A 121,896-nucleotide genomic window follows, 5' to 3' on the forward strand; every position below is an offset into this window, starting at 1 on the left:
AAATATGTCCAAGGCAGTCATTTAAGATATATACCCATATTTGTTATCCATCTCTATCCTGCATATCAGAATAGGTAACATCTACAGATAAAACTGATATTGTGCTAAATACATCAAGATAAATGTATAATGGTGATCACTTAATGACAAATGAATGCAATAATGTAACACCTATATTATGGGATACGTTAGATGGAAACATAAAGGCTCATTATAGGTCTTAAAGAAAACAATGTAGCTCAGAGTGTTCATTTAGACCTCTGGGTGAAAGGGTATCCAGCAAGAAAATCCAACGGGCCTCTGCCTTCAAAAGTATTAACCCCCTATCACCTCCCCGTTTAAGAGGGGGAATGTGATCAATAATTTGATGTCTTAAAACCGCTAATGAGTGATTAGCAGTTAAAAAGTGTCGAGCGACCGGCTGGTCGCTTTTGCCAGTGGACAGGGCAGCTCTTATGGAAGCACGGTGGCCTGCCATCCTTTCCTTAAATGTACATTCAGTTTTGCCAATATAATGTAAGCCGCATGGGCAACTTAACATGTATATGACAAATTTCGTGGAACATGTTAGTCTATGGCGAATTTTGTACCGTTTTCCAGTGTATGGATGGCAAAACCTATTGCCAACAATCATATGGTTGCAGGTGGTGCAGCCAAGGCATTTAAAGCATCCAACTTTCAGAGGGTTCAAAAAAGAAGACGAGGGATTAGATGTGAATGAGGAATGTAGAGGAAACTGGATATTAGTTTTCACTAAATGATCACGCAGGTTACGCCCGCGTTTGTAAGCTGGCATTAAGCGGGTGTTTGACAAGGAGCTAAATTGTTGATCGGATTGAATTATGGGCCAAAAGTTTTTACTAGTCCGGTTAATTTTATTACTAAGGGTGTTATATTTATTGACCCAGATGAATTTATCCTGATTAGTTTTTTTCTTCTTTCCTGGCTCCAATAATTGTGAACGTGGTATATTCAAAACCCGGGTTTTTAAAGTGTTTAACTCGGATAGATGATACCCTCGCTCAACGAATTTGGCAATCATAGTATATAGAGATGCCTCAACTTTAGATTCATCACTCACAATTCTCCTCACTCTAAGCATCTGCGAGTAAGGGAGACCACTGAGTAATGCTTTGTGGTGGTGGCTGGAGGAGAGTAAGATGTTGTTGCGGTCTGTGGGTTTCACAAACATATTGGTGGTAATTTTGCCATCACAGATCTTAATCTGTACATCTAAGCAGTTGACACTCTCAGAATCAATATTGTAAGTTAGCTTGATAGGAGTAGTGGAATGATTGTGTGTATCAATTAAGGCAGAGAGGGACTCTCGAGTACCCGTCCAAAGGACCAGCAGGTCATCTATAAACCTTAAATATAACAAAACATTTAAGCGAACTGTTTCTTCTGAAAAAAATAATTGATCCTCCACCTGAAACATAAAACTGTTAGCGACAGAAGGGGAAACATTACTGCCCATGGAACACCCTTGCAATTGAAGGAAATACTGATTATTAAATCAAAAATAATTGCGCTGTAAGGTAAGCTTTAATAATTCCATGAAGAGATCAATATCCGGGCCTGTGTAGGCAGGATTGTTCGTAATCAGAGTTCTAACCGCCATTAACCCTTGTTCATGGGGTATAGAAGTATATAGGTTGCTGACATCTATAGTGGCCAGTATGCAGTTCAAAGGAACTTCTGTAATCCTACCCAATTGAGTTAATAGATCTGTCGTGTCCTTGAGGCAAGATGCTCTGGCTTGGATGCACGGTTGTAAATGAAAGTCCAGAAAAATAGAAATGCTTTGATAGAGAGAACCACGTGCAGAAATGATGGGTCGCGCTGGTGGGTGGCGATTGTCCTTATGGATCTTCGGTAAAGAATAAAGGACCGGTGTTACAGGGAATGGGGTGGTTAATGCTTCACATTCTTCTTTTGTTAGTAGGCCGTCATTAAGTGCTCTTATTAAAATAAGGTCTAATTCTCGCTTATAGCGGGCAGTTGGATCATGGGTTAGTTTCTGATAGGTTAAAGTGTCCTTTAATTGGCGATCTAATTTGGCCACATAGTCCGTGGTGTTCTGGACCACAAGGGCTCCCCCCTTGTCAGCCGGGCGAAATACGACATCATCGTATTTGCTCATTTGTAGTAGCGCCTCCCATTCCTTTTTAGAGAGGTTTGAATGACCTTGTTTTTCATGTTTAATATCATGCTGTACTTGATGGTCCACAGTTCTACAATAAGTACGTATAGCTTGATTTTGTGAGGATGGATCAAATTTAGACCTTTTACGTAGAGAAGAGGGTAACGATGTAGCCGTATTGCTCACAGGCAGGTTAGAGTTGAAATATTCTTTAACCCTAACTTGACGACCTAATTTGAACTGTTCAACCTTCCATTCGAAGGGATCAATTCTATTTGTGGGAACAAAGTTGAGACCTTTTGATAAGATTTTTCTCTCAATCGGAGAGAAGGTTCTATCTGACAGATTAAAAATTATTTCCGTTGGGTGTATGCAGTTCGACCTATCCCTTTGCCTCTGCCTTTGCCTTTGCCCACCCCTCCTCGTGTAGCGCCGTCGGGATCTGCCAACTGTGCGCGGGTGCGTGCCCCTAAAGGGGGTCGACCTGGGAAGTTGTCTTGAGGATCATTTTCACTCTGGGAGGCAGATCCATCTGTAGATGTCTCAGTGTCCAGTTGTGTAACCCTGTAGCGGTTATATGATCACCTACGTGGTGGGCCCCGATTCTGTTGGGTGCCAGAGATCCATCGGTATACTTGGCGTTTAAGGTAGTCATTATTCACCTTTTCAAGCTTATTCCGTTTGTACTGAATTAAGTCCTTACGATATTTTTCTATCTGTACATTGATCTTAGTATACCAATCATTCGCGGCATCCGCCTCCAAGGTCACTTTATGTGAGGATTCAAATGTTTCAATCTTTGATCGTATGGTGTTTAACTCCTGAGTGACCTCCTCAATAACTAAAAGAATTAAATCATATGAGCATTTATTCAAAATGGATATCCATTTTTTGCAGAATTGGATATTGAAGCTTTAAATGCCTTGGCTGCACCACCTGCAACCATATGATTGTTGGCAATAGTTTTTGCCATCCATACACTGGAAAACGGTACAAAATTCGCCATAGACTAACATGTTCCACGAAATTTGTCATATACATGTTAAGTTGCCCATGCGGCTTACATTATATTGGCAAAACTGAATGTACATTTAAGGAAAGGATGGCAGGCCACCGGGCTTTCATAAGAGCTGCCCTGTCCACTGGCAAAAGCGACCAGCCGGTCGCTTGACACTTTTTAACTGCTAATCACTCATTAGCGGTTTTAAGACATCAAATTATTGATCACATTCCCCCCCTTAAACGGGGAGGTGATAGGGGGTTAATACTTTTGAAGGCAGAGGCCCGTTGGATTTTCTTGCTGGATACCCTTTCACCCAGAGGTCTAAATGAACACTCTGGGCTACATTGTTTTCTTTAAGACCTATAATGAGCCTTTATGTTTCCATCTAATGTATCCCATAATATGGGTGTTACATTATTGCATTCATTTGTCATTAAGTGATCACCATTATACATTTATCTTGATGTATTTAGCACAATATCAGTTTTATCTGTAGATGTTACCTATTCTGATATGCAGGATAGAGATGGATAACAAATATGGGTATATATCTTAAATGACTGCCTTGGACATATTTGTATTGCTTTGCCGCATTGATTGACAGTATGTTTCAGAAGTTGCTTCATTGACACATGATTTTTAATGCCTATTGTATGTTTTGTGTGTTCATTTCACTTTAACAGCTCATTATGCTGTTCTCACTTACAGGTGTAACGGGGCTCTCCGTGACGCCGCGTCTGGCGCGGCACTGTGACGTCATTGGTGATGGACGTGTAGCGGGCGGACGGCGGGCGCCATGGACGGCCTCGATGGTATATAGCTATGTGTTGTAAGCATTGTGGTTAATGTCCTGATGAAAATGTTTTATTTATAACATTGAAACGTTGACTTTCTTCGTGACTCGGTCTCGTTTTATTCCCCGCTGAGGGAGCCGTGAGTGCCGCCGACTGTGGGCTATGTTTGGAGACATCCCTGCTGGGGATGCCATACGGAGGGCACCGGCCTAATTCACTTGCATTGCTTAGTATGGAGTGCTGCTGACCATTACAGAGATTATATATATATATATATATATATATATATATATATATATATACTGTACAGTAAATGTTCCATATATATCACATGTGCTGCATATTGTATATTCTGACTGTAGGCATCACTTGCTGTACAGTGTATATTCTCTCTATATTATGCTCTACATACAGTATATGCTCCACATATACTGTATATCACTTGCTGTACAGTGTATATAATCTCTCTTACTGTATATATATGTCACATGCTGTACAGAAATTCTATATATCTCGCATCATTTAGATATTCTCATGTCATGTACAGTGTATATTATGTAGATATATCACATGCTGTACGGTGTATATTTATCTATATCTCCCATACTGTGCAATTGATAGTCTACATATACTACTTGCTGTACAGGTTGTGTGTGTGCATATATATATATATATATATATATATATATATATACTGTACGGTATATGTTCCATATATATCACATGTGCTGCATATTGTATATTCAGTAGACATCACTTGCTGTACAGTGTATATTCTCTCTATATTACGCTCTACTCTGCTCTGTTCCATATACTGTATATATCACCTGCTGTACAGTGTGTATTCTATCTATATATGCTGCATACTGTATACTCTGTAGACATCACTTGCTGTACAGTGTATACTCTCTCTTTTACTTGCTGTACAGTATTGTATATACAGTGTCAAATACTGTATTATATAGAATGTCCCCATGTAGAGTAATGTATGGTCCTGTGTGCAGTATAGTCTCTGTGGCCAGTATATATTGTGATATGCCTCTGTGTACAATATATACCTTACTATACCGTCACTGTGCAGTATATAGCGTAATATGATGGCTCTCAAGAACTCAATGCCAAGAAGTTTAAGAATGCCCTTCTACAGGAGTAAGTGTCCGTCTTTCCATATCTGCATTGGAGGAGGGATAAAGAGGTCTATACACCTGCGTTAATGTTACCTCCTGGCCCTTCACCAAATCTGTTCTCTGTGCCACATTCTGATAATGTGTGAGAAGGCCAGGGGCGGATTGGCCCACCAGGACACCATGACAGATTCCGATAGGCCGGTCCCATACACATTCCTCTTTAATACATGAAATAAGGCAGATATACATAACAACATACCTCCCAACATCTGTGATTTCTAAAGAAGGACTCCTTGAAGGCCTGAAATGGAGTGCGAAGGCCTGAAATGGAAGAAGCACCTGAAATGGAGTGCAGCATCGCACGGAAGGGGCGTAGCTGTAAGGTCAACCCCAGTTTTCATCTTTCTGGGGGTCTGCGCAGATGCTGAGCTGTCCCAGACTCTCCTCCTTACTGTGTAGAAATGCTGTACGCATGTTTTGCCCATAAGCCCCCCCCCCCCCTTATGACTTATGGCCGAGTGTGTGGCCAGCTAGACAGCTGGTCGCCTGTTTGTATGTGTAGTCCTGGAGCTTCATCCGCCTCATTGTTAATCTGGCCCTGATTCACCTGCAATTTTTGCATTGGTTTTCCTGCAAAATTCGAGCACAGCCTACCTCCTATAAATAATTCCTATGGAGGTCACTGCGATCATCCTCTCTTCACAAATGGCTGCTAACAGAGGGGGTAATTCCAAGTTGATCGCAGCAGGATTTTTTTTAGCAGTTGGGCAAAACCATGTGCACTGCAGGGGAGGCAGATATAACATGTGCAGAAAGAGTTAGATTTGGGTGGGTTATTTTATTTCTGTGCAGGGTAAATACTGGCTGCTTTATTTTTACACTGCAAATTAGAATGCAGATTGTACACACCCCACCCAGATCTAACTCTCTCTGCAAATGTTATATCTGCCCCCCCCCCCCCCCTGCAGTGCACATGGTTTTGCCCAACTGCTAAAAAAAAAATCCTGCTGCGATCAACTTGGAATTACCCCCATGGTTTTGCCCAATTGCTAACAAAAATCCTGCTGCGATCAACTTGGAATTACCCCCAGAGAGCAATATCTTACATATTACAGTATAATGTGTTATACATTCAGGATCTTTCATGGCATAGGAACTTATGTTAAAACTTTTTAAGTTTGTTGTGTGAATCAATGCATTTGAATTTACAAGCTGCACCATACATCTTAATTAAATATTATATTGACAATATTTTAATATGTGATTTTATGTCATCATTTTAAGATATTTAGACTAAAATATTTGCAAAACACGCATAATGGGCCTGATTCCGAGTCACACGCAAATTCCAGGTGACCACATCAAGTATCCGGATGGCTTCGAGCGCATTCCCGCTCTGACCAATGTTTTTCCATTTTCGGATGGAAGCTTCACCATTTCATACACATCTGGACTGTAGTCGGCTGACTAGATGGACTGTGTAGTCGTGGTGACAGCGTAACAGGTATTTATCTCCACCCTTGCCCAGGGCGCTGCGGCATGCGGGTGCAGCCATAATTAAGCCATTGTTGCACCGCCACCATCTGTCTTTATTTACTTTCAGCCAACAGCCACCAGGCACAAGGACGATGGAGTGACATGGGGCAAGATGCTGGAGTGACAGGGGGCAGAATGCTGGAGAGTCAGGGGGCTGAAGGCTGAAGTGACATGCGGTAGGAGGCTGCAGTGAGACAGGGGGTAGGAGGCTGCAGTGACACAAGGGGCAGGAGGCTGGAGAGTCAGGGGGCTGAAGGCTGGAGTGACATGCGGCAGGAGGCTGCAGTGAGACAGGGGGTAGCAGGCTGCAGTGACACAAGGGGCAGGAGGCTGGAGAATCAGGGGGCTGAATGCTGGAGAGTCAGGGGGCTGAAGGCTGAAGTGACATGCGGCAGGAGGCTGCAGTGAGATAGGGGGTAGCAGGCTGCAGTGACACAAGGGGCAGGAGGCTGGAGAGTCAGGGGGCTGAAGGCTGGAGTGACATGCGGTAGGAGGCTGCAGTGACACAAGGGGCAGGAGGCTGGAGAGTCAGGGGGCTGAAGGCTGAAGTGACATGCGGTAGGAGGCTGCAGTGAGATAGGGGGTAGGAGGCTGCAGTGACACAAGGGGCAGGAGGCTGGAGAGTCAGGGGGCTGAAGGCTGAAGTGACATGCGGTAGGAGGCTGCAGTGAGATAGGGGGCAGTAGGCTGCAGTGACACAAGGGGCAGTAGGCTGGAGAGTCAGGGGGCTGAAGGCTGGAGTGACATGCGGTAGGAGGCTGCAGTGACACAAGAGGCAGGAGGCTGGAGAGTCAGGGGGCTGAAGGCTGGAGTGACAGGGGGTAGGAGGCTGCAGTGACACAAGGGGCAGGAGGCTGGAGAGTCAGGGGGCTGAAGGCTGGAGTGACAGGGGGTAGGAGGCTGCAGTGACACAAGGGGCAGGAGGCTGGAGAGTCAGGAGGCTGAAGGCTGGAGTGACCTGCGGTAGGAGGCTGCAGTGACACAAGAGGCAGGAGGCTGGAGAGTCAGGGGGCTGAAGGCTGGAGTGACATGCGGTAGGAGGCTGCAGTGACACAAGGGGCAGGAGGCTGGAGAGTCAGGGGGCTGAAGGCTGGAGTGACAGGGGGTAGGAGGCTGCAGTGACACAAGGGGCAGGAGGCTGGAGAGTCAGGAGGCTGAAGGCTGGAGTGACCTGCGGTAGGAGGCTGCAGTGACACAAGAGGCAGGAGGCTGGAGAGTCAGGGGGCTGAAGGCTGGAGTGACATGCGGTAGGAGGCTGCAGTGACACAAGGGGCAGGAGGCTGGAGAGTCAGGGGGCTGAAGGCTGGAGTGACATGCGGTAGGAGGCTGCAGTGACACAAGGGGCAGTAGGCTGGAGAGTCAGGGGGCTGAAGGCTGGAGTGACATGCGGTAGGAGGCTGCAGTGACACAAGGGGCAGGAGGCTGGAGAGTCAGGGGGCTGAAGGCTGGAGTGACATGCGGTAGGAGGCTGCAGTGACACAAGGGGCAGGAGGCTGGAGAGTCAGGGGGCTGAAGGCTGGAGTGACATGCGGCAGGAGGCTGCAGTGAGATAGGGGGTAGGAGGCTGCAGTGACACAAGGGGCAGGAGGCTGGAGAGTCAGGGGGCTGAAGGCTGAAGTGACATGCGGCAGGAGGCTGCAGTGAGATAGGGGTAGGAGGCTGCAGTGACACAAGGGGCAGGAGGCTGCAGTGAGATAGGGGGTAGGAGGCTGCAGTGACACAAGGGGCAGGAGGCTGGAGAGTCAGGGGGCTGAAGGCTGGAGTGACATGCGGTAGGAGGCTGCAGTGACACAAGGGGCAGTAGGCTGGAGTGCAGGAGCCCTCTTCCCCTGCAGGAGCCTAGAAAGACAGGAGGATGGAGTCACACGGAGCAGGAGACTGTAGTCACAGAGGCAGTAGAGACATGGTACAGGAGGTTGGAGAGACACAGGGACTAGAAGAGACACGGTCTAGAACCAGAACTGCCTTAAATGTCCTAATGTCCATGTCCGTCAGCGCATGCTGCCCTGATCTGAATGTCTGCCAGTTTATGTTATAATTGGTGGGGCCATGTGCACCCCACACTGTCCCTGTCAGTGCATGCTGCATGAGCAAGCACCAAGCACCACTGACACCCAACACCACCCAAATATCTAGCACTAAGAATCCCATTACTGGGTTGATGCTGTGTCATGGCATGCCTCTTGTACCCCGACTCGTTGTACCCTAGTATTAATGCTGCCTGACCCATTCCACTCCAATTACAGGCATATGCTCTATGTGTACATGCTTCCTGCATCTCACCTTACAGTATTATATGTATGCTATAGCAGGGCCGAAACTAGGATTTTCGTCACCCGGGGCAAGGCAGTAATTTGGCGCCCCCCACAAAAAAAAAAAAACCTATTAGACTAAAATAATCAGATTATCAAACATTTTGAAAAAAGGGGAAACTACTGGACAATATTCCGCTATGTGCCTCAAATGCCCTATGCGTTACATGCACCTCCAGCGTGTTCAACTACATGCTCCTCTGTGTGTCCCCATACATTGCACTATGGGGGTCATTCAGAGTTGATCACTTGCTAGCTATTTTTTGCTGTCCTGCGATCGCATAGTCGCCGCCCGCCGGGGAGTGTATTTTAACTTTGCAAGTGTGCGATCGCATGTGCAGCCGAGCTGTACTAAAAAAATTTGAGCAGTTTCTGAGTAGCCCGGAACTTACTCAGCCACTGCGATCACTTCAGCCTGTCCGGGGCTGGAATTGACGTCAGACACCCGCCCTGGAAACGCATGGACACGCCTGCGTTTCTCCAAACACTCCCAGAAAACGGTCAGTTGCCACCCACAAGCGCCTTCTTCCTGTCATTCACCTTGCGATCGGCCATGCAAATGGATTCTTCACACAAACCCATCGCAGAGCAACGAACCGCTTTGTACCCCTGTGACGCGCCTGTGCATTGTGGTGCATACGCATGCGCAGTTCTGACCTGATCGTAGCGCTGCAAAAAACGCTAGCGAGCGATCAGGTCTGAAAAACCCCCTATATCATCACACTTTATCACTGCACTACATGCCCCTATCCACTGCACTACATCACTATACTATATCCCCTATACACTGAACTACATCACTATACTACATGCCCCTATCCACTGCACTACATCACTATACTACATCCCCTATACACTGAACTACATCCCTACACTACATGCCCCTATGCACTGCACTACATACCCTATATGCTACACTACATCCCCTTATATGTTACACCACATTAATGCACTACATGCCTCTATATACTGCAATACATTACTACACTACATGCCCTATATGGTACACTACATCACTGCACTACACCCCCTTTTAAGCTACACCAAACCCCCTATCTGGGAGGCAAAGCAGAGGTTGATACTGCTAACTGGGAGCACAGTGCGCTTCTATAGCTTGCATGGTGCACCGCACGCTAGTCGCAGCACTGCATGGCAAAGAAGAGAGTTTAAGAGAGTAGCCAACATAGGAGAGATCCCAGTACTGATGCTCACTCGCACAGCGTCGGAGCCAGCTGCGGGCAGACAGGTGGGTCAGATACATTGCCTTTGGAGCTGTCTGCTGTCTCAATGGAGCAGCACAGAACTGACGGTAAAAAAACCCACAAACAAACCCTGCTCCTCTGTAACTCCTTGGCGCCCCCTCAAGTCCTGCACCCGGGATGCATGCCCCCCCTAGTTACAGCCCTGGTATAGGCCTGATTCAGGATCATATGTTAATATTGCTGCAGCTGTGTATGCAGTTACTGTGTGAAAATATGCAAATGTCACAGACACCGGGATTTGTATTGTCCACAGGTGTACAAAGACGCAGTACCGGTCGCAGATGCTTCAATAATCATTTATCTCAGTAACCCTATGGTTGTGCAGCATTGCTGCAGGAACTGAGATGACGGAGCCATTGGCGTTTCTATAATGGGGACCCACACTGCACCCAAAAAATATACTTACCATTCCGGAGTCCCATGGTGATGGCCCTCTAGTGCGGGCATAAATCACTCGGAAAATGGCTGCCGTGGCCATTTCCGAGTGATTTGTACATTCGTACAGGAGATGTCCCCGGGAACAAGGCGCGGGCGCCATTATCTCGAAGACCTGCACATGCACAGTAGACTCTGTCTACTTGCTGCCGGAGAGAAGGGGGCCTGTAACGGAGGCTGCACGCTGGTCCCCTCCTCTCTTAAAACGCCCCTGGACGGAGCCTCTGTTACTGCGTATGGAAGCATGGGTCATGTTCAGAAAATGGTTCAGATATGCCTGCGGCATTGCCACCAGTCCCTATTACCACCCCCAAATGCATCCTGACTGGCAATCACTCTGCAATTAAATCCTCGCTGCAAGCGACCTTGCTAAGGTACCCAGTGCGCTCATCTCTGTAAATATCAGTATTGTGTACAATTCTGAATCAGGCCCTATATCTGCACATGCTTTATGTTTATGAACCCCTTACCATATTCCATTGGGCATTGGGTCTGATTCAGTTATGGATACATAGAATATGACGGCAGATAAGAACCCCTTGGCCCATCTAGTCTGCCCCTTTTTCTTTTATCCTTTTGGTAATTTTAACCCAATTTCTTTGTAAGGAGATAATTATGTCTATCCCAAGCATGTTTAAAATGCTCTACTGTCTTAGCCTCTACCACCTCTGACGGGAGGCTATTCCACTTGTCCACTACTAGGGTGGCCAATCCAGGGCCATTTTTTCAATCCCGGGTATCGGGATTGAAAAATGGTCAATCCGAGGATTCATTCCCAGGATACCCGGCATTGGTTTGTTTCCTGTACACATAACTGGCTACCATAGTACCTGGGAGGGTGGGTAGGTCACTTCCTCCAGTTTGGTGAGGCCCGTGCGGCAGGTGGCTGGCTGTGCAGCATGACCTCTGACTTCACATCATGCTGCGCATCCTTCCTCCAAAACATACTCAAATGGATCCCAGCATGTACATGTGATAGGGAATATAGATTGCAAGCTGATGTGAATGACCATTCTCTGTAAAACGGGTGTGGTATGGAAGGTAGATAGTAACTAGGTCAACAGGGTCTGTAGGTCGATATGGTCTAGGACGACAGGTCAACAGATCAAAAGGTCGACATGAGTTTTTTATGTTTTTTTGGTGTCGTTTTCTTTGTAGAGTGACCAGGAACCCCAATTACTGCACCGTGTCCCCTCGCATGGCAAGCGAGCTTCGGGTAAGGTGCCTCGCTCTGCTACCGCTGCGCTCAGCACAGATTACCGTTTCAATTGTAATCCACGTGGATCATATGAAAAGGTTAAAAAAAAGAAAAAAATCGTAAAAACTCATGTCGAACTTTTGACCTGTCGACCTAGAACATGTCGACCTAGATACCCTGTCGACCTAGTTACTGTCGACCAATAGTGGTCGACCTAGTTACTGTCGACCTAGAGACCGGATCCCCTGTAAAACACTGCTTAATACATGTGCGTTATATAAATAACGGCTAATAAAGTAAATATTTATTGCACATCGCATTAATGAGGCACTCCCCGGCTTCTGTATGAGGAGTGATTCTGGAGCAATCTACTGTATGTGTTCATACAATGAATCCGGGTGCATAGGAAGTGTTTCTAGATCGGTGCTCATGTGTCTATCCAGACCCCACATCCAAACTCTCCGCAGAGGCCTTTAGCTCTTTCATTCCCTTCTCTCTGCCTCGCTCTTCTCTAACTAGAGGGGTTAATAACAGCAGAACAGGCTCATCCCTATTCTGTGCCAATCACCTGAGTGTGAGAGATAGAGGACGAGGGAGAGCAGGCGAGCAGGCACATCTCTCCAGCAGGCTGGCCTCGCATCTCCCAACTGTGGGCACAGAACCTGACGGAGCGAAGCAGAGACGGGGAAAGCCCCGAGCAACAGGATGAAGAGGTACCAAGAGCATCATCTGCAGCAGGTAGGCAGGCAACAGGCTTCTCGTGCTTAGAGACATCAGCATTCTCTGTGTCCTCATGCTACTCCGTATCCTGCATCGGGAAAAGCACAGGGACACATTTTGCCAATACTATGAATTTGCTACAGAATACATTAACAAGACACCTGTCAGATTTCACAATGCAGACTGTACATAGGGAAGAACAGCAGTGCAGAATGGTAGAGCAGTGTACATGATGAGCGCAGACAGTAGACCATGTAATGTGATTTGTAGAATTAGGGAACTTGATCTTTGCAGAGCACATTGTTGCAGAGGCACGCTGTTCTGTGTAGAGCGAGTAATGGCTGTATGCATTTACACTGGTGCCTATATGCCACAGCGGCTTCTTGTGTATGTATGGAATGGGGTTCCTTAGTCTGGCTTCTGGTTAACCCCTTCAAGGTCTAGCATCTGGCATTGTCATATTTTTCTATACAGTGGTGGTCTATCAATCATCTTATGTAGGTCTATCTATCTATCTATCTATCTATCTATCTATCTATCTATCTATCTATCTATCATTTTACATAGGTCTGTCTATCTATCTATCTATCTATCTATCTATCTATCTATCATTTTACATAGATCTATCTATCTATATATCTTTCATTTCATGTATAGTAGGTTGGTCTATCTGTCTGTCTGTCAGTCTGTCATCTCATGTAGATCTATCTATCTATCTATCTATCTATCTATCTATCTATCTATCTATCTATCTATCTTTCTATCATTTCACGTAGGACTATCTATAGGTCTATCTATCTATCTTACATCTCATGTAGAGTAGATCTATCTATCTATCTATTGGTACCCATACACTTGTACGATGCCCCGTGACGTGACATCGCGGGGCATCGCACCGGCACCTCAGGTGCGATGAAATCGCACCTGAACTGCCAAAGTGATTACTATGCGATCATGCGATAGATCGCATGGTAATCACGTGATGGGCACGTCACCGCCGAGTGGGAGCGGCCTCCATCCGCTCCCGGTGGGTGCCCATCGCACATCGCAGTGCGATATATCGCATGTGGTTTAAAAACCACATGCGATCACACTGCGATATGAGAAATATTAAGTGCAGCACATACTATCATGAGACGCGATATTCGAGCGGCGTGCCCGCGCATCGCGTCTCATGGTACCTGAAATGTGCAATCCTTCGATTTCTCTCACAGATGCGGTTGAAATCGAAGGATAGAACCTAATATCTCACAAATGTATGGGCACCATTACTCTCTGTCTGTCATCTCATGTAGATCGATCTATCTATCTAGCTATCTATCTATCTATCTATCTATCTATCTATCTATCTATCTATCTATCTATCTATCTATCTATCATTTCATGTAGGTCTATCTATAGGTCTATCTATCTTACATCTCATGTACAGTAGATCTATCTATCTATCTATCTATCTATCTATCTATCTATCTATCTATCTATCTATCTATCTATCTATGTATCTCTCTGTCTGTCTGTCTGTCTGTCTGTCTGTCTGTCATCTTATGTAAATCTATAATTTTACATAGGTCTATCTATCTATATATCTTTAATTTCATGATTAGATCTATCTATCATTTCATGTATAGTAGGTTGGTCTATCTATCTATCTATCTATCTATCTATCTATCTATCTATCTATCTATCTATCTATCTATCTATCCTTTCATGTAGGTATATCTATATGTCTATCTATCTTACATCTCATGTACAGTAGATCTATCTATCATATCATGTACAGTAGATCTATCTATCTGTCTATCTATCTATCTATCTATCTATCTATCTATCTATCTATCTATCTATCTATCATTTCATGTAGGTCTATCTATTATCTCATGTACAGTAGGTCTATCTATCTATCTATCTATCTATCTATCTATCTATCTATCTATCTATCTATCTATCTATCTATCTAAGACATCCCTTAACACAGCTGATTTCTAGTAGGCAACCAGTATATGGGTCATTTTGTCTGCTGCACTGTAATACACCTGAAGGTAAGAGAGGAGCAAGTGTCTGCATCATGTTTTGCCAACAAAAACAATATTTGATTGAATCCTACAGATCTTTTGGTTGGATAGTCACTGGGAAATGCCACTGTGTCCTGATTAATAAGGTTCCTCAGATGAATGTAGCATTTCCACAAATTAACCTCTGCAATACTTCATTACACTCCCAGTTTATTCCTCAATATATTCTATATCTTCTATGTTCCCCCTACAAACATCACACCAGTGGATGCTCAATGTTTATGTTTCTGCCTTACTAATATCAGATAGCTTCCTTTGTTAATTTGCTTCTAATTAACCCATATTTCCCTCTGTAATTATATACTGTGGATAGGAATGATGTCTAATGTAATATGTGAGGGTTCCCAGCAATACAGATTTCTTAGTGTCCTGGTTATAGTCACAATCAGGTTCTTCACTGAAGACAGTAATAACATGCCAGGATCATAAAAAGGAATTCAAGATATTAAAATAATAACATAATTACTGCATCGTCTCGCTGTTTCTATGATCATGCTGAGCAATTCATTGGTGTATTAGTTCCTTTGACCTAAAAAGAACAGAAATCGATGGTATTATTGCTCTGGGTTGCCACAGCAACCGGGTGTATAGCAATAGTAAACCAAAGAAATGAGCACAACAAAAATTTGTATGCTACATTTTGCCTATTTTTGCCCGCCCCCCGTGTAGCCAGATGCAGATTATCAGCCCCATACTTAGCACCTGTTTAGACTGAGTTAGATGCACAATAGCAATTCCCGAGAACAAGACAAAAATTGAATTTGCTTATATTTCAGTGGCTGCTTTTCTGAATTGCACATAGCTTAAGAAATGGCCAAGGCAATAATGCAGCTATCATCATAATCAACTCAGAAACTTGCCTCGGGTCTCTGGGAAGCGCAAGGTACGGTACAGCTCCTGATGGGTGGAACTTAAAAATATGTGCAAGTCAGACACCTCTAAGAATCCAGGTTTACGAGCATCTCTACATTCCAGATTCAATGAATGTACACATGACCGCCCCTGGCTTGCCTATCCAAGAGAGCAAGTGCACAAGTATCCTCAACTCAAAATATAGGTGCAGGATGTGCAGGGCTGCCTTAATAGCTTTGTAGGCCCAGAGCAAAGCACTGCGCTGAGGCCCCTACCCACCCATTCATGGGAACCAATTAAAGAACAAATCATAACTTACCCCTCCTGACATCTCTCCACATGCTTAAATACAGTGAATGACTGTCAGCACTCTGATTGGTGGATAACTTCTGCCATCCACCAATCAGCATGCTGATAGCCATTCACTGTCTGGCTGCAGGCTGGGAAGCAGGTAGAGAATGCTGCCTTGCCTCTCTGATGGTGTGGCCACCACCCGTCCCTTCTTAAAGGCCCCTATAATTGTGGGCCCCTGGGCAGTTGCCCAATGTGACTATTCGTTAAGATGTATAGGCTGCCTGCTCAGATATGTCACTGGTTCCTTGTAAATGTACAGGCTGCATTCTCAGTGATGTCACTGGTTTCTAGTGACTGGATAGGCTGCATTCTCGGTGATGTCACCAGTTCTTAGTGACTGGATAGGTTGCAATCTCAGCGATGTCACTGTTTCCTAGTGACTGGATAGGCTGCCTTCTCAGTGATGTCACTGTTTCCTAGTGAATGGATAGGCTGTATTCTTAGTGATGTCACTGACTCCTAGTGACTGGATAGGATGAAGTCTCAGAATTGTCACTGGCTCCTAGTGAATGTATAGGCTGCATTCTCAGTGATGTCACTGGTTCCTAGTGACTGGATAGGTTGTATTCTCAGTGATGTCACTGTTTCCTAGTGAATGGATAGGCTGTATTCTTAGTGATGTCACCAGTTCCTATTGAATGGATAGGCTGCATTCTCACTTACGTCACCAGTCATTCTAACTTATGTAACTGGTTCCTAGTGACTGGATTAGCTGCATTCTCAGTGATGTCACTGGTTCCTAGGGAATAGATAGGCTGTATTCTTAGTGATGTCACCAATTCCTATTGAATGGTTAGGCTGCATTCTCACTTATGTCACCAGTCATTCTCACTTATGTAACTGGCTCCTAGTGACTGGATTGGCTGCATTCTCAATGATGTCACTGGTTCCTAGTGACTGGATAGGCTGTATTCTCAGAGATGTCACTGGCTCCTAGTGAATGCAGGGGTGGGTTGGCCATAGGAATCACCAGGAAGATACCTGGTAGACCAATGTGTCTGTGGGACCTGTTTTGTGTGTTGTCATGTGGCTCCACCCCCCACATGACAGGCAGCCCACCGCACTCAGTACACTGCATTGTCCCCATTCATTCAGTTTTCCATCTCTGTAGTACAGGAACCCTGCCATCCAGTGATGCTGCCATGGCTACACGGTATGTTATACCTCTTGTGCTGCCCATGTCGGGACACTTCTACGAAATGTTACAGGGCAACTTTTGGTTCCCAATCCGTCCCTGGCCTCAGGCACAACTGCAGCAAAAGATGCAAGGAAGGCCGCAATTGCATACAATCAGGCCCTATGCGGAGGAATACTGCCTCTCTCAACAGACCCCACCCCCTCATCATACTGCACCCCCATTAGGGTTGCTTCCATAAAGTTCTCGGGCTGGTTTTCCATCCCAATCTGCCCCTGAGTGAATGTATAGGCTGCATTCTCAGAGATGTCACCAGTTCCTAGTGAGTGGATAGGATGAATTCTCAGAGTTGTCACTGGCTCCTAGTGAACGTAGAGGCTGCATTCTGAGTGATGTCACTGGCTCCTAGTGAATGTATAGGCTGCATTCTCAGAGATGTCACCAGTTCCTAGTGAGTGGATAAGATGAACTCTGAGTGATGTCACTGGCTCCTAGTATATGTATAGGCTGCATTCTCAGTGATCTCACTGGTTCATTCTTACTTATGACAATGGTTCCTAGTAACTGGATAGACTGAATTCTTAGAGGTGTCAGAGTTATGGCGGGATGTACTAATTATCGTGACCAATGTAGTGAATTATCGGTATTTTTTCATGTTTCGTGCTGAAAATACAGATCATTTTGTGGCATGTACTAATATAATATATTGCAATCAGTGACTGCGGTGACTCCCCCCTTCACGATGTGTGCGCGGTTTCCTTCAGTAAGAACTGCACATGCGAGGGGGTGATCCGAGATCCATGACATGCGCAGTTAGGTTTCCGGGATCCGCTGTAGTCCAGGATCAGGCGCCAAAGGACAGTACTGCGCAGTCAGTTAAATAAGCTACCTCCTGCTCATTGCTGTACTTCTCCGGCAGTGAAAACTGTCTTCTCTTCTGAGGAAGCAGCAATCTCTTTTATTGTGCCACCTGTCTCCCAGGACATATTCCCCGCTGTGCTTTACGAGGCCTCCACCTGTCTCCCCTGACACTTCCCATCCTGTGCCTCACACCTCACAGCTTTCATCCAAATCCCCAAACTGAATGGGCACTCCCTTGCCAATAAACCAATCAACAACAGCAAAAAAAACACACAATTGTATCTTTACTATAAGTTGAGGCACTAATAGGTGCACTAAAAAGCGTTTATTTCGCCAGTCATGGGTGGCGAATCATAAGCACCGAGCTGAATGTTAGTACATTGGCCAGTGTGATAGCTCTGTAGCCGGCAATAGGGAGGAGGAACTGCGCAAACCTCCCGCGATATTTGCACAATGCGAAAGGAAAGAGTTTTTTTCCACAAAACTTTATTAATACATTCCGGAAAACAATAAAAGATGCGAAAACGGGATGGGACCGTGGCGGTGAGCTTTGATTCATCCCAGCCTTAGGGATCTATTCATGAAGCAGTGAAAAGTGTGGAGAAGTGAGCCAGTGGAGAGGTTTCCCATAGCAACCAATTAGCAATGAAGTAACATTTATAATTTGTATACTATAAAATTATACAGAGCAGCTGATTGGTTGCCAAGGGCAACTTCTCCACTGGCTCACTTCTCCACACTTTTCACTGCTTCATGAATAGACCACTGGGGGGTCTATTCATGAAGCAATGAAAAGAGTGGAGAAAAGGACCAGTGGAGAAGTTGCCCATGGTAACCAATCAGCTTTGAAGGAAGCCTTTATCAAGTACGTTCTATAAAATGTAAGGGAGATGCTGATTGGTTGCTATGGGCAACTTCTCCACTGGTCTGTTTCTCCAGTGTTTTCACCGCTTCATGAATAGACCCCTGAGTGAGGTAGATTTAGATTCTGATCCCACATAGCAGGATAGTGCAGAGTCGTGTCAGTCTGAACACGAATCTTCAGACTTCGAGTTTTCTGCTGCGGTAGCATCTGATATGGAGGAGTTGGTTTCCAGCATCTCCTGGTCCTCTAATCACAGGTCTACCTCCTCTGAGTACAACGAGCAGCGTGCCAAGCGGTAGAAGAAGGGAAGGTACCCTGCAGGGGTGCACTGTGGTCAGATTGGGGTGGGGAGGATAGGGATGTTTGGACAGGGCCAGGGGTCATTTTATTGGAGGGGCCCCCCAAAATTTAGTTGTCCCGGGGCCCCCACGGGACTTAATCTGGCCCTGCCATCCTCCACTGTGTGTAATAATTGGCATCTGATTCTGCACTAACATGAATAGATTTAACAGGAAAAAAACAAATTTCACTTGATTCTTAGACTTACTAACTCGTTATATTTTTGTGGCTAAATGCTAATGTCTCACGTCAGAATTCCACCCACTTTTTCCGTCTGGGCCTAGACATTGCCTAATCATGCTGCATTCTTACTTGCGGCTTGGAAAAATTGATGATAGCTTCTATTTGTAGGAAATAAAAATCTGGGTTTTTTCTTAGCTTCATGTAGTAAATGAAATGAAACCGGACATTTCCTTCCACAATAGCTGATGCTGGTAGAGATTACCAATGTTAATAAAATAATACAATAATACAGATTAAAGGGCCCTATAGACTGGGCGACCCACCGCCGAGCTGCACGACCACCGATACGGCCGCGCACGGGCGGGTGAAGTTTCTTCACTCCCACCGTCACGCGGAGCCATAGCAATGCATGCTAATATGGACAATCTCGTCCATACTGGCCTGTATGCATAAGCGACGGGGCACCAACGATGAACGAGCGCGGGGCCGCGCATCGTTCATCGTTTGTGCGTACACACTGAACGATATGAATGAGTTCTCGTTCATTAATGAACGAAAACGTTCATATCATGCAGTGTTATCTGCCAGTGTGTAGGGCCCTTAAGTCTCCCATATCCAAAATTCCAAAGTATGGAATAATCCAAAATAAGGAATTTGTTTAGCTCAACTGGGAAAGTGACACCTGCAATATACAGAAACTTTGTTTATTGCACAAAATTAATAAAAAATAAAAATATTGTATAAAATGACCTTCAGACTGTGTGTATATGAAACAAATGCACTCTGTATTAAGACGTGGGTCCCATCCACAAATTATCTCATAATGGTATGCAAATATTCCAAAATACTGTACGTAAACATCCGATATTCAAAATACTTCCTTTTCCAAGCATTTTGGATATGGAAGACTCAACGGTTGATAGTTCTTTTGCTAGGGAAAGTTTTGCGGGTCCTGTCGTTAATACTGTCCTAGACTGCTGAACATTAAATCTACCTTTCAGATTTAGGGGGAGATGTGTCAAGCCTTGGAGAGAGAAAATGTTGCGCAAAGCACCTAATCAGTTGTCATGTATTTGAAATGACAGCCGCCCGCAGATTGGTTGCTTTATCTCTCTCCAAGGCTTGATACCTCTCCCCTTTAGGCTTTTATTATCTGCAGGCCAAGGGGTGACCATCACTGAAGTGCACCAACATTTGCAAGTGAGTCTAAGCTGTCATGATAGGTAAGTGGTAGAAGTTGTAATGGGACATCCCTAAGCATTGGCGTTTCTATAATGGGTGCAATGGGTGCGGTGCACACGGGCCCCTGGGTCCAGCGGGGCCCTCACCGCACCCATTTTAACACTTACCTTTCCGGAGTCCAGCGCCGGGACCTGCAATCGCTGCGGAAATCTCCACCAAAATGGCCACCGCGCATGCGCGGTTGCCAAATTGGTCTCCGGATCATGGCGGGCGCCATGCTTCCAGAGACCTGCGCATGCGCAGTAGACTCTGGCACAATGCCGGAGTCTACAGCTCCGTACAGAGGTGCACCTCCGGGTCCTCATAAGAGGTTGTCCCCTGTCCCTAAGGTCCTCATAAGAGGTTGTCTCGCCTCCTTAAACTGTGTTAATATATAACATACTAGATACATTGTGAGGGTCTTAAATATTGGATATTTTAATGATTATCCTGTTTAAAGCAGTGGAATAGGAAATAAATGCTTTTCTGTCTGTCTGAGGATTTCTCCTGAGGATATCCTGAGGGGTTCACTACGATATGCCGGCGGTCGGGCTCCCGGTGACCAGCATACCGGCGTCGGGAGCCCGACCGCCGACTTACCGACAGTGTGGAGAGCGCAAATGAGCCCCTTGCGGGCTCGCTGCGCTCGCCATGCTATTTTATTCTCCCTCCAGGGGGGTCGTGGACCCCCACGAGGGAGAATAAGTGTCGGAATGCCGGCTGTCGGAATGCCGGCTGTCGGGATCCCGGAGCCGGTATACTGTGCGCCGGGATCCCGTCAGTCGGCATACTGAAGACCACAAATCCTGAGAGTATAGCAGCACTTATTGAAACTGATGAACATACATCAGATGGCGTATCTAAGAATACTTTTGCATGGCGCCTGCTGTGGAACCACTTATAACTGGAGAAATATTGAGGAGCAGATTTATTAAGCCTGGAGAAGTGATAAAGTGGAAGGTGATAAAGCACCAGCCAATCAGCTCCTAACTGTCATTTTTCAAACCCAGCCTGTGACTTGGTAGTTAGGATCTGATTGGCTAATACTTTATCACCTTCCCCTTTATCACTTCATCAAGCTTAATAAATCTGCCCCACAGTAACTTGACCGTAACGTAAGCAAAGCTCTTGGAGAGCTTGTCGCCAAAACTGCAGCCTGTGCAGAGTTGGGCAGAAGTACATATATAAGCATGTTCTCAGATCTATCTTTTGCTTCTAGTATGCCCGTACGTAACGGTAACGACCCTCACATGTGACACATGCGTCTATTTCACAAGGATGGGCGAAGGGGCTTTCTTTCTATCCCCGTGCTAGAAAGCCACTTACAGTATCACTATGATTGACCTTTAATACCTAAGTATTTCTGGGCAGGAGCGTTTAGGCTTAAGTTACCACTTCCCCTTGACTGTCACAGCGGATTTACGTGTGCCTCATCTGACTAGCTCGTTTTCTCACTCTGGGCCAGATGTACTAAGCCTTAAAGAGTGATAAAGTAGAAAGTAATAAACTACTAGCCAATCAGCTCCTTTCATGTTTCAAACATAGCCTGTGACATGGCAGTTAGGAGCTGATTGGCTGGTACTTTATCCCTCTCCACTTTATCACTTTTCAAGGCTTAGTACATCTCCGCTTCACAGTGGAACTTTAAGATAAGGCTTGCTAGTACAGTGCTATTTGTGTAAATAATACAACAATATATAACAATATAAAAAATGTATAACACTTTGTATAAAATATAAGAAGACAGACTTGACGGTGATTGACATGTGAAAGAATGCTTTACTGACGTAATAAAGCTTTTTTTCATTGTATATCTGGGGAGCGGAGAATGAGAAGAAGAATTGCAGCCATACTTTTACTAACTTGTTAAGCAATAGTTATTATGTGCAGTTAGCCCAAATCTTGCCATTATAGCACATTTTCACAATGTTATATTACTCTGTATACGCTGTACTGCTTTTGCCACTTCTTTCCTACTGCAAATAATGGAGGTCATTCCGAGTTGTTCGCTCGGTAAAAATCTTCGCATCGCAGCGATTTTCCGCTTAATGCGCATGCGCAATGTCCGCACTGCGACTGCGCCAAGTAAATTTGCTATGCAGTTAGGAATTTTACTCACGGCTTTTTCATCGTTCTGGCGATCGTAATGTGATTGACAGGAAGTGGGTGTTTCTGGGCGGAAACAGGCCGTTTTATGGGTGTGTGCGAAGAAACGCTACCGTTTCCGGAAAAAACGCAGGAGTGGCCGGAGAAACGGAGGAGTGTCTGGGCGAACGCTGGGTGTGTTTGTGACGTCAAACCAGGAACGACAAGCACTGAAATTATCGCAGATGCCGAGTAAGGTTGAAGTTACTCAGAAACTGCTACGAGGTGTGTAATCGCAATATTGCGATTACTTTGTTCGCAATTTTAAGATGCTAAGAATCACTCGCAGTAGGCGGCGGCTTAGCATGAGCAAATCTGCTAAAATCCGCTTGCGAGCGAACAACTCGGAATGACCTCCAATGTATTTATCCGAAAATGGTTCCAGCTCCTTTTAAATCCAGTCAGCCTGTCAGGTTATCTGTGGGCCCTAACAGAAGAAGAGCATTGGATATTGGGGGTCATTCCAACCTGATCGCTCGCTGCAATATGTCGCAGCGCAGCGTTCGGGTCGGAACTGCGCATGTGCCGGCGCCACAGTACGCCGGCGCATGGCAGCCGTCGTTGCTTAGCGATCGCCTCTGACACAGAGGCGGTCGCTGGGCGGGAGGGGGCTGGGTGGCGGTGTGAAGCCGCCGTTTAGGGGGAGGGGTTCGGCCAACGCAGGCGTGGCCGGACTGTTGGGGGGGTGGGCCGTGGCGGCTGCGTAACGTCACACGCAGCCGATGCAGGCCGGGGAGCGATGAGTAGCTCCCAGCCAGCACGCTAAAGCTGCGCTGGCCGGGAGCTACTCTTGAAGTGCAAAGGCATCGCCGCTGTGCGATGCCTTTGCACTTCTATGGGGGGGGGGGGCTGGCACTAACATGCGGAGCGGACTAGCCCTGTGCTGGGCGCCCCCCCCCCCCCCCGCATGTCAGTGTGAATGATCGTAGCTGTGCTAAATTGCTACGATCAACTCGGAATGACCCCCGTTGTGCTCTGTAAAGACACTAACCAGTAAACCATTGTATATAATTGTGGGTTTATAGTATAAATTGTATATTCTGCCTGTAATATATGAGTCTCTACGTTCCCTTCAGTTATTGTTGTAAGTGGGTTAAATAGTGGTCCGTGGACGCCCCCCTTTCCTGTGCTTGTAATGATGAAGAAGTCGATCATTAAACCTAATTTTATAGCTCTTTATCTCCGATCTGAAAAAGAGAATAAATAAATAACTCTATAATTAGACACAAGGCTATTTCTGCTCTAGTAGAGCACTGTTTGTAAGCTATCATTTCCAGTGGCCTTTAAACCTCCTCTTGTAATTGTACGTTTGATCGTATCACGTTCAGTTTATGTAAAAGCGCGGCTGCAGATTACTGGATGTCAGCAATGTTTTTGTCGGGTTTTATTTTAAATTTGAAAACAAATAAAAACATACTATACTGTTTAGGCACAGTTTGTTCAATGTATGTGTGTGTGTGTGTGTATGTGTGTGTGTGCGTGCGTGCGTGCGTGCGTGTGTGTGTGTGAGTGTGTTTTTTTATTTATCCTTAAAGAAATTACACCGATGGTATATTATCCATGTCTGTGGGGGCTATTTGTTAATCAATTCCACTTTTATAATATGTGGAAACTGATGTTTCAGGGCAGGTATTGGAGATATCTTCTGCTTTTTGTACACCAGACCTTACATCGGGTTGGGTTTGAGATACCAGCGGTCAGGATATCGATGTTCAGCGTGCTGACGCCGTAATCCCGTCCGCCAGAATCCTGACAGGGGGCAAGCGCAATGAAGCCCCTTGCAGGCTCGCCGCAGGCTCTATTCCCACTCTATGGGTGTCGTGGACACCCACAAGTGGGAATAGCCCTCGACCCCCTGCCAGAATTCTGGTGGCCGTGATCCCAGCATCGGTAGGCTGACCGCCGGGATCTCTGGATCATGACTACATCCCCTTACATCAGCCATCCCCAGAGTTCTCTATGGGGCTGGTATGTTACTAGATCCACAAAGCGATGGCATTACCTCATTGCCTTGTATAGGGGCAGCCTTGTAGGAGAGGAATCCATTGATCCCTCTCCCATGGGCTGCAGGAGATCATGATGTGCACTGAGGCTGGATAACAAAGTATGGCCCTCATTCAGTAGGGATCGCATTTGCAAAGCTCCTCGCAGCAGCTTTCCTAATACAATCCTTAGCAATGCAAATGCAGTAAGTTGTGTTATACACCTCCTTGCTGCATTTGCGATCGCAGCTCTATGACTGTGTCGCAGCCTGGGATCAACATCGCAATGGTCCTTGCAGACTGCCAACTGAGTAAGCCTCAGCTTACCCAGGCTGGCTGTCGCAGTGGGCCTTGAGAGGTCAAGAAGTCTGCCATTTACGGCAACGCTGGCCGCCCCAGCTCCTATCCCTCCCCCCCCAAATGCCTCTGCCTATCAATCAAGCAGAGGCCTTCGCAATACTGCAATGTGATCATAGGACCAGGGGGGTCATTCCGACCCGTTCTTCGCTGCGCTGCAAACGGGTCGGAACTGTGCATGCGTGGTGCCCGCAATGCGCACAGCGGCCAGAATAAAGAAGAAAGTGATCGCTAGAGCAATCGCAAGAAGATTGACAGTGGGGAGGTGTTCCGGGGCGTCTACTCCCCATTTTCCGGGCATGGGGATCCGAATGCAGGCCTGTCCAGGCGTTTGGAGGGCGGATGTCTGTCGTCAAATCCAGGACCTTCATCGCTGGATCGATCGCAACGGGTAAGTTACTGCAGGGCTAGTCTACTTCTGCACAAAGCTTTTTTAGCATAGCAGAGCTGCACAAGCGTTCGCAGCCCTGCTATGCTAAAATACACTCCCCCATAGGCGGTGTCTAGTTGATCGCACGAGCAGCAAAAAGTTGCTACGTGCGATCAACTCGGAATGAGGGCCCAGGTTCTGCACCTATGCAGTTACCCGGCTACGGAAGAGGAGAGGGCCCACACACAGTCACCAATGGATGAAATGGGTGCGGTGTGGGCCCCCTTTGAACCAGGGACCCGTCTGCACCGCACACACTGCACCCATTATAGATACGTCACTGCTGCCTGCATATTTTAACAAATATGCTTTTTGTGCAACCAAATTCAACATGAGAAGACTTTTTATAATATTCATACATACATGTAGATATTTAACACGGTACAGGATGAGTCTCCCGTATCCACAATTCTGAAATCCGAAATATTCTGCAATAGCGCAGCTGATATAGTGGCACTTTGCTTTTTGACAGTTCAGTGCACACAGACTTTGTTTCATGCACAAAATCATTAAAAACATTGTTTAAAATGACCGTCAGGCTATGTGTGTAGCAGAGGTTCCCAAACGTGATCATCAAGGCTCCTTAACGGTCCAGGTTTTAACAGGATATCCATTTCTGAGCACAGATTGTTAAATCAAATTGATTTAGATACTAATTAAGTTACCTGTGCCAAAGCTTGGTTATCCTTAAAACCTGGACTGTCAGAATACTTTGAGGACTGGGATCCTCTGGTGTACGGGGTGCCCATGAAACATAAAGGCTTTTCATGCATGTTGTGATCTCAGGTCTAGTAAAATCATATTACATACTGCTGCTTTTGTAGCTGTGATTTAAGCCATTAACTAGGATGGGAAAATGCATTTTGAATATGTAAGTCTCTCCCTGTATACAGTATATATTTGCTGCGCAGATGAGTACAGGTTACTGGGCCGGATTCCTAGGTGAACCCAGTGCAGGTGTTTGCACAGTTGACTCACGAATGTGGGTAAGACACCGCAAAAGTCTTACAGGCAGATGTATTAATCCTGGAGAAGGGATAGAGCAATGATAAGTGCAAGGTGATAACGCACCAGCCAATCAGCTTCAATATGTAAATTTATAGTTAGGAGCTGATTGGCTGGTGCGTTATCACCTTGCACTTATCACTGCTTTATCACTTCTTTCTCCCTTCTCCAGGTTAATACATCTGCCCCTTAATGTGTTGTGGCATGATGCCCCCTCTATGTAGCGGATTCCGACATCTCCGAAGGTGGTCCTGAGCTAGAGATGCCTCCTGGGATCTCTCATCATACATTAACTGGAAATGCTGTCATTATTGTACTTTATTAATGTAGTATACATACTTCTAATGACATCAATCATTTTGGCCAAATATAGAGTTTAAAACAGCCCATTTGGACATACAGAGTTGTTCCTCATAAGTCAGCATACATTAAAGAGAATAAATTAATGTAATACTATTATTGTTATCCTTAGCCCGTCACTCCGGATCTGCTGATGAGCCCCAGCGATCGCGACGATGCAGAGCTGGACATGGAATACCCACAAGACAGGGGAAACTGGTCAGGGAAGTTAGACTTTCTCCTGTCGTGCATTGGATACTGTGTTGGCTTGGGCAACGTCTGGAGATTCCCATATAGAGCGTACACCAATGGTGGAGGTAATTTACTACATATTGTGTAATTAGGTATAATAATTATGAACAAATAAAATGCTTGAGGATAAATGAATGCGCTGAGCTCTTTGCTGTCTCTTGATTGTATTTCTTAATAATAACTTTAAAGAGCTCTAGTCCTTTCATTTACATGAGAACATAAGATACAAATAAAGTACAATAGTGTAGGTCCTGCTTGTAGACCCATCGTGCTAAGCTCCCAGCTGTAACTCAGTTATTCCACCCCCGTATCTTATGGAATTAAGTAGTCAATGTAGACGCAACAGGAAGAGTGGAACGGGTTGGGTACGGAATCCCGACGGTCAGAATCCCGACTGTGCTGGCAGCAGGATCCTGATGGTGAAAATGCTGCCAATCCTTGGTCAGTATTCTATGGATAACCCTAACCCTAGCTCACCCCTTCTGCAACCTAACCCTAAAATCAGTCCCATGCAATAAGACTCCGACTCTTGACCCATTCTCTCATTACCAGCTATGAAATTGTAGCTGGCATTTTTTAATCTAATTCTAAAAAATATTGAGTCGTTTTTGGGTTTTTTTAAATGTGAAACTGTTTTCTGTGGTTATGGATTGAAGGATAGCCAGTACATATATAGACAGTCAATGGGTCGGCAGTTAACTATCCGACATGGACTTAGGTCGACAGGTTTTTGTCCTTAGGTTTTTCCTAAGAGATAGTAGCAGCCTTTGCCCATGACTTTGCGGTGGTGGGTTAACAACCAGCATACACCTTTTTTCCTCTGCAATGACGTACTGTAAGCAGGGTCATTTGCAAAGCAGAAGGCCTAATCTCCTGCTTCTAACTCCTGTGCAGGCTACTTCTTGGCAGGGATAGCCTTGATGGTGGTTGGGATTTTTCCTCTTTTCCCATAGTGGCTCAGTTTTATTTATATTTACAAAACTTCCCGCTGCCTTCCTCATCCAATCCCTTAGGATATGATACAGCCAAGTATTTGATTACCGTTTCCTTCCCTGTTCTAATGCTTGGCTCCCACATTATAATTTCTGCCACTCAGCTCCCACAATTGGTGATCCACTGGTTTCACCACAACTCCACCAAACCTGGATTTGCATTTGAAATGGTTGTCCGTGTAAAAATACTGGATAAGTCTCTATGGGGTTTATTTACTAAGCTTTGTATGGAGATAAAGTGGACGGAGATAAATGACTAGCCAATCAGCTCCTAACTGCCAAGGCTGGGTTTGAAAAATGACGTTTAGGATCCAATTGGCTGGTATTTTGTCTCTGTCCACTTTATCTCCATCCAAGGCTTAGTAAATAGACTCCTAAATCTGGGCCCATGCCTGCATCTCGCAGCAGGCTATTACATAAGGGCCCTATTCACATTCACTTCTCTCCTATGTCCACTCCGTGGTCCCAACGTTGTGCCACTTTGTAACCACTGCTATTTTTTGCATGTGTGTTGTTGCGATGTCTCACCTGTCTCCTACCTTGTAGCCTAGCTGTATCTCCCTCACTCAGCCCAGTATCCTGTGGGTTAAAGTAGTCACACAGATCCCCACAGACACAGGCGGCCTGAAAGCACTTAATGCAGATGCTGGAAGTGAAGTGGCACACAGGCACAACATAATGAGAATTGGAACCAGGGTATCTTTATTAACTGACTGGAAATCGATTTCTTTTTTTGTCTATTGCAATCACAAAATAAATGCAGCCTCTTGACTTTACATCTCTCAAAACCTCAGAAAATTATGTTGTTCATGTCATTACCATGGTATTTTATGATATCATTAAACTAGACTTGTTGGGTGATAACGTGTTGACTTTGGTCAAGAACTAACGCTCACAAGTTGTGGAGCTTTATCTTTTCTCACCCACACTGTATGCCGATGTGGAGCCATACACATCTTGGTATTATACACAATACTTTGACATTCTACTTTTGTCAGTGTGTCTATTTTGCAAACAACTCTTCCTCATTCCATTATCTCCATAGTAACACCGTCCTTGGACTTCAACTCAGGCTTATAGTAACTCACCCATGACTTTCAAACAGATAATCAGTCTCTGCCTCCCTCGGTTGCCGGTCTGCCTTCCTACCGGCTCATCTCTCTTCCTCTGTCTGGGTCACAGGAACTCTATTGTGCCTCTATCTTTTTCTGCTCAGTTAGCAGTGGCAAAATTATTATTATTTTCCTAAATTCCTCCTGAGGTTTCATCTGAGGAAACGGCAGAATTAATTTCGGAGAAACGCGTAAGTATCATTTGCCTGACAGAACGTGTCTGTTACACAGCTTTCTTAGGGGTCTATTCATGAAGCAGTGAAAAGTGTGGAGAAGTGAGCTAGTGGTGAAGTTGCCCATGACAACCAATCAGTGTTGAGGTAACATTTATAAAATGCATTCTATAAAATTATACGTAGCAGCTGATTGGTTGCCATGGGCAACTTCTCCACTGGCTCACTTCTCCACATTTTTCACTGCTTCATGAATAGACCACTTAGGACCCTAACAACAGTGATATGTAGCTGATTTGTAGTAGATTTCGGCTTTGGAACTTTGTAATAGTTCACAATACCTCCTGGTTGCTTACTAACAACAGCAGAATGGAGGAGTTTATGAAAAGGAACCACCTTTTAAGAGCAATGAAACTGTGTCATCATCTTTACGTGCCTCTGATTAATGGATGGCTATTGAGCGGTTATCCTGCATAGTTTGTCTTATTTGGTGGAGATTCATTGAACTCTGGAGTGCAATGTTACTGCTATCCATATTCTAGATTAGAACACACTGAAACATTAATTATATGAGCTCAGTTAACTAGAGAAACTGCTTATTTTAACCATGATAAGGGACATTTTACTATAAATTATGCATCATAAGGCGTTTTGGTCTTCAATCATCTCCACATTTGATTCACTTATGTGACCTTGTTCTAACCTTTATATACACTGCTTCAAAATACTCTTGATTAACACAGTGCTGTGACACTATGGGCCAGATTCGTACGCCAAGTGGCTGTATGTGCGTGATGCCGCATCAGCCAGACTTACTACCATATGGTAATGCCAGTATCCACATTGCTTCAAGCGGGAAGCTGCACTGCCCATTCTTTTTCCATCCAAAGCTGTAACTTTCTAAGTGCAAGGGAGCCATTAGAAACAGGTGTCAATGTGCTATACTCAGAAGTATAGCTAGACTCCCATGCCATTTCCACTAGATAGGTCACCTGTGTGCAACCGCAGCATTGCCAACCAGAAACACCCGTTTCAGGTAGAGAGAGAGAGAGAGAGAGAGAGAGAGAGAGAGATCAGTCCAAGATTCACCTGACACAAGAATTCCTGGATATATGCAAACATGCATAAAATCGCTTCTGCCATTGCACAGTAAGCTAAAATTCTCTATTTGTGGCCCTATACAGAGCTGCATGCAGGGTAAATACTGGCTGCTTCTGCATGTAGGCCACAAATGCTGGGCAGCTTTATGATTGCACTGCAATATAGGGTTCAGTGTGACACGCCTATCCCAAATCTACATCTCTGCAGGGGATGTAGTTATGTGACCGCCGGTCATGCGTTACCAACCCCTCTACAGTGCAACATGGTTTTGCAAAGGTGTAAAGATACTCCTGTTTTGTGTTTTTGGTGTTGCTCCTATGTCTGAATCATCTCCACAATCTAAATCTCTTAACACTATAAATCAAATCAATGGCTCACATTATCTTGATGTTATTCAATCCTAAATCAATCAGAAGACAGCCAAGGAGACTCAGGTCATAGTAGGCTTAAGTTCTGAAAGAAGCTCTTACCATCTTATCCTTCTTTTTCCTATTGTGTGAACTGTGGAATTCATCTCCATAAATCCTGGGTTGTCGCCAGGAGAGGAAGGTTCTGCTGTCATCCTTGCCCAACAAATTTATTTCAAATGATGTTTTGAAATGTATAAATCCACATGTTTTGAATTGAATGAGAAGATACGATTCGCACTACCAGGTTCCCACTGACCTGTCTTTTAATGGCAAAGTAACTTAAACCTTGTTGAGCTGTCCAGTGTTGTGGTGCTGAATATCCATTAGCCTAGCGGTAGGTGCTAATTCATTAAGGATAGCAAATCTGCTAATCAGCAGAATTTACTATCCTTTTGCACGCATGCTGGGGGCCGCCCAGCGCTGGGCAAGGCCACCCAGCATACTGACCGGCGCCTCCCACCTTCAACAAGCAGGAATTGCAATTGCTTTGTAATTTCTGCTTGTCAGCAGAAACTAAAGATGACTCCTGCCGACGCAGCTTAACTGCCATTTCTCCTACGTCCTAGAGGATGCTGGGGACTCCAAAAGGACCATGGGGTATAGACGGGATCCGCAGGAGACATGGGCACACTATAAGACATTGAATGGGTGTGAACTGGCTCCTCCCTCTATGCCCCTCCTCCAGACCTCAGTTAGATTCTTTGCCCAGAGAGACTGGTCACACACTAGGGGAGCTCTCCTGAGTTTCTCTGAAAAGACTTTGTTAGGTTTATTATTTTCAGGAAGACCTGCTGGCTACAGGCTCTCTGCTTTGTGGGAGTGAGGGGAGAGAAGCAGATCTACTTCTTCTGAGTTCAAGGGCTCTGCTTCTTAGGCTACTGGACACCATTAGCTCCAGAGGGTTCGATCACTTGGTGCGCCTAGCTGCTTGTTCCCGGAGCCGCGCCGTCAACCCCCTTACAGAGCCAGAAGAAAGAAGCCGGGTGAGTAAAGGAAGAACAGAAGACTTGAGTGACGGCAGAAGACTTCAGAGTCTGAGGTACCGTGCAGCGATCGCGCTGCGCGCCATTGCTCCCACACACAAGCGGCACTACAAGGGTGCAGGGGGGGCGCCCTGGGCAGCAATATACCTCATGTTTATAGCCTGGCAAAGTGGTATAAAGTGCATAGGCACTGTATACAGACCCCCACCAATATAATAATGTAAATAACTAGCGCGACTGAAGCGCGCCGATAGGGGGCGTGGCTTAGCCCTCACTACTCTATCCAGCGCCATTTTCTCCTCAGAGATGCTGGCCCTGCCAAAACACTGTTGCGCAGCTCACTATGTAAAATGGGGGGGGGGGGGGGCACAGTTTAGTGCAAAAATATAGCACTATATATATATATATATATATATATATAATGAGCGTGTGGTAGCTGAGTTGGTAAACGTTTCATGTGTTTTCCCTGTCAGATACTGGGATCTACCCATTAGAGTCAGTGTAATGTCGGTGGGTGTTTAGTACACGTGTGTCGGCATGTGTGAGTGCTCTACCACAAACGGCTATGGGAATCCCACTGTCGGCACCGCCGACTCCTGATGGTACTTGATTCATGGGATTAAGTGTCAGCATGTCAGTAGTTGTAAGCTTTTCCAAAGAAAAAACTATATGGGAGACACAGACGTATGTGGGTGACCCTGTCGGCACCAACTAATATGACTGGGTATAAATTATCATGATAATGTGATGCAATTTGAGAAAAAAAGGCTATACCTATATATATTTGTATATATGTATATGTATGGTACGGTTGCATTGATCTGTAGCTCGAGCACAGACGTGGTAAGTGGGGGCGTAATATTAAAATTATGTATATATTTCCCTCAGACCCCTTGGGGTCGCAAAAGATGTATTTTGCCCAGTTACTACTCCCTGTTGTCGACACGACTACCATGTCTTATGTCGACCATAATGTTTCCTGATTAGATCCACAACATTTGCATTCAGTACATGTTCATACACATTAAGAACGCATTAATATCACTAGGGACCCTGCTGTTCCTGACAAATATATATATATATATATATATATATATATATATATATGAGATATGGATATATGGATATACGTGTGTATATGTGTATTTAAATGTGTATATTTATACAAAAAATGTATAATGAATGCTGAAGTAAACTTTTCCTTCTCATGTGCTGGTCGCTCTGTTCGATAGCTCTAGGTCAGCCGTGACAAGATGGTTTCAAATCATCACGAGGATTCCAAGTGTTTATTCTTTTCCCGCCATGGATAGAATAAAGTGAGAGTCAACCCCTGTTCTGCACGGGGCCCTGACACAAAGGATCGTTTACAGGAAGCTAAGTGATATTTGAATGATATGCTTTTATTATACTTGCATTGCATGCGCAGGGGGGAGTGCTTGTATTCAGGAATGGTCGGTTACTTTGTCATCCGATATAATTACCCTGAGGAGAGATGTGTTACTCCTTGAGTTGGGTCATGACTAGAACATGGCAACATACTACCGTGCGACTACAAGGGATGGGACTCTTGGGTGCGCGGGCCACTTTCATGGCGGTCTTGGCTAGGAGGGCGTTGTGGATTCACCAAAGAGATGAAAATGCTGAATCCAAAAAGAAGTGGGGTCTCTTCCCTATGAAGGGAAGCCTGGTTGGCGATGGCCTTGTTAATATGCTCTCGGCAGGTGCCACGGGTAAGTTTACTTTTCTTGAACCAAGGGTTCCCTCACAACGGTTGGTGACGCATTGTTGTAGGATGCAGTCAGTGCGACTGAATAGATAAGGATTCCCCTTTCTTTGCAGGTAAAGGAAGGTCAGCTGCCTTTTCAGGTTCACAGGTGCAGAAATTATCCATTATTTCTGCCACGTCTATCGTGGGATGTTGGGTCTATCTTGCGGGGGCCCACACAGGTGGGACCTCGTTTAAAACTCTTCAGTCAGTCCTGGAAAGGACATGGACCAGTGAGTTAAAGATAGAGTCCCTAGGAGGACATACGGGAGTTCCAGACGTTCCCCTCACTGATTTTTTCGAATGAACCTTACCGATCCTCCTCATGACAGGGAGGTAGTATGTGACGCTATACAAGAGTTGTGTCTGGATCAGATCATTGTCCTGTTGTTCCGGTCATAAAAGAAGAAGCTGTTGTTCAGACTTTTTCGTGCTCCCGAGGCCGGACGACTCGGTCAGATAAATCCCAATTTTTCCTACTTAAACTTCATGAGGGAATCTCTCATGGCAGGGTTCTCCACTCTGAAAGTGGAGTAAGGAGGTTTAATTATGGTTTCTTCCGCTTTAGGCTTACCTGAGGTTTGCGATTCAGGATTGTTGTTACCATTTCACCAGGGTGATGATGGTATGATGGGTTTCCTTCGTTAGTAAGGAGTCACATTTATTCTGTACTGGATCGCTCTCTGAATTATGGAGAGATCAAGGTGCCAAATGGTGCGAAACTTTGTTTTCTCCTTGACAGTTCTTCAACAACAGGACTTGCCAGAATCCCTGTTAGTCCCAACGACGTGGTGATCGGCTTGGGCAATATTATTAGAGGCAGTATTGAGAAGAGTTTATTTGCTTCCAAGAAAAAGGGGAAGCTCTGAGAATTCAGAGTCTGGCAGACCTGCAACGGTGTCAATCCGTCGATACAGTCAGTTGCTGAAAAAAGATGGTTGGGGCCTACGAGACCATTCAGTGGGCAGGTTCCAGGCCTGAGTGTTTAGCGGGACCTGTTGGACAAGTGGTCCAGTTTCCACCTGGGATAATCATGGTTTCAAAACCGGTATGTTGCTCCTGTGGTAGTGGCACAATTCTTACTGGGGACAAGTGTCATGTTAGGATACTTGTCGCCCCGTTAACGGTCTAGAGTTAAGGGCCGTTTATAACGGTTTTCTATAGACAAGAACCGGAGAAGAAATGGCAGAAGCCAGAAAGATTTTCCACTGGGCAACAAAAACATTTACGCACTCTATCAGCGATGTTCGTTCCAAAAGTGGACAACTGGGAAGCAAACTTCCTCGGCGGACACGTTCTCCGTTCAGGAGGGTTGAGTCTTCATCAAGCGGTTTTTCACAGAAGTGATAAGTCTTTGGAGAATTCCAAAAATAAACAAGATGGCATCTCGCCTCGACAAGAAATTTCAGAAATTTTGTTACGGGTCGGGGGTCCCCTCAAGCATTAGCGGTGGACACCCTAGTGACACCGTGGGTGTTTCGGTCAATCTGTGTTCCCTCCACTTCCAATCTTTCCAAAAATGCTAAAAGATTATAAGAGGAACAAGAGTTCAGATGATCCTCCTTGTTCCAGACTGGTCAAGGAGGGCTGGTATCCGGATCTTCAGCAAATTACTCATAGGAGATCACTGTCCTCTTCCTCTGCAAGAGGATCTGTTCTGGCAGGGGCCGTGTGTGTTCCAAGTCTTACTGACTTGACGACTTGGAGATTGAACGTCAGAAGGGTATTTCCAGTGAGGTCTTCCTTATTCTTTTTCAATCAGAAAAGAAGTAATGTCAAGACATTACCACCATATTTGAAAAAAAAAAAAAAAATAATAATAATTTTATGTCTTTGTGTGCATCCAAGAAGGTTTCTACTGAAGAATTCCAGTTGGATCACTTTCTCCCTTCTTTTCTTGCAAGATCGTGTGGAGGCGATCTTTGGTTGGGCTTGATTAAGGTTCAGATTTCAACCTTATCAGTTGTCTTCCAAGAAACAATTGGCCTCCTTTCCAGAGTTTAATACTTTTGTAAAAGGAGTCTAACACTTCCATCCTCCCTTTGTGCCTATGTGACACCATGGGATCTTTACGTGGTGTTGCAGTTCCTGCAATTTCTTTGGTTGAACTTTTCAGTATGGTTAAGTTGAAATTTCTCACTTGGAAAGTGGTCATGCGGTTGACCTTGGCATCTGCAAGGCGGGTGTCTGAGTTGGCGGTTTGGTCTCAAAAGAGCCCTGTTTAATCTTCCATGAAGATAGAGCGGAGTTGAGAACTCGGCAACAGTTCGGCCAAAAGTGGTTTCATCGCTTTCACTTGAACCAACCTGTTGTGGTGCCGGTGGCTACTGACGCCTGGGTGACATCGGAGTATCTCGATGTGGTCGGAATTTTGAAGATTTGTGTTGCCAGATTGGCTCAGATCAGGAAAACGGAGGATCTGTTATCCTATATGCTCCCAACAAGATTGGGGTTCCTGCTTCCAAGCAGACTATTGCACGCTGGATTTAAATTACAATTAAGCTTGCTTGTTTTACGTCCAGTTTGCCATTACCGAAATCGGAGAAGGCCCATTCTACCAAGAAGGTGTGCTCATCCTGGGCGGCTACCCGAGGGGTTTCGGTTTATAGCCTTGCAGAGCAGCTGCTTCGTCGGGTTCAAACAATTTTGCAAATATTCTACAAGTTTGATACCCTGGCTGTTGAGGCCCTCTTGTTTGGGAAATCGGTGCTGCAGAGTCATCCGCACTCTCCCGCCCGTTCTAGAGCTTTGGTATAGACCCCATGGTCCTTTTGGAGTCCCCAGCATCCTCTAGGACGTATGAGAAAATAGGATTTTAATACCTACCGGTAAATCCTTTTCTCTTAGTCCGTAGAGGATGCTGGGCGCCCGTCCCAGTGCGTACTGTATCTGCAGTTATTGGTTATGGTTACATATGTTGGGTTTCCTTTCAGTCAGTCTGTTGCTGACGTTATTCATGCCATGGCATGCGGTTTGCTATTATTGGTCGTGTTTACACACAGGTTGTGTTACAATTTCGGTCAGCATATTGCTATATATTTTTTCATGCCGTCGGTTGGTGTTCTATTAAATGCCACGTTCTGCGGCATGTTTGAGGTGTGAGCTGGTATGACACTCACCGTGTTTAATCAATAAATTCTTTCCTCGAAATGTCCGTCTCCCTGGGCACAGTTCTATAACTGAGGTCTGGAGGAGGGGCATAGAGGGAGGAGCCAGTTCACATCCATTCAAAGTCTTATAGTGTGCCCATGTCTCCTGCGTATCCCGTCTATACCCCATGGTCCTTTTGGAGTCCCCAGCATCCTCTACGGACTAAGAGAAAAGGATTTACCGGTAGGTATTAAAATCCTATTTTTACCTGTCGCGGTGGCTGTGTGTGACGTCATGCAGCCGCCATGACCACGCCCCCGATACACCCCCGTTCGCGCCGCACCGCCCACCGTTCGGGTAGCCCTGCAATGCTCTGTCTCCTCCCTGGAAGTAGAGTGTTTCAAGCCCCCCCCTGCCTTGCAACCGCCTCTGCCTGATTGATGGGCAGAGGCGATCGCATTGTCTGTGGACCCCCCGCCCTAATTCACAGTTGATTGCAGCAGCAAATTTGTTAGCAGCTGGGCAAAACCATGTGCACTGCAGGTGGGGCAGATGTAACATGTGCAGAGAGAGTTAGATTTGGGTGTGGTGTGTTCAAACTGAATTCTAAATTGCAGTGTTAAAATAAAGCAGCCAGCATTTACCATGCACAGAAACAAAATAACCCACCCAAATCTAACTCTCTCTACAAATGTTATATCTGCCCCCCCCCCCCCCCCCCCCTGCAGTGCACATGGTTTTGACTAACTGCTAACAAATTTGCTGCTGCATTCAACTCTCAATTACCCCATGTGTGTGTCATGTGTAAACGTTACAGAAGTATGCTTATTTATTTATGATCATGGGTTTGACCGGTTTTACTCTGGGTAAAACTTGTATCTTTCAGGGGCTTTTCTTATCCCATACTTTATCATGTTAGCCATCTGTGGAATTCCCCTGTTCTTCATGGAACTGTCCTTAGGCCAATTCTCCAGCTTGGGACCTCTGGCGGTGTTCAAAATAAGTCCACTATTCAAAGGTGAGTGTGTTATATGGAGTTTAGTGATGTTTCTTGGTTAGGAAATGTATCTCTCTGATGAAGCTTTTTATTTATTAATAATACTTTACAATATCACTGACAGTTTTGATGCTTTTTAGATGCGTTCCCTCCCATTCTTCTAAATGTAATGAAACTAATGATATTAGATATAGGAGAATAAAGTTGTGTCAACAGACATACGGTCTGAGCAGTAGTTCTCAACTCCAGTCCTTATGTACCACCAGCAGGTCATGTTATGTGGATTTCTTTAACCATGCGCAGGTGAGGTTGGGGCATAATTGCCTACTTATTGGCTACCAATAAGTAGCCAGGTCGCACAGGAAGGGGCATGGAGGAGGCGGTCCGGGGGTGGAGATGCAATCGTTCCATCGTAGCCCCGCCCACCATTTTACAATGCCCACATTATGGATATTGTAAAGTGGGGATGGGGCTACGAAGACACAATTTAGCAAGAAATGCGTCATCTACCCGGGGGGTGGGTGGGTGGGGGGGGGGGGGCAGTGGGGAGAGGGATGTGGGAAACTTCCCTACTTCCCAAGGGCCACCCAATTTTTAGGAAGCCTCCTGGCAATTCCGGGGAGCAAGTATGAGTGTGGGACAGCTGCAATAGAACATGTCATTGTCCAAAATCACATGGTTCCAGGAAAGTAGAAATTGTGCCCTAGGAACAGTGGAGCTCCAGTACTAGAGCGAGCTATGGGGGTAATTCCGAGCTGATCGCAGCAGCAAATTTGTTAGCAGTTGGGTAAAACCATTTGCACTACAGGAGGGGCAGATATAACATGTGCAGAGAGAGTTAGATTTGGGTGGGGTGTGTTCAAACTGAAATCTAAATTGCAGTGTAAAAATAAAGCAGCCAGTATTTACCCTGCACAGAAATAAAATAACCCACCCAAATCTAACTCTCTCTACAAATGTTATATCTGCCCCCCCCCCCCCCCTGCAATGCACATGGTTTTGCCCAACTGCTAACAAATTTGATGCTGCGATCAACTTGGAATTACCCCCTATATGTGGGAGCATGGTCATTCTACACTCTGCGTTCTTTCATCCAAGCTGAACCATGCTCCCTAGATCCCTAGATAGGTCTAGGTAATCTGAATCTGCCCCACCTCCTTCTTTTCACCCCTAATTAGGACCCATTTTTTTATTGTTGAGAATTGATGCAGGACACAAATCACCTGTATATTCTCATACTTCCGTGCAACCATTTTTGGGTGATATCCACAAATTTCAAGTATCCCTTAGAGCATAGGTTCTCAAACTTGGCCCTCAGGACCCTAAACAGTTCAAGTTTTCCAGGTCTCCTCACAGATTCACAAGTGACATAATTAGCCCCACCTGTGGATCTTTTAAAATATCAATGATTAATGAACACAACTGTGCACCTTCCGGGTGACCTGGAAAATGCGAGCTGTTTGAGGACCTGTGGAGCGAGTTTGAGAACCAGTGTCCTACAGGACCACAACCCAATTCTTAGTTTCTCTGGGGGATTCTATTTGTGATATTTACCAAGCCTCTCAATTGTGTGCAAAGCTAAGTGATTTGAGGCCTTTTCCATACAGGGACACATATATGATGTTTACTATGTGTACAGTGTGCTACTATGATTTAATAACATAATTAACAGTAACACCATGCTGTTTCCCTATTGACTTTGCCGTATCCTCCTGTGCGCTCTCCAGGTGTCGGAATGGGCATGCTACTAATCGTTGCCCTTGTAGCAATCTACTACAACATGATAATAGCCTACGTGCTATTCTACCTCTTCGCCTCTCTGACCAGTAGCTTGCCCTGGGAGCACTGTGGCAACTGGTGGAACACCGAGCTCTGCCTGGACCACCACGTAATTCGTGCCAGCAACTCTGTAGTGCCCATCAACATCAGCACCACCGTTAGCCCCAGCGAGGAGTACTGGAGGTGAGTGTGGGGGTTATAGAATGGTCTGCATTTTGTTTACTGACCTTAGGGAACGTACATGGAAACTGAACAAGAGTTATCTAATGTTGGGTGGAGTAGTAAATAGTAACCAAAAATTATCAATAATGTCTGCCTGTCCATTTTATATTGTGATTTCTACGGTCAATGCTTCCACTGAAGCCGCTACGTTCTTCACATACAAGGGAGTTCTGGCATTGGGGATCCGGGACACATTCGATGGAACCTGTGTCTGTGTCTCCTCCTGGCCTGGATTATTGTCTACCTGTGCATCCTAAAGGGCGTGAAGTCATCAGGCAAGGTAGGAATCATGCCAAATTTTCTTTAATTTTTTTTTATTCATTTTGCCGTCACAATAACTTTTAATGTTCTTTGCTTGTATGTTCAACCAGCACAAGATCACATGCTTATCTAACATATGTTTTTTGCATTAACAATACTGTTCTGAAAGTCTCTGAACTTAGTGATCATGGGCTGGATGTAATGGGGCAATCGCTTTAAAGGGACAATCGTTTAGAACTTAGGCAAAACCATGCCTTGTAAGTTATTGCCCATTGAAAAAATCGTTCGAGTTTGGCCGGCATTCCGCGCGGCCGCCGAACCTCGGGTGGCATTACATTCTGCCCCACATTTGCCCACTCTTTTGGTGTACAAGTTCATCAAGGTTATATTGTCTGGAGAATGTCAGTGTGAATGCACAGGCCATACATCTACGCCGTATTTCCCCATTGTGCAGACATCAATTCGATCCCATCAGACAATCGTCAGTCTCCGATGATCGCTGATTTGTCAGTACAGCCCTGCTCCTACATGTTAAAAAACTGTGACTCACCGATTCTCGTCATTTGTGGGTCATAATCAGTGGATCGAGGGATTCCAACATGTTGGATATCGCCAATGACCTTACTTAGGCGTCAACAAAACTGGTAATTGACATAATTAATAGTATATGTATGGGATCCTTAAGTAGTTCTCTTATAGTTATAAATAGTTGGGTATATTTGAGCTGCCAAGAGCAACTTTCCTTAGAGTAATTCTTCTGTCCTGTAGAGCTGTGAAACGGCGGGGAGACAGCGGGGAGGGATCTGAAAAGATCCCTCACCTGCACAAGCTGCCGCATCAGGGACGTCGGCGGTAACTGGCATCGGCTTGGGGGTAGTAGCGGGCATCAGCTCAGTGCCAGTAGGGGTCATCAGCGGGACTCGGCGAACATTATGGCTACAGTGCCTCACCAGCCACTGACCTCACCGCATGCCACTGGTATGAATAGCCCTCTCCCGGTCACCGCCCAGGAATGCCCAATACATTTCTAATGTATAGTAGGACCTAATTCAGTAAGGTTTGTAAATTCTGTAGCAGAATTTGCAATCCTTTGGATCGCATGCTGGGGGCTGCCCATCGCAGGGCAAGGCCACCCAACATGCTATCAGCCCCCCCCACTTGACCATGCTGAAATTGCGGTCACACCGGAATTTCAGCGTGATTGCAAAAAGTGATGTAGCATCCTCCCAGCGCAGCCTGGCTACCCCCGCAGGAGGTCCGCCACCATTTTTCTGACTGCAGCGGCTGCGTGACGTCACACAGCCACTCCAATCACGTCCCCATCACTCCCCCAGTTTGACTGGTGCCGCACCCGCTTCTCTGTCGCCGCCCCCGCAACGCTCCATCTTGGATTTACAGGCAGAGGTGATCATATTTTCTGCTGAGCGCCTGCAGAAAATGCGGGTGCATGTGCAGGATGGGCCCTGGGCATGCGCCTGCATCTTCTTAGCAGTTTTTGCGGTTAGATCGCGTATGGCGATCCAACCTGAACTGGGCTCATATTACTGAGATTGTGTGTCTCACTCACTACTGCGACTATGTGCGTACACATCATGGGACACATGCACTATGCCACTTTGAAGCACCGGACTTGGATGCATGTGACCATTTGCGCGAATATCGAAATTGCGCACAACTCAGAATCAGATCTATAATCGTTCAGATTGGAACGATAATTGTGTGTACGATGGAATTCGGATGTTGTCAGATTGTTTAATCTCTATAAAACTGTAAAGACTGTCATTGTGATCTATTCTCCCAATTTTTGGGGTTTGAGTGGTTTGTTCTCCCGCATCCCACCCACTTCTTAGGCAAGGTAATACCAGGAATTGTGGGTCCTAAGGAAGGGGTGTGAAAAATGTGATGCGACTCTACAAGAATTGTGTCATTTAGCCCCGCTCCCTCCCTGGGGACCCGCAATTCACGGGGCTGGATACAATGACGTGAAGAGCCCAGCCTTACCACTGGAGTGGTCATCTGCATTTCCTCTCCGGCTTCACCTGGAGAGGAGGAAGAAAAGGTTGGTAAGTATGTATTTAGCTTTAGAGTGATCTGGATCGTTCTGCCTAATGAAAACACATCTAGGTGTTACATCAGGACTCCAGTATAAGAAGTCAAGAATGGATATTTGCTCCGATATTTCCACAAGATCACTGAGATTTTGGATCGATTCTCAACATTCGATGTATTGATTGAATCGATCCAAAAATTATTGATGCTGCAGCAGCGAAAAACTCACCTGTTCCATGGCGTCCGGTCCCCCTGCTCCACTGTGCATGTGGCAGGTTCTACAATGCATGTGCGATTTTAACTGTGCATGCCCAAAAATGATAACGATTGCAAGAAAGATTGCTATTACTGAGAGAACTGTGGCATTAGGATATGTTGACAATGTACTTTATGTATGTTCTATTTTCAGGTGTGATCACATAATTATAGTACAGCACATAGAGTAACAGTACAGTACTGCAGTGCCATACCAGGGCAGTAAAGAACCTGGCTGAGCCCAGGTACTCTTCAGGGGGTGTGGCCTAATCTTGGGAGGCGTGGCCTTGCACACTTAGAAAAATAAATACAGAAAAAATAATACTTTTAGTCAGGGCCGGCGACAGAATTTGCTGCACTATATAAGAAACTGTAATGGGCCCTACAGACATGCCGATCCGCCACCGAGGTGCCCGACGGCCGACGGGCGACCCGGCGGTGGGGGGGCAATGACTCCCCCCGTCACGCGGCTCCATTGAAGTGCAGGCAAATATGGACGAGATCGTCCATATTGGCCTGCATGCACAGCCGACGGGGGACCAGCGATGAACGAGCATGGGGCCGCGCATCGTTCATCGCTGGAGCCTCCACACTGAAAGATATGAACGAGTTCTCGTTCATTTATGAACGAGATCGTTCATATCTTTCAAACAAATCGGCCAGTGTGTAGGGCCTATTACATATATATATATATATTATATATATATATTATATATATATATATATACATTTGTTTATTTATACACATATATAAATATGTATATCTCTCCTTCTTCCCACACACCCCGCAGTCCGTCTCTCCCCAACGACTCCATGCTACATTCCCAGCTCCCCCACTCCATCCAATAGCCCTGCATCCCCTCATCAATCCACTCTTACCCCCGGGAGAGACTCACCTGTGCTGCAGTCAACAGTACCCAGACCTGAACACTGCACAGCAGGTACCATGCGGCCCTCTCACCCTACCAGAAGTGGGTGGCGCAGGGCACAGGAATCCTGGGCAACGGAACTGCTGCCATGTTCTGTAACTGCCTGCAACAGAGACCCGGAAGAGCGGGTGCACAGTCACCGTGTGTGAGAGGCTCATGTCACTCTGACACCGCCTTCACTGCCTTATTTGGACTAGACGGCTCACATCCCTGCTGGGCACTAAGTGGGGCCCCTCTGTTCCTTGGGGCCCGGTACAGGTGTCCCCTTTGCCCCCCCAATCACCGGCTCTGCTTTAAGTGCCTCCCTGACCACACTGCAGCCCAGCGCAGAGCAGCGGGTCTGCGGAGAAGAACTTCTGCCAGGTAAGGGGGAGGGGGACTTGGGCCCTTTCTGGGCCCTCCATCAGAACGGGGCCTGGGTAAATAGTACTTGCTCTGGAACCCCGCCCTCCCATCGGCACCACTGTCTGTGCGCTATGGCTAACCCTCCCAGACACAACTCATAAGCTGAGTGAGGGCAGGTGCCGCTCCTTCTGCCTTATCCTTTAGGTGGCAGCACCAGTCTCACTGTCCCTGGTACAGCCCTGCAGTACTGTATGCAATGTCATTATACTCTGCATGTAGCTGCAGGATCTCTGTGAGAGGATGAGATTGTCTGACACTTTCTCTCCCTGTATTTAGGTTGTCTATTTCACAGCTACGTTCCCTTATTTAATTCTGATCATGCTGTTAGTTCGCGGAGTAACACTAGATGGAGCCTGGATCGGAATCAAATTCTATCTCACACCACAGTTTGACCACTTGTTGACATCAAAGGTACATTATTTATTGGCTAATTAATGGAGCTCTGCATGTAGAATGTGGCTGGTAGTCAGTCATGTACATTAAGCAAAATCCCAGTTGATTGTTTTAATTTTTCAGTTTTTAAATATGCAAATTAAACTATTTAAGATCAGCCATGGCTTGTATTGGCACAGTATATATTGTAAATGTTATTGCACATTTCACATGATGCACGAGTTGTAGCTGACACTGGCCCTCATTCCGAGTTGATCGGTCGCTAGCTGCTTTTAGCAGCAGTGCAAACGCTAGACCGCCGCCCTCTGGGAGTGTATCTTAGCTTAGCAGAACTGCTTGAAAAAAATTTCATGCAGTTTCTGAGCAGCTCCAAACCTACTCCTTCCTTGCGATCACCTCAGTCAGTTTAGTTCCTGCTTTGACGTCACAAACACGCCCTGCGTTCGGCCAGCCACTCCCCCGTTTCCCCAGGCACGCCTGCGTTTTTACCTGACACTCCTGCGTTTTTTTGCACACTCCCGGAAAACGCTCAGATACCTCCCAGAAATATCCACTTCCTGTCAATCACTCACCGATCAGCAGTGCGACAGAAAAGCGTCGCTCGACCTTGTGTAAAACGGCATAGTTTTGTGTGAAAGTACTTGGCGCGTGCGTACTGCGGCCCGTACGAATGCGCAGAAATGCCGAATTTTAGACTGATCGCTGTGCTGCGAACAACGGCAGCTAGCGATCAACTCAGAATGAGGGCCACTATCCGCTGAGGGGCTTTCAGATCATATATAACAAAAATCCAGTGCCGGATTAACAACAGGGGGTAAAGAGCAGCTGCCCAGGGGCCCCCACACAAAGCTAGGTCATCAGCGTGGGGGCACTGCGGCATTTGTGTACTGGGGTGTCTGTGTGGTAAAGGGTGACCTGGGGTCATTGTGGCATATGTCTACTTTTAAATAACATAACCAACATATCATATGGATATTTTTTTCAGTGGGGGACCCCAAAAGTCAGTTGCCCTGAGAACCCCATAAACCCTATTCCAGACCCTAAAAAAAGATATACAACATTCCAAATGTAATTTAGTTTCCTACATTTATCCTCAACGTTTTACACTGCTTGTTGGTTGGGACGCTTTGCGTACTATGCAGAGCAAGTTACCGGTACATCTCTATAGCCAGATCACCTCTATATAAACGCTCGGTGTCATGGCTGTCTTCATTCCCAGTTAGCTCTTGCACCAGCCACATCCTTCGTTCAGAAGATCCATCTGCAAACAGATTCAGTTACTCATAGGCACAACTCTGCAGGGCCGTCATTCCATCTACACGCCCTCGCAATACTCTGACACCACATCCATTCAGCTTAAAGTGCAGATGCAGCTGTTTTGCGTACGAGGCTGATTTGCCCGTAGTGGGCGTACACCCGGCTCCGGAGCTTTGACAATGTGAACACGCACAAGATCCATCTGTAAAGCTGACTTGTGTTCAACACAGCATCAAACCCATTATGATTAAAAACACACAGGAGGTTGAAAGGGAAATAGAGCTTAACTAGGCACAATGGGGTAGATGTATATTAACCTGGAGAAGGGATAGAGAACGGATAAAGCAGTGATAAGTGCAAGGTGATAACACACCAGCCAATCATTACAGATTTAAAAATGACCGTTAGGAGCTGATTGCAGGGCCGTAACTACGTGTGTGCCAAGGGGGCTTGGCACACAGCGCAGTTGCCCTGGGGGCGCACGGCCAGCGGCATGTAATGAGTCAAATTGACTCATTACATGCCGCCTCTGAACTGCGCCGTGCGCCGCACTGTGAAGAGAGAAGACAGGAGCGCCGGGCAGCGGAGGAGGAGGGAGGGGGAGCAGAGAGCCGCAGCAGCGCTATTTGATTGGTAGTAAGCGCCGCTGCAGCATCCCCCTCTCCTTCTGTATAGGCTGCCCGGCGCTGCTGTGGATGCTGGGATGCGGTTCCTCCATCCCAGCATCCACAGCAGCGCCAGGCAGCCAATACAGAAGGAGAGGGGGATGCTGCAGCGGCGCTTACTACCAATCAAATAGCGCTGCTGCGGCTCTCTGCTCCCCCTCCCTCCTCCTCCTTCTCACCTGCCTGCACCGAGAGGAAGCTGCACGAGGAGCCTGTCAGCGGGGAGAAGGTAAGTATGTCTCTCTCTCTCTCTCTCACCGTCTGCTGCAATGTGTAAAAAGGGGTCCCATCTGCCGCAATGTGTAAAAAGGGGTCCTATCTGCCGCAATGTGTAAAAAGGGGTCCCATCTGCCGCAATGTGTAAAAAGGGGTCCTGGCTGCCGCAATGTGTATAAAGGGGGCCTGGCTGCCACAATGTGTAAAAAGGGGTCCCGTCTGCCGCAATGTGTAAAAAGGGGTCCCGTCTGCCGCAATGTGTAAAAAGTGGTCCTGTCTGCCGCAATGTGTAAAAAGGGGGACTGGCTGCCGCAATGTGTAAAAGGGGTCCCGGCTGCCGCAATGCGTAAAAAGTGGTCCCATCTGCCGCAATGTGTAAAAAGGGGACCCGTCTGCCGCAATGTGTAAAAAGTGGTCCTGGCTGCCGCAATGTGTAAAAAGGGGGACTGGCTGCCGTAATGTGTAAAAAGGGGTCCCGGCTGCCGCAATGTATAAAAAGTGGTCCTGTCTGCCGCAATGTGTAAAAAGTGGTCCTGGCTGCCGTAATGTGTAAAAAGGGGGACTGGCTGCCGCAATGTGTAAAAAGGGAGACTGTCTGCTGTAATGTATAAAAGGGGCTCTACCTGGTGTAGTGGCGCTACTGTGCAGCATAATTTGAATAATGGAGACTACTGTGCACCGTAGTATGAATTGCTATTATTTTGTTGCCACGCCCCTTCCCGTGAAGCCACGCCCCTATATATTTTTCGCGCACCTGCGGCGCGCACTGCGCCTATCTTGTACGGGGGGGGCGCCAAAGTCGGTTCTTGCACACAGTGCTAAAATGCCTAGTTACGGCACTGGCTGATTGGCTGGTGCATTATCACCTCGCACTTATCACTGCTTTATCACTTCTCCAGGCTTAATATCTGCCCCAATGATCTTTGTCCATTGCTGTTGTTAATTTGTAAAGTGCCACAGAACTCTGCAAGGCCAGACATACACTGGGGGTAATTCCAAGTTGATCGCAGCAGGAATTTTGTTAGCAGTTGGGCAAAACCATGTGCACTGCAGGGGAGGCAGATATAACATGTGCAGAAAGAGTTAGATTTGGGTGGGTTATTTTATTTCTGTGCAGGGTAAATACTGGCTGCTTTCTTTTTACACTGCAAATTAGATTGCAGATTGAACACACCACACCCAAATCTAACTCTCTCTGCACATGTTAAATCTGCCTCCCCTGCAGTGCACATGGTTTTGCCCAACTGCTAACAAAATCCCTGCTGCGATCAACTTGGAATTACCCCCATTATTTGGATGTATATAACTGATGAAGAGAGGAATGAAGCATAGAAGCATTAGAGATTGGTCATGTACAGAATGTGTTAGGGGATAAACCCTTTTGGGCAGAGACATTTACAATCTAAGCCCCACCTATCTCTCTGCTTATGCCTCCTCTGTAGAAATACCTTATGAATTTGAGCCCCCACACTGGAGGGCACAGACTTTATGTGGGCACTGTCTCCTGTCTTACAACCAACAACATAAAATTTGCAGTACCAATCCTCTCCATGCTATAAATATTACACTGTGTGATGCTGGGGACAACACAGGGTTTCTTTGTGAGACCTACTCTAAACTGGGTCTTCCTTCCCATGGACCCATGCTGTACACAGTATGGGAACGCTAGAGACGGGATCCCTAAAGTTATAAGCAATAGCAAGGGTGAGTTAGATTGTTACATTTTCCACCCAAAAATGGCAATATGTTATGTGTCACTCTCTGGACTGGCTGAGGTACAGTATGTGTTATAAGATGTACACAGTAGGGAAAGATGTCTGGGAGGGGATTTACCAAACCTTCTAAAGACGTCATGTGGAGAAGTTGGCCATAGCAACCAATCATTTTCTAAAATGTGATAGATAGATATTAGCTAGAATCTGGTTGCTACGGGCAACATCTCCACTTCTCTTTGAAAGGTTTGGTAAATCTGCACCACCTTTGATGACTACTGTACTGATATAAGAAGTATGCAATGACAAGGATCTCTATCACAGCACATTATACAAATCTCACCAGGGCAGCCATCAGAAATTGCAGGGGCCCATGACTGGCGGAATAGGCAGGGCCCCCGCAGGGAAAATTATTGTGCCTTTTACCCATTATGATTGTAAATAATGTGATGTTTTCACTATCTGCCTACGTAGTTGACAAACAGCATTCAATGAATAGTGGATAGCATATAGTAGGTAGTATAAACTAAAAAAAAAAATATAAAAAATTAAATAAATAAATTATATAATCTCTCAAAAGGTGGGTACACACTGGTAGATATATCTATGGACGGCAACACACTGCCCGATCCGTCGGGGACTAACGCCATGAACTGGGCGGGCGTGTACACACGCCCGCCCAGTTCAGCTGTCAATCACTGCCGGCTGCCGCAGCATGTGTAGGGACGGTCGGCCGACCGCCAGTACACACACAGCGACGCGCCAATATATAGGCAGATATATTGTCTGTCAGCTGTGCTGTGGGGCTGACGCGATACGTCTGTGAACGACGGAGTTCACAGAAGTATCGCCGTACACACTGGCCGACGGACCCGCAATATATCGGCCATTCAAGAGAACGGCCGATATATCGGTCAGCGTGTACCCACCTTAAGGGTTTGTGATATAAAGTGGCAAATAAAAAGGTTTACATTCACTAAGTCAGAAGAGGAAAGGAGCCTGGGATGGATCAGAGGAGGCTGGTGGGCAATTACAATCAAATTAACATAATCTCCGTGGTGCAGAGAAAGTTACGAGCCTCCTCTCTACCAGGGGCCCTGGACTGGAGTCCTATCAGCCCTTCCCTGATGGCAGCACTGATGCTCACCACTCAAGTTATAATACTTTACACATGGACAGAACATTGAGTCGGATTCATGTTTGTAAGTAAAGCAAAAAGTCAATCAACTGGGCAAAACCAGGTTGCACTGCAGGTGGGGCAGATGTAACGTGCATTGAGAGTTAGATTTGGGTGGGATGTGTTCAAACTGAAATCTAACTTGCAGTGTAAAAATAAAGCTGTCTCACATTTGTCGGCTGCATGCAAAAGCAGCCAGTATATACCCTGCACAGAAACAATATAAATGTATTTGCTCCCCTTGCATTGCAGCATAGTTTGTTCCAGACACAAAGGGCCTAATTCAGACCTGATCCCTAACAATCGTATTTTGCACTGCTGCGATCAAATAGTAGCCGCCTACAGGGGGAGTGTATTTAAGCTGTGCAAGTGTGTGAACGCATGTGTAGCAGAGCTGTACAAACAGATCTTGTGCAGTCTCTGCGCTGCCCAGGATTTACTCAGCCGCTGCGATCACTTCAGCCTGTCCGGGACCGAAACTGACGTCAGGAACCCTCCCTGCAAACGCTTGGACATGCCTGCGTTTTCCAACCACTCCCTGAAAACGGTCAGATGCCACCCACAAACGCCTTCTTCCTGTCAGTCACCTAGAGACCGCCTGTGCGAATGGATTCTTTGCACAAACCCATCGCTGTGCAGCGATCCGCTTTGTACCTGTGCAACGCGCCTGCGCATTGCAGTGCATACGCATGCGCAGTTTAGACCTGATCGCCCGCTGTGCGAAAACGCAGCCTAGCGATCAGGTTGAATCACCCCCAAAGTTACTTGCTTTTTTGCTTTACTTACAAACATGAATCGGACCCATAGTACACTGTATAGCTGATTGGCTGCTAAACAAGTACAACGATGTATCCACTGCCATTTCTCTTCTAAATCTAGGTGTGGATAGAGGCAGCTCTGCAGATCTTCTACTCGCTGGGAGTCGGGTTTGGCGGCCTTCTCACCTTTGCTTCCTACAACACATTTCATCAAAACATTTACAGGTAAATATCGAAACCCAGTCTCTTCTTCCCATTCTACTTCTGTTCTACAAAAATAACGGAGTCAGGATGAAACAAACACACAACAAAAACAACGACTGGTTCCTTCGATGAAGAACCCGGCTGTTCCCCATGAATCCAAATACAATCTGTTTATAGAGCAATTTGCAAAAAAAATAAAAAAATTAAATCTCAATGGGCTGAAATAATATATTCCACAGTGCTGCTAATGAGACAAAATTACTGCATTACTCATCTTACCTCCAGAAAAACACACATGTATTCAAATTGTTATTGCTAATGTTCATGTTGGTTTATAGGTAGTCATTCCGAGTTGTTCGTTCGCTAGCATTTTTTAGCAGCCGTGCAAACGCTATGGGAGTGTATTTTAGCTTAGCAGAAGGGCGAACGAAAGGATCGCAGAGCGGCGGCAAAGTTTTTTTGTGCAGTTTTAGAGTAGCTTCAGACCTACTCAGCGCTTGCGATCACTTCAGACTGTTCAGTTCCTGTTTTGACGTCACAAAAATGCCCTGCGTTCACCCAGCCACACCTGCGTTTTTCCTGGCACACCTGCGTTTTTTCGAACACTCCCTGAAAACAGTCAGTTGACACCCAGAAACGCCCACTTCCTGTCAATCACTCTGCGGCCAGCAGTGCGACTGAAATGCATCGCTAGACCTTGTGTGAAACTACATAGTTTGTTGTAATAGTAAGTCGCGCGCGCGCATTGCACCGCATACGCATGCGCAGAAGTGCCGTTTTTTTTGCCTCATCACTGCACAGCAAACGAATGCAGCTAGCGATCAACTCGGAATGACCACCATTGTCACAAATGTCCTTTCTCTATATTCCAGGGACACTTTCATCGTTACTCTTGGGAACGCCTTTACCAGCATACTAGCAGGGTTTGCAATCTTTTCCGTGTTGGGATATATGTCCAAGGAACTGGGTGTTCCGGTGGATCAAGTGGCTAAAGCAGGTTAGAAATCAGCATTACATTACTTATATGCTGCATTCTGGTGAATTAATATTTTGTATTATATGATACGTTACAAAAAAAATGTTCTTCTGCTCAAATGATCCCCTTGGCTATTGTTTGTAATATTTAGCAGTTTTTCATGGCTAATGCAAAATGTAATTAGTTATTAAATTAGGATTAGTGCAAATCTGTCATGTAAATGCCTGAGAGGTAATGTTATGAATCACAGAACATCTGATACGCCGTACAAAATAAGCATTGATCCAACTGTAACTCGCACAAGACTATCTAGATTTCTGCCATAAGGCACTATGTGGAGCAAGATGGCTGTACTGTAGTGGCTGATGGCGGCTGTTGGGCTGAGTGAGCACATCTTCTTGTGGAGTATGGATAGCATCAGTGCATGTAGGTTGATGGATGGTGGAAAGGTCCATGGGCTCATCACTGAGGTTACTTAAAGGGGAGATTTATCAAATAAAAAATGGTGTACTTATATTTACTATAGGTATACTTATATATAAATCTCATATACATAAACCTTATATATACTAGCTGAATACCAGTCCTTCGCTACGGAGTTTTAAGTACCGTATTTTCGTGCATATAACTTTTATTTTGAAGGACTTCCTGGTAAACTAATTAGACTTACAACAGGACATGCTCCGTCCCCGCCGCTGCCAATCTTTGGATCTAATTTAGACCTGATCACAGCAGCACATTTGTTGGCTAATGGGCAAAACCATGTGCACTGCAGGGGGGCAGATATAACATGTGTAGAAAGAGTTAGCTTTGGGTGGGTTATTTTGTTTCTGTGCAGGGTAAATACTGGCTGCTTTATTTTTACACTGCAATTTAGATTTCAGTTTGAACACACCACACCCAAATCTAACTCTCTCTGCACATGTTACATCTGTGCCACCTGCACTGCACATAGTATTGCCCATTAGCTAACAAATTTGCTGCTGTGATCAGGTCTGAATTAGGCCCTTAGTCAGGCCGCACCTCAGGAAGGGCCTTCCCTAGATTGATGCTATCAGAAGGCTGGTGCTGAGGAGAATAATCCGCCTCCTTCTCTGCCCTGTCCCGCCTCTGATGCTTCCCTGCTCAGTGCTGGAAATGCTGGGACGACAGGTCATGCTCCGCCCGCTGTATGTTAAATATGTAAGGTTTGCAGGGATAGGCTGCCTCTAATCCAAAGGGCCCTAGGTCTCCTTGCTTAGCTATTCGCTCTCTTTAGGGCTCCTACTTTGAGGGAAAAAAGGTAAAGATTACCGCCCAACACTAAAGGTCACTGGGAGAGCTGTCGGTACCCTTTACACAGCAGATAAGAACTCTTGATAAAAGAGCACAAGCTCTGAAACGTCGGCTACACTAAAGGTCTTCTGCCTGTAATTCTTTCATTTGAGTCCTGGAGTGCCATCCGTCACACTGCGTCTATATATAATAATCTCACAAAGCATGATCCAACCGCAAAAAATACAATGACGATGCGGGCGCATGCGCAGGGCCCATCCTGCACATGCACCCGCATTTACTGTGGGTGACCTGCAATAAATGCTAACGCCTCTGCCTGATTGACAGGCAGAGGCGCTCGCAGGATGGCAATGCTCCGTTTCCAAGGTGGAGCATTGCGGGGGCGGCGGCTTCGAAATGGGGGATGAGACGTCACACTCAGCCGCTCCAATCAAAAAGATGGCGGCGGGCTTCCTGCCATCGCAGCCAGACTGTGCTGGCAGGAGCCATCCACAATTTCAGCGATCACACTGAAATTGCGGGGTGATCGCAATTTCAGCGCGGTCTCAGTGGGTGGGCTGCATGCTAGGCGGACTTGCCCTGCGATGGTCGGTCCCCAGCATGCGAGCAAAAGGATTGTAAAGTCTGCTGTTTAGCAGAATTTGCAATCCTTACTGAATAGGATCTTCGGTTTGCAGCAATACTCTGTCCTTGGTGCAAAAGATCCCCCTGAAACCAGTCGTAATTTATAGTGATGAGCGCCTGAAATTTTTCGGGTTTTGTGTTTTGGTTTTGGGTTCGGTTCCGCGGCCGTGTTTTGGGTTCGACCGCGTTTTGGCAAAACCTCACCGAATTTTTTTTGTCGGATTCGGGTGTGTTTTGGATTCGGATGTTTTTTTCAAAAAACCCTAAAAAACAGCTTAAATCATAGAATTTGGGGGTCATTTTGATCCCATATTATTATTAACCTCAAAAACCATAATTTCCACTCATTTTCAGTCTATTCTGAATACCTCACACCTCACAATATTATTTTTAGTCCTAAAATTTGCACCGAGGTCGCTGGATGACTAAGCTAAGCGACCCTAGTGGCCGACACAAACACCTGGCCCATCTAGGAGTGGCACTGCAGTGTCACGCAGGATGTCCCTTCCAAAAAACCCTCCCCAAACAGCACATGACGCAAAGAAAAAAAGAGGCGCAATGAGGTAGCTGTGTGAGTAAGATTAGCGACCCTAGTGGCCGACACAAACACCGGGCCCATTTAGGAGTGGCACTGCAGTGTCACGCAGGATGTCCCTTCCAAAAAACCCTCCCCAAACAGCACATGACGCAAAGAAAAAAAGAGGCGCAATGAGGTAGCTGTGTGAGTAAGATTAGCGACCCTAGTGGCCGACACAAACACCGGGCCCATCTAGGAGTGGCACTGCAGTGTCACGTAGGATGTCCCTTCCAAAAAACCCTCCCCAAACAGCACATGACGCAAAGAAAAAAAGAGGCGCAATGAGGTAGCTGTGTGAGTAAGATTAGCGACCGTAGTGGCCGACACAAACACCGGGCCCATTTAGGAGTGGCACTGCAGTGTCACGCAGGATGTCCCTTCCAAAAAACCCTCCCCAAACAGCACATGACGCAAAGAAAAAAAGAGGCGCAATGAGGTAGCTGTGTGAGTAAGATTAGCGACCCTAGTGGCCGACACAAACACCGGGCCCATCTAGGAGTGGCACTGCAGTGTCACGTAGGATGTCCCTTCCAAAAAACCCTCCCCAAACAGCACAAGACGCAAAGAAAAAAAGAGGCGCAATGAGGTAGCTGTGTGAGTAAGATTAGCGACCGTAGTGGCCGACACAAACACCGGGCCCATTTAGGAGTGGCACTGCAGTGTCACGCAGGATGTCCCTTCCAAAAAACCCTCCCCAAACAGCACATGACGCAAAGAAAAAAAGAGGCGCAATGAGGTAGCTGTGTGAGTAAGATTAGCGACCCTAGTGGCCGACACAAACACCGGGCCCATCTAGGAGTGGCACTGCAGTGTCACGCAGGATGGCCCTTCCAAAAAACCCTCCCCAAACAGCACATGACGCAAAGAAAAAAAGAGGCGCAATGAGGTAGCTGACTGTGTGAGTAAGATAAGCGACCCTAGTGGCCGACACAAACACCGGGCCCATTTAGGAGTGGCACTGCAGTGTCACGCAGGATGTCCCTTCCAAAAAACCCTCCCCAAACAGCACATGACGCAAAGAAAAATAAAAGAAAAAAGAGGTGCAAGATGGAATTGTCCTTGGGCCCTCCCACCCACCCTTATGTTGTATAAACAAAACAGGACATGCACACTTTAACCAACCCATCATTTCAGTGACAGGGTCTGCCACACGACTGTGACTGATATGACGGGTTGGTTTGGACCCCCCCCAAAAAAGAAGCAATTAATCTCTCCTTGCACAAACTGGCTCTACAGAGGCAAGATGTCCACCTCATCATCATCCTCCGATATATCACCGTGTACATCCCCCTCCTCACAGATTATCAATTCGTCCCCACTGGAATCCACCATCTCAGCTCCCTGTGTACTTTGTGGAGGCAATTGCTGCTGGTCAATGTCTCCGCGGAGGAATTGATTATAATTCATTTTAATGAACATCATCTTCTCCACATTTTCTGGATGTAACCTCGTACGCCGATTGCTGACAAGGTGAGCGGCGGCACTAAACACTCTTTCGGAGTACACACTTGTGGGAGGGCAACTTAGGTAGAATAAAGCCAGTTTGTGCAAGGGCCTCCAAATTGCCTCTTTTTCCTGCCAGTATAAGTATGGACTGTGTGACGTGCCTACTTGGATGCGGTCACTCATATAATCCTCCACCATTCTTTCAATGGTGAGAGAATCATATGCAGTGACAGTAGACGACATGTCCGTAATCATTGTCAGGTCCTTCAGTCCGGACCAGATGTCAGCATCAGCAGTCGCTCCAGACTGCCCTGCATCACCGCCAGCGGGTGGGCTCGGAATTCTGAGCCTTTTCCTCGCACCCCCAGTTGCGGGAGAATGTGAAGGAGGAGATGTTGACAGGTCGCGTTCCGCTTGACTTGACAATTTTCTCACCAGCAGGTCTTTCAACCCCAGCAGACTTGTGTCTGCCGGAAAGAGAGATCCAAGGTAGGCTTTAAATCTAGGATCGAGCATGGTGGCCAAAATGTAGTGCTCTGATTTCAACAGATTGACCACCCGTGAATCCTTGTTAAGCGAATTAAGGGCTCCATCCACAAGTCCCACATGCCTAGCGGAATCGCTCCGTGTTAGCTCCTCCTTCAATGTCTCCAGCTTCTTCTGCAAAAGCCTGATGAGGGGAATGACCTGACTCAGGCTGGCAGTGTCTGAACTGACTTCACGTGTGGCAAGTTCAAAGGGCAGCAGAACCTTGCACAACGTTGAAATCATTCTCCACTGCGCTTGAGACAGGTGCATTCCAGCACCTATCGTGCTCAATTGTATAGGCTTGAATGGCCTTTTGCTGCTCCTCCAACCTCTGAAGCATATAGAGGGTTGAATTCCACCTCGTTACCACTTCTTGCTTCAGATGATGGCAGGGCAGGTTCAGTAGTTTTTGGTGGTGCTCCAGTCTTCTGTACGTGGTGCCTGTACGCCGAAAGTGTCCCGCAATTCTTCTGGCCACCGACAGCATCTCTTGCACGCCCCTGTCGTTTTTTAAATAATTCTGCACCACCAAATTCAAGGTATGTGCAAAACATGGGACGTGCTGGAATTTGCCCATATTTAATGCACACACAATATTGCTGGCGTTGTCCGATGCCACAAATCCACAGGAGAGTCCAATTGGGGTAAGCCATTCCGCGATGATCTTCCTCAGTTGCCGTAAGAGGTTTTCAGCTGTGTGCGTATTCTGGAAAGCGGTGATACAAAGCGTAGCCTGCCTAGGAAAGAGTTGGCGTTTGCGAGATGCTGCTACTGGTGCCGCCGCTGCTGTTCTTGCGGCGGGAGTCCATACATCTACCCAGTGGGCTGTCACAGTCATATAGTCCTGACCCTGCCCTGCTCCACTTGTCCACATGTCCGTGGTTAAGTGGACATTGGGTACAGCTGCATTTTTTAGGACACTGGTGACTCTTTTTCTGAGGTCTGTGTACATTTTCGGTATCGCCTGCCTAGAGAAATGGAACCTAGATGGTATTTGGTACCGGGGACACAGTACCTCCAACAAGTCTCTAGTTGGCTCTGCAGTAATGATGGATACCGGAACCACGTTTCTCACCACCCAGGATGCCAAGGCCTCAGTTATCCGCTTTGCAGTAGGATGACTGCTGTGATATTTCATCTTCCTCGCAAAGGACTGTTGGACAGTCAATTGCTTGGTGGAAGTAGTAAAAGTGGTCTTACGACTTCCCCTCTGGGATGACCATCGACTCCCAGCAGCAGCAACAGCAGCGCCAGCAGCAGTAGCCGTTACACGCAAGGATGCATCGGAGGAATCCCAGGCAGGAGAGGAATCATCAGAATTGCCAGTGACATGGCCTGCAGGACTATTGGCATTCCTGGGGAAGGAGGAAATTGACACTGAGGGAGTTGGTGGGGTGGTTTGCGTGAGCTTGGTTACAAGAGGAAGGGATTTACTGGTCAGTGGACTGCTTCCGCTGTCACCCAAAGTTTTTGAACTTGTCACTGACTTATTATGAATGCGCTGCAGGTGACGTATAAGGGAGGATGTTCCGAGGTGGTTAACGTCCTTACCCCTACTTATTACAGCTTGACAAAGGGAACACACGGCTTGACACCTGTTGTCCGCATTTCTGTTGAAATACCTCCACACCGAAGAGCTGATTTTTTTGGTATTTTCACCAGGCATGTCAACGGCCATATTCCTCCCACGGACAACAGGTGTCTCCCCGGGTGCCTGACTTAAACAAACCACCTCACCATCAGAATCCTCCTGGTCAATTTCCTCCCCAGCGCCAGCAACACCCATATCCTCCTCATCCTGGTGTACTTCAACACTGACATCTTCAATCTGACTATCAGGAACTGGACTGCGGGTGCTCCTTCCAGCACTTGCAGGGGGCGTGCAAATGGTGGAAGGCGCATGCTCTTCACGTCCAGTGTTGGGAAGGTCAGGCATCGCAACCGACACAATTGGACTCTTCTTGTGGATTTGGGATTTCGAAGAACGCACAGTTCTTTGCGGTGCTACTGCTTTTGCCAGCTTGAGTCTTTTCATTTTTCTAGCGAGAGGCTGAGTGCCTCCATCCTCATGTGAAGCTGAACCACTAGCCATGAACATAGGCCAGGGCCTCAGCCGTTCCTTGCCACTCCGTGTGGTAAATGGCATATTGGCAAGTTTACGCTTCTCCTCCGACAATTTTATTTTAGGTTTTGGAGTCCTTTTTTTACTGATATTTGGTGTTTTGGATTTGACATGCTCTGTACTATGACATTGGGCATCGGCCTTGGCAGACGACGTTGCTGGCATTTCATCGTCTCGGCCATGACTAGTGGCAGCAGCTTCAGCACGAGGTGGAAGTGGATCTTGATCTTTCCCTAATTTTGGAACCTCAACATTTTTTTTCTCCATATTTTAATAGGCACAACTAAAAGGCACCTCAGGTAAACAATGGAGATGGATGGATACTAGTATACAATTATGGACGGACTGCCGAGTGCCGACACAGAGGTAGCTACAGCCGTGGACTACCGTACTGTACTGTGTCTGCTGCTAATATAGACTGGTTGATAAAGAGATGTAGTAGTATGTATGTATAAAGAAGAAAGAAAAAAAAAACACGGGTAGGTGGTATACAATTATGGACGGACTGCCGAGTGCCGACACAGAGGTAGCTACAGCCGTGAACTACCGTACTGTACTGTGTCTGCTGCTAATATAGACTGGTTGATAAAGAGATGTAGTAGTATGTATGTATAAAGAAGAAAGAAAAAAAAACCACGGGTAGGTGGTATCACAATTATGGACGGACTGCCGAGTGCCGACACAGAGGTAGCTACAGCCGTGAACTACCGTACTGTACTGTGTCTGCTGCTAATATAGACTGGTTGATAAAGAGATGTAGTAGTATGTATATATAAAGAAGAAAGAAAAAAAAACCACGGGTAGGTGGTATACAATTATGGACGGACTGCCGAGTGCCGACACAGAGGTAGCTACAGCCGTGGACTACCGTACTGTACTGTGTCTGCTGCTAATATAGACTGGTTGATAAAGAGATGTAGTAGTATGTATGTATAAAGAAGAAAGAAAAAAAAACCTCGGGTAGGTGGTATACAATTATGGACGGACTGCCGAGTGCCGACACAGAGGTAGCTACAGCCGTGAACTACCGTACTGTACTGTGTCTGCTGCTAATATAGACTGGTTGATAAAGAGATGTAGTAGTATGTATGTATAAAGAAGAAAGAAAAAAAAACCACGGGTAGGTGGTATACAATTATGGACGGACTGCCGAGTGCCGACACAGAGGTAGCTACAGCCGTGGACTACCGTACTGTACTGTGTCTGCTGCTAATATAGACTGGTTGATAAAGAGATGTAGTAGTATGTATGTATAAAGAAGAAAGAAAAAAAAACCACGGGTAGGTGGTATACAATTATGGACGGACTGCCGAGTGCCGACACAGAGGTAGCTACAGCCGTGAACTACTGTACTGTACTGTGTCTGCTGCTAATATAGACTGGTTGATAAAGAGATGTAGTAGTATGTATGTATAAAGAAGAAAGAAAAAAAAACCACGGGTAGGTGGTATACAATTATGGACGGACTGCCGAGTGCCGACACAGAGGTAGCTACAGCCGTGGACTACCGTACTGTACTGTGTCTGCTGCTAATATAGACTGGTTGATAAAGAGATGTAGTAGTATGTATGTATAAAGAAGAAAGAAAAAAAAACCACGGGTAGGTGGTATACAATTATGGATGGACTGCCGAGTGCCGACACAGAGGTAGCTACAGCCGTGAACTACCGTACTGTGTCTGCTGCGACTGGATGATAAATAATGATATAAAAAATATATATATATCACTACTGCAGCCGGACAGGTATATATTATATAATGACGGACCTGCTGGACACTGTCTGTCAGCAGAATGAGTTTTTTATAGAATAAAAAAAAAAACACCACACAAGTGAAGTCACACGACGAGTGTTTAACTTTTTCAGGCAATCACAATATAGTATACTACTAACTATACTGGTGGTCAGTGTGGTCAGGTCACTGGTCAGTCACACTGGCAGTGGCACTCCTGCAGCAAAAGTGTGCACTGTTTAATTTTAATATAATATGTACTCCTGGCTCCTGCTATAACCTATAACTGGCACTGCAGTGCTCCCCAGTCTCCCCCACAATTATAAGCTGTGTGAGCTGAGCACAGTCAGATATATATACATAGATGATGCAGCACACTGGGCTGAGCAGTGCACACAGATATGGTATGTGACTGAGTCACTGTGTGTATCGTTTTTTTCAGGCAGAGAACGGATATATTAAATAAAACTGCACTGTCTGGTGGTCACTGTGGTCAGTCACTAGTAAACTCTGCACTCTCTACACTTCTACAGTACTCCTAAGCTCCAGTAAATCAGGTCAATCTCTCTCTCTCTCTCTCTCTTCTAATCTAAATGGAGAGGACGCCAGCCACGTCCTCTCCCTATCAATCTCAATGCACGTGTGAAAATGGCGGCGACGCGCGGCTCCTTATATAGAATCCGAGTCTCGCGAGAATCCGACAGCGTCATGATGACGTTCGGGCGCGCTCGGGTTAACCGAGCAAGGCGGGAGGATCCGAGTCTGCTCGGACCCGTGAAAAAAACCATGAAGTTCGGGCGGGTTCGGATTCAGAGAAACCGAACTCGCTCATCTCTAGTAATTTACGCATACACCCAACTCTAAATTTGCCGCAATTCTGTCTATATGCCCTATTTGAAATTAGCCTTTGTGAGACGGCCCCATTACAGCCAATCCCTGTAGTGGCAAATGGAGATAGGCCTGAGATGCGTATGATTGCATCACCAGTAGTTGCAGATGTCTAGTTCAGCAGCAGGCATTGGGCCCGATTCAGCATCGATCACTGAAGAGCGGAAAGAAAAACAGGCTAGATGCGTCATCAGACAGACTTGTTTTTGGCTCTGCATGGGCACCTAAATGTGTAAAAGAAGCAGGCCGGGGAGAGGATATGTTTTGCTGCTTTAGGCTCTGCAGCTGTCTGCTGGGAGCAGCACGTCCTGGGAATCTGCTGTAGAGTAGAATCATTATGGAATTAATGTCACTTAGCTCATTTTTATAATTGACATCTCAGAGACAATTCTCAAGCTGTGACACAGAAGCCCCGTGGTGTTATGGGAAGATGCTGCACAGATTCAGTTGCAAGTAAAACTTTTTTAATGGACTTTATGTAATTCAGCACAATACCCAGAAGGTGCACGTCAATATAGTGCACTTATATGAAGGTGTTTTTTTTGTTCCAAGAAAAGCCCTGAAACAAGCGCAGTGTTTTGCAGTTTTACATTTTCAAGTTTCTACCACATAGGATGATGTCATGTGGTGTCAGAACCACTATAATGTCATAACCGCTGTGATGCCATAACCAATGTGACATCAGAACAGCTGTTAGAATGGCTGTGATGTCAGAACAGCTGTGATGTCAGAACTTATGTGATGTCAGAACTGCTGTTTGAATCACTGTGATGTCAGCATGGCTATGATGTCAGAATCTCTATGATATCAGAACCTATGTCAGAACTGTGATGCCAGAACTGCTGTGATATTAGAGCCCCTACAATGTCAGAATCACTGTAATGTCAGAACCTCTATGATGTCAGAACCACTGTGATAGCATAACCACTGTGATGTTGGAACCTCTACGATGTCAGAACCGCTGTGAGGGCAGAACAGCTGTGATGTCAGAACCTCTATGATATCAGAGCCCCTATGATGTCAGAACCACTGTGATGTCATCATAACCAATGTGATGTCAGAATTGCTGTGGTGTCAGAAACACTGAGATGTCAGAGCCTCTGTGATGTTATAACCTCTAATATCAGAACCAGTGTGATGCCAGAATTGCTGTGGTGTCAGAACCTCTATAATATCAGAACCTCTGTGATGTCAGAAGAACCGCTATGGTATTAGAGCCTGTATGATGTCAAAACCGCTGTGATGTCAGAACCTCTATGATGTCAGAATCACTGTGGATGTTTTTGTGGACCTGTTGCATCTATAAAGAGTTTTTAAGTGAAGTCTGTAGACAGCTTAATGTTACTTCCACCCTATCGTCATTAATTAGCTAAAAAGTAAAAACCCTGCGCCATGCCAAACTTCATAGTTCCTCTTTATATGAAAGTTATTTTCCAATCAGTTTACTAACCTGCCCATCCAGAGCTTTGCATTGCATTGCCTTGTACAAACTACACACTGACCAATATATCGGGTGTACTACGTTATACCGACGGTCGGGATCACGGCGCCCAGCATTCCAGCATCGGGATCCCGACCGCAGGAATGGCAGCAACGGGGCGAGAGCAAAAGAGCCCTCCCTCCAGGGGTGCCGTGGACACCCCAAGAGGGAGGCCCAAGTCCACCTCCCCCTTACCTGGCAGCAGCTGCAGCTCTTCACCTCAGTCAAGCACACGCAGCTGAGTGCTGGGCTGCAATGTGCCCACTGAAGTACTTAAAGTACTATTTTTACTGTATTTTTTTCTGTGTGCAGGGCCACACCTCCCATGATTAGGCCACACACCCTGAAAAGTATCTGGGCCCGGCCAGGCTCTCTACTGCCCTGCACTTATATTACATACATCAACATCTATGTTTATATGTGCTTAGCGTACAGGAGATCTCTCTGCATTTGGCTTCAGCGTCGGTAGAGAAGCAACTGTGACGTTTGCGCAGTTTGCAAAAAACACTGGGTGTGGTCGCATTCGGCCTTGAGTGTAACTCAGAATCAGGCTCAAGTGTTTCTGCTAAACCTCACCAATGCAGTACACCAGGTACCTCCCAACAATCAGAGATGAGTCCTCGATAGCGTCCCACCGAGAATAATAAATTGTAGTGATCCACAGCTGAGTATCTGGTAGTTTTATGACCTCACTGGGCTGTAGTAAACCAACCTACAAGATGTTATGACTGCAAAATAATTGGTAAATAGTGCTAGTATAACGCAATTGAGTGACTGGAACAGTATGTAGTCATACAGGTTAGTTGCCGAAAGGTAAATGGGCGACGGGCGTGTGCCCTGAGATGTGTTTGATGGTCAGATTTGATGAACTTGCACAAATCAAAAAGCAAAATGCTCCATTTTAATAATGGCCGCCTTAAGGAACTGATCTAATATTATTGCTTTTTAATGATTTAAGTGTCTACATCCCACACGGGATGCCCGTTGTCGTACACATTCTGTCAGCCAGATGGTGTCTTTCTTCTCCATCCGGATTCTGTGGGATTGGTGCCAGAATTTTTGTCAGCTTCTTCCAATATGTTCATCTAATTCCACTGCCTCAGTTCTAATTATTGAGGGTTCCACATGGCTCTATGCGATCACTGTTTGGCATGAATTATTATCATTATTATTAGTTTTGATAATCAGTGAAACTGCCTTGAAATACAGCAGAGAAATCACTTTATACAAATCCATTGGCAGCTAAGATGCCCAGGAACTGGCCCACAGGAGTACAGGGGAAATCCATGGTGGGCCTCACCGCCTAAGTGCCCCACCCCCTGCTTTAATGCCAGGTTCTAGACTTTGCAGTCAAATTATACATTGTTACTGTATTAGAGGGTCCATAGGCTAACGCAGGGGGGTTTCTGGTTGCCCAGAAACACCCCTCCTCTTGGCCAGTGGCTCAATTTATGACAATAGTAATATGATACAATTACTAGAGCTGCCGACACTACAGAGCAGAGCTGCTGCACATGCCCAGCGGTAGCAGCTTTTTCTAACAAATGCATAATGCTGTATGTGTGGATCTGAGCCCTCAATCAGTGCACTGGACCAGAGAGCAGCTGCCAGAAAGAAGGGACAGGAGCCTTCCCATGAGGTGGAAGAATGAGCTTAGAAAGTTCTATTGTATTTGTGTATTTATTTATTATGGGATGTTTAACCTTTTCCTGAATGTTTATGTTTGATACAGCCTGTGCTATATAGGTCATTGATAGCGTTAACTATTAATCCTGTATTCCATACAGTATCCAGTGTATGAAAAGACCAATGTGTACATTAATGTCCAGGGTTGTTACTAGGTTCTTCTATCGCTCCCCCAGACTCCTGCACTTGCTCCAGTGTTACGCAGTGTGGAAGATTGTGGACTGCAATTGGAAACCCCCCTCTAGAAATCCTGCATTTGCCCCTGGGGGTCAGCTACCTTGTAGAGCAGGAACATGGATGAACATGGGTGCTCGGTCTGTTTTTACACCAAAATTTGCCCTTCTGCTAATCTGGGTTAACAGTTCTAATGTTTTCTTGTGTGAATAGTATTGCAATTATAGCGCATTATAAACTAGAAACATAATTGAAAAAATGTTTTTAAAAGTAACACTTAAGTTATCCTAGGACAGCTATCCATAGTGTCGCCATAAGTCGGCAGTGACTTGACGGCAATTAACAATAATTTAGATAATTCAAACATTTTTTTTTTTACAGAGACCTTTACTAGACCTAATGCAACTATCATATATAGAGTGACTTATTAGGTATATATAAACAGGTATATATAGACAGGATCACCATCATGTGATAGATAGATAGATAGATAGATAGATAGATAGATAGATAGATAGATAGATAGATAGATAGATAGAAATATAAATTGTAAACTTTATATAGCTATCCATGAATCCGCACTCCAAACTTCATCAAATCAACAGCCGGGTGGTGCTCCACCAAAGGAAATAGATCCCATAATATAATAAACTAATGGGCCCTACACATTTAGTGATCCGCCGCCGAGCTGCCCAGCGGCGGATACGGCCGAAAAGCGACCCGGCGGGGATGGGGGGGGGGGGGGGCAGTGACGGGGGCAGTGAAGTTTCTTCACTCCACCCGTCACCCGGCTCCATAGAAGTGCAGGCAAATATGAACGCGATCGTTCATCGCTCCACATCGCATCGCATCGTTCATCGCTTGTGCCTCCACACTGAAAGATATGAACGGTATTTCGTTCATTAATGAACGAGATTGTTCATATCTTTCAGTCAGATCGCCAAGTGTGTAGAGCCTATAAAGCTGCAGGCACTCACCATAGAAAGCAGTTTTTCTTTATTTGATAATCACAAAAACATTTCCCAGATAGTCTGCCTACGTTTCGGTCAAAGCATGACCTTTGTCAAGACTACACATACTTAGCACAGGGATCTGAAGCAAAGGCGCACCTATCACCCATGTCTCACAGGCTCTCTCTTTATAGCAGTAGTCAATTGCTAAGCCCTCCCACCAGCAATTAGTGTGTGTGGCTGACCGGAAGTGCTTCAAAAGCACTGTTAAAAGAAACTGTTATAGGGGCCAAGTAGCAGTCACAGTGAACATGTGGCTAGATGTGCTAGAATGTACCGCTGACGAGCATTATAAAGGGTGGTCTTCTGGTTGCCGAATGTCGGGATCCCGGCGCACAGTATACTGGCGCCGGAATCCCGACACCCGGCATACCGACACATATTCTTCCTCGTGGGGGTCCACGACCCCCCTGGAGGGAGAATAAATAGCGTGGCGCGCGCAGCGAGCCCGCAAGGGGCTCATTTGAGCTCACCACGCTGTCGGTATGCCGGCGGTTGGGCTCCCGGCGCCGGTATGCTGGTCGCCGGGAGCTCGGCTGCCGGCATACCATACTACACCCATTATAAATGCTAGAAAACAACAAATTAAATCGGAATCACGTGACCGGAAGTGCCACTGACTCCGGATAGGATGTGACTAACAGAGACAGCAGCTCATAACCGGAAGTACGATGCATTTCACGGCTACATGCCGGGAAATAACAGCAGCCCTAGAGTAAATATAACTAGCTGGGGCGCTGAATACACAATCAAAGATAATACGTCAATTTTAACTAAACAATACCGCGCATAAGACCACTGAATCCCCGAATGTCAAATACTACATAAACATCATATAAATCACAAGATCTAAATAGCAAGCTGTGGGCAAAACAGTGATGAGGGTATGCATCGGCCATATTGGAAGAGGGCATAACAAATAAGATTATAAACAATTTGTTGTTTTCTAGCATTTATAATGCTCGTCAGTGGTACAGTCTAGCACATCTAGCCACATGTTCACTGTGACTGCTAGTTCAGTTTGGTGATTAGTTCATTATGATCTAGTTCGCTGAAAAGATTAGTTCAGAAGATTAGTTCATCTAGTTCATTTAGTTCATCATTTCACTCACTGACTCTGAGACTGAAAGGAGTGATTAGATTTAGAACTAGTCTAGACTATTACACATAGAGTAGGTATTTCTAATACTAGCTCATTGTAGGAGTTATAATCTTTTTCAAATGATCAGGTGTGTAATATGTCAGATTTTTTAATTTTTAAGAAAAGCAATAAGTTATATAGCAACCTTATAGTGACATATGTATCTCTGCAATATTAATCCAATTGTTGGTACTCCTTTTTACTTCATAATATGCATGTGAAAGACCCAAATCCAGAGTAATGTCATAAGTCACTTTTAATTTTTTCTGCTTTTAAAATACAGTAATTAAAAGAAAAAAAAAGTCCCTTTGCCCCAATGTAACAGACCTTAGAGAGATAAAGTGGAGATGTTGCAAAGTAACCAATCAGCTTCTGTGATTTATCTTCAACAGTATATAAAGTGACAGAAGCTGATTGGTTGCTAGGGGCAACTGCTCAACTTTATGTCACTTGAAGGTTCATAGTACATATCCCCCTGTGTCTTGTGTGGAGTAATCATACCCTACAGCAGGCATGTCCAAACTGCGGCCCTCCAGCTGTTGTGAAACTACATATCCCAGCATGCCCTGACACCGTTTTGCTGTCAGAGAATGCTAAAGCTGTGTCAGGGCATGCTGAGATGTGTAGTTTCTCAACAGCTGGAGGGCAGCAGTTTGGACATAGCATGCAGCACTCAGCACTGTGTCTTTAGCTGATTGGGAGTGTAGCTTGTCACCTAATATACTGGGGGAATGAATCATGGCTATATGCAGTTCAGTATCAGCTCCATACAATGCATATGCCTGAGCACAGCAGTGCCACACATGGTAGCTGAGAAGTACTGTACTGACTCGTATGGCTATATGAGTCATTGAGTTAATACCCCTTTCACATCGCACAAATAACCCGGTACCGACACGGCATATTGCCGTGTCGAACCGGGTCAGTGTGCGATGTGAAAGCACACTGGGCGATTTAGCGGGTCGCCTGACCCGGTAAATCAACCCGGTAAAAAAGAAGGGTTTTACCCGGGTTGATTACCGGGTCAGGTGCGGTGTGAATGGGAGCCGTGTCGATGCGACACGGTTCCCATTCACAGGATAGGGAGAGGCGGCGCTGGAGATGAGCTCATCTCCCGACGCCGCCTCCACCCCCGCCCCTGCTGCTGCTGCGGCCTCCGTTGTCATGGCAACCGACCCGGTATATTGCCGGGTCGGGAAGCCTGCAACGGAGCGCAAATGCCGGATCCCACCCGGTAAGTACACGTTTGTCTTACCGGGTAGGACCCGGCATTTGCGGTGTGAATAGTGAACTGATCAGTGATCTGTAATGAATCACTGAACTACTGAACTACTTGCAAGGAGAGTGACTCATGAGTCGTCAGGACAATGCAGTTCAATCAGCTTCACAGAGTCCACTGACTCTATGAGCACAGCAGTGACCCCTGTGGCAGCTGAGGTAAACTGACTCATGAGTATTCAGTATTCACTCACACACACACACACACACACACACACACACACACACACACACACACACTGGTTGCTATGGGCAACATCACTTCTATAGAACTACCTAAGTATATGTACCATCATATTTTTAATTATTTCAAGACTGAAGGTTCATCAGACAGACATACATATCCCCCTATGTCTTGTGTAGAGTAATCAGACCCTACAGGATAGCATGCAGCACTCAGAATTTGTCTTTGGCTGATTGGAAGTGACAGTGTACCTTGTGACCACCTAATATGCTAGGTGAATTAATCATGGCTATATGCAGTTCAGTATCAGCTCCATACAATGCATATGCCTGAGCACAGCAGTGCCACACATGGTAGCTTAGAAGTACTGTACTGACTCGTATGGCTGTATGAGTCATTGAGTCAGAGCCGGCCTTAGGCATAGGCAAACTAGACAATTGCCTAGGGCATTTGGTATGCTTAGGGGCACCAGCAGCTTCAGCTGATTAAAATGATATGCGGCATGCCTATGTTCTGTGTGTGACTGCGGCTGTATCTGCATACAAAATGCTACGTTGCAGTGTAGTCCTGGAAATCGCTGTAATGTAGCATTTCATATGCAGATATAGCCGCAGTCACACACAGAATATAGGCATGCTGCATATCATTTTAATCAGCAGAAGCTGCTTGTGCATCCTAGCCACATAGTAATGCAAATAAGATGCATTTTTATAAACAAAAGGCACCTGACATTAGCAGAGCTGCCAACTGACTCATGCCAGGCATCTCCTGCAGAACTAGCGGCGGTGCTAGGGGGCACCAGCAAAAATCTTGCCTAGGGCATCATATTGGTTAGGGCCGGCTCTGCATTGAGTCAGTGAACTGATCAGTGAACTGTAATGAATCACTGAACTACTTGCAAGGAGAATGACTCACGAGTCATCAGGACAATGCAGTTCAATCAGCTCCACAGAGTGAGTCCACTCCATGTCTAAGCACAGCAGTGACCCATGTGGCAGCAGAGATGTACTGACTCATGAGTATTGCTGAGCGAGAGCTGAATAAAAACAGTGCTGCTGCAGCAGCACCTACACAACACCCAGCAGAAGATTTAGCACAGCAGTATGCACAGGAGCAAGTAGTACCAGAAGTAGCAGCAAGTGTTTGGACATCTGGACTAATAGGACAGTGATTGTATCACAGAAAGGTGAGCAGCATGACCACACATGCTCACTCACAGACACACATAGGGGTAAATTTACTAAGGTGGGAGATTTTTAGAACTGGTGATGTTGCCCATGGCAACCAATCAGATTCTACTTACCATTTATCTAGCTGCTTCTAGCAGATAATAGATATAATCTGATTGGTTGCTATGGGCAACATCACCAGTTCTAAAAATCTCCCACCTTAGTAAATTTACCCCATAGACTTTGGCTAGGCAGTGCAGATGCTATTTTTTATTAGATCTGTATTGCTGGGCTGTGTTGTACTTTTAACTTTCATTTCACAGCATCAGATTCAGGAAGTGAAAATCCAGTGAATGAGACAGTGACTAGCCTAATGCTGGCTCTATTCTGTCTGTGTCTAACTCCTCCTTCCTGATGAACTAATCTTTACCAAAGCTGTGAACTGAACGATCTAGTTCACTTTGAAGATTAGTTCATTTTGAACTAATCATTCATGAACTACCCATCACTAGACTGCTACTTGGCCCCTATAATAGTTTTCTTTAACAGTGCTTTTGAAGCACTTCCGGTCAGCCACACACATCAATTGCTGGTGGGAGGGCTTAGAAATTGATTACTGCTATAAAGATAGAGCCTGTGAGACATGGGTGATAGCACAGGGATCTGAAGCAAATGTGCACCTAAGTATGTGAAGTCTTGACAAAGGTCATACTTTGACCGAAACGTTGACAGACTATCTGGGAAATCTTATTATGAGTATCAAATAAAGAAAACCTGCTTTCTATGGTGAGTGCCTGCAGCCTTGGTTTATTATATAATACAGGTTGAGTATCCCATATCCAAATATTCCGAAATACGGACTTTTTTGAGTGATAGTGAGATAGTGAAACCTTTGTTTTTTGATGATTAAATGTACACAAACTTTGTTTAATACACAAAGTTATTAAAAATATTGTATTAAATGACCTTCAGGCTGTGTGTATAAAGTGTATATGAAACATAAATGAATTGTGTGAATGTACACACACTTTGTTTAATGTACAAAGTTATAAAAAAATATTGGCTAAAATGACCTTCAGGCTGTGTGTATAAGGTGTATATGAAACATAAATGCATTCTGTGCTTAGATTTAGGTCCCATCACCATGATATCTCATTATGGTATGCAATTATTCCAAAATACGGAAAAATCCGATATCCAAAATACCTCTGGTCCCAAGCATTTTGGATAAGGGATACTCAACCTGTATACAGTATATGACATTACACTGCATTCCCAAGACTATGGTACATTCACTACAGTGCATGGGGGGTCATTCCGACTCGTTTGCTCGCATCGGTTCTTCGCTGCGGTGCAAACGGGTCGGGACTGCGCACGCGCGTTGTTGCCCGGCGACGGCCGTTGACGGGCAACGACGCCGGGAACAAGGAAAGCGGTCGCAGCGGCGACTGCAAGAAGATTGACAGGAGGAAGGCGTGTTGAGGCGTCAACTGATCGTTTTCCGGGAGTGGTCCAGCGAACGCAGGCAAGTCCAGGCATTTTGAGGGCGGATGTCTGATGTCAAATCCGGGACCTGCATCGCTGGATCCGTCGCAAATGGTAAGTAGGTATAGGGCTGGTCTTGTTTTGCTGTAAACTTTTTTAGCATAGCAGGGCTGCACAAGCGTTCGCAGCCCTGCTATGCCAACATACACTCCCCCATAGGCGGCCTCAGGTTGATCGCACGAGCAGCAAAAAGTTGCTATGTGCGATCAACTCGGAATGACCCCCATAATCTGGTGGGCCATGCTACATTAAATAATAGGATTTTAGTACCTACCGGTAAATCCTTTTCTCTTAGTCCGTAGAGGATGCTGGGGACTCCAAAAGGACCATGGGGTATAGACGGATCCGCAGGAGCTTGGGCACACTATAAAGACTTAAACTGGGTGTGAACTGGCTCCTCCCTCTATGCCCCTCCTCCAGACCTCAGTTAGAAAACTGTGCCCAGGAGAGATGGACATTTCGAGGAAAGAATTTATTTTATATAAACACGGTGAGTGTCATACCAGCTCACACCACAAACATACCGCAGAACGTGGCATTCAATAGAATACCAGCCAACGGTATGAACAATAAACAGCCACATGCTGAGAGAATATGTAACACAACCTGTATGTCAACACAACCAATAATAAGACACCGCATGCCATGGCATGAACAACGGCAGCAACAGTCTGACAGAGAAGAAACACCACCAGAGTGTAACCAAAACCATTAACTGCAGACACAGTACGCACTGGGACGGGCACCCAGCATCCTCTACGGACTAAGAGAAAAGGATTTACCGGTAGGTACTAAAATCCTATTTTCTCATACGTCCTAGAGGATGCTGGGGACTCCAAAAGGACCATGGGGTCTATACCAAAGCTCCAGAACGGGCGGGAGAGTGCGGACGACTCTGCAGCACCGATTGAGCAAACAAAAGGTCCCCATCAGCCAGGGTATCAAACTTGTAGAGCATAGCAAAAGCGTTTGAACCCGACCAAGTATCCGCTCGGCAAAGTTGAACCGCCAAGACTCCTCGGGCATCCGCCCAAGAAGAGCCCATCTTCCCAGTAAAATGGGCCTCCACCGACTTCGGTGACGGCAATCCAGCCGTAGAACTAACATGCCAAATCGCATCACAGATCCAGCGTGTAACAGACTGCATAACGGAGTCACCCAAATCACGCTGGGAACATACCGGACAAACAGAGCCTCTGTTTCTCCAAACTGAGCCAAATTGGCGACCTAAATATTCAAATCCCTGGCTACATCGAGAGAATTTGAATCAGCTAATGCCTAAGTAACCACCGGCATCAAAATAGGCCGATTTCTGCGAAACCCAGAAACCACTCTTGGCAGAACTACTAACCGAGTTCTCAATTCCTCTCTATCCACATGAAAGATCAAACAATTTTTTTTTTAAAGAAATTTATAAGGCCATACTGCACTGAAATGGAGCCTAACTTTAGGCTTGCATCCACACCGGCTTGTAAAGTATGGATAAGAACGACCTAGCAGAAAGTCTTCTATAGGAGCCTTCCTGGATACACACCAAGACACATAGTTACGCCAACGACTGCGGTAAGGCTTTGCCGTTACTTATTTTCTAGCCTGAAGAATTGAGGAAATGACTTCACTGGGAACACCCATTCGGCTTAGGATATGGTATTCAACCGCCACTCCGTCAGACGCAGCCGCGGTAAGTCTTGATAGACGCCCTGATCTCGTTGTAACAGTTCCTCACGTAGAGGAAGAGGGTAGTAATCTTCTATGAGTAAATCATGAAAAACTGGATAGCAGACCCTCCTTGTCTAGACCGGATCCACAAGAGGATCGCCTGAACCTTTGTTCATCTTACGATTATCACCTTCAAAAAAAAAAAAAAGTGAAAGCGGAGAGGCCACATAGACTGACTAAAAACACCCACGGTGTCATGAGGGTGTCCACTGCTATAGCTTGAGTGTCCCTTGACCTGGAACAATATCCCTGAGGCCTCTCGTTGAGGCGAGACGCCAATATGTCCAATTGCGACACTCCTCAAAGACTTGTCACGTCTGTGAAAACTTCTCGATGATGACTGAATTTCACCCGGATGGAGATCGCGTCAGCAGAGGAAATCTACTTATCCGTCGTTTACCTCCGGAACGAAGACTGCTAATATAGCGTTTACCAGATTTTCCACCCAACGGCAAAACTTTGCATCTTCTGCCAATGCCGCTTTGCTCCTTGTTCCGCCATAGCGGCTTATTTACGCCACTGCTGACAAGTCGTCTGGCAGAACCAACACGGGCAGAACACGAAGAATACGTTCGTCAAAAATAGCTCTTAATTCAAGAAAGCTTATTGCAGACAAGCTTTCCAACTTGATCTTATCCTCTGGAAATACGTCCCTTGCAAGGACTGCTCCCCAGCCTCGGAGATCTGTATGCATGGACACCAGGATCTAAACCTGGATCCCGAACCTTTATCCCTCTAGAAGGAGAGAACCGAGCAGACACCACAGGAGCGATGTCCTGGCCGTTAGGATTATATTCTGGTGCATGTGCAGGTGAGACCCGGACCACATTTCCAACTGGTCCCTTGAAAGCCACTCTGGCATTAGACCTGCTCACCAAAAAAAAACCTCTTAGGCCGCACCCAACTGTTTTAGTAACGGAACATATTGATGAAGTGTCACAGCAAAACTGATCCAACTCTGGATCCTCAGACCTATTTCCACAGGGAAAAAAACGGACCTTAACCGGTCAGTATCTACTCAGAAACCCACCTCCGACATCTGTGTCGTTGGGAACAACAGCCAATCCCTGTGTCGAAGAACAGTCAGAGAGAACCAACGATTTGCACCTTTATACAGGGAGAACCGGACAATGTCCTGAACCTGACGCACCTCTGTATGGCGTCGCGTACTACCACCCCTTCCAGAGTGGACCGGCAAGATCTATTAGAAAAACCAGTAAGGGGAAACAACCGTAACTCAGAATGTTCCCCTTTGGATTCTATAAATAACTCACAGGTCCTAGTCTATTCCTGGACCAACTGAAAATTAGTAGAGGAGAGCTCACCAGAGTGGGGACCAGCCCGATAGACTCAGCGGCAATTGGTGGATGTGGTGGAAACAGAAAACGACATCCACTTCTGCGAACCTAACAAGGCTGCAGAACTCTTACCTTTTCAACTTCCACTGTCTGCACAGAAAAGGAAAAAGGAACGGCATCGAACCGGTTAAAACGACTGCATCCCACAAAAGAATGCGTCACCAACCGTTGTGAAGGAGCCTAACTCACGAAGTTAGACTTACTAGTGGTATCCGCCGAGATTGACTGAACAGAGGCCTCTCCAAACAGCTGTATACCTCCCTCCAGTATCTCACGGAGACATCCTCAGCATTTTCGCGGCCACACCTCCTGGTGTCATGGGCAGCCTGCTGCAATATTATAAAGTAGAATCAACCTAAGCAGGTTACCCACTCTGGGTAGGAAAATACTATCGGATGCCTACCCGAATATAACACACCCTCATGTGCATGCCATGCAAACAAGGTCAAAGTATAGAAATAAAATATCACTTAGCTTCCTGTGTATGATCCTTTGCGACCAGGCTCTGCGTCGACCAGGAGTTGACTGCCAGAATGTTCTCTCCGCGTCAGGAAGAGAATAATATTCGGACTCCTTGATAGGATCGAAAACCAACTCGTCACAGCCAATCTAGAGCTTAATCAACAGAGCGACCAGCACATGATAAGAATACCATTATTTCACCATTCATGGATATACATTATGTAATACACAATAAAACACATATATCCTAACCATGCATATATAACCTATATCTACATATATACACATATAGATATAACCCATACGCAAGTGGATTGTCCAGACCTGTCAGGTCCCTAGTGACAGTAATGTGTTGTGACTGTTGACAATGCTAAATTCCCTTGTCGTATAAACAACCCTTTATGAAGCTAAGAACACTGTACGCTGTTTACTTAAGAAGTACCGTAATGGTACGCTAGTTGCGTAACGATCGCTCAGCCGTAGGCGAGACGCTCAAGCGTCACGTTCGCTCACGGCCCAGCGATCACAGGACACGTTATTGGCTATGACTAGAGTAATGATTCGCTATGGCGTAGCGGACGCTCGAGACCACGAGGAGATCACCAGCGGCGCAGACGCTCACAACGCTATACCTTTATGTCTAAACCTTATACCAATGAAATACACGGAATACCTTAATGTGAATACAGGGTGTAAGTGCAACCTTGTGTAACCTGACTAACTACAAAGCTGCTTGAGCGTCACCGACGCTCAAGTGAACACTTAACACTATAGGAAATACACAGATACTGGTTTAGGGTCCAAAGCCTATTAACTGTATTATATCTAGTATACTTGTAAAAAAAGGGATAACAGTACAAATGATACACTACAATATAACAAAGACTTCCTAACCAAAATACAATACTATCTAATACAATACAATACTAGTCTAGGGGAGATACGAGAGAGAGAGAGAAGGGAAAGAGAGAGAGAGAGACGGAGAGAGATGAGAGAAATTGGCTCACAGAAAGACAATGATAACGGAGAGAAACTTACGCACAAGGGTAAACGATCGCATGCGCCTGGACATCCAGCACCCGATTTTCAGCAATGAGAACCGTTGAAGAGTGAGAGCTGGATGTGGTCGGCCTGCCTATTTATGCCCCACACACAATGCAATCCTACAGTCCCTACAATCCCATTGTCCATTGGACGTCGGAATTCGGCCCTGCATCATAACAAAAGGTCATAGGTTGATTCATACAGGTGGGCTGTGACGATTTCAAACAGCTCAGGTGGGTGGGGAACTAGGTTTCCCGCCGCATACCTGAGTATGAGTAAATAGTAGAAATGGACATAAACTTCTTATGTCCATAACTATTCGCACGAGCGATTAATACGCTCCAAACCAACACCGGAATATTGCTAATTAAATACTCTTCCGATGGGTACCAAACACTGCTGTATGATTCCTGTTAGACCCTTCGTACGATACAAAGAGGGATTCCTTAGCTCAGGGACCTTCTATATTAACCAAACTATCAGAAACTATCAAAGGGACCATGATCTATAAACTACATTAATTGTGAAAATATGTAACGAATGAGTCGCACGCTACGACTACATAAACTCTACCGTAAATACGCATACCGCGCCTGCGAGTGCACGCTATTGCGGGTATGCGCCTTCACGGGAGAGCGTACGCATGCGCAGCACGGACCAGTGTGCGGTGCAAATATGGCAACGTGCATAGAGACATTTTTCTGACTTTGACAGTCCACCCTTTGGCAGTCAATAATAACTGCCACAAAACATTTAAGGAGAAAAATGCAAGTCAGGGGTTAATTGATTTCCATGGTTGGGTAAGGGAGGAGAGAGGAGAAGGTGTGAAGAGGGTATGACCTAGTGAGATAGCAGAAGCATGTGTGTATGAATCCATGTTTGGAGGGTCATGTATCATCGTGCCGTACGTGTGGTAAATCAAGCTTCGAGGTATTGCGAAGTATACATTTGAATTCCTTCTTATCCTGTGGTACAGGTCTGTGGATGGGCTGTCAAACTTTACCGAGCTCTTTTCGGATTTTGAACAAAATGGGGAGCACATTTTAGTTGATGATACATGAATGGGGGAGGTATGTGGTTGCTGATATCTGTGCCTGTATTCCCTATCGTCTATGTGTGTCATTACCTGAGGGTTGTAGAGATGAAGATAAAGAACACTTATGGAAAATGCAATGATATTCTATGTCAGGGAAATGTACATCTGTCGTCGAAGTTGTGTTCGGTATCTGTTGAGAGTCGTCTTCTTTGCGCTGTATTGCTCCTTGGGCATGAGCAAATAGCTTTGTCTGAGCCATCAGATTTACAAAAAATGTTGGGCTAGCGTGAGTTTAAAAGTACTAGGGAAACTGGGGATCCATGGCAAAGTTCATCAAGTGTCCATATTTAAAGTTGTCAAATCTTCTTCTTTGGTCAATCCGTTGTCTGTATACATCTCGTCTCGTCAGCTTCCTCGTCCAAGGGGGTCTTTGTATCTTGGAGAAAAGCAGAAAAACAGGTGAAAGAAACGGACCGTATAATCGCATTTTCATCACATCCTGGTTTCTATCATTGGGTCATAAATCAAATCCAGGTTAATTACGGTTTCCTCACTCCTCAAGCTCATCACTTTTGTACTTTGTTTGCACCTCATTAAAGCCTGTCCGCATCTAAATATCAATCCAATCGATATAACGACACCCAAGATACATAGTAGAAACTTTCCAACATCCATTATGACTCCTTGAGCCCAGTCTCCCAAACCGGAGAACCAATTTCGCGGGTTCAACCATGACACCCAACCAGTCAGCTCATTACCTACAGCAGCAAGGGTGAGATTGTGTTTTCGACGAAATTCCCACTTCAATTGGAGAATATCGTCCATCTTTTGGTCTATGACCTCTACCGGATCCTCGGTGCTATTGGTGATATACGTGCAACACTTTATGCCGTACTGTGTTGCTAATGTAACACAATATCCGCCTGTTACTGCTGTAAGATAATTAAGAACCATCCTATGCTGAACTAGTTCTGTTTTATAAGCTTGAAGTTCTCTTCCAGTGTATCTAAACGTGTCATCATACATTTCAGTGATATTATCTAACAAATTGGCGAGTGCGGAAATGTATCTATAATTCATCACTCCCCGAGCGGTACGAGTGAAATCTAACGCTACCAGGACCTGAATCCCGGTGGATTCATGGATAAGATCAGAGGCCGGATGCTCTAACCTTTCTGACAGTTGTCTTTTAACTCGGTGCTCGTAATGAGTGTGAGTATAAGGAGCTTGGGCACCACGGTGTATGTCCTTCATTTTGTCATGTGTAACAGTCATCACTTCAGGCAATACTTTTCCAATATAACACAATCCTTCAGAGTTTGGGGCAAGCCACTTGTACGCCTTTCTCCCGCATATGAAATATGCATCATCGGGGAGAACATATGGGACGGAGAAGGACATGACCATGTTACAAACCTTCCAGGTGAAATCTCCTGACCCTAATTCTTCCATCTGCCTAATGCACGTATCAGTTTGTACGATATGTGCACAGTATCCTGGTGATACCTCTCCAACTCTAGTAATCCTATTTCCTAAGGTATATCGATACCGAAAAGATTTTCCTCTACTGGCTATGTGGCGTACCAGCTCTGTATCTGTAGGCATTCTATCTGCTCTGTGTGAAAAGGTCATGGTAAGGTTGCTCCATGACACTTCCCAATTTCCCGGTTTTCTGGGATTGGAGATATTGAAACATAAGAGGGACCTATCCACATGGTATTGGTGGAGCTTCAAACTAGGAGGGCTGGAGATGTTAAACCTCCGGTCCACCGGTCTCCCACCACTTAGCTCAAGTACCTCCCCTAACGTTAAAGGAAATGGTACTAGCCCTGATTTGCTATGACCCTGAGGTACTTGAGAGCATACCCAACAATCTGTTTGGTTTAACACGTTACCCACTAAGGAGTGATAGTCACTCAATGGATGCCGGTCTATATGGATATTAAAACTAGATTGGCATTTCTTTATGCATCCATCTTCAACCAGATTATCACAGAGCCTACAGATACAATTTTCTTCAGCTAACAATCCATCACAATTTCTTCTATCGGATCGTTTTCTGATACTCGCCTTTGCTTGTTGGTTTGGTTGATCTTGGAAAACTACGCCTCCATCATCATAATCGGAACCCATTCCAGAACCTCTCTCGACCTCTATGGTACTCTCGCCGGAACAGACTGCTCTGGTCAACATCATGGTTAACATCAAAATCCGGATCACAGTCTCTTGGGGCAAGTCCATCTTTGAGGAGGAAATAGAGAAGAATGAGAAGGGGGAAAAAGAAATTTCAAGGAAGAGGGGATGGGAAGTGGGGAAAAACAATAAAAGGGAGAAGGGAGTCGACAACTGCTTTCGGTCTTCAAGGCTCAGGTGCCGCCTCAGTCCTCCTGGAACAGACACTCCAGTGATACAACCTCTACCGTCTGTTCCTTATCACGGGACTTCTCTGGATCAGCAACCTTTTTGCAGTGGGATGAATGGACCCAAGTCTCTCTCTCAGCCACCTTCAATGCTGTGGTGCTAGTCAATAAGACCTGGTATGGTCCTTCCCATCTATCAATAAGACAACCTGAGCGTAGAAAATTTCGTATCATTACATAATCCCCAGGTTCAATGTCATGACAATTACTATCTGGTAAATCAGGAATCATCAACTTCAGATTATCATTTTGATTCCTCAACTGCTTACTCATGTTAATCAAGTACTTTACAGTTACTTCATTGTTACATTTCAAATCATCCTGAGGGTTAATCATGACATGCGGTTGTCGACCAAACAAGATTTCAAAAGGAGACAGATTAAGAGGGGACCTGGGAGTGGTTCTGATGCTATACAAAACAATGGGTAAAGCTTCTGGCCACGTCAATCCTGTCTCTGCCATTACTTTACTCAATTTATTTTTAATAGTGCTGTTCACTCTTTCGACCTTCGCGCTCGCCTGTGGACGGTACGGAGTGTGCAGCTTGCTATCAATTCCCATCAACTTACACATTCCTTGAAAGACATCACCTGTAAAATGGGTACCCCTATCACTTTCAATGAGTCTAGGGATACCATATCTACATACAAATTCCTGCACAATTTTCTTAGCTGTAAACATAGCGGTATTTGTAGCTGCTGGGAAAGCTTCGACCCAATTCGAGAAAACATCTATACAAACAAGTACATATTTCAAATTTCGACATGGGGGTAATTGAATGAAGTCAATTTGTATTACCTGGAAAGGGCCGCCGGCAGGTGGGATATGGGATGGTTCTGTAGGTATTGCTTTTCCAATATTCTTTCTCAGACAGGTAAGGCATGACATTGCTCTTTTACTCGCATGAGAGGAGAATCCTGGGGCGCACCAGTATGCTCTTACCAATTTGCACATCCCCTCCTTGCCTAGATGAGTCAGCCCGTGAGCTGCTTCAGCCAGACATGGAAGGTATGCCCTGGGGGCCACTGGTTTACCATGTCCATCCGTCCAGAGCCCTGAGGACTCCTGGCCATATCCCTTTGCCTTCCAGACTGCTCTCTCCTGTGTGGAACACAAATTCTGCATCTCACACAACTTTTGTGTGTTGATGGTATTAAATACCATCAGTTGTGTGGTGTCTGTCTGTATGGGGGTAGCAGCTGCAAGCTTTGCGGCTTCGTCTGCTCGGCTGTTACCAAGGGATATTGGGTCTTGGCTATATGTATGTGCTTTACATTTGATAACAGCCACTCTGTCGGGTTCCTGTATCGCTGTTAGAAGCCTTTTTATGTGAGCTGCATGCGCTATCGGTGTACCAGCCGCCGTCATGAAATTTCTGAGCCGCCATAGGGCTCCGAAATCATGTACTACCCCGAAGGCGTATCTAGAATCGGTGTAGATATTGGCTGACTTACCCTTAGCCAATTCACATGCTCTGGTTAGGGCGACCAGTTCAGCAACCTGGGCTGAGTGAGGTGGGCCTAGCGGTTCCGCTTCTATGGTGCCTTGGTCATCTACGACTGCGTATCCAGTACACAAGTCTCCCGAGTCTGACTGTCTATGACAACTACCGTCCGTGTAGAACGTTAGTTCTGCATCTTCCAGTGGATTGTCACTGATGTCAGGCCTTGCGGTAAAATTTTGGGTCAAATATTCCATACAATCATGTGTACCTCCCTTTGCATTAAATCCTCCTTCCCCATCACTCTCACCTTCCACCCTTTGTGCCTGACCAGGCACACCTGGGAGAAATGTTGCAGGATTTAATGCACTGCATCTCCTTATGGTGATGTTTACTGGGGCCATTAATGCCAATTCCCATCTTGTAAACCTTGCTGATGAGACGTGTCTGGTTTGGGCAGAATTCAATAAAGCAGATACCGCATGTGGTGTATGGATTGTGAGGTTGTGGCCTAGCACGACATCTTCGCTTTTCGTCACTAGCAATGCTATCGCCGCAACGCTACGCAAGCATGTGGGGAGGGATCGCGCTACCGTGTCTAGCTGGGCGCTGTAGTATGCGACTGGCCTGCTGGTGTCACCGTGTTTTTGGGTTAGTACACCTGCTGCGCACCCAGCACTTTCTGTTCCGTATAGTTCAAAGGGTTTCCCATAGTCTGGCATACCTAGTGCTGGTGCCTGCGTTAGGCACTGTTTGAGTCTCTCAAATGCTGTTTCGGATTCGTCTGTATGCGAAATCCGGTCAGGTTTGTTTGAAGAGACCATTTCCTGCAAAGGTAACGCCAATATGGAAAACCCTGGGATCCAGTTACGGCAATACCCACACATTCCTAAAAACGTCCTGATCTGTTGCTGGGTTTGTGGCAGTGTCATGTCTCTAATGGCTTGGATTCTATCAGCGGTCAGGTGTCTCAGTCCTTGTGTTAGACAGTGTCCCAAATATTTTACCTTAGTTTGGCATAATTGTAACTTGTCTTTGGAAACCTTGTGACCTGTGTCTGAAAGATGAAACAGGAGCTGTTTCGTATCCTTCAGAGATGCTTCCAGTGAATCTGAACACAGTAATAAATCGTCCACATACTGTATCAATACTGATCCACTGTCTGGTTGGAAAGACTGTAAACAATCATGCAAAGCCTGAGAAAATATACTTGGACTATCTATGAAACCTTGGGGTAACCGAGTCCACGTGTATTGGACTCCTCTGTATGTGAATGCAAACAAATATTGGCTGTCAGGGTGCAGAGGTACCGAAAAGAAAGCGGAGCAGAGGTCAATAACAGTGAAAAATTTGGCAGTGGGAGGAATTTGCATTAGGATGACAGCTGGATTAGGCACTACGGGGAACTGACTTTCAACTATTTTGTTAATCCCCCTTAGATCCTGCACTAGCCTGTAACCCCTCCCCCCACTCTTTTTAACAGGGAAGATGGGACTATTGGCTGTGCTGGACGTTCTTACCAGAATGCCCTGTTGCAGCAAGCGTTCTATTACTGGGAAAACTCCTAACTCCACCTCTGGCTTCAGAGGATACTGTGGGATTTTTGGAGCTATCCTACCATCTTTTACTTGTACAACTACTGGAGCTACGTTTGCCATTAATCCAGTGTCCTGTCCATCTTTTGTCCAAAGTGACTCTGGTATCTGAGAGGTCATCTCTTCTACTTGGGATGGGTTCCTATTTGTCATAATGGAATGTGACATTAATTTTGATGGGGAGTCTAACATGTCTCGTACCTCCTGAGCGTGATTCTCAGGAATGTCCAAGAATACACCTTCAGGAGTGCAATAAATGACGCAACCCATTTTACATAGTAAGTCTCTCCCCAGGAGATTAGTTGGTGCCGATGCAGCCAGCAAAAAGGAATGCTTGGTATGCAAAGGCCCTATTGTAATCTCGGCTGGTTTGCTAACAGGGTAGTGCTGGACTACTCCTGTTACTCCCATGGCTGGAATTGTCCTACCAGTGGTTCTCATGCCCACTGTCGAATTTATCACTGACTTGGCCGCCCCTGTGTCTACAAGAAAGTTTAAAGTTTTACCAGCTACATTGATTGCAATCTCTGGTTCGCTTCCAAGACTGGCAATCAATTTAACTGGCTGCAGATTACAGGTGTGGCCACACCCCTATTGGGTATGCTGACCTCCCTGAATCCCATTGGCAGCAACTACTTGTGGGGGAGTTAGCTGGGAACTACCAGAGGCCTGCCAGTCTCTGTTCGGGGGATATCTTTTTGTTTCCCCTGTATGTGGCTCAAAACTCCGCCTCTGTGGACCCTGCTCCCAATGTCGTGTGTTGTGTTGTTGTCTAGGGGGTTGAAAAGATCTTTGTACATTCTTTGTACTACATTCTCGTGCAAAGTGTCCCGGTCTGTTACAAGAAAAACATGTTATTACACTTGCCTTACCCACAGGATTCGGTGGTACATACGCAGGCTGCCTTGTGGTCAGCGCCTGTATACTTACGGACATCAACTTATCACTTTGCGACTCCCTGTGTCTAGTGATGTTTTTGTCGTGATCAACAGCAGCCTCTCTCAAGGTGGACACTGACAGACCTCGCCAACATGGTTGTGTGGTCTGTACCCTAGCTTTTAATGTTTCTTTCAAACCATCCATCAGTACAGATACTGCTACTTCTCGATGGTTTGGGTTGGTCTTAATGTCTTCTATACCAGTGTATTTTGCCATTTCTGATAGTGCCCGGTGGAAATATTCTGCTGCCGTTTCGGACTCCTTTTGCTTAATGGAAAATATTTTATTCCATTTAACAACGGCTGGGAAATACTCCTTTAGCTGTAAATTTATCCTTTTTACATTATCCTGGTCGTACACATCTGTAAGCGGTACATCTTTATCTAGTCCACAATCAGCCAAGAATTTAACTGAGTCGACATTGGAAGGTAAGCAAGCTCTTAGCACTATCTGCCAATCCTTATTATTGGGCTCTAAAGTGTTTCCTAGATCCCTGATGTATTTTTGGCTTGCCACTAAATCTTTTCTGGGGTCTGGGAATTCAGACACTATGGTCCTCAATTCCATTCTAGTGAACGGGCAATACATGGCAATGTTCCTGACGGGTGTGGCTCCTGATGCATCTGTTTTCCCATTGGGAACTACTATCACCTTTACAGGAGCAATTCTAACAGCCTCATTCTGCGTAGATTCTACAACTTGTGGTACAATTGTTTCAGTGTAATGCATGGTGCCGTACTTACCCGTTGACACGACCTCACCTATCCCTCCGCTAGGGGCCTTAACTAATCTCGTGGGTGGTGCAGTTCCTACTGTGGTTTCTGATATGGTGGCCGCTAGAGAGAGCGCTGAAATTGTTGCCGAATCTTCTTCTTGATCACACTCCTGAGGAAGGTTCAAAACAGGGTACATCTTGCACGGGTTAATACTTGCATGAGTTATTTGGTTAACATCATTAACATTTACAGGGTTACTAAGAGTTTGTGTTTTACAACCCAGTGCGTTTCTCTCCGTAATCAGCTTCTCTCCTGCAATGTATGGTGGAGGTGGAGCTGTGGCTATCAGCTTCCTGACTGCCCCAGATCCCGCCGCCAGAGCCAAACCTCTCTGTATCTCACCTTCCTGGTGCCATAACTGTAAGTAATCATGATGCTGAATTCGTCTCTTTGTTGATTTTACGAGACATATCCTCCTCCTTAAATTTTGTAACACGTCTGGACTGAAGCTACCTATTCTTGGGAATTTGTCCCTGTCTTGTACAGTCATTCTCTCCCATTCATCACATAAAGATTCGGTGTGACTTCCATATTTTTCACACATTACATATCGTGCCGACCCAACTGGTCGGTTCACAGAATCAACCTGAACCAGGGTTGATCGCCCCCTACCTGAGCAACTGGCCCCCATAGTCTGCAGGTGTTGCTTAGTCCTCCTTGGATTTCTGTATCAAGGTTTTCAGCAAGCCTTTACAGACAACCAAATTACTCCACAGTAGGCCGGCGGTGGCGGTTTACCGAGTACCCCACTCACTCGCCCACCTCGACCAATACGACCTGATCACACCGATATGGTGCTGGCGTACTCGATACAGGGCCCCTATGGAACCTTCAGTTTACTGGAACATATGAGGGTTACCCGCAGGACACTTACTCTTTCCAGTAAAGTTGGGGTTGTTAGATAGTTCCTGAGTGACCAGCGAACTTCCCTTCCAAAAATAAAAAATTACACAAATCACGTCAGAATGTACAGATAGCGTTTGTGACCACTTTACTCTAATGGTATTAGGTCAGATTACTAACTACTGCACACAATTACGTGTGGTCCAATCGTTCAGTACATAAGCACTACTTGTTATGTACTGAGAGATCAATGGAATCGATGTTTCCGGCCGCGATTCCTTCAGCAAGAGCTTATGGCCTATATGGGTTCTGCACCAACACCCCAGGCGTTGTGCCACTGGACTTTTATAGCGGACCTCTTTGTCTATTTTACCTGTTACCTTATGACCTCCTGGTCTGTTACCGTCTGTTAATGACCTCCTGGTCTGTTACCTTATGACCTCCTGGTCTGTTACCTTATGGTCCGCTATACTCTAATGCTCAAATATTATTTAACCAGGGATGCCTCCCTAGCCACCGTATATGTCACTTACACGTGTGTCCCTTGACGAGTACCCGACTTTCCTTTTGGTTCCACCTTAAAGTTATATAAACTTTTGTATACAAAACCACACTCACTCAACACATGTACACTTTTGTTTCTATATTCTATTTCTGCGCAGAAATTGTCTTCAGTCCAACAGTGTTACTAATTAGGAGCAGGATCTGTTAAACTAGATTTCAGATTTTCCAAAAATAGATTTGCGTTATTTTACCGCGTCGCGTTATTTACCGCTGTGCGTTACTTATCGCCTTTGCGCTAATTATCGCTTTGCGCTAATTCAACTTTTCGTGACTTGAGCTACGTGGGCGTAACCAGACGCTACGTTGCGTAATGTACGCTGCGTGCGTCTGCCGTTTGGATTGCGTACGCAAGTCTTTTGTTAGGGACACGTGTACGCAAAACAAAGATCCACCGTAACACAATTTCTACCTTTATCAATGTAGATGATCTCTGATCATCTACCGCACACCACACTGACTGTCTTATCTTCCAGACAAGCCGTGTGTTGGTCTATACTTTAACTATTACCTCTACTATGAAATAACAGCAAATCTCTTTTTGCACTTTCTATCAACTATAAAACTTGGCAAACAGGAATAGTGATATACGAAATTTGAAAAAGAAATACAGATAAATGTATGCGTGCGTGTATACGCAAGACAGAAGAAAAATAAAACAGTTTTAAAAGACACAAGCGTTTTGTTCTTACTTCCGGTTCCCGGATTCCTTCAGCACTCTTTATCTAAGCGAAGCAGACGCTTATCCAATCAGCACTGCAAGGAATATGATCCCGCCCTTTGCTGATGGATAATGTCTGCTGATCTACCTAGTGCAGATATGAGAAGGATAGGACGAGTCCCCAATTGACAATGCTAAATTCCCTTGTCGTATAAACAACCCTTTATGAAGCTAAGAACACTGTACGCTGTTTACTTAAGAAGTACCGTAATGGTACGCTAGTTGCGTAACGATCGCTCAGCCGTAGGCGAGACGCTCAAGCGTCACGTTCGCTCACGGCCCAGCGATCACAGGACACGTTATTGGCTATGACTAGAGTAATGATTCGCTATGGCGTAGCGGACGCTCGAGACCACGAGGAGATCACCAGCGGCGCAGACGCTCACAACGCTATACCTTTATGTCTAAACCTTATACCAATGAAATACACGGAATACCTTAATGTGAATACAGGGTGTAAGTGCAACCTTGTGTAACCTGACTAACTACAAAGCTGCTTGAGCGTCACCGACGCTCAAGTGAACACTTAACACTATAGGAAATACACAGATACTGGTTTAGGGTCCAAAGCCTATTAACTGTATTATATCTAGTATACTTGTAAAAAAAGGGATAACAGTACAAATGATACACTACAATATAACAAAGACTTCCTAACCAAAATACAATACTATCTAATACAATACAATACTAGTCTAGGGGAGATACGAGAGAGAGAGAGAAGGGAAAGAGAGAGAGAGAGACGGAGAGAGATGAGAGAAATTGGCTCACAGAAAGACAATGATAACGGAGAGAAACTTACGCACAAGGGTAAACGATCGCATGCGCCTGGACATCCAGCACCCGATTTTCAGCAATGAGAACCGTTGAAGAGTGAGAGCTGGATGTGGTCGGCCTGCCTATTTATGCCCCACACACAATGCAATCCTACAGTCCCTACAATCCCATTGTCCATTGGACGTCGGAATTCGGCCCTGCATCATAACAAAAGGTCATAGGTTGATTCATACAGGTGGGCTGTGACGATTTCAAACAGCTCAGGTGGGTGGGGAACTAGGTTTCCCGCCGCATACCTGAGTATGAGTAAATAGTAGAAATGGACATAAACTTCTTATGTCCATAACTATTCGCACGAGCGATTAATACGCTCCAAACCAACACCGGAATATTGCTAATTAAATACTCTTCCGATGGGTACCAAACACTGCTGTATGATTCCTGTTAGACCCTTCGTACGATACAAAGAGGGATTCCTTAGCTCAGGGACCTTCTATATTAACCAAACTATCAGAAACTATCAAAGGGACCATGATCTATAAACTACATTAATTGTGAAAATATGTAACGAATGAGTCGCACGCTACGACTACATAAACTCTACCGTAAATACGCATACCGCGCCTGCGAGTGCACGCTATTGCGGGTATGCGCCTTCACGGGAGAGCGTACGCATGCGCAGCACGGACCAGTGTGCGGTGCAAATATGGCAACGTGCATAGAGACATTTTTCTGACTTTGACACTGTGTATGACCATGTACTGACATGCCCCCGATGTGGATCTACCAGGAACGTTATGGTCGACAGAAACTTAGTAAATGTCGACAGCAAGGAATAGTAAGCGGGCAAAAAATAATAATAATCTTGGAACCCTGAGGGGTCTGAAGGAAGCATACATATACAATTTCAATAACACTCCCCCCACATATACCTATAAATATATATATATATATATATATATATATATACAGGTACAAGGCAATAACAGCCTGTTAATTTTTTTACCCAGGAAATACCGTTGATGCCGGCAGGGCATCCACAAACAACTGTGTCTCCCCTAGCGTGTTCACTTTTTTAAGCACACAAACACCAACCTGCTAATACTTAATTTTCCGAATCAAGTACCGCCATGCGCCGGCGAAGCCGACAGTTATCCCCACAGCAGCTTGTGACAAAGCCCTCACACCTGTCGACATATGTCGACTAACCGATAGTTGGTAAACAAACAGGGAAACAGTGAATTTATGTATCACAACAAGGATTATGCGTCCATTATCAAACATAATGCTATATGACACCCCTATAGCATTAAAAAAACACTGTGCCCCCCTCCTTCTTACTATACAGCAAGTCTTGGCGGGGACCTGAGGAAAATTACCCTGCCAGAGACGTTGGTGTGTGAGAGCATGGAGCGCATCGCTACCGCTGCTGTTATCTCCGTTACTGAAGTCTTCTGCCGTCACTGAAGTCTTCTTTTCTTCCAATACTCACCCGGCTTCTTTCTTCTGGCTTCTGTGAAGGGGTTGACGGTGCGGCACCGGGAACAAGCAGCTAGGCGCACCAAGTGATCGAACCCTCTGGAGCTAATGGTGTCCAGTAGCCGAGAAGCAGAGCCCTTAAACTAAGAAGAAGTAGGTCCTGCTTCTCTCCCCTCAATCCCACGCTGCAGGAAGCCTGTAGCCAGCAGGTCTGCCTGAAAATAAAAAACCTAACATAAAGTGTTTTAGAGAAACTCAGGAGAGCTCCCCTAGTGTGTGACCCATCACTCCTGGGCACAAAGTCTAACTGAGGTCTGGAGGAGGGGCATAGAGGGAGGAGCCAGTTCACACCCAGTTTAAGTCTGTATAGTGTGCCCAAGCTCCTGCGGATCCATCTATACCCCATGGTCCTTTTGGAGTCCCCAGCATCCTCTAGGACGTATGAGAAATTAGTATTTACTATATATATATATATATATATATATATATTTAGAAAGGGGCCCAGACCATACAATATAGTAGCCATGTTGTTTGCAGGCTATATCCTCTCTAATGGATGGCAAGCCTCCATGGTGGCTGGCCACACCCCCTGTGGTAGCTAACCACACCCCTTGAGCATGGGCCCCTACTACAGCATTCCCCCGGTGGGCCCTTCATGCCCTAGTCCGATACTGAAGAGAGAGACACTGTATAAGTGCAGTGCAAAGGCCAGCAATGAGCGCATTACATAAGGTAGGCCACCAGGACATAATGTAGGCCACACAGGACAATTCAGCCACCTCATTCCTTCCCCCCCAGCCAACATCTCATGGGGCTAGGTGAGCTGTGAAATGGGATCAGAGGTCTTTTTGGTCGGTGTTTTGTTCATATGTTGTAAATCCAGTCATCAGGACACAGAGACATGTGAGTTCACTGCTGTGCTGTTTATTCCCTCACCAACTCCAGACACACTGCACACTGGACCACCCACTTTCCAGCATCCCCCTGGTCCCAGGGACCATCACTGAAGATTCAGGCTTACACAGATTAGTAAGGGAGTGTCTACAAATATTAAGCATTCTTATACACTAACATCACATCCTCTTTTCTTTAAAGATAAGCCCTGTACGCTTCAATGCAACAATTAACAACGTCATATTAAGAACATCATCTAACACATTTCAATGAGTCTCTCAGGCCTGCGTATTTTCCTTTTGGGTCTTTCATACCCATGTTGGACCTTTCTAGAATCGTGGTTTGTTCACCATTATCAGAATCATCATACATGTCAGATGAAGGGTATTCTTCAGTCATGTTGTCTTCATTATGGTTAGGTTGAGATCTTAAATCCACCCGATTTCTTCTTACTTCCGTTCCACGCTCTGTACGTATAGTATAAGATCTGGGTGCTACTTGTGCTTGCACAATACCTTTCTGCACCCAAATGCCTTTCTCGTGATCTCTGAGACGGACTTGGGCACCCGATTTTAGATCAGATAAGCTTTTTGCTCGCCTGTCATGGAACAGTTTCTGTTTCGCCTGTTGACGTTCCTTACTCAGTCTGACCAACGCTGAGTTATGTGTATTAAGCAGTTCATCATGTATCGGGAGATTTGCTCTAATCCTCCTTCCCATCAGCATTTGTGCAGGAGAAAGTCCATTCTGAAAAAGTGTACTGCGGTAGACTAAAAGACTTTTGTAGAAATCTTTTTTCATGAGTCTCTTTACAGTTTTTACTGAACTTTGCACCAACCCATTTGAGCGCGGATAGTGGGGACTTGACGTAGTATGGACAAATTCCCACTCATCAGCAAATTGTCTAAATTCAGCACTGGAAAACTGAGGACCATTGTCAGTGAACACTTCCATAGGAACACCATACCTTGCAAAGATTGACTTCATGCAATTGATTACGGCTTTACTAGTAGTTGTATGTAGTGTCTTCACCTCAGGGTAGTTAGAGTAATAATCAGTCACGACAATGTACGTTTTCCCATTACAATCAAACAAATCTGCGCCAACTTTCTGGTACGGTCTCTCTGGCACTGCGTGAGGACTCAGTGGCTCGACTTGTTGTTTCGGTCTATACGTAAGACATAATTCACAGGTAGCTGTAGTCTGTGCTATGTCTTGGTTCATTCTTGGCCAATACATAACTTCACGCGCTCTCCGCTTACATTTTTCTTCTCCTAAGTGGCCTTCATGTATCTTGCACAGCATAGTTTTTCTTAGTCGTGCAGGTATGATAAACCTATTGCCTTTGTAAATAATACCATCGACAACTGTAAGGTCACTGCGGTACATCCAATAATCATGGATAGACAGCGGGCACGCATGTTTTTCTGCTGGCCAACCTTTCAAAATTATATCTTTCAACACTTTCATTGTGTCATCTGTCTCAGTTTCTTTCCTAATCTGTTGTTGTCTTGCAAGAGACACTGGTAGAGAAGCTACGATCAAATTAACATAGGCTTCTATCTCTTCATCCATCAGACTTTTGGAACCTTCACTTTTGTCCACAGCACGATGAAGTGTATCAGCAATGTACATGTATTTGCCGGGACAGTACAGCAAGTGTACATCATATTTCTGTAGTCTGATAAGCATTCGTGGAATTCTCATGGGACAGTCATGTAATGATTTAGTCATGATAGCTATCAATGGCTTGTGGTCAGTTTCCACTGTAAATGTTTGACCATACACAAACTGATGAAATCGCTCACATGCATATGTGATCGCTAGAAGTTCTTTTTCTATCTGAGCATACCTTGTTTCAGCACTTGTCAGTGCTCTTGATTCAAAGATTACTGGTTGCCATGTATCCTCATGTTCTTGTAACAGCACTGAGCCTAGGCCAAATTGTGAAGCATCTGCTGAAATTCTTATTCTTTTTGCAGGATCAAAGAATTTTAGCAATGGTTGCTCTGTAATGATCTGTTTCAAGTTTTGCCAACTTTCTTCTTGTTCATGTGACCACATCCACTCGTTATCTTTGTCCAACAACCATCTAAGAGAGGCTGTTCGTTCAGAGAGTTGAGAAATAAACTTTCCTAAGTAAGTTATCATTCCTAGGAATCTTCTGACGTCTTCTTTATTGTTAGGACGTTCCATGTTCACTATTGCTGATATTTTCCTTGGGTCTGGTTTTACACCTTGATCCGAGACCACGTCGCCCATAAAGGTAAGTGTATTCACGCCAAATTCACATTTGTCCTTGTTTAGCTTTAGATTCACTTTCTTGACAAGTTCCATTACTTGTCTCAATCTAGAATCATGTTCTTCCTTTGTAGATCCCCAGACAATAATGTCATCCATCATTGTTTCAACACCTGGAATATGTTCAAAAATCATGTGTATCTTCTTTGTGATATACTTCTGGAGCAGACAATATTCTATATGGTAGTCGAAGAAATCTGTATCGACCTTCTGGTGTATTAAATGTACAAAGCTTTGAGCTGGCCTCATCTAGCTTCATTTGCCAGAATCCTGAAGATGCGTCCAATTTACTGAACCATTTTGCTCCCGCAAATTGCGACATGATTTCATCTCTGGTTGGTAGTTTGAAATGTTCTCGTTTAATAGCTTTGTTTAAATCTCTGGGGTCTAGACATATTCGGAGTTGTCCATTTTTCTTTTCAACAATTACTAAGGAGCTTACCCATTCAGTAGGCACATCAACTTTCTGTATCACACCCAAGGCTTCCATGCGATTTAACTCTTGTTTCAGTTTTTCTCTCAGCGCAAACGGCACTTTTCTACAGGGGTGTATCACTGAAGAAACTTGCGTGTCTATATTTATTTTATGCTCTCCAGGCAAACAACCTAGACCTTCAAACAAGTCTCTGTATTCTGTAAACATCGATTTGCAGTCATCTTCTACTTGTGATGTCACCATAAAAACTTTCTTTAGCAAGCTTAGTTTCTCACAGGAACTTAATCCTAGAATCGGTTGCACATTTTTATCCACAATCAGTAGGGATGTTTTAAACTGTTGTCCCTTATATTTCAGTGTCACTAAGCATGTACCTTTCACAGGAATTTCCTCTCCAGTGTACCCTGTAACTTTCACTTTGGCTGGGTGAATTTTAGGTTTTACTCTAAAAGTCTTATAGTCTTGAAATTATATTAAATTCACCTGCGCACCAGTATCAAGCTTAAAGGGAATGACAATCTCGTTCACAGTTAAAGGGACAATCCATTCTTTCTTATCTGCACTGCAAAGTTCAATGCAATCCACAAAGAATTCCTCTGTTTAACAGCATGCCCATTGCTTGTTTCCCTTTTCAATTTACAGCATTTGGCAAAATGATTAAGTCTACCACATTTCATGCAGATTTTACCATAAGCAGGGCACATTTTAGGATTGTGGGCATTTCCACATCTACTACACATTTCCTTATTAGACTGTGGCTTAGACTGCTTCATTCTTGAGAATGGAGGTTTGCATGGCTCTGTTTTCTGCACTACATGCACATCAGCTTCCTTGTGTAACTTTTTGGCTTGAAATCTAGTTATTTCTGCAGATCTGCACATAGTCACTGCCTTTTCTAGTGTTAGGTCTTGCTCTCTCAGCAATCTCTCTCTGAGTCCATTATCAGGTATTCCACAGACAATACGATCTCTAATCAGTGAATCCTTTAAATCACCAAACTCACAGGTTTTACTGAGTGATTGCAGCTCTGTAACATACTGATCAAATCCATCTACAGACTTCTGATCACATGTGAAAAACTTATATCTTTCATATGTCACATTTTTCCTTGGCACAAAGTAATCTTCAAACTTTTGCATTATAGAAGATAGCACCATATTCTGCCCCTCATCAAACTGAAAATTATTATAAATGTCCAGCACATCCTCTCCTATCACATGGAGGAAAATGGATGCCTTTGTTTTGTCAGCCTCTGAATCAGCTCCACATGCAGCAAGATATATATAAAACCTTTTCCAGTTTTCAGACAAGTTACCAGACATCAGCATGCCGGTTGGAGGAGCCAGTTTATCCATGGTTACTCACTGTTTGAAGATAGGAGCACACGGCAGGCTTTGCAGACACAGAGTATCACAGCCACAGACTTCTGCAAGATTCTTTCACACTCTGAGAGCACTAGCAGTCCAAGTTAAACTTCTTTTGACACCATGTTTTGTTCATATATTTGTAAATCCAGTCATAAGGACACAGAGACATGTGAGTTCACTGCTGTGCTGTTTATTCCCTCACCAACTCCAGGCACACTGCACACTGGACCACCCACTTCCCAGCATCCCCCTGGTCCGAGGGACCATCACTGAAGATTCAGGCTTACACAGATTAGTAAGGGAGTGTCTACAAATATTTAGCATTCTAATACACTAACATCACAGTCGGTGTATAATGTGTGGCCATTTGGGCTTACAATGTCCTAGTAGTGTGAAATCACATACCTTTAGTCTTGGGGCCTCCTCATTAACTGAGCATTAGCCTTCATTCACTGCTGCTCCCACATGAATAAAGGCAAATATTAGTATCAGAGCCAGGACATTCAGATATGGGGGAAATGTAATAGCCTGCAACTTGCAGGCATCAGCGAGATTCATTTAAAAGGCAATGTCCACCTGGTTATCCTTTAAGGTATTGCTACATACAAACATTGGGAATGTCGCAGACGCCTGTACATTGCAGGATATTACATTTCCCACATAAGAGGAGTTTTATTAAACCTTATCAAACAAGTGGAGGTGTTGCCAGTAACAACCAGATTCTAGCTATCATTAATCTAGCACATGATAGCTGGAACCTGATTGGTTGCTATGGGCAACGCATCCACTTCTCTTTAGATAGCTGGAACCTGATTGGTAGCTATGGGCAAAGCATCCACTTCTCTTTAGATGGCTGGAACCTGATTGGTTGCTATGGGCAATGCATCCACTTCTCTTTAGATAGCTGGAACCTGATTGGTAGCTATGGGCAAAGCATCCACTTCTCTTTAGATAGCTGGAACCTGATTGGTAGCTATGGGCAAAGCATCCACTTCTCCTCAGAAATATTGATATATCTAACCCTCAACATTTCAAGAAAACTGTACCAGGGGTGTGGTTAGTTAGGGTGCCATTAGTTGTGGGTCTATAGGCTTTAATGCAGGGGCTGGGTGAGGCTGCTACATTTAGGTCCACGCCTCCCCCCCCTCCCCCTTCCACCAGCGTGCCTACCTACTTCGGGAACAGAGACAAGTCATCAGGTATGAGGTAAAGAGCCCTCCCCCCCCCCCCATTTGTATGCTTTTTATGAGCTGATTGCCCATCCGTATACTCATACTTCTTAAAATTTATACTTCTTAATATTCCTCACTGAGCGCTGAGCTTACCCAATCTTCAGATGAAACACAGTAACACGATTTCCACAGGCGACGTAATTATACTGTGGATGGCACAAGCCATTCATCCAGACAGAACAGTGTTATTGGATGAATATATCAGGGTTTATCAGATCCTGTAGTCACACCATAACAAAGTGATCAGTGTTATTGCCTTGCTTGTAAAATATATGGATGTATTCTGTCCGCTATCTCCCACTGTGCCAGTAACACGCAGCTCTCCACGCTCTTATCTCTCTCTGTTTATGCTGGTGTAAAACACGCATCTCTAATAACAGTCTGTATAAGATTAGCGCCGCAGGTAATATCCCAGATAAAAATACATGCATACACGTCTACAAATAGCATACGTGTGTGTGTATATATATATATATATATATATATATATCCTTTATCTGTAATGTGCTGACATGCTACGCAGCGCTGTACATTGAGGGGATAGTGGCATACTGACATCACATACAATGACATAAAGTAAAGACGGCCATGCCCATGTAATCTTATAATGTTATTGGTATATGGAACGATTACTGAATAGCTGTGGCTGGTGGTAGGGAAGGAGGAGGCTGTGGATACTGTAAGGGGCAAGCATCAATATTAAAGGGGCCATTGGCTGTCTGGAAAGTTCAGGTCTGCCGCAGAAGGGCAGCCACACAGGGCTGTAGCTAGAGATGTGTGACTGGTACTGCTGCCCAGGGCACAGAGCCATGGGAGTGGCACCATCCCTGCCAGTCCATATCAGTCGGCATGCCAACTGTCGGGACTGTAAGGGGGCGGGATTCTGGCGTCTGTATTGTGACCGGCAGTATCCTGACCGCTGGTCACGTAACTACCCCCCCACCATGGACCCTCATGTTCTGATGCCTGCTCTCAACCAGGACACTTGTTCCTTATTTTTGCAAACGTTGTGGTGGCAGCTGCTGCTTTGAAGGAATTCTGTAACACATGAATTGTGTTCCCACATACCTGTATAGGGAAATAATCTCATTCAGTTTACCAAGCAGAATGACATTAGAAGGGCTGCCACCCATCTGGCATTAGGCCGGTAATCTTAATATTTGTCCAGAGTCAGTGACGTGACGTCAGGCCCGCGAGTTGTTCTGCTGCTGAGAAGATAGAACTGTTGCAGCGGGTGTGTAGAAGAAAGAGCCGGGGGCAGGGTGGCCAGATGCTTTAGCCAATCACTGCACAGGGGAGTGGAGCTTTCAGTTCATGGTGAAATCATAAATCTGCTGTCTTGGGTGTTATAAGACCGTTACCCAATGCACGATTTATCAAGCCTTAACATGCAGCAACACCCCATGGTGTAGCTTGGAGCTATGCACCCAGAGCAAGTACAGTATACTACGGAACCTCCCACCCCCTCTATTTTTGTGGGGGTGATAGTAACTACCCTTAGTGGTACCAGCTTTTCTCACACATTTTTCTACATACTCCCTCCTGCACAGATTCACCTCCTGCCCCCATGCATTAAAAAAACAAGCCCTCTCCTGCAGGGCAATGTGCCCCTCCTGCAGAGGAACATGCCCCTCCTGCAGAGCAATATGCCCCTCCTGCAGGGCAACATACCCCTCCTGCACGGCAACATGCCCCTCCTGCACGGCAACATGCCCTTCCTGCAGAGCAACATGCCCCTCCTGCAGAGCAATATGCCCCTCCTGCACGGCAACATGTCCCTCCTGCACGGCAACATGCCCCTCCTGCAGAGCAACATGCCCGTCCTGCAGGGCAACATGCCCCTCCTGCACAGCAACATGCCCCTCCTGCGCAGCAACATGCCCCTCCTGCGCAGCAACATGCCCCTCCTGCACAGCAACATGACCCTTCTGCACAGCAACATTCCCCTCCTGCACATCAACATGTCCTCTCGTGCACAGCAACATGTCCTCTCCTGCTCAGCAACATGTCCTCTCCTGCGCAGCAACATGCCCCTGCTGCACAGCAACATGACCCTCCTGCACAGCAATATTACCCCACCTGCACAGCAACATGTCTTCTCCTGCACAGCAACATGTCTTCTCCTGCACAGCAACATGACCCTCCTGCACAGCAATATTACCCCACCTGCACAGCAACATGTCTTCTCCTGCACAGCAACATGCCCACTTCTGCACAGCAACATGACCCTCCTGCACAGCAATATTACCCCACCTGCACAGCAACATGCCCCTCCTGCACAGCAACATGACTCTCCTGCACAGCAATTTTACCCCACCTGCACAGCAACATGCCCCTCCTGCACAGCAACATGACCCTCCTGCACAGCAACATGACCCTCCTGCACAGCAATGTTACCCCACCTGCACAGCAACATACCCCTCCTGCACAGCCACATGTCCTCTCCTGCACAGCCACATGTCCTCTCCTGCACAGCAATATTACCCCACCTGCACAGCAACATGACCCTCCTGCACAGCAACATGACCCTCCTGCACAGCAATGTTACCCCACCTGCACAGCAACATACCCCTCCTGCACAGCCACATGTCCTCTCCTGCACAGCCACATGTCCTCTCCTGCACAGCAATATTACCCCACCTGCACAGCAACATGACCCTCCTGCACAGCAATATTACCCCACCTGCACAGCAACATGCCCCTCCTGCACAGCCACATGTCTTCTCCTGCACAGCAACATGCCCCTCCTGCGCAGCAACATGCCCCTCCTGCGCAGCAACATGCCCCTCCTGCGCAGCAACATGCCCCTCCTGCACAGCAACATGACCCTCCTGCACAGCAACATGGCCGTCCTGCACAGCAACATACCCCTCCTGCAGGGCAACATGCCCCTCCTGCAGAGCAACATGCCCCTCCTGCACAGCAACATGCCCCTCCTGCAGAGCAATATGCCCCTCCTGCACGGCAACATGCCCCTCCTGCACGGCAACATGCCCCTCCTGCAGAGCAACATGCCCCTCCTGCAGGGCAACATGCCCCTCCTGCAGAGCAACATGCCCCTCCTGCACAGCAACATGCCCCTCCTGCACAGCAACATGACCCTCCTGCACAGCAACATTCCCCTCCTGCACAGCAACATGTCCTCTCGTGCACAGCAACATGTCCTCTGCTGCTCAGCAACATGTCCTCTGCTGCTCAGCAACATGTCCTCTCCTGCGCAGCAACATGCCCCTGCTGCACAGCAACATGCCCCTCCTGCACAGCAACATAACCCTCTTGCACAGCAATATTACCCCACCTGCACAACAACATGTCTTCTCCTGCACAGCAACATGTCTTCTCCTGCACAGCAACATGACCCTCCTGCACAGCAATATTACCCCACCTGCACAGCAACATGTCTTCTCCTGCACAGCAACATGCCCACTTCTGCACAGCAACATGACCCTCCTGCACAGCAATATTACCCCACCTGCACAGCAGCATGCCCCTCCTGCACAGCAACATGACCCTCCTGCACAGCAATTTTACCCCACCTGCACAGCAACATGGCCCTCCTGCACAGCAACATGACCCTCCTGCACAGCAACATGACCCTCCTGCACAGCAATGTTACCCCACCTGCACAGCAACATGCCCCTCCTGCACAGCCACATGTCCTCTCCTGCACAGCCACATGTCCTCTCCTGCACAGCAATATTACCCCACCTGCACAGCAACATGACCCTCCTGCACAGCAATATTACCCCACCTGCGCAGCAACATGCCCCTCCTGCACAGCAACATGCCCCTCCTGCGCAGCAACATGCCCCTCCTGCGCAGCAAAATGACCCTCCTGCACAGCAACATGACCCTCCTGCACAGCAACGTGACCCTCCTGCACAGCAACATAGCCCTCCTGCACAGCAACATGTCCTCTCGTGCACAGCAACATGTCCTCTCCTGCTCAGCAACATGTCCTCTCCTGCACAGCAACATCCCCCTCCTGCACAGCAACATGCCCCTCCTGCACAGCAACATGACCCACCTGCACAGCAATATTACCCCACCTGCACAGCAACATGTCTTATCCTGCACAGCAACATGTCTTCTCCTGCACAGCAACATGACCCTCCTGCACAGCAATATTACCCCACCTGCACAGCAACATGCCCCTCCTGCACAGCAACATGACCCTCCTGCACAGCAATATTGCCCCACCTGCACAGCAACATGCCCCTCCTGCACAGCCACATGTCCTCTCCTGCACAGCAATATTACCCCACCTGCACAGCAACATGCCTTCTGCACAGCCACATATCCTCTCCTGCACAGCAATATTACCCCACCTGCACAGCAACATGCACCCTCCAGAACCACAACATGCCCCCACCTGCACAACATGCCCCATCCTGCAAACCAGATTAGACCCAATATTGCAGTTTTTACTTTCCTGATTGTCCTGGAGATATGTCCGCTACACAGAACCTGGCTGGAACACCAGCAGCGGTCATAGGACATAAACATGTCAGCAGTTATCTGATCAGGAACTCCTAAGGCTAGTTCCCTTCCCGTGGCAGCCTACAAACAACTGGGGAGGACAAACTTGTGTACTCCAGAGGCCACCCAAAACTAGCCCTGGTGCCCGAAGCATGAGCTCCACCTGCTCTGCCCATGTTACACCCATGCCCATATGTAATATAAAGGTCAGCAGCAGATATTGGAGATAGCTGGGGCAGACCCATGGCATAGGATATAATGCAATGCATCCAGAAAGTTTTGCAAAAAATCACAGTGCGTATGTGCATTTGTATTGCCTGGTCATAAGCCTAGATGTCTTATCATTGCCAGGTCAGACAGCTCTATACATCAGAAGAGCTATCCCACTGCATACCTCCCAACATGACCCTCTCCAGGAGGGACACAATGCTCTGCTTCTGGACTTTTCCCTTAATTTATGATTGCCAGCAACTGTGTTGAACAGATTAATGGATAAGAAAGGTATTTCAGCACAGGTGATGGCAATCATACATAAAGAGGGAAGTCCAGGAGCTGAGCATTCTGTCCCTCCTGGAGAGGGTCATGTTGGGAGGTATGCCAGTGGGTAAGTGTACCGGCAATAAAGCAAGCCGGTATGCAGGTGATTCTTCATACATCCCAACCCCAGAGTCTAGAAGAAACTACCTGCCTTTCAGAGCTACAGCAGCAGTCATCATCATTAGAGATCTGAGACACCATACAGCTTTAAGGTTACCTCTACGCTAGGTTATGCTTGGTTACTTGAGACTGCAGGCTCTCACTTGACATGTGATCCCTGCTGATATAGACAACTGTTGGATACATTTACTAAGGTGGATTCAGTCTGCAAGTTCCTAGGTTGCACCTTTGGCAGGCACAAACACCCCAATATCTCATTGCATTATACCATAGCTTCACTTGGCAAGAGCTCCTCTGACTAATTAACCAAGTGACAAATTAAACCGAGCTCGCAGTGCAGCCAAGAATGTGCTAATTTGTGCAGATTACTGTTGTTAACGATGATTTTACAGTTGAACTAAAATAGATAACGTCCATTATACAGAATGTAGGAGGGACAGTAAAATGTAAGGGCCACTTTCCCCAAAATACAGTATATGTGGATCTATGATGAAAATGTGACATTCACAGTCACACACTTCTATGTCACAGTTCTCAAAATCACGTTAGAATATAAAGGAGATTTCCATTTATTTTTTAATATATTCCCCAATAGATAATGCAGTAGTCTTCAAATCTTTGTATTTATGTACCTGCAGATTTAGGATTGAGAAGTGTCACATATACCAGCAATCCCATGAAAACAGAAGTTTTCTAACATAAATCAGTGTGACAGGGTATGACAAGAGTGTTGATATGTACCATTTTCCTTTGGTTTGTCTTTTCAAGCTGCTATTGATTATTGATAATTCCGAAGTGTTATATGACTACCATGACAACCACAGTTACATTGCACATGGCTCACCCAGTTCTCCCCTGTAGTTGCCCATTAATAGACCACACTGGCATCAAGGATAGCCGGTTTAAGCAGCCTGATTTATCTTTACTTTCTCATACGTCCTAGAGGATGCTGGGGTCCACTTCAGTACCATGGGGTATAGACGGTTCCGCAGGAGCCATGGGCACTTTAAGACTTTTCAAGGGTGTGAACTGGATCCTCCCTCCATGCCCCTCCTCCAGACCTCAGTTTTAGAAATGTGCCCAGGCAGACTGGATGCACTCCAGAGGAGCTCTACTGAGTTTCTCTGAAAAGACTTATGTTAGGTTTTTTTATTTTCAGGGAGAACTGCTGGCAACAGTCTCCCTGCTTCATGGGACTGAGGGGGAAAAGTAGGAACCAACTTCCTAAAGAGTTTCATGGCTCTGCTTCTGGCTGACATGACACCATTAGCTCCTGAAGGGGACTGAACGCTAGCCGTGCCTAGATGCTCACTCCCACAGAACGCCGTCACCCCCCTCACAGAGCCAGAAGTCAGAAGACAGGTGAGTGTTAGAAGACAGATTTTCAATCAAGAAAGTGATGGCTAAAGGTACCGCACGGCTGGCAGGAGCGCAGCACGCCATGTTGCCCACACATACATCGGCACTGCAGGGTGCAGGGCGAGGGGGGGCGCCCTGGGCAGCATGAAACCTATGGAAACTGGCATAAATAAGGGGCATAAGTTGCTGGGGCACAGTCCTACCCCCGCCAGTATAAAAAATTACCTCATAAAAGCTGAGGAGAAACACACCATTGAAGAGTGGAGCTTCCTCCTCAGTCAGCCAGCACACTGTCCAGCGCCATTTTCTCTCTCTACTCAGGCTGCAGAGACAATGCTGGTCCTCCTCCACTACTGAACAAGTATCAGGGTGCAAAACAGGGGGGGCCACAGGGAATTTGGTGCTAAATAATTGTGTGATTAACATTATAAAAGCGCTGCATGTCAGTGGGCATTTTGTGTTCACAGACATTGTGTTACTGGCGCTGGGTTGTGAACTGGCAAATCCTATCTGTGTCCCTCTGACAGAATTTACTGTGGGTCTGTCCCCTATAAGTCCCGGAGTGTCTGTGGTGTGGTTGTGCACGTGTTTGACATGTCTGGGGCAGGGAATTCTTCCTCTGTGGGAGACATGTTAGAGACACAGAGGTGTAATATGACACCAAGAGCCTGACTGGGTGAAAGGTTACATGATAGTGTGAATCATATTAGTAAGAGGTTGGACTGAATCTCATACAGAAAACTGAATATAATCTGTTGAAGATGTGATTCTTAATAGTTCTGCCTTTCATCCACAGGGACCCCACTGGGTCACATACAAACAAGTAGTACAAACTGATACCGACACGGACTCTGATTCCTGTGTTGACACTAGTGATTCCAGGGGAATAGGTCCTAAGTTAGCAAAAAGCATTAAAAACATGTTTTAGCTATAAAGGAGGTGTTAGAAGTTATGAAGCCCCCTCTTTAACCACAAGGAGAGGGTTTACTTTAGTAAAGAAGTAATGTAATTTTCCCTCCACCTCAGGAGTTGAACAGTCTCTTGGAGGGAGTCTGATTTAACCTGAAAAGAAATTTCAGATTCCCAAAAGGAATTCAGGCAGCTTACCTTTTTCCAAAAGGTGGGAGTCACCCCGCATTTTAGACAGGGCCCTGTCATAAAAGAGAAAAGGTGTTTCTCCCTGCGCCTGGAATGGCTTCACTTATGGAGCCGACAGACCGCAAGTGAGTGAGGTGATCTATCGATGTGGCCAATGGGACACTACTCAGGTCTACCATTGTCTGTGCGTGGGTGAGTAGGGCTATTGAAAAGTGGTCAGAAAACTTGTCATTAGACATTGACACAATAGATGGAGACGAGATACTCCTAACGTTAGGTCATATCAAAGACGCTGCTGCGTACGTACTAGAAACCATGAAATATATTGGTTTCTTGGGATCAAGAACCGCTACCATGGCAGTATCGGCTCGGAGGGCGTTGTGGATTCGGCAATTCAAAAATTATGTCAGGATCAGGTCATTGTCCTGGTACCCTTGGCACAGTAAGGAGAAGGTTTTTTATTCAAGCCTCTTCGTAGTTCCGAAGCCGGACGGCTCGGTCAGACCGATTTTAAACCTGAAAAATCTGAATCTCTACCTGAAAAGGTTCAAGTTCAAGATGGAATCCCTGAGGGTAGTGATTTCCAGTTTGGAAGAGGGGGACTTCATGGTGTCAGTAGACATAAAAGATGCTTACTTGCATGTTCCCATTTATCCTCCTCACCAAGCTTATCTGAGATTCGCAGTACAGGATTGCCATTACCAGTTTCAGACGTTGCCATTCGGACTCTCCACGGCACCGAGGGTATTCACCAAGGGGATAGCGGAGATGATGGTCCTACTTCGTTAAAAAGGAGTCAATATAATTCCTTATCTGGACGATCTCCTGATAAAACCGAGATCCAGGGAACAGTTGGTGCAGAACATCTCACTCTCCCTGTCAATACTCCAACAACACGGTTGGATCATGAATTTTCCAAAGTCGCAGTTGGAACCGGCGACAAGATTGTCCTTTTTAGGGATGATTCTGGACACAGAAGTACGGTGAGTATTTCTTCCAGTGGAAAAGGCTCTGGAAATCCAGAAAATGGTCAAACAAATATTGAAACCAACAAGCGTGTCGATCCATCAATGCATTCAGTTGTTGGGGGAAATGGTAGCGGCCTACGAGGCCATACAGTTTGGCCGATTTCATGCCAGAGTATTCCAGTGGGATCTGTTGGAGAAGTGGTCCGGATCCCACCTACACATGCACCGGAAAATAATCCTGTCCCCTAAAGGCAGGATTTCGCTCCTGTGGTGGCTACACAGTTCACACCTACTAGAGGAACGCAGGTTTGGGTTTCACGACTGGGTCCTAATAACCACGGATGCTGGGGAGCTGTCACACAGGGGTAAAGCTTTCAAGGAAAATGGTCAAGTCAGGAAGCCTGCCTTCACATAAATGTTCTGGAATTGAGAGCCATTTACAACGGCCTTCTACAAGCGGTACATCTTCTTCAAGATCCCGTGCAGATCCAGTCGGACAATGTAACAGCAGTCGCGTACATAAAGAGGCAAGGCGGAACGAAAAGCAGAGCGGCAATGGCAGAGGTGACAAGGATTCTCCTCTGGGCAGAAAGACATGTTAGAGCTCTGTCAGAAATTTTCATTCCGGGAGTGGACAACTGGGAAGCAGACTTCCTCAGCAGACGCGATCTCCATCCAGGAGAGTGGGGCCTCCACCAAGAAGTCTTCGCAGAGGTGACAAGTCTTTGGCGAGTTCCTCAAGTAGACATGATAGCATCTCGTCTAAACAAGAAGCTTCAGAGATATTGTTCCAGGGCGAGAGACCCTCAAGCAATAGCAGTGGATGCACTGGTGACCCAGTGGGTGTTTCGGTCAGTATATGTTTTCCCTCCACTTCCACTGATTCCAAAAGATCTCAAAATAATAAGAAGAACAAGAATTTGAGCAATCTTCACTGCCCCAGACTGGCCAAGGAGGGCTTGGTATCCAGATCTTCAGGAGTTGCTCATAGAAGATCCTCTGCCTCTTCCTCCTCGAGAGGACCTACTACAGCAGGGGCCGTGTGTGTATCAAGACTTTCCGTGGCTACGTTTGACGGCATGGCTGTTGAGCGTCGGATCCTAGCCCGAAAGGGTATTCCCAAGGAAGTCATCCCCACTCTTATTCAGGCCAGGAAAGGAGTAACGTCTAAACATTACCACCGTATTTGGAGAAAATATGTGTCTTGGTGTGAATCCAAGAAGGCTCCTACGGAAGAGTTTGAGTTGGGACATTTTCTCCATTTTCTGCAGGCTGGTGTGGATGCGAGCCTTAGATTGGGGTCAATCAAGGTCCAGATTTGGCCTTATCAGTTTTCTTTCAAAAACAATTGGCCTCTTTTCCAGAAGTTCAGACGTTCGTGAAAGGGGTTCTGCACATCCAGCCTCCATTTGTGCCTTCAGTGACATTATGGGACCTTAATGTGGTGTTGCAGTTCCTTCAATCAGATTGGTTTGAACCTCTGCAGGAGATAGAATTGAAGTTTCTCACTTGGAAAGTGGTGATGCTTTTGGCCTTGGCATCCGCAAGGCGGGTGTCTGAGTTGGGGGCCTTGTCTCACAAGAGCCCTTACCTGATCTTCCATGAAGATAGGGCAGAGTTAAGAACTCGTCAACAATTTCTTCCAAAGGTGGTTTCGTCCTTCCACATAAACCAACCTATTGTGGTGCCAGTAGCTACTGACACTTTCACTGAGTCACAGTCTCTAGATGTGGTTAGAGCTTTGAAGATTTATGTCGCAAGAACAGCTCGATTACGGAAAACAGAGGCTCTGTTTGTCCTGTATGCTCCCAACAAGATTGGGTGTCCTGCTTCTAAGCAGACTATTGCGCGCTGGATCAGAGGCACAATTCAGCACGCTCATTCTACGGCAGACTTGCCGGTACCGAAGTTGGTGAAGGCCCATTCTACTAGGAAAGTGGGCTCATCCTGGGCGGCTGCCCGGCGCGTCTCGGCTTTACAACTTTGCCGAGCAGCTACTTGGTCAGGGTCAAACACATTTGCTAAATTTTATAAGTTTGACACCTTGGCCGATGAGGACCTCAAATTCGGTCAATCGGTACTGCAGGGTCATCCGCACTCTCCCGCCTGTACTGGAGCTTTGGTATAACCCCATGGTACTGAAGTGGACCCCAGCATCCTCTAGGACATATGAGAAAATAGGCTTTTAATACCTACCGGTAAATCCTTTTCTCCTAGTCCGTAGAGGATGCTGGGCACCCGACCCAGTGCGTACTTTACCTGCAGTTTGTTCTTTATCTTTATAGTTACACAAGTTGTGTTTCATTTGCTTTCAGCATGTTGCTGTAAATGGTTCATGCCTGTTGGCGTGTGTCATGTTGAATGCCATGTTGTGCGGCATGGTTGAGGTGTGAGCTGGTATGAATCTCACCATTAGTATAAAAGTAAATCCTTTCCTCGAAATGTCCGTCTCCCTGGGCACAGTTCCTATAGCTGAGGTCTGGAGGAGGGGCATGGAGGGAGGAGCCAGTTCACACCCTTGAAAAGTCTTAGAGCGCCCATGGCTCCTGCGGAACCGTCTATACCCCATGGTACTGAAGTGGACCCCAGAATCCTCTACGGACTAGGAGAAAAGGATTTACTGGTAGGTATTAAAATCCTATTTTCTATTGATCCAGGGGAGAAGAAGAGACCCGTGTGCAGACTAGGGATGGCCATCGACCATCAATGATTTTAAAACATCGATGGTCTATGCCCAATGGGGAATACTTTTACTACAGATAGTTTCCCGCCATCAATGACATAAAACTACCCAATAGTTTTTGTGTTTTTTTACACGTTGTCCTGAAAATTAGCATAGCTCCGTCCCCTGATCCATGAAGCCCCACCCCCATGTTCTGATTGGCCTGCAGCCCAGAAAATAAAAAAGCAGGGATGACCACCGAGGGATGAAACCATCGATGGTTCCCATGCAAATAGTTTTAAACCATCGAAGTTAACCATCATGAACATCCCTAGTGCAGACTCCTCTCTGTGGGCCCCCACCTCTCCGTGGCACCGTAGACTCTGTGCATGTGCTGGTCTCCAGAAACATAGCGCCCGCCATGTTCCCGGAGACTAATCTCTAGTGCGCATGCGCGGGTCTCTGAAAACATGGTGCCCGCCATGTTACCACAGACAAATCTGTACTGCATATGTGCAAATCACTAGGAAAATGGCCGCCAAACCATTTTCCAATAATTCCTCCAGAATCAGCAGCACCGACGTGGGACTACAGAGAGGTAAGTGACTAAATATGGGTGCAGGGTGTGCGGTGTGGGCCCCCCTGGAGCAAGGGGCCTGTATGCAGTGGCGGATCTTGCCACGGGCAAGCAGGACTTTTGCCCGGGGCGCCGCCTTCCGGAGGGCGCTGGCGCCATCCGGAGGGCGCCGCACCGTGGCAAGATCTGCCACTGCTGCCCGCTGTGTCCCTGTCCGCTTCCGCTGCCGTCCCCGTCCGCCTCCTGAAGGGAACTAGACGCTATGCGTCTAGTTTCCCTTCCTGGAGAGTAACTTTGCTGAGTGGTGCGCGATGACGTCATCGCGCACCGCACAGCAAAGGTCCTCTCTACGAAGGGAACTAGACTCATAGCGTCTAGTTTCCCTTCGTGGAGAGGACCTTTTGCTGTGCGGTGCGCGATGACGTCATCGCGCACCGCTCAGCATTCAAGCAGCGCTTTTAATGTACAGGGGGCGTAATTGACCACGCCCCCTGTATTAGGCCACACCCCATTTCCTGCCCGGGGCGCAGAGCGCCCTTGAACCGGCCCTGCCTGTATGCACAGCACACACTGCACCTATTATAGAAACGTCTATGTATTGATCTGAAATAACTCAAATACAATACATTATTTTGCTTCCGTAGATCATTGCTTCATATTATATTCTCCATTGACATTTCAATTCTTACTGGAACTTTGTTAAAAATGAAATGTAATATGTACTTTGCTGCACACAGGTCCAGGACTGGCATTTGTTGTGTACCCCCAGGCCATGACTATGCTTCCTCTGTCTCCGTTCTGGTCCTTCCTCTTCTTCTTTATGCTTCTGACTCTCGGATTGGACAGCCAAGTAAGTTGTGCATTTTGGACACTGCTTTATGGTCACCTCTTGTAGGAGAATATGTACATCGTAATCCATAAATAATGTTTCTGTACACCATAGACGTCGATACTTTGTGCTTGATCCCTATTTGTATGCAATGCGATGTTCACGCAACCGATTATTAATAGGCTGCACATACACTGTGACCGCACCGCATACGTGCCTAGGTACCTTTGTGATGCCGCTCACAGTGGGGATGTAATCGCGTAGTGATTGACAGGAAGGGACCATTTGGGGAAGATAACGGGGAGTGGTGGCAAAAATCCAGGTGTGTCACGCCCATTTCCGGGGCGTGTATCTGCCTTCAGCTATGATCATCTACGCAGAGGAACACGGCGCCAGCTTCGCTGCTGCCACGGCCAGTCTGCCTGATCAGAGACTCACTCGGGGAGTCGATGTTCTTTCTTTCTGCGGTGGCGCTGCATATGTACACAGTTGCTGAGGTCCTTGTGATGGCTCTGGAGGGTGTCTCTAATCTGGGCGGCTATTTCACTCGTCCTTAGCCTGAAAAATCGCAGCTGCGTAGGTTTTTTCATACAAATCGGAATCAGGCCCATTAACAAAGCACATTTCTCATGATGTCCAGCCAAGCAGTGACAAATCTTTATAGGATCTAAGGGGGGAGATTTATCAAACCTTCTACGGAGGAGATGTTGCCCATAGCAACCAATCATAATCTAGTTATCATTATATAGAGTGTACTAGATAAATGATAGTCAAACGCTAATCAGTTGCTATGGCAACACCTCCATTTCTCCTCTTTAGAAAGCTTGACACATCTCCCCACTAATTCTTTGCTGCACGTTTCTCTAGTCAATTAGGAGCACCTTCTATCCCTGTTCTATGCACGTTTGTCAGTGATATTACTTCTCTCATCTGCAGTTTGCATTTATGGAGACAATAGTGACCGCCATTACAGACGAGTTCCCTTACTACCTCAGACCAAAGAAAGCGTACTTCTCTGCTATTATCTGCGTGGCTTTGTTCCTTCTGGGACTCATACTCACCACTGAAGTAAGTGACACCGAGAGACTTGGATTTCTTATCAGGGCTGGGTTATTCTACTGTAACATGGGTATAGTAAATAAGGACTCGTAGGCAGGTTTTCCAGTTACAACCATAGTGTCTTTACTGGCATCAGACACTGTAGCACAGCATACACAGGCTTGGGCCTGGTCACACAGGTATATAGAGAAAATAAACAGACAAGCATAAAAGGTCCTAGCACTTCCGTGCTGAAAAGTCACTCTGCTGCAGTGGCTTGCAGCTATACGTGCCATGCTCTCCCGGCATGGCCAACGTCCACAGTCCCTGGCGCTACAAATTGAGCCCTGCTCACTGGCCTCTAACAGGCACCAGTGCAATGCATTGTGGGTAAATGGGAATTTTAAACCCCACTGCTTCGCCTGACTTCCTGCTGTCTCTGGTTGAGCTGGAAAATCTGGACCTCTATTTCTCCAGCTACAGCTGTGCAATTTAGAAAGCTGTCATTATAAACTTCCACTACAGGTGCAGAATGTGCAGGCCTAGTTTTCTTTTCCCTTGGAGGGAGCTGGTTCCACCAGAATGTGGACAATTGTGGTGAGACACAAGCCCTCTCACCACACTACATTATTGTTCTTATACAGTTTGTCTTACATCTACTCTTTCCTCCTCCTCGTCTCCACTTGTTTCTCACCCTGGGGCTGATGCAGAAATGAACGCAAGTCTGTTAGTGGAGTGAAGCTTGCGCAATGTTGCTCTGCGCATGCCCTGTAACCATGTGTACACAACTACGAGTGGTGCAGTTGGACGAATTTCAGTTGCATCTTCACTTGCTTCTGAGGAGGTGTATCTGGGCTGTATCGGGGGCGTTCTCATGTCGGCAATGCGAGGGCATGGCGATGCACCTGCAGGTTGAGCTGAGTTTGGTGGAAGTGTAAATATGCATGCTTCCAGGCGGAGCCTATCTTTTGCACTTTGTATAGGCTGGTGCAAGATTGCTCTGATGATAATGACGGCGATGAAACGCAGTGCGTGGTTAGAGGGGGGAAGCTAAGCCACAAAGATGCATCTATATGTACATATGGGTGAATATACAAAATTTTGTTTATGTTACCAAGGCAGGCGCATCTGTTGTGCTCAACTCTGCATCAGCCCACCTGCCTATATCTGTTTATCTTTTCTACTGTACTCTTATCACACGAGGGAGTCTGTGTATTAGTGAGAAAAGACCTAAATCCAACATGTGTTTTCACTAGAGATAGGTCTTCTCCATATATAAGTAGCCCACAGCTGGCAATAACAGCAATGGCATACATTGTATACTATACAGTAGGGACAGCCTGCTCTCCTACTGCTATAGCCATCTAAGTATGGCGATGACTGAGGACCCTTACTGGAAAAAAAATGTTTTATCGTAAATAAAATAAAGCATTTTTCCTTTGAAACATATATCACAATAGTTGGGTTTTTTAAACACTTTTTTAAATCATAATTTGTTTTCTTTTCTTTTTTTTTTGAGAATTAGACATTTTCTTAAAGAAGAAATCATTTACAACGCATGGTTTAACCTTGTAAATGATACCCCCTTTAAATAAACGTCCGAGTACGGCTGGCATCCCGCACGGCCACTGAACTCGGACTTCATTACATCCCGCCCTTTGTTTTCAGTGTTGGCGCATACAGCAGGTTTGCAGAGCAAAGTGATGGAATCTGTGTAGGAGCTTCATCTGGCCAGTGAGTTGAGTTGGGCGGAGTGAAGGTGCAATGCCAAATCAAGTGCAGGGCATCCGAAGCCACCTACCAGTCTGCAAGACCTCCCCCTCACAGTGCAATAACTGCTCATTTTTCCACTCTACATTGCCCCGCCCGCCCCACCAGGTACTCCGTGCCACCTCCATTAAAAGCCTCTTCCCCTACTCTCTCGGCCACATCTAACAATCCCCCTTCCCCTGATTTTCCTCCCCTGGCACCTTCACATCCCATACTAAGCACTAGGCTACTGTTTGTTCATCTGACTATCTGGCTCTGCTGGAAGGAGCAGAAAGCCGCCATCCAGGGACCTCAGGCTTTTAGGTGCAGAAATGCTAAGAAATAAAAGAACACTTAAATAGATGAGTAAATCAGGAAAAAAATAATTTAAATATAATAATATTAATATAGTTGAATAATAAAGCTTTTTCCTTCTTTATGGCATCTGCTATCGCCATCCTGAGATAGCTTCTTTGGGTCTGATGCAAAAAGAGTTGAATAAATTGGAAATACCTTCTCCAGTGAAGACATCTTACAGGTCCCTCCGTCACCGTGGACAGTTCAAGTCCATAGAAATCCTTTTACTTTGAACTCTCAAGCAGTCCTGAATGCTTCGTTTGTATGTTCCAGGGTGGAATGTATTGGCTGGTCCTGCTGGATGACTACAGTGCGGGATTTGGTCTCCTGGTGATGGTCATCACATTCTGCCTTGTAGTTTCAAGAGTATACGGTAAGAGAATCAATGCATAATTACTTTATATCAGCTCAGGTGGGTGACGATCTCTGCCATTAATTGACATAAGCCCCATCTCTTCCCTTAACACTATTTTCCTTTATCACAAACTGACTGAAGAAGAGTATTGCCTTAACACTGCACTTTGCGTTTAATGTTTTTCTTCATCTCTTCGTGTATTTTACACACAATAAGATTATCGGTGTGGTTGAGGATATCCTGGTGAGTTTCTTGTGTATGATAAACAAAGGACCTGAGATACAGAAGAATTGTCAGCTGCAACAACTCCAGTGTCGCTGTGCCCACGGGAGGTGCATTTCAGCAGGGATGATTGTGACAGGGTTTTTCTTTTTAAAACGCAAATAGCAGAAGCATTCTAAGACTGGAGGGCACCCATGCAATGGCGAATCTATAATGGTGCAGGGTGTGCAGTGCACACCCTGCACCCATTTCTTCTATACTTACCTTTACAAAGTCCATCGTTGACAGCCGCAGCACTGCAAAATCACCGGTAATGTGGTGCGGCAGCCATTTTCACAGAATTTTGTGCATGCACTGTAGGGAAATCACCAGAAAAATGGCCGCCGCACCATTTCCTCGGAGACCCGTGCTTGCCTGTACAGCACCAGAATCTACTAGTGCTCAGAGCAGTGCGTCTGGCTAGAGAGGAAGGGAGGGGCCCCAGATGAAGACTGTACATAGGCTCCCTCTTCTCTTGATATACGCCGCTGGGCCCATGTGCAGTCTCCACGTGGCCTGCCCTCTAGTGTCGGCGCATTCCCCAAGTAGACACTCGCACTGTGCCAGTAAGTCTACTGTAGATGCAGATAACTCCGGGAAAATGGAGCCTATGACATATTCCCAGTGATTTCTCCGATGCACATGTGCACATCTACGGGAGACATTTCTTTATTCATTTATTTTCTCTGTTTAGGAATCAAGAATTTCTGCCGAGATATACAGATGATGCTGGGATTCAAGCCAGGAATTTATTTTAAGGCGTGCTGGGCGTTTTTATCCCCAGTCACATTAATAGTGAGTAGATTGAACATGCCTTACATTATCACAACTATTGTGTACAGCATGCTGTTAAAAGTCCACTATAGGGTCTATACATGAAGCAGTGAAAAGAGTGGAGAAGCAGACCAGTGGTGAAGATGTCCATGGCAACCAATCAGCATCTCCCTTACATTTTATAGAATGTATTTGACAAAGACTTCATCAAAGCTGATTGGTTGCATCATTCTGTCTCCAGGATCATTGCAGCCACTAAACAGAACCCCCCCCCCACCACCACCACCACCTTCCGCCCCCTCCAAAGTCTCCCACATGTCAGAAGTGTCAGTAAAGCATACCTCCCAACTTTGAAGGGGGAGGAAGAGGAACCCCCGCGCGTGCCCTGAAAAGTGGGCATGGCTTGTCGTGGAAGGGGCGTGGTATCTGCTGAGTGGGCGTAGTCGAGCGCCCCGGACCTCGTTTTCGGCATTTTGGGGGCGTGCCCAGCGCTCCCCGAGCAGCTGGGCAGCCCCCTGCTCCCCTCCCAGCATTGAATAGATGCCGTGCGCGCGCTCACGGCATCTATTCAGTGATCACCGGCTGCTTTGCAGAGCAAAGCAGCGGATGATCAAAGCCTCCCCCAACTGCCCCCCCTGCGCCCACAGGAGGGACAGTGGGACAGTGTCCGAATAGCGGGACTGTCCCGCTGAAATCGGGACAGTTGTTAGGTATGGTAAAGTGATAATTTCATATCATTCTCCTGTCTTGCTGTCATGGGCACAGTATGAGGCAGTGTCTGCTGAATGGGCGAAGGTTGTTTACAGGCTGATGACAAGAGTCCTGCAGTAAAGTGACGGAGGGCGGATTATCACCTCAGAGAAACTCCTGACTGGACTGTATATGATTGAGTAGAAATGTTGAGAGATGCCCCAGTGACTGTCAGTGACAGCTTGCAGTATCCCTAGGGCTGTATATAAACCCCTCCTTCACGCAAACACATTGCAGTCTCTCTACAAATACATTCTGCTGTGGACAATTGATTAATTGCATCATTTACACATTATAATTTGCAGCAAAACAGAAACTCTTTAAATATAGCATCTTAAATAATGTGTTGGGCAGCTGCTTTATGCTTTGATCTCCTGTGACGTGGTCAGTGAGGTAATTTCAGGTGACTCTGCTAGAACTGTCCTCATTTTAGCTTTGCTTTGTGTATACCAGTGTAATTTGTGTGTGGGGAATGCACACATACAGTAATGGCTGCAGTTTCAAGAAAACACAACTGAAGCAGTCACTGTGCTGATTTATAAACTGGGTTAAATTGGCTTAGAAATTGGCATACTTACCTGTGTGAAAGGGTCAGTCCCGACTTCCCATGTCGCCTGACCCGGTAATTCAACCTGGGAATAAAGAAGGGTTATTCCCAGGTTATTACTGGGTCAGGTGCAGTGTGAACGCGTTTCCCGGGCCGATGCGACCCGGTACCCATTCACAGCACAGGGAGAGGCGGCGCAGAGATGATCTCATCTCCTAGCACCGCCTACACCCCCAATGACAGCGCTGTCCCCGCCCCTGATGGTCGGGAAGTCAGATTTCAGGGTCCAATGCCAGGTCGCCCCCGGGAAGGATCCGTTTTAAATTCCTGGGTACGACCCGGCATTAGAGGTATACCAAAGCCACAGCCACGTCTGCATCCAAATCAGGATCTCTGCTAATATCAGAGTGTCCCAAACTCCGCTATTGCAGTCCAGGTTTTAAGGATATCCATGCTTGATTCCAGATGGCAGGGCCGAAACTAGGGGGGGGTTAGGGGGGCAGGCGACCTGGGCGCCGGATTGGAGGGGGCGCCGAGACCCCCTAACACCCTCTCCCTATTCTTTGTACTTTGAAACCCCCTTCTCCCTCCTCCCGAGTGCCCAGCTCGGGGGGGCGGGGTTTCGCGGAATGACGCGATTGCGTCGTGACATCACGACGCAAACGCGTCATTCCACGAAACCCCGCCCCCCCGAGCTGGGCACTCGGGAGGAGGGAGAAGGGGGAGCCGCGCAGACGAGGAGGGAGAGGCGGCTGAAGAACGGCGAGAACCGCTTCAAATGTAAGTCAGCCCCTCTCCCTCCCTCTCTCTCTCTCTCTCTCTCTCTCCCTCCCTCTCCCCACCACCTGCCGGAATGTGTAAAATGGGGACCTGTCTGCCGCAATGTGTAAGATGGGGACACTTTTTCCTGTCGCAATGTGTAAAATGGGGACACTTTTTCCTGCCGCAATTTGTAAAATGGGGACACTTTTTCCTGCCGCAATGTGTAAAATGGGGACACTTTTTCCTGCCGCAATGTGTAAAATGGGGACACTTTTTCCTGCCGCAATGTGTAAAATGGGGACACTTGCCTGTCGTACTGTGTAAAATGGGGACACGTGCCTGCCGCAATGTGTAAAATGGGGACACTTTTTCCTGCCGCAATGTGTAAAATGGGGACACCTGTCTGCCGCAATGTGTAAAATGGGGTCACTTGTCTGCCGCAATTTGTAAAATGGGGACACTTGCCTGTCGTACTGTGTAAAATGGGGACACTTTTTCCTGGATATGAAATTTATGTTAGAAAAGGCAATTTTTCAGGTAAAAAAGTTCTGAAAGAGATATATATATATATATATATATATATATATATATATATAATATTTTTATTCATTTATTTATTTATTTTAAAATGTTTATTTTTTTATTTTTTTATTTATTTATTGTAAAAAAAATAATCTTTTTTTTTTTTTTTTTTTTTTGGGGGGGGGGGGGGGGGGTGTCAAATGACTACCATGCCCCGGGTGACAAAAATCCTAGTGTCGGCCCTGCAGATGGTTAAATCAAATTGACTGAGGGACTAATTAAGTCAGATATGATCAAGCAGGGATAACCTTAAAACCTGGACTGTAATGGCAGAGTTTGTGAAAGAAAGTCTGCCAAACTGTCAGCTCGATATGTAATGTTAGAGCAGTGTTTCCAAACTCCTGTCCTCAGGGACCCCAAACAGTGCATGTTTTACAGATCTCCTCGGTATCACAAGTGAGACAATTAGCTCCACCTGTGGATTTATTAAAATGTGTCAGGCAGTAATTAACACACCTGTGCACCATCTAGGAGACCTGTAAAACATGCACTGTTTGGGGTTCCCTAGGACTGGAGATGGGAAACACTGTTAGAGAGAAACTCCCCTCCTGAGATAGTAACCCGCTTCTGCAATGAGATTAAGGGGTAACCGTATATTCAATAACTGTCGGAAGCTGCCGTCTTGTCGGGAAACCCGACTTGTCAGAATGCACGCTGATCGGCGGCTTCAGCCACCGATTAGCGTGCATTGTCGGAAACGGGGCCAAACCCGACAGGTTTTAGCCCCGTTTCCGACAATTTCAATCCGACTTTAAAAAAAGTCGGATTGAAATGAGGGAGTTGAGAGCAGGAGACGGGGGGAGCAGCGGGGAGAGCAGGAACCCAGCGGCAGCGTCCACCCGGCTCCAGCAAGCGAGGTCCTACTTGCTGGAGCCAGGTGGACGCCACCGTGAGCCTCCACTGCTGCAGCCGCTGCTCCCCGTCTCCTCCTCTCCTCCCCGCGTCAGATCCATCTCCTCTGCTGCTCTCACCGCCGCAAACATCTCCTCACCCCCGGCCCTGCCGACAGCTCCCCCCACCGCTGCAGACATCTCCTCACCCCCGATGCCGCTGAGAGATCCCCCTTCACCCCCGGCGCTGCTGACGGCTCCCTCTGCCGCTGCTGTCAGCGCACCCGCAGCGCTGACAGCAGCAGCAGGCCAGGAAACTGGGAACGGCCAAATCCGACAGTCGGATTTGGCCGCTCTTTTGAATAGGGGTTGTCGGGTCCATTCTGACAACTGCATGTCGGAATGGACCCGACTGTCATTGAATATACCCCTTACAATCAATTCAACAAAATTCCAAAATTGTTACCTCTTTCCCATGGTTATATGTCCTCTAATGTCCACAACTTTCTGCATCATCCAATTAATATTTCTCGGCTACTACTACTATAAATGCTCCTTCAGTTGTTTTGATGTATGATATTTTTATCAGTTATGTGGACTGTGGGACAGTTTACAAAATGATACCCATACACTTAAAGTCACCCCCTTATCCTGCCCGATTTAGATATGCCCTAAATATCAAGGCTCCGCCCCAGGTATGTAGGACTGGTGGTAGGTTCAGTATGTATGTAAAATGTGCCTTAAGGTGACAGTACCGTGTACAGCTTGATGTTAGGTTTGATGTGGCAGTAGAACTAATCAGTGTTCGTTAAAACCATGTGATGTATACTAATTATCCTCTGTTGTGTCCACACAGGGTCTGCTGGCTTACAGTATACTAAAGTACCAGCCATCACAATACGGAAGCTACAAATTCCCCCTCTGGTCAGAAGCTTTAGGGATCCTCATGGGGTTGCTCTCCTGTATGATGCTCCCTATCGGAATGCTGGTTGCTGTGCTAAAGGAGGAAGGAACTCTGTGGGAGGTCAGTAATCAATAGTGAGTCGTATTAGGATGCCATTAATCTAGTTGCTAAAATCATTTTATTATTGATTATCAATTTTTATTGGGTCATCTCTTATTTGGCAATTGCAGCCCACATTTCATGTTTGACTAAGAGGTTGTTTGCCAACTTACAGTATATCTTAGGTACTGACACAGCCTTTAACAGTGGGATATTGATTGGCTCCCAGGTATGGAGAGTAAGGGACTAGTTTTATATAGTGGAAGTTTCACAATGAAGTACTGACCTATATACAGTTCGTTCCCTTCTCAGCGATACTCTCCTGTTTTCAGCTTTGCCACGCTGGGGGTGGGACTGTAATCAGTAGCGGATCTTGCCACGGGCAAGCAGGACTTTTGCCCGGGGCGCCGCCTTCCGGAGGGCGCTGGCGCCATCCGGAGGGCGCCGCACCATGGCAAGATCTGCCACTGTGCCCCCCGCTGGTCCCCCGCTGCGAAGGGAACCAGACGCTACGCGTCTAGTTTCCCTTCGTGGAGAGGACCTTTGCTGTGCGGTGCGCGATGACGTCATCGCGCACCACACAGCATTGTGTCACAGACGCTAAGGGTCATAATTGACCTCTAGTGTCTATGCTGTGCTATGGGAGAGACGTCGTGACTGACGTCTCTCCCATAGATCGGAGGAGAGGAGAAGAGCGGCACCAGTGGAGGTCTGCAACGGTCTGGAATCAGGAGCGGGGATCGTAAGTATAAATTTTTCTTTTTTTCTTTTCTTTCAGCGGCGCTTCAATGGGGAAAAATGGGGGCGTAACTGACCCCGCACCCATATGAAGCCACACGCCTATATTTTTGCCCGGGGCGCCACAAGGGCAAGAACCGGCCCTTACTGTAATGCTGTTCATAGCAAATCAGATCATCACAACCCAAATTCCACCCACTTTGCAGTTGACTGATGGAACCTAGGGTATTTGTACATTTTACCAGGAGTCCCGAAACTCTACCCCATATTCAGGAGACTCCTGAAACCTCCCAAAACAGTGGGCAAATATAAGTATAGGGTAGGTGACTAGTAGTAATAAAACCAGGTACACAAATATGTTTAGTTGCAATGAGCTACATACAGGCAAATACTGTATAAACACTTCTGCCATGTGTACTTTTGTGGAGCAGCATACTCCTACATGCAGCCCTGCATTTTCTTACCCATAATGCTGTCAGCATTTTATCATCTCTAGGTTCATATGCTTCCTTTAAGGGTAGATGTGCTATGGATATTTCAGACTTTTTCCTATTAAAAAGGGAGAACTTCCCTTTTTAATAGGAAAAAGTCTGAAATATCCATCCATCCACTCACGTCTTATAAAAGGGCTATTTCCTTTACAGTCCCTCTTATGGATGGCTCCTCACATTACATTTCTACACGTTTTCCAGGCTCTCCGTTACTAAGGCAACCACACATGATCCGAGCTTGTGCCGTTCTCTCATTTTATGAATCATACTGGAAATGTGACTTGCAGTGTGAATTCCTCCTCAATTCTTGCTGGGGGGAGAGGGGCGGAAAGCTCAGAATGTGACACTTTCTCCATTTTCAGTGGTTCTTATCCAGTCATTGGATTCTGAATCACAGCATTAGCTGGCGTGCAAAGAGCAGAATATCACTCCAACATGCTACATGTGTAAGGATTACAGTATAATAATATATACCCTGCATATTTGTTATCATATATTAGATCTATATCTATATCTATCTATCTATCTATCTATCTATCTATCTATCTATCTATCTATCTATCTATATATATGTGTGTGTGTGTATATATATATATATATATATATATATATATACATACAGTGTGTGTGTGTGTGTGTGTGTGTGTGTGTGTGTGTGTGTGTGTGTGTGTGTGTGTGTGTGTGTGTATAATTTTTTTTATTGAGTACAGCTTATTTATCATACAAATACATTTGACTCTCTGATAACATGTGAATGTCATTGTTGTCTGCACGGAAATAAATGTGTATATTCTCCTGTATGCAGAATTATATGTATCTTGCAGTGTGCCTGCACCTATCCATACACGTGGGGGTCTATTTACTAAACCTTGCAGATAGATGAAGTACCAGCCAATCAGCCCCTAACTGTCATGTCACAGGCTGTGTTTGAAAAATGACAGTTAGGAGCAGATTTGTTGGTATTTTATCTCTGTCCACTTTATCTCTCTCCAATGCTTAGTAAATAGAACCTTGGTTTACTACTCATCATCAATAGTGCACACTTACACACGCTTGTCCTAGGTGTAAAGAACACTCCTGGAGACAGACGAGTTATGTATCTTCAGTCGCACAGTGGAGGTTTGCCTGTAATGTCTCCACCCCTGTGTCACCTGTCCTAGCTGTGTACTATCAGTTCTAGAGTATGTGAAGTGTGAAAACACTCAGAATACGCTCCACAAGCGGGTGTTCCTTCATCTTCGCATCAGGCCCTATCTGTGTAGAATTTGTAAGTTCAAATTCTTTTATCCACCTGTAGAAGCATTATAATAAGTAAATAGAGGGTCTGATTCTCAGTAGCAAACTATACCGATGTTAGAAGCAGATGAGCGATAGTTTGTACTGAAGTCACACCCCGGAGGCGTCGTTTGTGAGTGGTGAGTGTCGCGGGCATGAGGCTTAAGTGGTTGTGTACACAGCCGCCCAATCATCACATTGGAAGCCATACTCAGACAGAGAATCTGCACTGAGCATAGGGTGGTGCAAGTTTAAATGATGCGTCCATTGGTGGCATCTAAAGACGCACCAAGTGGTATTACAGGGTCTAAAGACGCACCAAGTGGTATTACAGGGTCTAAAGACGCACCAAGTGGTATTACAGGGTCTAAAGACGCACCAAGTGGTATTACAGGGTCTAAAGACGCACCAAGTGGTATTACAGGGTCTAAAGAAGCACCAAGTGGTATTACTGGGTCTAAAGACGCACCAAGTGGTATTACTGGGTCTAAAGACGCACCAAGTGGTATTACAGGGTCTAAAGACGCACCAAGTGGTATTACTGGGTCTAAAGACGCACCAAGTGGTATTACTGGGTCTAAAGACGCACCAAGTGGTATTACAGGGTCTAAAGACGCACCAAGTGGTATTACAGGGTCTAAAGATGCACCAAGTGGTATTACAGGGTCTAAAGACGAACCAAGTGGTATTACAGGGTCTAAAGATGCACCAAGTGGTATTACAGGGTCTAAAGACGCACCAAGTGGTATTACAGGGTCTAAAGACGCACCAAGTGGTATTACTGGGTCTAAAGACGCACCAAGTGGTATTACAGGGTCTAAAGACGCACCAAGTGGTATTACAGGGTCTAAAGATGCACCAAGTGGTATTACAGGGTCTAAAGATGCACCAAGTGGTATTACAGGGTCTAAAGACGCACCAAGTGGTATTACAGGGTCTAAAGACGCACCAAGTGGTATTACAGGGTCTAAAGACGCACCAAGTGGTATTACAGGGTCTAAAGACACACCAAGTGGTATTACAGGGTCTAAAGACGCACCAAGTGGTATTACAGGGTCTAAAGACGCACCAAGTTAGGGTCTAAGTCCTTACACATTCAGACGTAGACCAGGGTAAGGGCTGATACTAGCATTAGCATATAGTCACAGATGCGACTATACCAAAAAGCGCTAAAGCGGTCGCAGCAGCATACGACTCATAATCAGCCCCAGAATATCAAACCTGAGGTTCTGTCAGCCTATTGTGACTTTACATATGCATTTCTGACTATCAGAAGCATTTTCTGTGTGATGCAAGTTTAATGTTAGGTTTAGGGGTCCTTTAATTCCTAAAGGGTCCCATACACTAGACCGATAATGCCCGATTTCAGCCCAATTCGGGCATTTGGCCTGATATATTGGGTGAAATCTGGCATTTTCGGTGTTCTTTTCCCCTATCCGATCCAATGCGCGTTCCCGTGAGCATCGGATCGGATCCCCCTAGATCCGACATATCACGAGGGCTGCACTCGTGATATGTCGGATCCCGCAGTAATGAATGGGAAAGTAAAAGATACATCGTATGCAAAAAAAACTGCATACGATATATCTAATACTATCCTACCAACGGGGAGGCTGCCGGGAGGTTGGAGGAAATCTTATACGACATGACGGACCGTCATGTCGTTTAAGTGTATGGGGCTCTTTAGTCCTTACCGGCGGTTCACTATTCATCACTGAAATAAGCTCTGCCTCTGCTCCACCTGGATGGACATTTGCTATGCAGCTGAGTACATGCTGTACAATTGTTCTCTGGTAATGGTCATTTAAGACTCCAAGAAGCAATAAATAAGCATATAGAGCTACAGTACTTCTGCCGTGCATAGCACAGGTACCTTGTCCAGGAAAACAGCTTTATTTTACATATATTACGTTCTGATTGTTCCTGGAACTTTTATATATGTTTATTGTAAATGTTCCTTGCAGCTCTGTGTTATATAAAACAAGTTATATATAGTTTCATACATATGCTTATGATCATCTGAATTTCAGCCAGATATGCTTCTATTCGTAGCTTCCTTACAAATTTTGCTATAGACCTTTGTCTATCTGGTTTAGTCCATCCCCATAGCAGCGTTCATACCTACAGGACAATGGCGTGATACAGCAGGATACCTAGCGGCATGCTGACTACATGTAGCAGTAAGCTGGCCTAATGAGCTTGCGCATTGACATGACCTATTTTCTAATGTGAAGCTCTGGAGACAGAAAGCAACAGGAGGGAGAAGAATCAGGAGCTCGGTATTGGGCTAGTCTCAGTGATCTGACAAATGTACCACAACCTGGTAATATAGAATACAAGAGCAAGCTGATTGCTGATAATGTAATATATCACAGATCAGTCACATTTATCACATGCTTAGCGAAGCCTCTCACTGCCGGCTGCCCCTGCTCCCCCTTAGTCTGTAGGCCAGAAGAGGGGTCATCTGTTGACACTATCGGTTGTGCAATATACTGTCACTATATGAGGGGTATTGTAGCGATGGCCATTGAACATCAACGGGTAACATCAATTGATGGTCAACTACCGATGGTAGATGGTTTTTCTATCAATGGCAGAGATTCAATGATGGCACAAAGCCCTCAATGTTTTTTTTTTTTTACCTCATTGGCGCTGGGACACGGAGCCCCCGTTACGATCCATGAAGCCCCACCCTCACTTCTGATTGGTCCGCTACCTGGTGAAACCATCAATGGTTCCCATGTTGATGGTTTCATACCTTTGTGGTACCATTGATGGCCAACCATAGGTTACTGATGTTTAGGGAATAATAGAGGGGTCTGTGCCTGCCCATAAACCTGAAGCTGCAGCTAAAGATATTAAGGGGCATATTTATCACAGGATAGCCCCTAAAACACCTGTTTTCGGGTTATATCAGAAAATTTAAAGTTTCCCCTATATGTAGCTGGGGTAGGGGGATATTACAGCAGATAATGGAGATATCTGACTAACACCTTAACAGAAGCTAGACAAAGCCCTAGATAGAACAAGAATATTTCTTGCATGCATTCCTTCCTTAATTCATACATCACATCATTATTTCCTTGCACTTTATGAGACATGCCAAGGACGAATGGGGTTTGAAACAATGGTGTATAGAACTTTACAAATACACAATGTTTTCTATTACAATTTAAATTCTATCATCACTAAATGAAGTCTGCCTGATCTTCCCACAGAGAATACGCCAGGCTAGCAGGCCCGCTATGGACTGGGGACCATCGCTGGAAGAAAACAGGACAGGCATGTATGTTAACACACTGGCCGGCAGCCAATCTCCCAAACCATTGATGGTCCATATGCGGAAATACGGAGGAATTACAAGCTACGAAAACACAGCCATCGAGGTGGACAAAGAAATAGAGGAAGAGTCTATGATGTGAGGATTGCAGGGAGAACTATGTGGAACAGACACCTCTGTGCCTCCGGGCTTATTCATGCTTCCCTGACACAGAACCTGGCAACCCTCGGTCCTGTGTCCAACCTGGCCCCCGCCAGGCAGAGGTCACCGGTTAAGAACTGCAGCCGTCCAATAGCTCTTTGTGTGGGACTACATGCAGAACTGTCTTTGTAGTTGTTATGGTATGGTAATGTCACACTATTTGAGACCCTGTCTACTTGTTTCTGCGCTTGGTCAACTCACTGCCACTCTATGTATTTCCGGAGCGTTGCCCACTACAGATCGTGAGTAGTGTTATGGTGTATGTAAGCCTTAAATGGTTGCACTATATGTATTTATTCTAGAAATGGTGCAAATGCATTGGCAGAGTCTGATTTTACCAACACACAGAACAAGGTCACTGTTTATACATGGAGCCATCCTCGTGTGTGTGGGGTTATGTCCATTATGTGGCTGTTGAAGCGCCAGTCCCTTAAGAACGCATTATGTTAAATTAATTTGAATGTTTTGAAGAAAGGGCTTAATAAATTGTTACACTACATTTTCTTATTAAATGTTAAAAAAAAAAATTTTTTATAGGTATACTACTCCAGGGAGTCTGTTGTACTCCTCCTACAGTAAATGATGTTGGTATTTCCCAACACGGTGGATGCACAACGATGTGCGTTGGTCGTGGATTGTACACGGCTACATTCTGTTCAATTAAAGACACTGCACGACTTTATAATTGACTTTAGTGCTCAGTGCATACTTGCCGAATTTTGAGACCATCCCTCCAGGAGATCCCACAAGCGAAGTCCAAGAGGCAAGTGCCGGTGGCTTTACGACGCGTTTCACTTCATCGTGGCTCTGTTCTCCGTGTTGTACATTTGTGATGTACCTTTTATTGAACTGTGTGTAGTCATGAATAGTTCATGACTGTTACACATCCAAATTGGGAAGAGAAACTGGCTCTCCCAGGAGTAAGGGAAGACTGACAATAATTAAGTCTTCTTGGCATTCCAGGGAAGTAGAATAGTACTACAGGTATATGGCTAAATAGCAATCCTTGCTGAAATCATAAAAGTGCAACGATAACCATCAAAGGAAAATATGCACTTTTGGGGCCTGGTTGGAGACAGATATATCCGCACCAATTTTTCTGTTCACCCATGGCAGCCTGCTTACTTCCTAATGCTAATGACAGAATCAGCTTGTATATAGTAAAAATCCATGCGCCTACAGTCCATGTGGCAGCCTATCACCACCCAGAAA

General features: G+C 45.9%; 1 protein-coding gene across 2 annotated transcripts; it reads left to right on the forward strand.

Annotated features, from left to right (window-relative positions):
* The first annotated feature begins 12,228 nt into the window (after positions 1–12,228).
* SLC6A7 (solute carrier family 6 member 7) lies at positions 12,229–121,369 on the forward strand. 2 transcript variants are annotated; one of them, XM_063928632.1, is made up of 15 exons: positions 12,229–12,548; positions 15,379–15,485; positions 26,804–26,987; positions 37,435–37,566; positions 39,273–39,507; positions 39,688–39,826; positions 43,722–43,856; positions 49,745–49,848; positions 50,700–50,824; positions 105,600–105,712; positions 106,628–106,759; positions 109,109–109,208; positions 110,146–110,246; positions 114,553–114,720; positions 120,422–121,369. In XM_063928632.1, the coding sequence occupies exons 3-15, from the start codon at positions 26,825–26,827 to the stop codon at positions 120,623–120,625; spliced, it is 1,851 nt and encodes a 616-aa protein (XP_063784702.1). In that variant the 5' UTR covers positions 12,229–12,548; positions 15,379–15,485; positions 26,804–26,824; the 3' UTR covers positions 120,626–121,369. The 2 variants fall into 2 exon arrangements, with proteins under 2 accessions (XP_063784702.1, XP_063784701.1); XM_063928631.1 differs by lacking the exon at positions 15,379–15,485.
* The last annotated feature ends 527 nt before the right edge of the window (positions 121,370–121,896 follow it).

The sequence above is a fragment of the Pseudophryne corroboree genome, chromosome 6 (assembly GCF_028390025.1).
Source record: "Pseudophryne corroboree isolate aPseCor3 chromosome 6, aPseCor3.hap2, whole genome shotgun sequence".
Lineage (NCBI taxonomy): Eukaryota > Metazoa > Chordata > Amphibia > Anura > Myobatrachidae > Pseudophryne > Pseudophryne corroboree.

What these genes read in the sequence shown, in the direction of transcription:
- SLC6A7 (XM_063928631.1), top strand. Translation starts at nt 12,516, where the DNA reads ATGAAGAGGTACCAAGAGCATCATCTGCAGCAG. An exon ending in AGCGTACACCAATGGTGGAG is followed by an intron (nt 26,988 to 37,434) that starts GTAATTTACTAC and finishes TGTATCTTTCAG; the next exon opens with GGGCTTTTCTTATCCCATAC. An exon ending in TGTAGTTTCAAGAGTATACG is followed by an intron (nt 109,209 to 110,145) that starts GTAAGAGAATCA and finishes TTCTCTGTTTAG; the next exon opens with GAATCAAGAATTTCTGCCGA.